The sequence below is a fragment of the Elaeis guineensis genome, chromosome 2 (assembly GCF_000442705.2).
Source record: "Elaeis guineensis isolate ETL-2024a chromosome 2, EG11, whole genome shotgun sequence".
Classification (NCBI taxonomy): domain Eukaryota; kingdom Viridiplantae; phylum Streptophyta; class Magnoliopsida; order Arecales; family Arecaceae; genus Elaeis; species Elaeis guineensis.
Genome location: NC_025994.2, coordinates 104,716,679 through 104,855,511, shown reverse-complemented (window position 1 = coordinate 104,855,511; position 138,833 = coordinate 104,716,679). Strand labels below are relative to the sequence as shown.

Below are 138,833 nucleotides of genomic sequence, written 5' to 3'. Positions count from 1 at the left end.
ATGCTTCGACCCGATCCTCCTCGTGCCGTAGCGAATCCTCCGGTTCCCAGCTGGCTTCTGACTCGGGAAGTCCTCTCCACTTCACCAAGTATTGGATTTCTTCTGCACCACTGGGTAAAACTTGAACTCTATCCGCCAGAATGATGTCGACCCGTCTCTCCAAGGAGGTAGAAGTAGGGGTTGGACGGCTTGACATGTTCCTCGTGGGATCCACCTGGTCGGCATGGTACGGCTTGAGGCAACTTCCATGGAATACAGGATGCACCTTGAACCATACGGGAAGTTGCAACTGGTAGGATACATTTCCTACCCTTCTAATGATAGGGAATGGACCTTCATACTTGCGAACCAGTCCTTTATGCACTTTGCGAAAGAACCGAAGTTGAGCTGGTTGGAGCCTGACCAGCACCATGTCGCCTTGCTTGAAGTCCAAAGGTCTCCTTCCCCTATCAGCCCACTTCTTCATCTTCTTAGCAGCCTTCTCAAGGTATGCCCGTGCAATCTCCGTATTGCGATGCCACTCCTTGGCCAAATGATATGCAGATGGGCTATTTCCTGTATACCCCACAACCACTGTATGCGGAGTGGAGGGTTGCTGACCAGTGATGATTTCGAAGGGGCTCTTGCCCGATGCAGAGCTCCGTTGCAAGTTGTAAGAGAATTGGGCTATATCGAGCAACTTCACCCAATCCTTTTGATTGGCACTCACAAAGTGCCGCAAGTATTGCTCAAGAAGAGCATTTATTCTTTCAGTCTGGCCATCAGTCTGAGGCTGAAGGCTAGTGGAAAAGTATAGTTTGGAACCAAGGAGTTTGAAGAGCCCGGTCCAAAATCGTCCCAAGAACCTGGAATCTCTATCACTGATTATGTTCTGAGGGATGCCCCAATACTTCACCACATGCTTCAAGAAAAGTCGAGCCGCCTCCTCTGCAGAGCAATGTAGGGGTGCAGGAATAAAGATGCCATATTTGGATAACCGATCTACCACCACAAGGATCGATCCAAAATCCCCTACCCTTGGCAAGCTCGAGATGAAATCCATCGAGACGCTCTCCCAAGGCCGTTCAGGTATAGGTAGGGGTTCAAGGAGGCCACCAGGTTTGCACCGCTCTACCTTATCCTGCTGGCAAATGAGACACGTCCGAACATATTCTACCACATCCTCCCCCATTTTTGGCCAGTAGTATGCCCGCTCCAAGAGGGCAAGTGTTCGGTGCATTCCTGGGTGGCCTGCCCAAAGAGTGTCATGACATTCTTGCAAGAGCTCTCTTTTAAGGTTGCCCACCTGAGGAACATACACCCGACATCCTTTTGTGAAGATAAGTCCATCCTCGATCCAGAATCGCCGCGTCTTCCCTTCTTCGATGAGCTGCTTCAGCATCACAGCTGCAGGGTCCTTTAGTAGCCCCTCTCGAATCTTTGGTAGAAGGGTTGCTTGAACTTGGCTGATTTGACCTTGCTCATCCACCATCAGAGCCGCAAGCTCAGCCTTACGACTTAAAGCATCAGCCACTTGATTCATGCGCCCTGGCCTATATTCCAAGACCATGTCAAACTCTGCCAGAAAATCTTGCCAACGGGCTTGTTTGGGAGATAGCTTCTTCTGTGTTTGGAAGTAGCTAAGGGCCACATTGTCTGTCCGAACAACAAATCGTGACCCAAGGAGATAATGCCTCCATACTCTCAGACAGTGGACCACCGCTGTCATCTCCTTCTCGTGGACAGTGTATCGTCTCTCTATGTCATTTAACTTCCGACTTTCAAAAGCCACCGGATGGCCCTCCTGAATTAGGACCCCTCCAATAGCATAATCGGAAGCATCAGTGTGGACTTCGAATGGCAGTGTATGATCTGGCAGCCGCAGCACTGGCTCCTCCATCACTACCGCTTTCAAGTCCTCAAAGGCTTGCTGACACCTTGAGGACCAATCCCACGATTGGTCCTTCCGCAATAACTCCGTCAAAGGTGCAGCACGACAGGAATAACCCTAATAAACCGCCTATAGTAGTTGACAAGCCCGAGGAAGGATCGTAGCTCCGTCACTTTGGTAGGGGTCTGCCACTCCTGGATGGCACGAACCTTCTCCTGATCCATGCGTATCAGACCGCCCCCAACACGATGGCCCAAGAATAGAATTTCTTCCTGGGCAAAGTAACATTTCTCCTTCTTTACATAAAGGGAGTTCTCCCGTAGGATCCCGAGAATAGTCCGCAAGTGTTCCACATGTTCCTCCAATGTTCGACTATACACGACAATATCATCCAAGTATACCACCATGAACTTGTCGAGATAGTCATGGAATAATTGATTCATCAATGTGCAGAATGTGGCTGGGGCATTCGTTAATCCGAAGGGCATCACCAGGAACTCGAATGCTCCATACCTTGTCACACAAGTGGTCTTGCCTTCATCTCCTCCTGCAATCCGGACTTGCCAGTATCCAGATCGAAGATCCAACTTGGAAAAATATCGAGCTCCACCCAACTGATCGAACAAGTCCGCAATTAAGGGGATTGGATACTTGTTCTTCACAGTCACCTTGTTCAAAGCCCGATAATCGACACACAATCGAAGACTCCCATCTTGCTTCTTCTGGAAGAGAACTGGGGCTCCAAAAGGAGCTTTTGAGCTACGGATAAGCCCTCCTTTCAATAGCTCATCAAGTTGATTTCGAAGTTCTGCAAGCTCCGGTGGGGCCATTCGATAGGGCGGACGAGCTGGACATTTTGCTCCAGGCTCTAATTCAATCTTATGGTCCACCGCCCGCCTGGGCGGTAAAGTCTTAGGCAACTCGGGGGGCATCACATCCTCAAACTCCTGTAGGACTCTCAAGACCCCAGGAGGAAAGGGACCCATATCCTTTGGCTCCATTTCCAGCTTCAAGGCAGCCACATATGTTAGTTCTCCCTTCTTTATTCCCCTCTTCAATTGGAGAGAAGAGATTTGATGTATCCTTTCTTGAGTTTGCCGAGCAACAGGAACAACACAGGGAGACTCATCTCCCATCATGCATAAAGCATCTAGAAAGGGCATTGGCACCACCCTAGCAGCTTGAAGAAAATCCATACCCAAGATAACTTGAAAGTCATCTAAGGGTACGGCCATGAAATTGGCCTTCCCACTCCAAGTTCCGACCCGAATAGGCACATCCCTTGCAAGCCCAGCAATGGGCTGTGCTTCCGAGTTCACCGCCTTCATTCGACTGGAGTCCCTCTCCAGCTTCAACCCAAGACGGGTAGCTTCACGATCGGCAACGAAGTTGTGGGTTGCCCCTGTGTCCACCATCGCTCGAGTCACATGACCGTTGAGCTCCACTTGCACATACATGAGTTCACTGATCCGTCGGTTGGATTGCTGGTGAGTCTGCTGTGGCTTGAGTTGTTGTTGATGGTGTGGCTTCTGCTGTTGTTGTTGCTTGAATGGCTTGGACTGCTCCCCCACTTGACCTTTGATGGCATTCAGCAACCTAAGGGCACCCATGCGAGGGCCCTCAGCCTGCTCCTCCTCATCACTGCTGTTTTCATCAGGGTTGGTCGGACTCTTCTGCACAGTAGCCTGTAGTGCATTTAGAGCTTGTTTTTGGGGAAGTTCTTCACCATGTGTGGCCCTCCACATAGAAAACACCCCGACTTTGGGGCCCTTACTATTTCCTGATCTTTCATCTTGAAGTCTCTCTTCTTCTCATTGATCACAGCCTTACCCTTGGATAGCTTGTGATTCTTAAAGGTATTCAGAGGGGGTTTCCTCCTCTGGTGGTCAGAGAGGAGGTAATCTGTTAGACGCTCGGCTGCGGCCTGGGCAGATGCCAAGTCTGCGACACCCCTCCTCTGTAACTCCTGCTGGGCCCATGGTTTCAAGCCCTCCAAAAAGTGAAACAACTTATCCTTCTCAGACATGTCTCGAATGTCCAACATCAATGCCGAGAACTGCTTGACATACTCTCGAACAGTCCCAGTTTGTTTGAGATGCCTTAAGTTTCGTCGGGCAATGAATTCCACATTCTCTGGCAAAAACTGTGCCTTAATCTCCCTCTTCAAGTCCTCCCAGCTGGTAATGGTACACCGCCCGGCTTGGATGTCTTCATACCGAGTCCGCCACCATAATTTGGCATCCCCGGTTAAGTACATTGTAGCCAAGATAATTTTGGTGTCTTCAGAGTCAGGCCGCACCACTCGAAAGTACTGCTCGATGTCGAACAAGAAGTTCTCCAACTCCTTTGCATCACGAGCTCCACCATAACTTCGAGGCTCTGGTGCTCGCATTCGGCCTTGCCCACCATCACCAGCAGTTGGAGTTGGTATGGTACTGACTGCTCGGGTCAAGACTGCGACTCTAGCGGCTAGATCATTGAATTGCTCCCGTAGGTGCTGGATAGACTCCTGCGTGTTGTCGCTAAGGTTGTCCACCGTCTCAATGAGCTGCTCTTGATTCAACTCCAGGCTAGTCAGACGATCTCTCAGGGAGAACAAGGGCACTAAGCCCTCCTCAAGCTGGGCCAAATGGGTTTCCACCGTAGAGATCCGCTCTCGATGGCTTCGCGGTTTCTCAATGTCGGCTTGTCCTTCCATAGGGGCTGAGGCGGCAACCATTCCCTCCTCCTCTTGCATCATCCCACTTGTCTCACCACTGTTCTTGCGTCCCATCTGTGTTGCACAGGTTCCTTCGATCGAGCCTGCTCTGATACCACTTTGTCACGGATTTCGCCTCTTGGACGAGCAAACCCGTGCGGCGCCCCGATGTCACCTGCACAAAGGAGCCAGCCAAAATGCACCCAGCAAGATGCACAGAAAAATACAAGAAAAAGGCACGGCAACACGCTCAGATATGGCACTGTAAGAACAGTATTTTCATTAATGAAATCAGAGGAATACAAGCCTATACAACCGCTACTCAGACTACAATTAGGGGCTCAGGAGGCAGGGGAGGCAACAATGGACACCGCAAGAATCCGCAAGGAAACCGGCCCACTGGATTGTTCTCGCCCACCCTCCCAACACTATACAAGCGGGGCATCCATCCAAATCCCACCCCGGGGGTTCCAAATGATCGAGCGGCATTGCATTTTCATGGCTCGCCTTCGGAAGCCCCGACATGATGAAAACACCCCAAAACCCATCCAAAACAAGGAAAAATGGTGTGGCGGTGGTTGTTCATGCCATCTAGTTACAAGGTATGTACAAGATTGTGTCAGAGGCCATTGCCAAACAAAAATGCAAGGAAAAAGGCCCTGACAGCGGGGAGGGAAAAATTAAGACGAAAAAGAGCGCGGACCCCTGCGGTGCACCCGTGGATAGCATCGATCGACGGCCATCAAAGAAGATACCGTGCGCGTCGTGCGCGATCGTCCACCGTCACATATTTGTTCGAATGCACTCTCTTTTTGTTACATGCTTGGTAAAGCACTTGTTCCATAAAATTTCTTAAACAAAAGAATCTCTATTTTTATTATGGATACTGCTATTGATCATCCACCATTGATAACCACTTAGGGTCTATTTGGATTTTTGGACCCAAAGTTCCATAGAAATCATATGTTTGATCCTTTATAACCATCTAAATAAGGCTAAGCTAGATTGGTCCTTTTTTTTTTTCTGTAGGATTCCACTACAATGAATTTTTGAATATGTATAGAGACAAACTAGACCTTATTTACATAGTTGTATTGGCTCCAAATATTATGAGACCAGACCTAAACAGTGGTAAGTAGTTGTAGGTGATCTATAGCTTTTGTTTATTTATGCAACACTATGGTAAATCTAAAATTAACTTTGGCATAGGAAGCTAAACTTCTAAAATTGATTACTTATTCATAGCCCAACCATCATATATTCACATGAAAGAAAAGTTATATGCTATATGGCTTGATGGGTTCAGTGAAATTCACAAGCTCGGCACAATAAAGTGCTGGGCCATGTGACAGTAAAGCTTGTTTTCAATACTAGAGTTGGGTTTCAAGCATTTTGAAGTTAACCTTTGCGAGGAAGCTAAACCTCTATGCTAGATGAGCCACTCTAGCCCCATAAAATCATGCGAGATGGGAATGTTAGATGTAGGATTCACATTAAAATGGGGTCTTTTGCAGTTCATGTCCTGTGTCCTGCTCCATGCGCATGTAGGACCAATAATTCTTAAATGCTACTGCTTCTCTTTCTTCAACAATAGCTCTACAAAGGTTAAAAGGAACACATGAATTCTTCCGTAGCACTTTGTATGCCAAAGTAAAGAACAAAATTATGAATTTAGAAATAAATTAAGCTACATTGCAGTAATGACTCGGATAAACGTTTATAATGTCACCAATGTACTGGAGTCAAAAATGCAAGCTCCAAATACTGAGGAAATGTAAGACAACGTAACAAAAATTTGGGAGAATCTGTTTGGGTTCAAGAGAAGCTTGGCCTTCCCCTTCTACTCAATGGTGTCACATAAGGAAAGAGCAGCAAAAACCAGACAAGGATATGTTAGGTACATCATAATTGAGTACAAGCTTCCACTGCTTTATGGAACAGCCAAGGCTGTCAAACAAAAGTCACAAATAGGAGGACAATAGTTCCATGGGCCACCATATTGGACATGGCTCGGAAAAGAGCTTGTTCATCATTTACTCTTAATGGGCCCTTGGAAAGGTTTGGTTTGACCAGGGCCTCACAAGCTGCTCTGCAAGCCTGGCTGGCGACCTGATGCATGTCTACCACCTGTCCTTCAGCTGTAACAAGTAAATGGCTAGAGTCCAAGAATAATGTTGTAGATAGGAGACACTTGTAGTATGAATAGAGATCTAAAAGAGCTCAGATCAAGGGCTAAGATCAGATGTCTCGCAACCAACAAAATACCCAGCTACTGGAGATGTCTATGCTACTTAGTGGTGGTTCGCAGTGATCATTATGCTTCAAAAGAAAGGTAGGCCAGCCTTTGAACGTACTTGTTACAAAGCCATCATTCACTCAGCTTCCTACCATCCAACTCTCAGGATGCACAGCACATGCCTGAGAAAAGCTTTCATGATTAAAGGAATACTGATATATGATTTTACCAAACAAATAGTAGTAGTTATTTGTCGAAGATTTTTAAATATTACTTAGTTATTTAACATTTGGAAAAGCCAGCTTATTGATTTAACTTTAACAATTCTACAATTAGCAATCCAAGACAAAATGAGTACACATATGACTTGCATTCAAGACACACATTTACATTATTCATTCATGACAAACAGTCATACAATAGATACATCATGCTTTTCTGGAACAAGCTAGGCACCAACTATATCAACAACACCACAGTGGAAGAGATCTTACAAAGAACCATATCTCATTATTAAGCAAAATGAGGGGGAAAAATAAAAAAAGCTCAACATCCTCTTGCTCAATCATGTTTAATCACACATTCCTTGTTCAGCAGTATAAGTGCATGCTGCATTCAATTGTGACTTGGAATGAGCAACTTGGTATCGAAAATCCTGCGACTGATCAGCATTTCAGATGCAGAATGAGATGACAAGTTCAAAATTACTACCTTGGTTTACTGGAAATGAACCTGTCCAGTGCATCCACAACATGCCTCATTGATGGTCTCTTTTCAGGATTTGCTTGTACACAAGCCAAGGCAATTTTAAGTAGTGCGATAATCTCGTCTTCCCTGTCTATTTCACGAGCTAGAGAAGGATCCAACACATCCAAGAGGGGCTTCTTTTCTTCAATGCAGAACTGAACCCAACGAACTAGATCCATTTCCAAAGTCTCTAACAGAACAAGTGGTGATCGACCAGATATCATTTCCAGTAAAATCACCCCATATGAGTAAACATCCCATTTCTGAGATGGTTTTAGTGTTTTCAACGCTTCAGGAGCATGATAGCATGATCCTCTAGTCAGAAAAGGACTGGATGTAACATCTGACTGCTGGTTCGGAGTTTTTTCAGCGGCTATCCTATCCGACTGCAGCAGTGGAGATCCTCCTGCTATGTTAGCAAGACGCCCGAGGCCAAAATCGGAAATGTATGGTTCCATGTTTAGTCCAAGAAGTACATTGTTAGGTTTGAGATCTCCATGAACATACTTCTTTGGGCTGAATTCATGCAAAAATGTCAAGCCCTTGGCTATCCCTTTCATGATCTTCAGTCGCACATCCCATGATAGTGGTGTAAAAGCCATTGTTCCAGCTCTCCCTGAAATCAGACCCATAAAAACCAGCACTAAGTATTTAAATAATGGAACAAAGCTATGATTCATATGTAAAGTAAACAAATATACATATGGATCTATATATGTATATGTATATATCATGTTTTGATATATTGAGAAGTACTATATAAATCATAATATTCACTTTTGAGGGTTTAACTACTGACTGCTAATGCTCGAGTAGCCAATAGGAGCATATAATCAATTTAGAAAAGGATGCTGAGAAGGTTGAGTTAGATTTGAGAAGGGGAAGCAGAAGGATGGTGAGATAACATCTAGAATAACAAATATCATAATTTATCACAAACCATACTTCATGGGAGATACCATATCACCAAAATTTAATCAAGTTTCCGGTATCCAGGTTCCCTAGATGATTTGGTGAAGCCTGTGCAGTTAAACTTTGACTTTGTTCTTGAAGTTATTAATATTTGAAGGCTCCATAGTGTTTCTTAAGCAATCTAGGCTTAGATACAATTTCTTGGAAGATATTAGACATGAATATTACAGTTAAAGATATCAGAAACCCTCTATAGTACTAAAACTTTTGTATGTTTCTACAGGGAATGAATGCCAGCTTGCTACAACAAATCGTTAGCAAACAAAATAAAATAAAATAAAATAAAAGCAAGTTATGGTTTGAGTTCATACCATGAATTGCAGCAGTGAGGTTGCCGTTCGGTATGTAATCATAAATAAGCAGTTTTTCATCGGCTGACCAATAATAAGCTCGCAGGGTAACAATATTAGGATGCCTAACCTTTCCAATAGCTTCCACCTCCATCTGGAACTCTTTAAACCTTTGTGACCCTCCTTCACCCAACCTCCTAACAGCCAAGATAACCCCATCTTCCAGCACAACCTTGTACACAATCCCCATCCCACTCTTCCCCAAGACAAAAGCAGAAGCCTTCAACAGCTCATCCAAATCAAAGCTAACATGTCGATCCAATGGCACTAGATCATATTGCTCGATATTTTCGGACAAGGCCTCCGACTCCTCTTTCCTAAAACACATGCATTCCTTCCTTCTCTTGGTCCCCTTTTTGGAGGTGCCACTCTCTTCCTTCCCCTTGGAAGAAGTTGCCCTCCTGTAGCACAAGTAGAATATCATTGCTATAATACCAATTCCAACCACATCACTCACTACAATCGCAGCCACCACAGTTCTACTCAGTCCTTTGCCGCTGCCGCTGCTTCCATTCCCATTGCTATTCACTTGAGACACAGGGGGCATGTAATTGGTGGGCACAGAAGGACCTGAAGAAGATACACCGGTGGGACATGGGTTCTTCAATGGCGGGCCGCAGAGACCGGGATTTCCAATGAACGCAGTCGGTCCTCGGTTCTCCAGAGCACCGTTCTGCGGTATGGGGCCGCTTAGATTGTTATATGTGAGATCAATATAGACCTTTTCAGGCAGATTTCCCAGGCTCGCAGGGATTGCCCCGGAGAATAAGTTGTGGGAGAGGTCCACGGTACCTTGAAGGCTAGAGAGATTACCGATGTCGCCCGGGATCGAGCCACTGAATCCATTGTAAGAAAGGTCGAGCTTTTCTAGCGCAAGGAAGCTGCTGCCGAAGCCATCAGGCAAGGAACTGGTGAAATTGTTGTGGCTGAGAATGAGGGACTTGAGCCTCATGCATTGGACCAAGGAGCTGGGAATGGAACCGTCGAATGCGTTTCGCGAAAGGTCTAAGGTTTGGAGGTAGGAGAGGTTGCCGATCTCCTGAGGGAGAGGGCCGGAGAGGAAATTCCCGTAGAGGACCAGGCTCTGAAGCCCGCCGGCGGCGAAGAGCCCGGGCGGGAGCCTGCCGAAGAGGCGGTTGTTCCTGAGGTTCATGTGCCGGAGGGAAGGGAGGGAACCGAGAGCAGAGGGGAGGAAGCCTGCAAGCCTCTTCTTGGGGATGCTGAGGGAGATCACAACACCTTCTCTGCAGGTGATGCCATTCCAAGAGCATGGATTTGGGTCAGAGGAGTTCCAGTTACTGAGGCAGCCCTCTGGGTCTTCTCTGATGGACGACTTGAAGGAGAGCAGGGCAAAGCCTTCCTCATTCAGAGAACTCACCAGAGGAACAAAAGCGTAGAAGAGGAGGAAGAGAAACAAGTAGAGGAGAGATGGTGATACACCCATGAACGAATGGAGGAGAAAGTGGGATTTGACCGCGGGAAGGTAGAGAAACCGGCTGTCCAAAGCTCAAGAACAGATTAAGAAAAGAATAGGAAAAAAAAAAGGATAGAAAGCCAAAGTTTAAGATGGAAATATTCCTGGAGGGGCTTACCTCTGTTGTGTTGTTGCGCTGAGATCTGCGCTCGAAATGGAGGAGTTGGGTGGTGGGAGGGTGACGAGGATTGGAGAGTGGTGTGAGAGGATAGCGGAGAAGGATAGGAAGGAAGAGAGCAGGGAAGGAGTGGGAGAGAATCCCACTGCTTTGTATTATAAATGTAGACGTTTTTTAGTGCGACTGTGCGAGCGTACAATTACGCTAATTATTTTACCATCAAAATAGCCGTTCGTCAGTGCGAGTGGACCGGTTCCCCGCTTGGCCTCATCATGTTGGGCTATCATTACTCCCATTTAAGTGATGCATGTATTCCTGGTTTTTGTGAGGTACAGAGAAGATTGATTTAAAGCGGTGTACATATTTTAAAAGTTGAGGTCGAGGTATCAACTTCCGACCTTTTTCTAATTTCTCCCCCAAGTTAAAAGGTGCATGCTAGCATTGTTTAGCAACCCGGGCCGATCCGCCCCGTTACGCCCGACTCTCCACCCGCAGCCGCGCGGGTCACCGGAAGGCTTGCTTTTCCCGAAAACCTACTCGACTTTCTGGGTCAAACGATTCAACCGGTTAACTCGGAATGGTCGACTCGGTTTCCAGTTTCCACGGGCCCAGGGTTAACGGGTCGGTCCGAGTCAAACGGATTCTGAACGCCGGTGCATCCGATGGGAAGACACGTGGAAATTGATAATTTCACTCTCCGTTTTGTTTTTCTCTCTCAAAAAAGATGGTTAATTATTTAGGATTTAATAGAATTTTCTACGTCTCTTTACAGGATGTTTAAACTTTATTTAGTGTATGAAGAGTGGGTACAGTCACTCATACCCCACTACCACGCTGAATAAATAGCGAGATTCTGAACATCTTAGAGTGAGTATAATTTCACCTACAGTAACCACACTATCATGTGCAAAACAAATTTATTTGTAATAAATGACCAAAGTTTTTTTTTTTTTTTGGTGGAGGTGAACAAAGTAGTTAATCTACTTTAATTTTAATATATCCAAGTAAAGAAGAAACCCGAGTTCTTCCCAAAAAAAAAAAAAAAGGAAATATGAGTAAAATAACATGAACTTCAATTCCAAAGTAAGTGAGATTAGACTATCAAATAATTTGCATACCTAAGTACCATTAGTTCTTATCCAAAATCAAAGATAATAATGGAACTTTACCAAAGAAAAAAAAAAAAAAAAGATAATAATGGGACATGATGCTTATGAATCTAAGCAACAAAAGTTTTACATATAACCTTTTAGTCATATGCAAGGTGTTGTTCCTCTTCATACCATAACAATTGAAGTTATCGTCCATAAAAAATTATCAAAAAATATTTTTTAACTTTCTTGATCTTATATAAGTATCTAAAATCTACTTAATATACAATCAATATAAAAATAAATATATATCTATATGGATCACTGCTTATATCAACGATACGATGCCTTTTTGTTGATATGGATTATGAGATCAATCCACTCTAATATCATTCATGATGGTTTAAGAATTTATCTATAAACGCTAACTGAAAAATATTAGATTCTTGATTTATATGCTTATCAACTGACCGCATAATCAATATGATCCTAAATAGATGTCTTCATGGATGCTTGCACATATATCATATTAGAAAAATTCTGTGCACCGGCGATGTAGAAAATTCGACGTAGAGTATATCGTCTTGTCTGATTGATCTATATAATCATTACTTTTTAACGCACATTTAATGCCTGCAGTTTTATTTTTTTGTTTAAAATTTTGAATGACGAAAATACTTCTATTATTTGAAAAAATTATGACATCTTATATCGAGAAAATCATAATTTTTATCTACAGGATGTCATAATATAATGCAAGATATCATAATATATACAATATGTTATAATTTTTTTCAAAAAATAAAAATAATTTTGTCATTCAAAATTTTCAAACGAAAAAATAAAACTGCAGGCATTAAATATGCGTTAGAAAGTGATTGGACAAAAATATTTCTTTCATATTATGATATTTTGGACCATATTATAATATCTTGCAGAAAATCATAATTTGACGCAGGATGTCATTATTTTTGGGACCATATTATGATATTCTACGTATAAAAAATCATAATATATCATGGGATGCCATAATTTTTTTTAAAAGATAAAAAAAATTTTGTTATATAAAATTTTTAAATGAAAAAATAAAATTTAAATATTAAATATGCGTTAAAAAATGATGATTACATGGATCAATCATATAAAATAATGTATTCTGCGTTGAATTTTTCACATCATCTACTGTGCATAAAAAATTTCTCATCGTATTATTTTTTCCTGCTTCTGTCAAAATACCTGTTTCCAACGAGAAAGAAAGTGCATAATCATTGATTTACTTTGCAAAAAAGGTGGAAAATGTTTTTCTAAAGAAACTGAAGGAATATAAAGAAAAAAAAGAGAACCGAAAGAACCGTGCCATTTTCGCATGGGCTCCAGTCTGCACAGCCCCCTCCACTCTTGGTTCTGTGCAAGCTGTCCACTCCAAAGTCCAAAACAAATGACAGCAAATCTTGCGAGTCTTCACCAGACAAGTAAGCAACTGCAAAGACAAGATGACAGGCTACACACCGGGATGTGAGGCACAGAATGACGAGGTGAGTAGCGGCAGTAGCCTGCCATGGAGGCTGTCTGCTGCAAGGGGCCTCGTTGCTTGTCTTCGATCTATCCTGTGGTGAACTGGCATCTTAGAGCTTTGGGAAAGAAAGCAGCCTTTTCGCATCAATTTCCCAAAACAATTTTGGAGGACAAAGTTCCCTGTCAATGGCATCAGCCGCCAGTGATCAAGGAGGCATCAAAGTCGCTGTTCCGGTCACAACACGAATGACGGTGAAACGGTTGGTTCCTGTGAAGGACGGTGAATCCTTCTTTTTCACAAAGGATACAACCCCAATTCCATTTACAAGGCCCTTACTAAGATGATGTATTTTGTGTATATGATCACCATCATCATTGACCAACTGCACTCGTGAGAGAAAAACATAGAGATCAGACTATCTTAGAATGATTTCAACCTAAGCAAAAATACAACTTCAGATGACAAACAACTTTCGAATCGGAAACCAACGAACCGTAGAGTAGGCCAACTAGAAGGATCGGCTAATTTCAAATTTGGCCACTCCTACTTCGACTTATATCAATCAGGCCATCAAAAACCTCCTTTCAACACTGAGGACCGGATCCTTCTGAGTTAAACTTGACGCCGCCTCAAAAAGTTGATCCAATTAACAGTATGCAACTGATCGTCCTAAGAAGGCGACAACGATAAATCTACTCGATGAACAACCGAAGTTAATTATCCATCCACAGATCTCAGAGATGTTTCTCCTAATTATCTTGTCTATGCCTGACGTGCAAAACAAATACACTATTATCCTGAATGAATGTAAATTTTTTGAAATATTTATCAAGCTCGACGATAACGAACAGTTGCTCACTCTTTACATAAAGAAGGACAAAAGAAATCCTCAATAAGTAATCTTTTTTCATGAAACAAATTTCAAAACTCTGTCATTCTCTCACTTTCAACTCTATTGCTTGTCGAAGATTTTGACTGACTTAAATATCGAAAAATTTTCTATCAACAAATCTTTAATGAGTAAGTTTTTTTGCAAGTGTTCTTAAAAAGGAGCATCCATACTCCAGCGAGAGTCAATTCCATGTTGATTGACCCCATCTTAGTAGAAGATCGTACCCAATCATAAACCAGAGGCTATTGGCCAGAAATTAATGGAGCCTCCTTTAATTCCGCAAATCCCATCTTTTCCATTGTTCAAGCAAGGAGAGGCCACAACCAACTTCATTTTATTTTAGTTTTCTAGGAACTTTGACACCGAGAAGAGGCCCATCATAGCTGCCACGTCCTCGAAGAACCGGTGTGATGCACGAGATAGATGTCCAAGATAACTTTGACAAGCATGCCATGGAAGGATCGCTATGCTTCATGAGATCAACGCAAATTGCACGAGCCTCCGGTACAAAGCCTCATCCAATTATGACGGATTTTTTTTTAAAAAAAATCAATTATGATAGATTGCATCTTTCATTTTTATTTTTTTTCACCAGATCGTGCCCCAAAGCACTTTGGTCCTCGAAATTACCCATTTATTTATCAAGGCACGGTTTAAGCCATTTTTTTATATCCGAGTTGCTACGGACATGTATTATGATGTTTTTGTGCGTAACTCATTGCTATATTTTTAGGGGATGATGACGGGAACTTAGGCTTGCGCCGTTAGACATTTTTCTACAGGAGAATTTCGTTAAAAAATTAAGATAGACCTTCTGAGTGCGATGGCAGTCCCCCGGAGACCGAAGCAGCGACCCTTCTCGGGGTTCGTCTTCTGCGGACTGGATGCCAGCCTGCAGTGCCCGCCAAGCGAGTGTCGTGGTGGACTTGGCATGCCCAAGGCGGGGCATGTGACAAGAACTCGACAGTATGAACAAACCGGGGGCTTCCCAATGACTTCCACGCCAACGTGGAAATAGTTCTTAAAGCCCCTGTTGCTCCGGACCCAGCGTCTTCTCGGGCCAGATGCGGAGTTTACAAAGAATTCCAACCTAAAACGCCTTGACCACGATTCCCTCGAGGCTGCTAATTGTTCTACCAATTAGAGGAGGTACCCTTTTGTTGGAATTCCCTCGTGGCTGATTATAATTGGTAGATGATTTACATGAGAAAGTCATGAAGCTAACAAGAAATCTTGCATCTGGGGGTAGAAACGATTTAAAAATTGATTGCGATTCATGGTGCAATTTTTATTTAATACTATAAAGGAACCGAATCTCTTTAAAATATGCACCACAGTAAAGATAGAATCACTCAAACAAAGATGCTTTGCAGTTTGAGGAAGGAAGAGCTACAGAGAATAAGTTGGCTTAAGCATGTCTACCAATTGCACTTGAAAGAGAGGCAAGGCCACAAGTGCCTTGTAATATAATACTACTAGCATCATTGGCTGTTCTATTTTAGTCTTTATTTCAGCTTTCTTTTCTTTTCTTTTCTTAGGTACACCCAACCTATTAAAGTCAACAATCCCCCTTTTTTTTTTTTGTCATACTTAATTTCAGTTTCCTTCTTTGTCCATATATACATTTATATTTGGATGTATGCAGTTATTTGTAATTATGTATGATGGAGTAAAAATATTTAAAGAAAATTTGAAACTTCGGGTCAGTGTTAAAATTGTATCAATAGAAATTATTAATATTATTTTAAAAATCGCATACCAACCTATAATAATTTTGTTATTAATATGATCCTATAATATTTTTTTTTGTCAATATGATTCTGTATCATTTTTTTTATTAGTATGGTTTTATATTAGTTGTTATTATTTTTCTTTTATGAAATATATATATTAGTATAAATAATCTTTGAGATGTATTGAATGAAATTAAAATAGGAATAATAAAATTTATTTTCTATGTACCTTTGTTTCTTGTCCTTTTGCTCTCCTTCTGTAACTATTTTAATCTAAGAATTAAAAGATCAAAAATGTTATTGAACGTTATTAAGATTTATTGTCCATTCAATAAAAGAACCGGCTATCAACTTACTGAAAAATAGTGCTAGTTACTCTTACTCTTCCTCACTGATTTTGACCCTCGTATCAAAGCAGTAGCAGCAAGGCGCTTAATCAAGAATAGGGTAACTACCATTGAATGGCTGCTTTTATAGAATATATCATGGATATTTTGGCAATATTAACCTACCATCTAATCTTCTTTCTACCCCCATGAAATCGAATAGTTTTCATATTTATTTTGGACTTAGTTCTTTACATACCATTAATTTTTGAACAAAGAAGTATCAAATCTTTGTCAATAGTCTTCTTAGAATCTTGCAAACTCCACTCCTACACTCCATCGCCAAGGATACGTCAGTATCCAACCCTGCATCCATATTTTTGAAGTGGATGTTAACCAACTGGATTTCCTTTCAAAGACTCTTAGTCATCCCAAACTCAACTAAGGGTAACCGCTGCTTCCTCTTACAATCTTGCAAACTCCACCCTCTGTCTCTAAGAATATGTAAAGCTTTGACCCTGGATCCACATTTTTGTGGTGGAGGTTAACCAACTGGATTTCCTTTCCAGGAGTTTTAGTCATCTTAAATTCAACTACAATCGAATAAGGGTAACAACTATGCGATCGGATTACATGTCCACTGCTTTCCTCCTCCTCCTAAATAATTCTAGATGAACCTAATGAAGTTCCACACCTTAAAAAATAGAAGTAAAGCCATTCAAAAAGAGACTTGGCATGGTTCAAAAGTGTGCTTATATCTTATCTTGGGATTATATACACGTAAGCGGTTAAGCCATATAATTTTTCTTCGACAGGGCAGTTAAAGCATATACGCAGTTTGAGAATATTTGACCAAAGTCATATAAAAACGTAGCGCTTCTGCCCTGGCCTTCAGCTCATTTAGTATATTGCAAGATAAAACTCTGAGACATATACCTCTACTGCATTTACAAGCCGCATGTATTAAACTCCCATAGAATATACGGTACGCTTATACATTCTGTTATCTGTTTTATTTTTCCTCTCTTGTCCGCCTTTAATTGAGGACAAGAGGCTAAACCCACATCAGCATTTAGGCAAAAATGATCTACATTTTCTCAGAATCACAACTTTCCTACTTAACATTTTGACTCCACTCCCTAGGCAGGAAAGTCATGGTTCTCTATGCTTGTAGGTGGGTCATCACATTTAAGAATGCATCCCATATGGGCAATTAATCTCCTAGATGAAGAGGACAAGCAGACTATAAAACATTCTGGTTAGAAATGTTTATATTTCTTGGTAAGAATATTAGAGAAGTTTCTTGACAGTATGATACAGGACAATATTTAAGCTGATAGGTAGGTGGGTTTGACATTCGTTATTGGTGGATGGTGGCCTTCCATGCAGAATTATGAGTTGAAATTAGGCACGGAATATATGACCTCAATAGCGCAATCAGTGGCATAGTTAGGAGCGAAGGAGTGCCATTTGAAGTGTGAGTTGATCTTTGATCACCCTCATCCATTAATCCCATTTAACATCCTATACCCCTGCCGACATGAGAAAATGGAGGAGTCAATGAACATCCTATCTCTCTACTTTGATCCTTCAAAGTCTTATTCATGGGACCCATAAAGGCGACGTATGATAATGCCTTAGATCCCGAATAAAAGTCTTATCATCTTTTCACAGAGAAAGTCTTTCCGGGATGTTAGATCAAATAGTTTCTATAACCTAGTTGAAGTCAACAAAGGCATGAAATAGTCCCTTTGTTCGATTTAAGTAGGTTTGTTTGGTAAGCACCTACTTATCCTGGGTTTGACCGGCAACTCAGGATATTTGACGTCCAACGGTGCAAATATAGTATTGACGGATTTTTCCAATTTTTCTCCCGCAGGCAGACGGTAGACATGAATATGCAGGATGTATTAAGCATGCATTTCTTATGCTAGCTTGCTGGCCGGAATGGCAATTAGGGCTCAAAATAGATCAGATTGGATCAGGTCACAACCCTATTCGAATCTGGTCTGAATTTTTTTGAGGGATTTAGAACAGATTTGGGCTTGAAAGTTTTTACAAAATGCAGCCGGAGCCCAACCCGAATTCGAGTGGGCCAATCGAAATTATCTATTTGGGCCAAAATCGGGCTGCTCTGAATCCGATTAAAGATATGCGGCAAATGATTACAAAAGTGAGAATGCTAATATGTTTAAGAGAAAATGATATTTTATAGATGGTGTTCGCCTAGAGAGCACACATCAAATCCAAACGGGTCGCATAAAAGTATGAATATTAAGTAGAAAGATTAAAAAAGGGAAAAAAAATCACATAAACAAGAATTTTTCAAGCTAGATTTGAACATAAATTCAATTTGGGCTATGTGTTTAAGCCCAAATCCGACTTAAAGTCAGTCCGGCTTAATGGATTTGTTTTGACACATGTGCCATATGCATGTGTATGCGCATGAATGGATGCATATCTGTGCTATGTGCCCCATCTCTAGAGGAAGTCCCATGAAGATGTGTGAGTTGTCTAGTGACTTCAACCAGAGATAAAAATGATCCCCACAAAAGCTGTGCCTGCAGCAAGTGGTAACTTGAATACAAATGTTATCGCAGGCTTGCACCATTTAGAAAAGACAGGAGTGATCTCTTATATCCATCTCATAGAAGAACAGACTCACAAAGAGCCATATCAAAACTGGAAAGAGCGTCTAAAACGTTTCTTGGTTCAGCCATCCATTTAAGATATTATCTGCTCGATTTAGCCAAAATAGCTAACTGATCAGGCATAGTCGATGCTGCAATGGCCAAAGGGAAGACCGCAAATGTATTCTCCAAGATTAGAGAACTTTACGCCTAGTCCTTGGTGACTGCCAGTTTATATTTAGTAGTCCTTTTGCATTTCTCAGTCTTGCAGTCCTGCTCATACTTGGACCATGCGTTGAATGCAACTGACAAGAAAATAGGACAGCATACTTCTGCCAGGAACCTTGGATAGTTGGATGCCATCCACAGCACCATTCCTCTGAGGAGTCTTGTTAGTCTTGGAAGTACTTTATCCTAACCATGAGAGGTAGGGGAGAGAAGAGTGTCTGAGCCTATGCCGAAGTCTGATAAGGTAGGATAAAGTTGGGTCTTGTTCATTTCTTTGCCTATGTCAAACTCATACCTTAATCAACATAGTCCAGTAGAAGATTATGATTACAGATCAATAAGTCAGGATAAACAGTTTTCTCCTATTCATATGCATGTACAGCTATCTAAGTCTCCATCCATTTTTTAAGTTAACCCATCAATCATTGTCCTTGTATGTTTATTGGGGTAAATAATGATCATTGTTAAACATACAGTGCCAATGATCATGGCCTTCTAAGTACTTAAATCATACTGGACTGTGCATGGGCCAGTCTACTCATGCAAAAACTTCAATTTTGCTAATATTTCACAATGAATTTGCTATATACAAAGATTGCCAGTCCTGGGTCATCCATGTTTAATCATGCCTCTGGTTTGAAACTAACAATTGATGATCTGGTGTTTCGATCCCTAATACTCCTATTTAAATCTGCAAAAACTAGTTTATTCTATCAATGAAAAGCAGGGTATCATGGACAGTACATAATTTTGGCTCCGAGATTTACTGAACCCAAAGTGCCCTTCATATTTATGGCCCACTTGCTAACAATGCTCTAGAAATAGACATCACACTTCCTGATATTGGTTTGTTGATGTCTTTCTAATTTTAACCTTCATATGATCATATCCAACCTCTTTCATAGCTGTAAACAAGTTTCAAGTACATAGAGACAATGGACAATGTGTGGCATACCCCCTTTATGATAAACTCCAGAATGACTTGGTTCAGCTAGAAAATAAGTTTCACATATGAACTTCCTCATCATTCAAAAGGCAATGTGCCAGAAATACAAATATTATTTATGACCGTGCTTTGAGAGACAAGCATGATTTATTTCAAATGACAACACAATGTCTCAGAATGATTACTAGAGCGATCCTAGCAGTCTGATGTAAAAAGAATAATTATGAATACTAAAAAAAGCCTACTTTAGCTTGCTATTATTGCAATTGCAGATATCTCTACCAAAATAACTTAGTTTATGGTTGGCATGCAAGAACACCAAGCCATTTTTGTGCTTTCAGCATATGGAGTAGCTGTCTCAAAACTTTATTGACAGATCTGACGGTTGTGGCTTCAGTAAGCCTGTGATAGATGGAAGCTATAACTAAAAAATTAGAAGACCGAGAATGCATCTTCATATGAAGAATACTCAAGATTGTTAAAAGGGCTTAGACATATGTTGGTGATCTAGGATGAAGCAGGAAGTAGAACGTACTCAAATGCAGAGACAATAGCTGCAGGGTGCAACAGAAGGCAACAGAGTAGCAGGTCTTAACAATCTATCTACTTGGAGATCAATGAGAGTGCTAACCATATAACCATTAACAATCAATATTTCCCTAAAAAAGTTCTGATTGAATTTATGTCTTTCTTGGCTTATCATTTGGAAAAAGATGTCACCCATATTATACATATATATGTGCATAAATGATTACAGAAGCTTATTATTGGCATATTATATTTTACGATTTTTCTTTTTCTGTATAGGTTATATATGTCATCCATGTCTTAACAAATAAGTTGATTGATAAGAAGAAGAAAATTAAAGAGGGGGAAAACAAAACATGGAAGTAGCTGCATACAATTTTCTGAAGTTAGCAACAGGCGTAGGCATATCAGCAAGATACAGACCTTGTAGTCTGCCCAACATACCTGTAGCTCATTCATGCTTCCCCGTTTTCCGATCTCTTAGAAACTTGACTAAACTGGGCATTACCTTCCTCTTCTTCTTAATAGTAAAAGATGGGGAGCGAGTATATCGTAATCCTGATGATTTTGACAGCCTTCTCACTTTAGCTCTTCTTGATGCTGCTGGTATTCCATTCCCTCTGAGGGATTTCCTTGGTGTTGTTACCACAAGCTTCAGGTTAGAAATATCTTCCTCTTTCTCTTTCTGTCTCCAATTACATAGTTCTTCTTCAAGAGTCTTCTGAGCAGCCAATGATTTCTCCATGTCACAAAGCTCTCGGTCTTCCACACCTTTGAGCTCTTTAATCTCCCTCTTAGCAAGCTCAGTCTTCATCAGTATCTCTTTCTCTCCAGCCTTCAGTGCTTTGATCCATGCCTGAGCTGCCGCCACCTTCTTCTCAGCAACAACTTGAGCATCTGCTGCACGCTTATTCAAATAATCATACTCACATTTGGATATAGTTATATTAGAGCTGGATAGAATCCATGAAGCTCTTGATTTGATGGTTCTTTCAGTAACTCTCCTCAGCTTCTTGAGTGCAACCGCTTCTGATGCTTTAACTGCCTCAAGCTCTCGGACAGCAGCTTGCAATCTTTCCTCCACCGAGCTAATGTCCAAGTCTGTCTTCTCAATTTCCATTTTGATACTTCTTGTCTCTTCGCTAACAAGTTCCTTTTCTTCTTTCGCCGACTCTACCTCTGTATGCAGTTGTTGCAGCGCAGCTGAGAGATTGGAAACTATTGCTCTAGCCCTTTCATCTGCTCGTGTGGCAGACTCCAGCTTAGACTTGGCTTTCAGAAGCTTGGAATTAAGATGCTGAACAGTAGAGTCTGTTTTCATTTCTAGTTTCTTTAGTCTTTTGGTTTCTTCAGCAGTGTGCATCAGCTCCTCTCTTATAAGATCCATGGAAGCCATGAGCTGAAATCCTTCCTCCTTGATGGAAGCTAATTCTTTCTTTGCTGCCTTCAATTCAGCCTCTGCTGATCGTAGCATAGACCGGCTCTCTGACTCTTCTTCCACTGTCTTATTCACATCTTTGAACAAATCATTCTTCTGATGCTTCCTCTCCATTGCTCGAACCAACTCCATTTCATTCTGCAAGATATTGATATCAGAATTTGTTATTTCAAGCTTCATTTCGAGCTCCTTGGCAAGGTTGATTTCATTGCTGATATCCTTAATTTTCTTGTTAGTGGCTTCAATCTTCTTAGCAAACTGAGCAGCTTCAGCCACTCTCTGAGCTTCTATTTCTCGAAACTCTCTTTCAGCTTCGATCCGGGCAAGCTCCACCAGAACATGCTCTTCATTTGCTGCATATATCTCCCTTCTTAGTCCTTTGACCGATCGGGAATAGGAGCTAGCTTTGGAACGAGAGGCTTCAGTTTCCTTCTCAGCTTTAGCCTTTGCTTCTAAAGCAGAGGCCACATCAAGCTTCAGCCTGCTCAGCTCCTTCTTCACAGTACTCAGTTCCTGCATCACTTCAGCATACTGACCATCACCAAACTCTGGCTTCCTCATCGACTGAAGCTCTAGTTTCTGCTCCCTTGCTTTGGCATTGGACTCGTCAATTTGGAGAGCCAGCTCTTTAGCTCTGCTCCTCGTCCTATACAGTTCGGATTCTGCCCGGGCCTTCTCTTTTTCAGCAAAATTTTTGGTCTCATTCAGCCTTCCAATATCCATTTTTGCCCGGTGGAGATCTCCGGTTACTGAATGCGAATCCTTCAGAATATGTATTTTGAGCTCAATTTAGTCATTTGGATCAAGGAAACAGTACACATCCACAAGAAACATATGGCAAAAAGAAGCCGAGATAAATTCCAACAAGATACATGCGCAAAGCTATGCAACAAGTAATACCTCTTTGAGTGGGAGCTGGGTCTTGTACTTGTCTGGCTTTCTTCCCTGGATCCTTTCCCCGTAGAGGCTGATGGCAGCTTTCACTGGCCCAATTCCTTGTGGCCTCTCAAATTTTGTGCTATCCATTGGATTTTCAGGCTATATTATCAGAAAGATAGAGAAATTAGAGAGGAAAAATTGGAGAGAGAGAGAGAGAGAAGAAAGAAGAAGAAGAAGAAGAAGAGAGGACCATGCTGAGAGGAGAGGTAGAGAACTAGAGATATAGAAACCTGAGGCTGAGCCTTCCTTGTGCTGTTTGCTTGGGTGATATGGGTCTAGAGAAAATTTAGCATGGGATCTTTGAGAATGAGCTGTAGAACCTTTTCAGTGATGCCTTGCTCGCATCCAATGCTCACACTGAAATTGGAAAAGAAGTAGGATGGAAACCTGATTGTTAGCAAGGTTCTTAGTATAAAGCTATTGTTGGGTAATATTCCTTGGCCAAACCTACAAGGTTATCTGCTTTGCACATAGGCAAGACAAACTTGACCGCACAAATCTCCGGCTCCAATGTACTTCCTCCTGCTTTCCCCCATGGGTCACATAAATGGAACCATTTGAATTAGTTAGGGAGGCTTTCATAATTTCATTGTCAATCAAATGCATGTACCATAGCGATAGAACATAGGTTAGGGTATAAGCATGCTTCCTTTTTTTGGCAAGTTGGGCTTTGCATTATCACATCTTGGGAAATGTATGTTTTTATCAAGAGGAGCTTGCCAAAAAAAAAAAAAAAAAAAAAAATAAATAAATAAATAAAATAAAAGAGGTAAGATCAGTTTACCATCTCCAACCTCTTTTTGTGAAGGGGGAAAAATGGGAATTGGATTTTTTTTTGTCATTGGATTAAAATATTATGGAAATATTTTTACAACTCATGCTCAAGTTTTAATACAAGCAATATGCAAAATTTATGTAAATTTTTTTATTGAACTACTGAACCTAGATTTTAGAATGAGTTTATCATAAGTATATGCAATTAAACTTTCAAACTAATACAACCTAAATTTAATTTAACGAGTAGGAATAAATGGAAAAACTACTTGGGAAACAGTCCCGCAGAAACTGATGATAAAGCATATTCCCTCTCAACCCCCTTTCATCTCATTCAATATAAAGAAATATCTTAGAAGTTAGTATTGGGGATGTCTGACCAAAATACTACCTCCAGAGGACCTTTATGATACCGCACGTTATAACAGGAAGAAAGAAAAAATAAAACAGAAATAATCAAATACATGGATTAACTAAAAAAGACTCATCTCCATGAGGCATGCAAGCTTCACTATGAGAAAAGAGAAAAATTACAAGAGGAGATCATACTTTCAACCCTCGTACACCCAATCTCTCCCTCACAAGAAGCTTTCCCTCACAAAAGCTCTCTCCCTAGGAAGATCCCTTGAACCCCTAAAGTGATCACTGTCCACTGCCTGACAGTTTGCCTAAAGTATCCTGCTCCTGCTCTCTGTCGGTGCCTCACCTCTGCTACTCTGGATCCTCTACCGAACAATCAATGACTGTGCATGCCTCTGTTCTGTAAACAGAGGTTTTAAAGCCCTGAATTTGAGTGGAAATAGGAGTCATGGACTCCTCATAGCACCCAAAAAGATCCTTGAACCATCAAATTAAGACCGGCAGCGCTCCAAACCGTCCGATCACACAATTGGTCCATGAAAAACATCATAGACCATGAAAAACTATAGGAAAATGCCTGCTGATCCACCGTGGATGGCGAGAAACCAAAAGAAAATGCCCTCTCGATCCATACGGGTCCCCATGGATCGCTGATCTATGCACTGCACGTGGACCGCGTGAAAGGTATCGCTCGGGTCACGCCCCCGCTCGCACGAGATCGGGCCTGGGCCGCGCACCATGCGCGCCCGCCCGTCCACATGCGGTCATGCCACTGTGGCCTCCGTCGGTCCATCGCCGACCACTGTCACTTCGATTTTCGTGCCATCTTCTATCGAGCATATCTCCTTCATCCGATCTTTGTTTGGACTGATCTTGAGCTCGTTGGACTCCGTTCATCATCGCGGATCTCGCTGTGGACTCAGTATGGATCGAATCTCGAGACATCAAATTCTAACAATCTCCACCTTGATTTGATATTCAACCTCCTAACTCTGAGAGCTTCTGAATCTTCTCACCCCCATACCCTTAGGCAATCGCCTGCTGATCATGATGGCAGACATGGGAGTCGAGCCAGAATGCTCGATCCCATCTCCGTCGTATGCTGTGCTCCTCCTGACCTGAGATCTGCTCAGGGTATCATACTGCGGTAATAGAAATCTCACCCTACAATATCGCCTCTCATCCTTCCGAGTCTCGCATCTCGTGCCCAATCCATGTCCAGCTGGAGCTCCACCTCGCTCTGGCTCCTCCTAGCTTCTAAAGCTCCATCTCATACTGGGCTCCCCGTCAGGTAGTAATGTCCTTTTATCATCTTTTTCTCTTCTAGAATAATCCTATCGCTGCACAACACCTTCAGAATTTTTTAACCAGCTACCATCCTGTAGTCTCTCGAATGCAGTCTGCTCAGTGAGATAAGATTCCGTCTGAAATTGGATATGTATCGGATCTCTCCCAATCTTCTTACTGCACCATCATGTGTCCTCAGCTGACCATCCCGATATCTTTGATCGCACAGCTCGATCCATCCGACAGATAAACAGTACCCTCACTGCTCTTCAGAGAGTCAAACTGCTCCTCTCTGCAACATACATGATAGATGCATACAGAATCTAAAATTCACTACTGAGAAGAAGTAGATATCTCTAGGGCATCACCCTCTGACTCGCTACTGGCCGTTGCTGCAGTAACCCTCATCTGATCCCTGAGTTGAAAGCAATCTCTGACTAGATGCCCCAACTCGTCACATCGATAACATCTAGTCTTGCTCAAATCCTTCGTCTTAGACTTGGACTGCCCTCGTCGTAATCTTCTGTCGCTCCGTCTACCACCTCCGACTCCTCTAGAAACCACCAAAGCTGAGCTGTCATCTAAGCTCAAAGCTGGGTTCTCCCTCCTAAGAATCTCGTTCTGAAAAATTACCACGGTGATCTCGTCCATCTTGATGGTGCTCTTCTTTACTAGAAGAACAGTCATCAAAGACTCATACGAAGGGGAAGTGATGCGAGCAAGACCAGTACCCTAATCTTCTCCTCAACTTTTTCGCCAATATTGAGGAGGTCGGTGAGGATCTTCTGAAAGTGGCTGAGATGCTCCTGCACGCTCTATCCCTCAGTCATCCGTAGCTGGTAGAACTGCCTTCAGAAGAAGAGGGAGTTGGTGAGAGATTTCATCACGTGTAACTCTTCGAGCTTTGACCATAGCACCATCGAGGAAGTCTCGCCAAGCACGTGGATCACCACCTCACCCGCTAGATACAAGCGAATCATACTCACCACCTGTATCTAAAGTCGCCTCCAATCCTGCACCTCTATAATAGTCAGTTTCTCTTTGTACATCGATCAACCCTTGCTGGATAAGCACGTCCTTCATCTTTGCCTGCCACAAGAAGAAATTGCTCTATCCATCAAACCTGTTAATCTCCATCTTGATTGAGCCTGTCTTTTCCATCTTCAATCTTGCTCGCCACTGCTGCAGTTCTGGTATCGCCTTACTCTGATACCACTTGTTAGGAATGTCTAGTTAGGACACCACCTCTATAGGACCTTTTTGATACCGCACGTCACAGCAGAAAGAAAGAAGAAATAAAATTGAAACAATCAAATATGTGGATCAGTCAAAAAAATCTCGCCTCCATGGGGAATGCAAGCTTCACTATGAGAAAAGAAAAAAATTACAAGAGGCGATCACACCATCAACTCTCGTACACCCAATCTCTCCCTCACAAGAAGCTCTCACTCACAAAAGCTCTCTCTCTAGGAAGACCCCTCTGAACCCCTGAAGCGACTTCTGTCCGCTGCCTAACAGTCTGTCTGAAGCATCCTACTTCTGCTCTCTGTCGGCACCTCACCTCTGCTGCTCTGGATCCTCTGCCGAACAACCAACAACTGTGCACGTCTCTGTTCCGTGAACAGAGGCTTTAAAGCCCTAAATTCGAGCGGAAATAGGAGTCATGGACTCCTTACAGCACCCAAAAAGGTTCCTTAACCATCAAATTAAGACCGACAACGCTCCAAACCGTCTGATCGCTCAATCGATCCACGAAAAATACCATAGACCATGAGAAACCATAAGAAAACGTCTGTCGGTCCATCATGGACTGTGAGAAATCAAGGAGAAATGTCCTCTCGATCCACGCGGGTCTCCGTAGACCGTCGGTCCACGCACTGCACTTGAACTGCATGAAGGGTATCGCATGGGCTGCGCCCGTGCGCGCTCGCATGGGCCTGGGCCTGGGCCGTGTGCGCCCACGCATGATTTGGCCTGGGCCATGCACGCCTGCGCATCCGCGCGCTGGGCCGTGCACACCACCGCGGCCTCCGCCGGCCTCCACCGCTTCAATTTTTGTGCAATATTCTATCGAGCATATCTCCTTCATTCGATCTCCGTTTGGGCTGATCTTGGGCTCGTTGGACTTCGTTTGTCGTCGCAGATCTTGCTGTAGACTCAATATGGATCGAATCTCGAGACATCAAATCCTAACAATCTTCACCTTGACTTGATATTCGGCCTCTTCCAAACTCTGAGAGCTTCTGGATCTCCTCGCCCCCATGCCCTGAGACAATCGCCTACTGATCATGGATGGGTAGATATGGAAGTTGAGCCAGGCCGCTCAATCCCATCTCCGTCGTATGCTATGCTCCTCTTGACCTGAGACCTGCTCGGGATATCATCCTGCGATAATAGAAATCTCACTCTGTGATATCACCTCTCAACCTCCCGAGTCTCATGTCTCATGTCCGATCTACCCCCACTTGGAGCTCCACCTTGCTTTGAGCTCCTCTTGGCTCCTGAAGCTCTACCTCGCATTGAGCTCTCCACTATGAGTAATGTCCTCTCGTCCTCTTCTTTCTTTCTAGAATAATCCTATCGCCGCACAATACCTTCAGAATTTTTTCACCATCTACCATCCTGTAGCCTCTTGAATCCGGTCTGCTCAGTGAGATAAGATTTCATTTGAAATCAAATATATATCGGATCTATCCCAATCTCCTTATTGCACCATCATGTGCTCTCCAACTGACCATCCCGATGCCTTTGATCGTACAGCTCGATCCATCCAGCAGAGAAATAGTACTCTCACTGCTCTTCAGGGAGTCAAACTGCTCATCTCTGCAACATACATGATAGGTGCATGCAGAATCTAAAATCTACTGTTGGGAAGAAGTAAATACCTCATCAACTATCTTCAGGGCATCATCCTCTGACTCGCTACTGTCCGTCGCTGTAATAGCCATCATCTGATCCCTAAGTTGAGAGCAATCTCTAGCTAAATATCCCAACTTGTTACACTGATAACATCTGATTTTGCTCAAGTCCTTCGTCCTGGATTTAGACCGCCCTCGTCGCGATCTCCTGTCGCTCCGTCTACCCCCTCCTACTTCTCCAGAAACCACTAAAGCTGAGCTGCCACCTGAGCTCAAAGCTAGATTTTTTCTCCTGAGAATCTCACTCTGAAAAATCATCATGATAATCTCGTTCATCTTGATGGTGCTCTTCCCCACTAGAAGAGTAGTCATCAAGGATACATACGAAGAGGGAAGCAATGCTAGCAAGACCAGCGCTCTGGTCTTTTTCTCAACTTTCTGATCAATACTGAGGAGATCGGTGAGGATCTTCTGAAAGTGACCAGATGTTCCTGCACGCTCTATCCCTCAGTCATCCGCAGTTGGTAGAACTGCCTCTAGAGAAAGAGAATATTGGTGAGAGACTTCGCCATGTACGACTCTTCAAGCTTAGACCACAACACTATCGGAGAAGTCTTACCAAGCATGTGAATCACCATCTCATCCGCTAGATACAAGCGGATCGTACTCACCGTCTGCATTTGGAGCCACCTCCAATCCTGCACCTCCATGGTAGTCAACTTCTTCTCGCACAAAAGAGCATCGATCAATCCTTGCTGGATGAACACATCCTTCACCCTTGCTTGCCACAAGGAGAAATTGTTCTTTCTATCAAACCTGTTGATCTTCATCTTGATTGAGCATGTCTTCTCTATTTTTAATCTTGCTCACCACTGCCACAATCTGCATTCTGGTACCATCTTGCATTGATACCACTTGTTGGGGATGTCTGGTCAAGACACCATCTCTACAGGAACTTTTCGATACCGCATGTCGCAGCATGAAGAAAGAAAAAATAAAACTGAAACAATCAAATACGTGGATCAGCCAAAAAAAGCTCGCCTCTATGGGGCATACAAACTTCACTATGAGAAAAGAGAAAAATTACAAGAGGAGATTATATCTTCAACCCTCTTATATCCAATCTCTCCCTCACAAGAAGCTCTCTCTCACAAAAGCTCTCTCTGTAGAAAGACCTCCTGAACCTCTGAAGCGACCGCTGTTCACTGTCTGACAGTCTGCTTGAAGCATCCTGCTCCTACTCTTTGTCGGTACCTCGTCTCTGTTGCTTTGGATCCTCTGCCGAACAACCAACTACTATGCACGTCTCTATTCTGTGAACAGGGGCTTTAAAACCCAGAATTCGAGAGAAAATAGGAGTCATGGACTCCTCACAGTACCCTAAAAGGTCCCTGAACCATCAGATTAAGACCGACAGCGCTCCAAATCGTCTGATTGTGCAATCGATCTACGAAAAATACCGTAGACTGCGAGAAATCATAGGAAAATATCCGCCGGTCCATCATGGACCGCGATAAGGCAAGGAGAAACGTCCTCTCGATACACGCAGGTCTCTGTGGACCATCGGTCCACACACTGTACGTGGACCATGTGAAGGGTATCGTGCGGGTGCGATGGGCCTGGGCCGTGCCCCCACGTACGTGCATCCGGGTCTGGGCCGCCCACTACATGTGCCCACGAGTCTGTGCACTGGGCCGCATGCTGCCGCATATGATTGCACCATCATGATCTATATACTCTAATTTTTATATTATTTTCTATCGAACATATTTTTTTTATCTAATTTTTATTTGAACTGATTTTAAAGTTATTGGACTTCATTCATTATTGTAGGTTTCGTTGTGGGCTCGGTATGGATTGAAACTTGAAGCGTAGAATTCTAAATCAAATGAATGACTTGGATTCACGGAGGAGGGTTGCTCTGGTTGGGAGAGGGACCCTAGGAATTGCACGGCTGAACTTGCGTGATGTGACCGTATGATGACACGTTATATACTTACTAAACATTGATTGTACATTGGAGATATTACCTTATCATGTGGACTTCCTTTCACCTTGGTTCCCCCGCGACGTTGTTATTTCGACGTAGACTGGTTTTGATGGATTCATCTGAAGAGCCGGCTCATGACCGGCCACGTTTCTTCACTCTGGCCACAGATAAGGATATTAAATAATTCATGGGACTTTTCTTATACGCAATCCACTAGCTTTGTAGGCTTGGTTTGGAGTGAGAGGCAGCAGAGAGGCAGCGGGCGTGAGGCATGAGGCTGTGCTACGTACCAAGAGGTGTTCAATTAGAATTATATATATCAGCTATTTTTCTCCCATAAAAAAGTATATACACATAAAAACATCTTGGCATCTGTATTTCATGAGTCCACGTCGCAGAAGACTGGTCCATTCATGAATGGCCCAAATTGCACCAATCCCTCGTAGTTGTGAAATAATATTCTTCGAAAAATACTGGTTGTCAAAGAATAATATTTAAAATATATTTAATTTGTAATTAGAATCAGAGTCGAAATTGAAATGAAATAGAATAAAAATCAAATTTTATTTTTTGATATATCTGATTTATGATTAAAATTAAAATTAAAATTAAAATAAAATTTAAATATTAAGGAAGAACTTCAATAAAATTTTGAAAGATTAAAATATTTTTATTTTTTTAAAATTAAAATAAAAATAAGACTCGTTTCAATCAAACAGTTAGAATTGAAGTCATTCGTTCCCATTCGCATTTCAGAACCTAACTTTTTCCAACTAAACGTATCTTTAGTTAATTTTTTTCAAGCCAATCCCTATGTAATGGGCAAGACCACCCAATTTGTAACCCTTTCCCACTTGAGTTTGGCATCGTGTCTCTATGGTTAAATGAATCCCCAGTTGGACTTCTATTATGGCAAATGCTCTCCATTTGGTCTTCTACAGCCAATTTGAATGCGATCGAATGGTTGGCGGCTTTGTTGGAATAAATTCCCGGGCATGTGTTGTGACTTTCCTGTCTCCACCAGTGCAACAGCAGATGACCAGGGAAAAGCGACTTAGGACTACTTTACGGGTGGCAAATGATCTAACGAGCACCATCTTGGCTCAATCCTGACTACCGTAAAGCTTGGGTCAATGTCAATGTGAAGTTAGACCAACCATGCTTGAAGTAGAAACATAGGCTCAATTTTAAGTCGGGCCGAAAATATATTTAGCTCGATCAAGCTTGCTTGACAGATCTCAAGCATATATTAATTATTTAAGTTCTGAATTTATTGAATGTTAAATGAACCAAGTTCAACAAGAAGTTTGAACTGAGCTTATTTCAAGTCCGAACTAATTTCTAGTTCAATTTAAATTTTTTTGGGCTGATAAATTAGACTTATGTTCAACTTGAATCAAGCTTGAAATAGTGATAAAGAAATTGAGCTAACTCTCAACATCCCAGCTTGGAAGTAATTTCAACTCAAGCTTGATCAGATCTATACTTGATTAGGCTTGGCTGATCAGACCCATGATCTAACTCGAAAGCAAGATAAACAATTGAGCAATAACTTGCATTATTCAGTGTGTTTATCTTCACTTGATCATTATCAAGCATCATACTACATCTAACATTTACCTATAATTATTTGGATTAAAAAATAAATTTTTGGTTGATTTTTGTTAATTTTTGTTTGATGTTTTCATTAATTAAGTGGGATAAAATATGAGGATAGTGGAATGCCATGTACCCTAGGAAACCAATCCCCAGTCCCCGTCGCTTGTCAATGTCCTTGAATCCCTGGAATGAAAGGAGCAACCCCGCCGGGTACGCTTCGGCCTCTGTTCGTTGCGTTTACTTAACCACTGGCCTCAAAGACTTCGGAAAGGGCAAGCAAGCTACGGATTAAGTGCAAGGCATGAAAGAACAAGGAGCAGCTTTCGTCGTTGCACGTCAGCGCAAGACTCGGAAAACCCACAAATTAAAGAGGGATGAAGTGTGCGGAAGAAAGAAGATTTTGTACAATACAGGATAGGGCAGGAACTTACGAACTGTGATGCATGGGTCATCTCCTTTTCCAATCCAGACTAGAACTCCCAGCTCCACGCATGGAATGAGATCTTTGAGTCGAACTTGACTAATTAGAGACTTTCCATTGGCACCTATCAAAAAAAAAAAAAAAAAAAAGAAAGAAAGATTAGAAGCATCAGCCTTACAACAGGCTTTTACAAAAGGATTTGAAAGAGCTGTTCAATAAGCTTGCATTCTAGTTTGGCATGGATTAGATATCCCACCCTATAATTTAAACAATTTGGCATGGATCCTAGGGTTAAGGCAAGATAAATGCCTTATCCCACCATATTAAGTCAAGATATAAAGTAGGATCATGTTTGATATATAAGACAATGGTGGACTTGGCGCCTACATAAATCAAAAACATGTTTCTGGTCAGGCTAGTCGGGTTATTTATCGATAGATTTTGTTTGATTGATTAATGGGCTTGGTTGAGCTTCTCTTCAGTTAGAAACTAATATCAAATTTCACGTGTTGTTCTATTCATTAATGAGCGGATCTTGATTATTTAGATTTGAAAAAATTAATTAAAACTTGATAAATAGACTTGCTCATGATGTGGTCATTCACTGTATAAATAAATCAACTTCGAACATTTAAGATATATTTGGTTCGAGATCGAAATTAGAAATAGAATTAGGATGATTATATCTTTTGATGCATTTGATTCGAGATCAAAATTAGAAATAGAATTAGAATGATCATATCTTTTGATGTGTTTAGTTCATGATTGAAATCAAAATTAGAATCGAAATGAAATTTAAATCCTACAGAAAAATAGAGATTAGATTTTAAAAAATTAAAATATTTTTATTTTTTTTAAATTAAAATAAAAATAAATTTTTTTCAACCAAATAACTAAAATGAGAACCACTCATTTTTATTTTCATTCTCTAATCTACCACTTTCTAATCATATATGTTGTTACTATCAAGCTTGAATCAAGCTCTAATTAGTATTGAATGCATCTCTTGTTTAATAAACTAAGTTACAGCAATATAAGGCATACTTAATTGTTTGCAGAAAGAGAGTTTTCTAAACAATTGAGGGGTCAAAAAAAAAATCGGTTATCTGATTAAGTCAAATTTGAAACACTAAATATTTTTTGATTCGCACTACTCAAGCTACCGGATCTTTTCTTTTGGACAAAAAAAAAAATATTTTAGTTTTTCAACTTCTTTCTCTCTCTCCGTGTGTTTTTTAAATTCTACGGCAAGGCGTTTTTTTTTTTTTTTTTTTTGGATGAAAGAGAACAGGGCATATGGAAAACGAGGACGTGGACATGTTCGGGGCAGCGCCCATGCGGACAATGGAAGGCGAAACCCTGCAAATGAAAAGAAAGAAAAGCCCCTCAAAAAAAAGAAAGAAAGAAAAAGAATGCAAAGAAGCTGACGCAGACAACCTACTGGGGGCGCCACCAATCTTGCATTTGAGTCGCTCTGGAACAAGGAAGAACCTTCACCTTCTCACCAGCAAATCTATATGAAAAAGAAAAACTCACAAAAGAATCCAGGTGGCAGAGGCCCACAAATGGGAACCTGGGGGCATCCTCCCCCCCGGACGACCACGCCCTGCACCCACACCGCCGCCGAGTGCGCCGCCGCCGTCTGCGTCCTGTGCGTCTGCTGCCCGCCGGCGCTCCTCTTCTGCTGCGTCAAGCTCCCCGTCATGCTCGCCTGGCGAACCGCCCGCCGCCTGTGTCCCGCCTCCTGCTGTGGCGCCGGCGGCAGAGAACCCGGCCACCTCCTCGTCGACGCCTCCCCCTCCTTCTCCGACATCGATTCCGACGCAGATCGGCAGCTGCCGAAACGACAAGCCGGGTGCCCGAGGGATGATGGCACCTCGCGACGGAGGAACTCCTCGAAATCCTAAGCCTTTGAGGATTCGTTTCTTTTCCCCTTCTTAGGTCAGTCCACCTTTTCTTTCTTCTTGTGTCGTAATTGTAATCTGATACCATGTCGATTCTTTGGTTTTTCCCCAAAAAAGGCGTGAATACCGTTATCAGGCTTCCAATGATCAATGGTATAACTTTCTTGGTGGCCGATTATAACTTAGACGAATTTCTCATAATGAAACGGGGAGAGATGAGAGAAAGGAAAATGGAATAATTGGTTATCACTCAGGACACTGAGCTTTTGAGGCGCTCTTGGGGAGAGGAATAATTTAAATCACCACATATTCATATCTACGGTTGGATAAAGTCCTCTGTGATGATTCTATGAGTTATTGATTTTCCTTTTTCCTTCCTTCTTTCTTTCTTTCTTCCTCCTCCTTTAAAGAGAAAGGAAGGATTTACCCAAAAAAAAAGAGAGAGTGGAAGGAAAGATCCACCTAGTGAAGTCTCATAAAAGTCTTAAATATCATAGCACTGAATCAAAGCCTTCAAGGAGATCGGTGTGACCATGAGGCTACTACCAGTCCAAAGAGTTTGAAAAGGATCTCGAAGGCAATCTTCAGCTGCGAGAAATGCGCACATCCTTTTTCTGCAACAAAATAGGACTCCTGTCGTTATATTACGAGGTATGTGGTGTGATAACTGATGTAGGGCAAGCTTGCTTTAAAACATTGAACTAGAGATGTTTGTCTAAAGTCCCATAGGAAATGTACTGCAGCTTTGGTGGTAGCTATTCCTCGTTGCTGGGATAGGTTTACGGTGATTCACATTTCTGAGTTCCATGATGCCAAACCTGATCAAAGAAAACACAACTTTGACGGCAACATCAGGAGGGCAAGGATGGTGCAGTTTTTGTCATCCAAGATTCATACATCATGCTGTTGATGGTGGAAGACTCACATCTTTTCAAGCCTTCCATCTCAAGGACTGAATTTCAAACCATTTGGACGGACATTATCTCTACCAGATAAAGAGCTTCAGACAAAAAGAATTCTCATTGAAAAAAATTATGTTATCATTATCAGCTGGATCCGAGATGACAAGGAGCAGTTAGAAATCCATCTGCTCCTTCATTGCGGTGTCTGTTCAACATATTTTTCAAAAGACAAAAAAATCGAACCATTTCTTACGTGACTGAACATATCGATGACCAGATCTTACAACAAAATCAAATGTGTCCACATGCTTTGTAAACTACTTTGTTTTCTAATTTTATAAAATGTACTCACACTAGAGTGATAGGAGCATCTATTTATCCCAGCAAAAAAAAAAAAAAACACAACAACCACATACAATTACCGATCTCTAAACTATGGGCACAATCTACCTCATAATAAGATTTGAAACATTGCATACAGATATTAAAATCTGCAACGTGCTTCATATGCCACAAGACGTCTCGAGCGGCTATCCAACCAACAATACTCACAGGTTATTGAATTCACTGTGGCACTTATTCCCTAAAATAACAATTTCCAATTTCGTGTTCCCCATATTTTGAGGGTGCCAAATTTTCTCATCAGGATACTTGATGAGTTCCAGTCGTCTGAGATGCCGACAATTCAATGTTCTTCCTGACTCTCCACAGTCCCAATAACAGGTTCGCAAGGTTCAAATCAAAATCATTAGCACCTGTTATTTGCATATTGCAGCACAAACACCAAGCTAGGGCATACAACAGCCTCATAAATGGTTACAAGATTAGGAACGAAATTACGCTCATGACTCAACAATTTGCACTCCTTCCAAACTGACCTATACACCGATATTTCAGATACCAGCAGCTAGCAGATTTATCTAATAGTAGTACAGGTGAAGGGTAATGATTTAATACACAACATAATACAGATTTACAGTTTAGAGATGGCTAATCGACATGACTAGAGGCCTAGAATAAGACCCAAGCAAATCTTTCACCAGGGCTAATTGATTTCATGATAAGGCGTATTGAGTTGATTCTTCAATCTTCCAATGCCAGAGACCTGTTATTTTCCAATGTCAAGGCTTATTCAATAGAATAGATATAAGATAGCAACATTAGTCGCAAGAATCATAATATACAATGGACTTCAAAACACTGCACCAAAACTATTAATCAGCCGAACATATTACAGCAGTAATCAACATATTTGATCACCCCATAAACTGGTCAGAAATTCCTTTTGTTGGGAGGAGACCAACTTCTAATGTTTCCACCGGAATTTACAAGGCAGGCGGGAAAGCACTAATGCACATGCAAGCACAAATAATCATTGACCACCATCATAGGAAGTATGGGACCCCCGTTCTTGGCCCCCTCATTTGATTATTCTCCTCTGTTTCTGTGAAGAACTTCACCTCTCTTTCCTGACATTGAGAACAAGAAACAGTCAACTGCGAAATACGAGTCCATTCACAAGTATAATTAATGAAACACCAAACGTCATTTAAAATGACCTCCACAAGCCATGAAGTCTGATTCAGCTCCAATCCCAATCAGTTTGAGTACACAACTAAGATGTTGCTCTATAATTTTCACTCTTAATTTCTCATATTGAAACTAAATGCAGAAATTTCAGGACCATTCACTGACAGGCAAAAGAAGATAATAACCATGAGGAACAACAGCCAAAGTTGTATTGTCATACCATATTCTCATTGAAGCTCAATATCGAAGCAACATTTCCACACCTGTAACAATAATTAGGTGCAGACCAGACCTGGACAAACCAAAAAATCAGTAGACTTGCATTTCAAAGATTAGGATTCAGGAAACATGAGCATAACAGACAAATTTAGAACTAAAAAATAATTTCTCTAGGCTGGGTGATCTGATAAAATTAGATTGAATATCTCACCGAATGAAAGCTAATAACTATAACTACATTCAAAGTGGAGTAGCACATTAGATTATCATGATTAACTCACAGTCACAAGGCCTTTGTCTTGAAACATGTACTTGAGACCTTCCTGGACAAGTTGGTGTGCCCGACAAACAAGATCCAGATTGTTTATGTGATTGAACTACAAGAAGCATGTGACTTTTGATGAGTGGTCAATTCGAGATGAAAAATCCAGATTAAGAAACTAATGAACATTTTTATATACCTCTGCAGTCACCCTGGATCCAAACAGCCAACCTGCACCACGGGGACTGACAGCCCAAGTTTCGATCTCCTCCGGGTCACTCCACATGAGATCACAAAAGGGGCCCTCATGAGGAATTTCACAATTGCGGTCAATAACTCTGATCTGATAATCAAACAAGAAAGCAGAAAAATAAATGGTAGGAAAATGAACCCAAAATAAAACTAATACCAAACATTTAGTGCATACAAAATGATCCCACTTGATAAAAGAATTAAATATCTCATCTTCTATAATCATTTTTTGCACACATGTAGACATGTAATCATAAGCATCAAGTCTTGTCCCACTTGTTTTATGTTAGCTTTATGAGCTGCCATAGAATAACCAGATGTAACCAGTTCAAATTATGGATTCATTACCATGTTGACATGCATACACTATTTACCCCAGGACACTCACATCCAGCTCCTAGAATCCATGTCTAATACTTATCCAAGTCAAATACAAATCAGATACTTGAATAATTATTAAAACTTATTCATTGCAGATTTTAGACTTGGTAGAGAGTTATCCAAACAATGAGTTCAGCCCACCATAATAATGTTGATAATAAGGTTTGTTCCTGCAAAAGATTGGTTGAGAATGTAAATACTAAAAAATGATTTTGCAAATTGTCATTTTCCTAAAATCCTTAAACTAACTGGAATGTTTGGATGAGAAACATGCATCATAAAAGGCAAAAACAAATAATATCTTTTAATATTTTCTTTTATACAAGGCTTTACATATATTTTTGGTTAACATTTATTTTTTTCTATATATCCTCGCCTTGTATCTCTTTTTTCTCCTATTGCCAAGTCAACATGTCCTAATCTGATTTAGACATGTGTCCTAATCCAATTCGTGTCTGTAGTCGTGTCCATGCAACATTGCTATCTACTAATATATAGCGGGAAAGCCTTGTGGCCAGCTTCACATGGTATGCCTCAAGGTTTTAGAGGTCACAAAAAGAATAAATAAATATTCATAAGCTCTTCTCTCTCCGTTTCCCCTCTATTTTGAATTCGGTCTTGACCAGATGATGAGGGCCCAACATCGATGATTCGAGCCATCGAATGTGATATACTACTCCTAAACTGTTTGCAATCAAAAAAAAAAAAATCACACAATTTGAAAATCCTATCCTATCTATTGAATAGTGAAAAGCACCTATGTGTTTGTCACTAATTGGATGACGTGGGCCTAGAATCCATCCAAGCCATTTGATTTGATACACTATCTCTAAATTGCTTACTGTCAATAAATCATTTGATTTGGAGATCTTAGCCCATGCATCAACCAATAAAAAATGGACAATGTAAATAACATGGAACAATGCATATATTTTGACCATTAAATGCATAAGTTAGGGTGTTCGAGTCACATGATTTTTTTTTGGTAAGAAGTTTAGAGATGGTAGATCACATCCAACGGCTCGAATGATCGATGCTTGGCCCTCTAGCATCCATTGAGGACCAATCTTGCAGGCACTATCATGTAGGTGCCCACGCAATCACAGATTTACAATAGCTCTACTCTATAACTGTGTAAGTCAGTGTATGACATGCAAACCCTAACCCCATAGCAAAATTAAGAAGAAAAAGAAAAAGAGCCCATGCATATGGAATGTATGTGACTCTAGCAGGTACATAAACAGACGACAATGTGAGCATACATACGTGCATGTGTGCATGTTAACTCACCCCAACAATCCAACCAACCATCCCTACCATAAAGACCCCTCCAAACCCCAATCACCACCATTTGCAAGCATCTTCCCACCCACAAAGAACCCTCACTTGAGTGCTCTTAAAGCCATGGGCTGGCCTACAGCCCCATTAACTCTTGCCTGATATGACCCCACTCCTTAGTGCCTATTGAGTCCCCTCCCCATGCACATATTTGTTGATACCTTACCTCATCACATGCAACTCACAACCCCTCGTGGCTTTTTTTCCATGCTGCAAAACCATCACTGACTCTACAATCCTCAGATTCTTACCTCACTGCTTCACCTCCACCAAGCTTCACTCTTCACCCAGCACCTGCTCTCAGTGACCTCTTTCTCCACCTATTCCCTCCTAATGGCTTCACCCGAGCTCCCCTTTCTATTTTCTTTTGCTTTCAAACACTTCACTACTGTCTCTCCTATTCTTCTTTCCTTACTGGGGGAGAAAGAAGAGATGGGCAAGGCCTAAAGGGTGATGGTGGGGTGTCAACAACAAAGGTTGTAGGTAGGGCTAGAATTGGGCTCGAGCCAACTAGAGGCCCATCGGGCAAGCCCGACTTCGGGTCGGGCTTTGGGCTAAGCCCGAAACAGTTCAGACCACGCTTGGACCTAATTATAGGGCCCATTTGTCTTTCGGGCCGGACTTGAATATACCTTTGGCTTGGGCTGAGCCCAAAGTCCAGCTCAATCAAAAGCCCGAAATTCATCTAAATATTGCATGCACTAAATGCAATTGGACCGTGCCAAATCCCACGATGAATAACACGCCAAGTTACCCCTTGAATTTCACCAATTCTCAATTGCACGCCATCCACCGTGCATATGCTCCGTGATTTACACTATCCAGCCCGATCAAGAGCCTCTCTTCAAGAAGCTTCTCCCTCCAAGCTGCCTCCTCCACGGCCTTCCGTGCGGCAGCGGCCTCCAACCAGAGGCTCTCCCGCTCTCCCGGATCGCCTTCCGCAACTCTGCTTCTCTTTCCAAATCATGCCACAGCAGCCGCCGGGTTCCCTCACTAGCTTCAACTGTGCTCCAATGGCGGCCGGATTCACCACTGGGGATGGAATAATCCCAAACCTGCTCGCCTACGACCTCACCTGCGATCACGGTGCTGCCCTATCCCTGTCTTCGCGGCCATCCTCATCCTTCTTGCCGCTCCGGCGATGATCCCGATCTACATAGCTACACCAAGGCAGAGGAGACAGAAGAGGGGAGGAGAGGACCGGCAATCAGGGAGGACACGTGAGATGGGAGGCAACGAAGTCGTATGAAAGTTGAGAGAGAGAGAGGAAGGAGAGAGAAACAGAAGGAGAGGGAGGGGGTTCGAGCCAAGTCTTGGGCTCAAGTCAGGCTCCTCGGGTCTTAAGTTTTAAAACATCTTCGGATCTAAGCCTGGCCCAAAGTCCGAAAAAGTATTTCGGACCAGGCTCGGACAGGGGTGTGGCCCGGTGTAGCCCGACCCATTTCTAGCCCTAGCCATAGGCATCAAGATGTGATAAAGTAGTTGAATAGGTTAGATAAGAGCTGCATAACCAACAAAAATAAAATATGTTTAGGAATAAGTAGGGTAGTGTAGCTAACATGTAGAACACAAATGGTCTAATGTTTTCAACCACCAATTTTATGGTGATTTACCTCATGCAGCATTGATGGAGCTCAATGTTGAGTAGTGTATAGAATTGGTTTGATTTCATACTTACGATTGAAATGAACCAAAATTCAAGCAAATGCTCTAGTTTAAAAGGAAAAAAAAAAGTGAAAGAAGAATAGAAAAGGGAAAAGAGAAAATTTAAGGAAGATCAGAACAAGCGAGCACATAAGTCTCTACACAAACAATAATATTTTCTTGCTTTAAACCAGTAAAACATAAGGTATAAGGTGTGAATGGACACATGAAAGGGACAGACCATCCATTCCTCCCTTTCTCCTCTTTCCTCTCTTTTAACTAATGGCCAATGCAATAAAGATGGCCCTCTAACTAATAAATGCCACCTAGCCCTTTTAAGCTGTTACATTATAGACTTACCTACAAATTAGATGATCTAGCTCAGCCATAAAAGCAAACCAAAAAAAAAAAGCGCACGTGTGCACACACACAAAAACAGCAAAGAAAATTTCCTAAAACTGAAAATAAAAAAAAAATTACAATCACGTATTCAAAATTCTGATCACATAAAAAAATACAGCTTATGGTCTAAGTCAGTGCATGCTGTTGTCTGGATATGCTTGTGTCTTCCCACCATACACAGATATACAAGTTTTGAAAATAACAGAAGATTCTCTTATCTTCAAAGTGTAGATTGTGCCCATTGATGTAAAATCACTACGTCCCCAACTAAAGGATTTAGAAAAAGTCAATGCCAAGGATAAAATTTCAACTAAAAAGATAAGAGATCAAAAACCTGATCAACTGTTCGTATATCGGGCGAAAGACCACCATGAACACAGAGCACCTACAACAATATTGTATTTGGAGTAACTGGCATTAGAATGACTAGAAAGAATGCATGTGAACATGTGCTTGTGTGTGAGAGAGTGACTTACAGTTCCATCTATAATTGCTGACAAGGTAAGGTAGTCAAAAACATCAGTGCAATACCGCCACGCATTGGCATTCCCATACTTCCGCTGGCATTCATCGTAAAAACCATAGACCTAAGAGAAACAGCATTTTTCATTAGCATATATCATACAGAAACAAGCTTGCATTGCATAAATTTCGCATTGGCAATTGTGACTGCCAAAAAAATTATATTTATTTCTGAAATGGAAACATAGAAAGGAGAAAATGTCATAACATCAGTATGAGAATTTGAATCAGCCATTAATATAACCACTGAGATTGATTAGTGTAATCATGCGTAAAACACAAAGTAGAAGACTGAGGAGAAAACTGGTTCTCATGCACTATACCTCCAAACCATGCAATCACCTTGAAAAGACCAGCTGTCATGTACAAATAAACAAACACCTTCTTCTTACTTACTTTAATCAGCCTTAATGAGCCTCAAATTCTCGATGACAAATGAACAATATGAAAAACAAAAACAAACAGTGGGATTGATGTGGATAGTGTCATGTACTAACTTATACAAGATAGAAACAGAAAAACTGGATAAGATCATAAGAAACCAAGAAAGGAAAAAAGAAAATACTAATACAGGAAGAAACCACAGCAAAAATTCTGACTTGTTCAACTCCTCTTTACAAATTGATTTCCTTCCATTTTAGGCTTTTGCAAGCCCAAAAATTGAAATTGCCAGGTTGTTCCCTCTGAAGACTTCTCTGCAGAGAAGTGGGAAACTTCAGTAAGTTCCACCTTTGTAAGCGCCTGTTTGGTTGCAAGGAAAAGCTCCTAGAAAATTTAAGTTGTTGGGAAATTGAATTTCCCAGCTGTTTGGATGGTAGGAAAACTAGATTAATGTAGAAACGTAATTTCCAAATTTGGCCTGGATAAACAAAGCAAGAAGAAAATTGAACTTGTCATTTTGTTTTCCTTTTCCAAAGATTTCCAAACAAGCAAACAGACCCTAATAGGAAAACTAAAATGAATTCTAACAAAGAGAGCAACAAGTCTCAAAAGGTCTGGTCTTACATATGCAAAGCAAAAAGACACACATTACAAAGCCGTACATGTCCAAATTAAAGCAGAATATGAAATAAAGCTTGAGAAATACATGCAGCATAACCATATGAAGGGATCCTAATTAGGTTGATGATTCAACCTGGAGGCCAGACAGTTGATCGATACCATGCAGCCAATTGTGAAGTCATGTTGAGGAGCTCTTTTGTTATTCTTATAAGAGGATCAGGAAATTATCCTAACATAGAATTTATATAAAGGAAATACCAAATTGGGAAAGGTAGCAAGTAACCTGTCTAACCTCCAAAGAAACATCATTTTTGAGTATAAAGGTGACACAATAAGTAGGAGGCAAGAACTCCAAGAAGTAAAATTATAGGAATGCCACCACAGTATTACATGTCCATAGATCAAATGCTAAAACCTTCAAAGGCAGAAGAGCATAAGATTCATGGACATACTTGACCATAAATTGTTTGAGAACTCTAATGCCAAAATGAACTTCTAACAAATTAAACATAGCAATTTTCCATCAAGAAAAAAACACATATAAAGTTAAACAAAACCATACAAGCTCTTAGGTAGGATGGTTCTTAATCGATTAAAGCAGAAAGCCTAATATGCAAACCTAATGTATTGAAGATACATAACACTGCAATGTGTCCAAATAAATATCCCACCAGATGCTCAAGGTATTAAAGTAATGGATATATTAACTTTGACAGAAGGTATAAATGCTACGTAAAACAATTTGTATGAGGATACTAAACATATCATGGACTCAAACCTCACAATCATAATCCTGTATTACTTAAAACAACGGCATACCTGTGTTAATTGCCTGCTTTCATGATTCCCACGCAAAAGTGTAATATTTGCAGGATATCTAATACACATGAACACCAATGAAACATTAGAAAATGATTTCATGTACCAAAGGGAATGGCTGAGAGTAGTCCCAGAACATGAAAAAAGGAGTCAGCCAAGTTTTACAAATCGAAAAAGGCCCACCGAGCAAAAATATCAAATCATAAAGGTCTTTGCTTGTAATAAAGATAAACTGAATGATGTAAAGTTCAAGAATAAAGAGGCAAACAAATGATAACAGTACAGAAATTGTATCAGTATGGAACTATAAACTTCTCTTCAAAAGAAAAAACAGTAATATAAGGCAATAAAATCTACGAGAAACTAGAATCTAGCATAAGCCACAAGCTATTATCAGAACAAGCTGGAGACATATTTTTCCAACAACCATACTATAATAAAGCATATAAAAATAGACAATCAAGCGATAGTGTCAGCTCACAGAAGCAATACCATGAAGATGACAAGCACCAATTTCATACATCATCAGCTAAAAAACAACAGCGATCTAAGGTTAAAATGCAATTGTCATTGTACATAAAGAAATCCGAACATGTGATAGGAATGTCAAATATCAAAGAATCTCATAAATCTGGCAAATTAACATTACTGGAAAAAGGTAACAAGTCCATACATATCAAGTTCAAGCATGCACGATGGGAATAGAATAATCTGTGAAACACTATGATAACTGTCCCTCATTCCAATAACTTAATAAGATCAAGTTTGATATATTGTCAGATCACATGCCTCTTTGCCAGAAATGACAATTGCCAATAGAATGATATATTCTTGGTTTGATAACAAGTATGAATGAGACAAAAGTGTCTGAAAGTCCCAAGTGCCCAAGAGCATCAAGCCGTCAACTGAAAGTTTAGGTTGTTCATAGCTTAAAATAGCAGAAATAATAGGAAGAATAGAGGGGGAAAAGTGAAATCTGAGAGTAGAATCTAAGGTCCAGATAACACTGCCACATACTTATCCACAAGATGCAAAGATATAAGGTAGAAGTCCTAAAAATATATGGCAGATGATGAAAGTCAAGAGATATCAGAAACTCACCAGTCACCAGTAACTAGATGGTCCTGTGCAAGGAAGACTCCTCTAATTGCAAAGGAGGGAAGGAAAGGTTCACCAGAAGGTGTATTTAAAGGAAAGAAAAGAAAAGGAAAAAAAAGGAGAAACCGACTTTAACATAATAAAAGAAAAGGGAAAACTTTTTTTCCTATTTCACATTTTGATGTCCTCTTTCTCACAGCCGTGCAAACAAAAGCACAGTAATACTACTTGACAAACAAATAAAAAAAGCTGATATCCAAAGGAGAGAGCATTTACAAGCATTGCTCTTGTGCAGGAATACCTGGCTTTGAGAAGCAAAAGAATTGTGAAGACTTCCAAACTGTTATATCCACGATCGACAAAATCACCCTGGCAGTAACATAGGTAGAATCTAAATCATCGGACCATTATACAGCTTCTTCATAAGGAGTACCTTTTATCATCAATGCTGCAATTGTTTGGAGAGCATGAGAAGTATACCATGAAAATGTAATTTGTCTCAGGAACATGACCTCCAGTCTGGAAGAGTTTCATTAGATCATGAAACTGTCCATGGATGTCACCACAAACAGTAACAGGGCTATTAACGGGCTGCACATTTGATTCCTCCATCAGAATCTCTTTCACCTGAACAAGTTAAAAATATAAGAGTTTAACAGAAAAATAGTAGTTCCAGTTCAATGCATGATGAAACATCTAAAACAGCCAACTTGGGAATAAGACAGGTCAGGGATGAATAGACAATATTGGTCTTTCTTCAGAAAAATATGTTGGTATCAAAGATTTTAAAACTGATGACAGAGTTGATACATTAGTTTAAGTGTCATATTTTAAAAGGGAAAAATGATACCATGCAGATAATAGCATTTTTAGAACTTGGAAGTGACAAAAGTGATGACCAGAGCACATTTGTTAGTATGGACTTCCATTTCCTTGAACAGGAATGGAACACTTGGATAGAAGTTACTCGGTGTGCAAAAATCGCAATATTCTGGTAACTTAAAGATAATATCTTGTTCAATAATCCCACTTTCAAATAAGAATTTCTTGATTTATAAAAAAATACAGAAATAATTAATTAATATGAACACTACATATATCTTCTTTCAAACATCAAGGAATCAAAAGAAGCTTAAAAAAGAAAATTAAAAGGCCACATATTAATGGATTAGCTATTGAGGTGCCTTCTAAAGAAATGACAGAGAGAAAGCCAGAATCAAGAAATTGTTTTAGTTAACTGATTGCAATGAGCATCATCGATATTCACAAAGCTTCGTAATCAAGAAAATTTGCTTTCTGAAATATGACCTATGAAGACAATTTTTTTTGTCATCCAGCTAACATGAACACTTCTTAATCTTACATTTTCATATTATTTCCTAACCATTAACATCAACCTCGCTCAATTTTCACCGGGGCTAGACTAGAACAACAACAATCCACTCATCATATCTCTTTTTTATATTCCTACACAACATATGAGACTCATCCACCCAAAGGCAAGGTGTTTAATCCTCAATTTATCAGTTATCTCCGTGGGTGTCCAAGACCAAGATGAACCAAGATCTCGACCGATATGGGAAGTGGGGAAATTTGGAGAGAACCAAGATTTCCTAATATCTCGGCTGATATTTTTGGACCAAGGTATTGAAATTTCACTTGAGATGATAAATCTGTGATTAAAAACTATACTTAAGCATTAACTTAATAATTTATTAGGTATCCGGTGATATCCCGGATTTCATCTATTTATATTTACCGAGATAATAGGCCCAAGATTTTTATATATATCGTACCAGGAAGTGCCCGATATTGTCACAAACCAACATCTCGGCCGAGATGAAAACTTTGCCCAAAAGACAAAAACAAATCCACAATTTAGAATAATGTACAGCATACTCTGTTTTGAAAATCGAAGATCAATGTCAACTAACATGGTGAAACCAAAAGAACTAGAAGCCAAAGCTTAGTGCATTAGTCCCTCTAAAGAGATAACGTAATGCCTGATTAAAAAAATAACATAAAATTTAGACAAACTCATTGCATGAATAGTGATTAAAAAAAAGGCATATGTTCATTCCATTTTATACTGAAGGCTCCCCCTTGTTCTGAAACATATCCCATACAAAAAAGCATATACTCAATGAGATCTTTCTTCAATTTAATCCCTCTTCTTTTTCTGGGGGCAATTAAGGAACTCTAGAATCTCGTATGTATCCAAGTATTGTTTGTTTGTGCATGTGCATGTATGTCTATGTCCAGGTTTGCTTCTTGCAAGAAGGGTGATAAGTTTTGTTCTCAATGCAAAAGGAGACTAAAACTACGTGCATGTGCAGGGAAAAGAGTTCCTAAACACTGTATCAACCTACCATTCCCCTCATAACAGATGGGCCTCAGATGTCTCCAACGCGAGCTTTATATCAAGAAGAGAAGTTTGTGATTTACGCAGCCTTTCTCCTATACCTGTAGGCATACCACCATGCTCCAAAGATCCACATACTATAATATTATCATTTTCTACATAATCAAGTTACCAGGTACACATGGATTAATTGTTAACTGTTCAGGTACCATTTCTCGAATTACGCTTCAATAGATGACACCTCCCACACCATAGATTATATTTCTCAGAAAAAAAAAAAGGTGGCACATACGATCACACAGCCACTTCTCTAGACCCACACAAGAACGGATGATGTGCTGCATAGTGCATAAGCTTGAAGAATCTATCTGATTAGTTTCATCTAAAGTACAGAAAATTAATATAACCTGCAACAAAATCACATGTAACTTTTTTTTTCTTTTTTGTAATCTAGGACTTGCATCACCATTTTAAATTTCTCAAAAGGAATCCATTTTTCTAAATTTCCACCTAATAGCCGTCCAGATTGAAGAACATAGCACAGATAAACACCATGGAGACGAAAGACGCCATAACTACGGATCAAACCCTAAGCTCGAACAGTGACGAAACACCCAAACTCAAATAGGAATGCCCTAGAGAAAGAGAACGAGAGGGAACGTACGTATTCACAGAGGAGCTGGAGCTCGTTTTCCATAAGATGCTGACCTTCCTTGACCTTGGAGATCCACAGATCCAACTCCATGGGGATGTTGATTCGAGTCGGAGAAAGATCTGGACTTCAAAAAAAAAAGAAGAGCGGGATCTGTCTATCTGTCTGTATTCATATATCAGCAAGCAAGAAGATGAGCTCCGAGGAAGAGAGAAGAGAGGGAGCACGAGATTTTTTCTTGCTTTTCTTTCTTTTTCTTTTTTTTCCGTTTTGTGCAGGTCACGAGCTCTTTCTTTCTTCGCACATAAATAGAAAACCAAAGAATATCCCGCCCCACTTCTCCCCGGGCTGCCCACCCAGTCGAGTTCTGCGTGTCTTCGAGGTTCTATCTTATAATGTGGTGGATTTTAGATTTTAGGCATGACTGGTAAAACATCTAGAGATGCAAATCTTGCATAATAGTGTTTTTTTTTTTTTTTGGCAGAAGCCGAGGTGATATACTTCATAAAAAAGTTGATACAAAGTTAAAAATCTTGCATACTAGTCTGATTAGGCCATTGTGCATCCAACAGCTCCAACCCAGCCTAACTCGATCCATTTCAATTTTCAGGTCGGGTTGGATCGGGTTGCTTTGATAAAGATTGATTACGGTGATCGTACTATCAAAATAGAGAAAGTAGGTATGGCAGTCCTCTTCCACATGACTCAACGGCATCAAGGATACATTTTATTGCAAGTAAAATCATGAAAATTTGTGATATTCCTAAGGCTATCAAAATATTTGGAAATTAAGTTTATAGATTTGGCAGTCTTATGTTGAGATAAACAAATGTGGGATTGGATTTTATTAAAAAAATGTATCTTTTCATGTAATTTCTATGACCAAATATACTTCGAGAGAATTTTATTATGCAAACACTATAATATTACTTTTTTTCACCCTCCTATGTTCTCGGAAACTTAAACATCATTTCGCAAAACTCCAAACATGCATCCATTCAATAGAAAATTAGACAAACTTGGATTTCTCTGCAATAATTGGTCTTATGGTGCATGCATCTTTAATACCATGTTAAGTTGGGAAGGACTGGCACTTAAATCAGTTTCAAGGTTATGCACGTGAGATGATTGCATTGTTTGTTTAAGTTGACTTGTTATTTTTTACTTGTATTCAGAATCAAAAATCATAATATTAATTTTTGTAATTAGAGTTTTATATATATATATATATATAGAGAGAGAGAGAGAGAGAGAGAGGACCCATATTGAGTTTAGGGGCGGCAATGAATGCAGCTGTATTGGTCCGGACTCTACTTATTCAGGTAGAGAGAGAAAATTCCATCACACCGTTTACGAATAGGTTTGAAAATAAAGGTTTCTTAGCAATCTATTTTATTATTTTAAATAAATAAATAAACATTGTCATTCATTTATCAACCAATCCATTTAAGCTATGGCTGGTTAATGTACATAAAACTAAAAATCAAAAGCAACATAGTTTTTTAAGTCTGCAAATAGTTAAATCAAACTTAACTTTAAGATATTATTATAATATTTACTGAAAAAAGATATTACCATAGTAAATTTAGAATGTATAGCAATCATGAGCTTTAAAATAAAACTATGCAAAGTACAATCATACCCATCGCTCTATATGTAAATTTTTAATTATCAAACCAAGACATATCGAAAAAAAATTAAAGAACTATCGAGAGCCAACCTGTTCCAACTATATGATCTATGGTGATCCCTTGAGTCCATGAACTAAATGTGAACCTATGTATTTTTTTTTTTATGATATTAGGGTTTAGATTTTAATCTGGGGAACAAAAATCATACAGGATAGGCTTTATATAATATTATATAGGATGGGCTTCCTATTTTGCCATATTTTTTTTCTAATATCAATCTTAAAAAAAATATATAAAAATCAAAGATTCTTCTTACTAATGTGGTTATTAGGCTAGTAATTAAAAATGAAACTATCACATTCTCTTTCTTCTCATTTTCATAATATATTTTTTATTGCTGCACACTATATGATCAAATGATATATACTAAATAAATTAATTATCAAGCAAGTCAATACATATCTTTAGATAAATTAATATATAATTTTCAGAATATGAAGTTCACTGATATACAATATACAGTCTGATAATACACACTAGCAAATTAGTTATCTAGCAATCTAATACACATCTCTAAATAAATTGACACATAGTTTTCATAATATTATGTTTATCAATACATACTATATGATATGGTTATACACACTTATTAACTTTTTGATATATACTACAAATTTTTTTGATACACACTCAGTAATAATCTAATACATATCTTCATATAAAATTAATATACAGTTTCGAGGATATACTTTTTATCTGAAGATATTGATTGGATTATTATGGAATATATATCAAAAAAACTTGCAGTATGTATCAGAAAAGTCGATGAATGTATATCACCAAATTATGTAATATATATTGATATGAATATAATATTTTGAAAACTATATATTAATTTGTTTGAAGATATGTATTAGATTGCTAGATAACTAATTTACTAATTATGTATCACCAAGCTGTATATCATGTATTGATGAACTTCATATCTTGAAAATCATATATCAATTTATTATAGGCGTATATTAGCTTATTTAATAATCAATTTATTTAACATATATTATATATCCATGTAGTGTGTATCGATAAAAAATATGTACTAAACTAAGAAAAGAATAGAATATTATTTTTTTAATCATCAGACTAATAACTCTATTAATAAAAAAGTACTCTTTGATTTTTAGACTTATTTATTAAGATTGATATTAAGAGAAATATAGTAAATGATGAAGCTCACCCCATATGATATTTTATAGTACTTGCCTCCTATGATTTTTGCTTGTCCCCAATGATCCATTCTTTAGCAGATAATTATCATGAGAAAATTGATCAATTTTTTCATTGATCAACTTATCTATGTTCTTATGCTTTTTTAGATAGATAAATTATTCTTCCATAGATTGCATTTATTTATGAAATAAAAGCAATTTTTTTTTCATTTATGGAGTGAGTAAGCCATTTTCTCATCAATCGAGAAAATAAGCTTTTTATTTTATTCCTAAAGTGCCTAAATCCATATAATAATAATATAACAATCATACGATATATATTGTAATATAATATATAATAAATATAAAAATATAATATATATCTAAAAATGCAATATAATATCTATCATCATATAATATTATGTTGTTATGCTAATATAATATATTTTTATAATGACATATTATGTTGTTATAATATAATCTATATTATAAGGTAATTGATCATTTTAATATAATATATAGTAGTATTATCTAATATATTATAAAAATATTATATGATATAATATAATGTATTATAATATATAATATTATAACGATATAAACTATATTATTTATATTATATATTATGATATATTAAATAATATAATATAATATAATATATAATATATTTATTTATATTATAAAAATATTATGAGAAATATGAATAGATTTTAACAACTTATCTGTAAAGTAGTAATGCAAAAGAATATAAGCTATGAATTTTAGAATCACTTTTTAATGTATGAAAGAATATAAATAAATTATTTTTCTATATAAATATGATATTATATAGGCAATACTCATTAAAAAAAAAAAAGGAATTTACAGATAAATTACCCTATGAAGAACGGGCTCTAAAGCTATAGGATCTTAGAGATCTCCAGCGTTTTATTTGCTTTGCAAGGTCCTCTTTCCAAAGGATGCCCAAAAACGGATTTCCCTTTCCTACTTACGTGCAAAAGAGCAGGTAGTGGTTAAAAAAAAAAAAAAAAAAACCAGCTGGCACAGCTGGCATTGCCACGAAAAATAACATGGTTGTTCCACGAGAAATTAGACCCGGACCGGTGGACCAGGCCAATAGTCACTCGCCACCGGGCTCCTTGTATTTAAATTTGTCAGGATTCACATATCATCCACCGTAGACGTGTCACAAGACGTAGACCGGTCCACATAGGACCCGTTCCGTCATATAATTTCTCCTTGTTCCACGTTTACCCTGGGAGCGGCGGGCACCACCGACCCTCCTACAAGAAAAGTCCCTCGTGTGACATGGACTAAACCCTTCCAATCTCTTGTCCAACCATATCAGATCTAACCTGGGTGGGAGGAAGGAAACACACCAAGAACGACTTCCAGATGCTGGGGATCGCATCGAGATCCACGGCCTCTCCTCTTAATTAGCTAGGAAGGATCAAATCATCAACCGACCACATCACGGAGACAGAGAGAGGATAGGAGAGGAGGAGGAGAAAGAAGAAGGGAATCGTTATCAGTTCTTGCGATGATGGATCCGTCGTCGCGGGCGATGGACGTGGAACAGTCGTCGCTGTGCAACTGGGTGGTGAATTTCCTGCTGGAGGAGAAGTATCTGCTCACCGCGTTCGAGCTCCTCCAAGAGCTCCTCGAGGACGGCCGCCACGACCAGGCCATCCGCCTCCGTGAGTTCTTCTCGGACCCCGCCCACTTCCCCCCCGACCAGATCGCCCGCTTCAACACCCTCCGAGGTATCATGACCCTCCTCTCCTTCCTCCTTCTCCCCCTCCTAGATCTCCGTCTCTTGGTCTCCTACCCGTATGCCACCGCTTCATTTGTCTCTTTTCTTGTAGATGTATCCAGGGTTGAATCTTGATTCGCTTTTCTTGTCGTTGTATATAGTCATTTACGTGCCAGCTTCTTGATACAATTTCTGGATCTTGATCTGTTCCAGAAATTTCTAGTTATGATTGGCAGCTTGAATCAGTTGTCTTTTCTTTATTTTTTCTCCCCAAAAATTGAGCTGGTTGACACTGGATCGCCAATTTAGAGGAAATGAACATGATGATCACTGGACATTACTTATTTTTCCCCGATGTTTATCCATGAATCTTTTTTTTTTTTTTTTTCTGGTGCTTTCTATACGAAGAAATCGCACAATTCTCCACACATTGGTTCCCTAAATTTGTTCTCATATCATTCACGGTAGATCTTGTGGTATTTCTTGTCACAATTTTTCTCTTGCGTTTGTTATATGTGGATATTTGTTCTAATATGTTTCTCTTCATTATATTTACTTTTCTTGCAGAAGTCTAGGCTTCTCTGGATAATCTTATCAAGAGCTTTGAGACCTTTTTAATTGTGTTACGCCTGGCATCAGCCATCAGTTTTTTAGTGATCATCGTCCAAACATGTAGTCTAAATCAAAAACTGCTTAAAATTCATCGAGATCTTTCTCCTGATTCTCTAAGCTAGAAATCTCGCATGAGTGCTCGGAATCTTGCTCCATGGTTTGCTGTCTTTTATAGTTTTATTTATTATTATTATTTTTGGGTGCTTTTGGAGCTTCTCATCTTAGACTAATTCCAAGAACTCGTTGAAGATGATATAGATTTAATGCTCTCACTGATAGACATCAAATGATTTTATTATGATTAATGTAGATTGAACCTTTTTAATGGAAACTACAAAAAAAATGTTGATCCAATTTATGATATCTCAGGAAGCAAGAGAATAAAATAGACTTTAATACTTGATTGACTCCATGATCATAGAAACAGTCCTCAAACCTGGATAGGATAGATCAAAGCACGGTTTTCATTATGCAAGAAATAAAAGAGGGAAAAAAGAATGAGAGAATTTCATTAGTTCATCTCCAATATCTTGGGATGTTCTCCTACACATTTCAAAAAGTTCTGTCTCAAACAGACTCCTAGATCTAAAATCATGGTCCTCTAAATTCTAGCTACAAATATATGAATAAATTATTAAAAGTTAGTTAGTACTCAACATAAAGATTCATGGGACCCTAAACTACATGCACAAGGGAAGGAGTGCATATGCGAGGAAAAAAGGTTCTAGAAGAGGAAGGACAACTTGAAGATCTAGACAAAACTTTTTTATAGATTTTAGAAGCACTTACTATGTAAATCATAGAGCATCCTTGGATATTAAGTTATTAAACGGTACAAAATTCTGATATTATTAATGAAGAAGTTGAATTAAGATCAACAGTGTACCAAGTCCATTGCCAAGGCAAGTACCTCAATGGCTAGGCAACCACTTGGTTGAGAGGCTAAATCGACAGCTGAGGGCTGCATTGGCTATTTGATAAATTGTGTTACAATGTTATTTTGGATATAGTATGGTTAAATTACAATTTTATAAACCTAGTAGAACCACATTGCCACATCGTTGTTTTTATTTTCATCATTTTTTAAATATAAGTTACATGGTTTTTCAATTGTTTGTAGTGAAAGTTGTTTTATGAACAATTCTATGTTCTTGACAGATGTAAAGAACTTTGATCATTGATCTTTGTCTATCCTGTTCCAGTTGCAGATCCACAAAGTTTGCTGGAAGAGAAAGTAGCTGTAGAAGAAAAATTGGCAATCAGTGAATATGAGCTTCGTTTAGCCCAAGAAGATTTGTCAAGACTGAAAACAGAGTTGCAAAAACAGAGGGAGTTCCATCCTGATGAAGTTAACGGTACACCACTGTTTCATGCAAACTATCAAAAATCAAGTAACTATGATCGTGAGATGTTATCATGAAGGAGATGGTGGGATGGGAGAAGACACCTCTCATGCTAATGTTATGTCTCTCACACATAAATTTATATGCAGCATACATTCTTATATATTCGACTCCAATTGAAAAAAAATATATATATCTTTAACTGGTGCACCTTTAAAGTGAGAAGTTTACTTTCTCTCTCAAAACATAGCTTTTGCTTGCATGGTTGTATCACATATGCTTTCATAATATATATTCTTTTTGGCCAATTTTAGTTGATGAGTTGACAGAAGTGCATAAAATTGTGGTGGCAGGGGAAATGTGTCCTAAGTGTTATGTATGGTCAAGACCTATTATCACCAATCAATTACGTTCTGAAGCATTCGTTGGACATCTGCTTGGACAAATTTAGTTTCTTTTCAACACTAGATTGATGCCAAACGTTTCTTTTGGTTGCAGGACCACATTCAGATATATTTGTAGCTGATGGTCCTAAAAACCAACAGGATAAGAGAGAGATCACTTTGTCTTCTTTAGGCCCATTAAAAGACACTGAACGTGGAGATCTAAATTGTGCTGTGAAGGAGTACCTGCTTTTTGCTGGGTATCGTCTTACTGCCATGACATTTATTGAGGAGGTTGGTAGTTTTTATGCATGATTGCTTAATTATTGTTTGACATTATGTGTAAGATAAGCTCAACTAAAAGCACATGCTAAGGTGAGTTCCATCGTGAGTCAGTTTTATGGAAAAAAATGTTACACTGAGAAAATAAGGAATATGCTAAATATCCTGTTTCACATGCAACATCACAAAGGATTTAACTTCTTATATGGCTATTAATCTCATATGTTACACTATATATATACACACATAGATATATCAACTGACCAAAACTTTTAATAGTGGATTGAGAAGTAATAGTCAATACAAGGTACATTTTAGTTGTCTATTTTAACTTCTAATCTTCATATGAGTGCATGAACAAATATGTTACTGAACATATGTAATGCACGCATGAGAGTTTAGCAGGCAAAGCTTTGATGGCTTACATTCAGAAAAAAATAGAAAATATTTGCCGCATAGCATCAAAATGCTAGATCCACAAGCAAGAATATGAAATACAACAATAGTCAAAAAAAAAAAAAAAGGAGTGAAATACACCATAGCAGATGACATACCATGCAAGACAAAATTAATTTGTAGGTCTACTTGTGAACCCAGCTATCCTCATAGCATTTCCTTTTCATTTATTCATTTTCAATAATTCTCATTCCTTTTTTTTATTGGGTCATTGTAATATTCCTCATACCCTTTCTACAGATACTTTGCTTAGAAGATTCTTTTGGATAATGTTTTCTGCATCTTTGATCAAGTATTGATCTGAGTATCAACCTACAAGTGCACATGTCAACTTGAGTTTCTGTGACCACGATGCATCCAATTCATTACTCCAATCCTTAGAAAATGTAGAGATAATATTTGCTGATGCAGCCATATAATTTTCAACAGGCAATATAATGTTGAGTAAGTCAAATACAAAACTATCCTTCATTGATTGATCTAAGATTTTTGAGTAAAAATTAACTTCTATGAGTGTGTGATCACCCTCTATCTGTTCTATGACCTCTACTACTGATCTATTACAATCTTTTTTCTAGATTAATAAGCACAAGTTCCAGTTGGGACTGATTATACTGGATCTTTGTATGGGTTGCAGTTTTGCAGCAAAAGTAGGCATGGCTCTTCATTTCAGATGGTAGTTTCATTTTATTTCCTATCACTGGATGGCAAACTGACCTTTTATCTGTCCATCTAAAACATAGGTATCTATTTTCGTTGAAATTAGGTAGGCCATATACCTCTTAAAAATTAAGTGATATATTGCCATGTTTCCACCAGTTTTGCATGATAGTAATGCGGAAATGATGCATATTTGCCATCCCATATAAAAGGAAGGATATCAGGGTTAATGAGTTTGACTTGCATTAAACAGAGAAGAGGGTTCAATTTGACAGCTATAATTCTAAAAGAGAGAAAACTTAATTGATGACTTTGGTTGGCATGGACAACTAGCGAATGGGTGGATGGCTTTAATCCCTCTTTAGAGATAGAAAGAGCTTAAATGGATGAAGTGGATGATTATTGTCGTGCAAAAAGAATTGACAACTTCATGCTTCCAAGTCACGAGTGAGAGCAGGATCAAGCAACTCGAAGGTGGTCATTGTTATTTGTTTTTATTTTTCTTTCTTTTTTGGTTATTAATGTGCAATGAGAACTCTTTCTTCTTTGTACAGAACATAGAGTTTGGCAATTTTTTCATGACTGATTTCACTGACCATGGGACTCAGGGTTTTCTCCTTTCCCCAAGTCACATCTTTTTGCTGCAATACACTTAACATGACCTATCTTGTGTGTCATTTTCATAGAAACACTGATGATGTATTGATGGAGCTTCATCTTAAGCTTCACCCTAATAACTGCAAAGCTTTGGAAAAATGTATTCAATGTCATCAGCTGGTCAGCAGCCTAATGAGTCCTAGTTTTGACATTTTGTATGTAACTTGTGCCAAGGGCCTAATTTCTTAGTGCTCTTCTCTATCATTTAGGTCGAATGGACTCCTGAAATTACTGATTTATATTCTACAGCTGGCTTTTTCATGATTCTTGTCATTTAACTCATTTGAGCAGGAAGCACTATTTTCTCTTTGACGTCAACACCAAAGCCAAGTATTTATATGATAATCATACCACAATGGAGTTTGCATTTGGTGCTTTATATCTGATTTGAGCATCATTTCTACATTACCTGTCCTTCTCCATTATAAATAGAATACTGCTATATAGGCAGAATCACTCATCTTTTCATCGATAGAGAAAAGCGCATATTGATTTGCAGCCACCTATTTGTTTTCTGTTATGCTATCGAACAAATTTTCATGAACATGTATGATACATACCTTCAGCTTAACTAGGTGAACTGTTGGCCTTCGCTCCACCATGAATTTTTTGGAGGCATCAGGGATGCATGCTTTATTCACTGTTATGTGGTTATGTTGGGTAGGTTTTGTAAACCAATAGCTAGGTATATAGGATTTAGTGAATGGTTTGTCGTACTGGTGCGTAACGACTGTACCATACTGGTATCAAACCGGTATGTGGTACAGGGGATGTACTAAGTGTTGGTACTCTGAACGGACCTTTGAATCAGGCGTACCGGCATAGTAATAGAATGGTAATAATATACAGTCCAGTATTGAGATGGCAAATCTTGATTCGGTGCGTTATTGTGAGTTGTGACACTATAGCACTTGCTCTTCAGGTTAAATTGACAATATAGTTCACCAAAATTATGGATATTTATTTTATTAGATTATGCACAAAACTGGTGGTTTGTCATCAATTTTTCATAAACTTGTACAAAGTTATGCAGTTATTGTTTATGAGAGTACAGAGGCAGTCAAGTTTTTTGCATTTTTTTGTGTTCAACCATGATTTTTAAGGTTTAGCAATGCATATGTTTTGAGCTTGCATTTCAAATTAAATTTGTGGTGATGCAGAATTTTAACAGAAATTCTACAGTGCAAGGGATTTTACCTGGATATATTTATTCTTCTCTTTCTTTCTTCGATTGGCATAAAATCCCAATGCAGCATTTATCTGACCAAGTCACACTGCAGGTTACTGATCAGAACCTTGATGTCTGGCCAAACAGTTCAGCTTGTGTATCTGATGCTTTGCGCCGTTACTATTATCAGTACCTTTCTTCTACCTCAGAGGCTGCTGAGGTATGCCTTGAGCATATTCTGAGCCTTGCAAGTTGGAATCTCAATCTTTGAGTGATTTATATTTTCTGAAAATTGCTAGCATTTCTTTTGTTATATCCAATTGTTGTGTTGTCATGGATGAGGGCCTACCATTACTTATGATCTCTTATCTGTTGCCTCAACAAACTATAGTATATTTCTTGGCTTAAAACATGATGCTACTTGCTTCTAGAGCTTACCAAAAGCTGTTCTGAAGCCTGTCCCTGACAACCTGTTTAAGTGGCTAGTCATTCGTCCACAGTTCAACCAGAAGTCAGAGCGTTGATATGTGATGTCATAGCTCATAACGATAAAAAAAAAATCTTTGAAATTTGATAAAAAGAATATTAAATAATTCAATTTTTTATTTAGCATCCATACATCAAAATGATAAAGCCCCATATTGCTCAACCTATCCTATAAGTCAACTTTTACATGTCATGGATTTCCACATAACCTCATGGAGGATCATCTTCATAAAATATAACAACAATTAAAAGGTTTCAGATTTGGTTGGATTGGATTCACTTTATTTTAACTTAAACTAACATGCTGAACAAATTTAGTAATATTGCAACAAATATTTGATGGAAAACATCAACATTAGATTCTGTGTACCCCATGCCGGGAATCTGAGAATCCTTGCTTCAGTGGCTTTACTATTAGCTTTGCAACTAGACTAAATTAGCCTCACAGTCCTATATGTAATTCAACTTTTACATCTCATAGATTTCCACATAGCCTCATGGAGGATCATCTTCATAAAATATAACATCAATTAAAAGGTTTCAGATTTGGTTGGATTTGATTCACTTTATTTTAACTGCAACTAACATGATGAACAAATTTAGTAATATTGCAACAAATATTTGATGGAAAACATCATCATTAGATTCTATGTACCCCATGCCAGGAATCTGAGAATCCTTTCTTCACTTACTATGAGGGCAGAAATCTGAGAATCCTTGCTTCAGTGACTTAACTATTAGGTTTGGAACCAGACTAAATTAGCCCCACAACCCAAAGACATGAATGAGAATCCTTCCCGGTGTGCCAGCTAGGCTAATTGAATTCCTTATCACAATGCATTTCTAGTCACATCATATCTACATTTGGGGCTACAAAATATAACTTTGCTTTAGATCTGGTTCTGGCCGTTTTTAATCTAAACAAGAAGGTTATTATTAGCTCGTTTTATATATTAGATTTCAGAAAAGATTAACTCAATCTGAATTTCATAGGAGAGGTACAAGATGGAGGGCAGAAGAGTAAGGGGTGCCAGCTGGATGGGAAGAAGGGCAGAGGAGAGGTGAGAGAGGAGGGGTTGGATGGAGATAGAAGAGAAGAGGAGTCAAGGATGCTTTAAGGAGGGGACCAAGAGGGTACAAGGAGAAGATGGGATGACATGATTGGATCATAAATATTTGGTTTCTACGATGGGGTTCAAGAGCATAAGAAAGACACAGGTCCTAGATATTTCGAAAAAGTCCTATTTTTGAGTTTTATGAGATTCTTGTTTTACCTAAATCCTGATTTGGCATCTTACTAAACATGTTAACAGAAAACTACAAGATTCCTTTCTTGTGAACTATGCTATCCTAAAACCTAAGCAAATAGAAGGCCTCTACCTCTCTTTAGGTTTTGAATAAAAGTAAAGGCCAATATTGAGATGGAATGGATCTAGATCAAATTTGGTGGATTTTTTTAGTCCATTGCATGGGCAAGTTATTGTGCCATGTTAGCAGCATTTCTCTTTATCGTGTCTAAAACATGTCAACATTCTATGGTCATCTAGGTGAACCTGTAGTAGCCAGGCACTTCCAGTTAGATTTGCTTTGAAGCCTGTGTTGAAACTTTAGTTCAGTACTTGCTTCCTAGGTAGTTAATTTTTCTCAAAAATATATGTTCTGGCTCATGTACATCCAAATCTACTTCCATTGTTGCTTCCATTTAGGTAAGTCACCAGGATCTTTCATAACAGTCTGTTCTGTATAGCTTTTATGTTCAAATGATGGATATCTCTTCCATTTTAAGGATAAATAAATGAACAAAGTTTTACCCGAAGTCTTTCATAGTTTCACATACTTAATTGTTCTCTCGTTGCTGATACTCAACAAGTTTTTTGCAGTCCATGGCTTTTACCAGTGGACTGTACCAGTCTGTACCAGGCATACTGACTTATACTGGTAGAGGATTGATACTGGTGGGGAATTGATACTCGGTGTGCCCCTTTGTACTGAGTATTGGTACCAAGAATTGGACCATACCGACACTGAACTACTTAGGTATTGGTATGGGTAGTACTGAAAAGTGAAAACCTTGTGGCAGTCTATATAAGGTCATTATTTTAATGCAATTTATAAGTTTTTATCAGGTATTTTTTTAGAGTCAATTTTGTTGATCCTTATCTACCTACTATTGGTTGAGGGAAAAAATTCTTGACCTTTGCAAGATTCTTGTCATTTGTTTCGAGTGACTATATATAAGCTTTATGGCATATATGGATGACATGCACAGATGAAGAAATGCCATAACTTATCCGTATTTTTTGCAAATGGCTGTTTTCTGCAGGAAAAGATGTCCATTCTCCGAGAAAATGAATCACTATTGAAAGAAAATGAGAGGCTTAATAATGAAAAAACCTCCTTGCTTAGAAACAAGGAATTCGCTGATGGCCAGATAGTAGTTCTAACAAAGTCCTTGGAAGGTGCCCAAAAGGATTTAAAGGACAGAGAAACTCTGGTATTTCTTGCTAATGAAATGTTATATTCTTATCTGTCAAACTAATTACATGAATATGCGAAAAATTTATACATTGCCTTACTTCAAAGGTTCAAGGTCTGAAGCAGTCTCTGGATCTTCAGAGAAAGGAACTCAATGACTGCAGAGCTGAGATCACTGCACTAAAGATGCACATAGAAGGGGCCCGAGCTAGTAGAGGGTGGGCTGGAGAAAGTGAAAGCACACAACCTCTTTCTGTTGATAAATCTAAGGAAGAAATGAAATCCTCGCATAGTGAAATAGAAAACTTAAAGACATCCACAGGAAATTCAGAGGCTGAGGATACACAGCCAGAAGAAAAAGTTGTTGAGGCAAATGAAGAAGCCTTATTGTCTAATCCCATTGAGTCAGTATCTAGATTATATGTTGAGAATGCTGAACGTATTTCTGAAGACGACAGAAGTACACATGAAGACGGAATTAAGTCTAATGATACAATTTCTGATTCCTTGACAATTTCTTGTAATGGTAATTTGCTTCCTGAAAGTCAACAGAATCTCCACAATCACATTTCTGGTTCACCAGCTGAAGATAGAGGGTTTGTTCAAAAGTCAGAGAGTCCTAAGAGGGAAAGAACTTCTGATAAGATGGTAAGAGCCTGGAAGCATGGAGCTTTCTTCTTCAGCATCTTCTTTTTCCACGTATGCATATATGGGATCAATTTAAATAAAAATGTTATTAATTGAAACAGGCTTTGGAGACCATCCGGATAGTTTCAGATGCTTTGCCGAAGATTGTACCTTATGTTCTGATCAACCATCGTGAGGTTTTATCTGGATTTCCCTTCTCTTGTCTCTGTTCTTCTTGTAAGACATTAATTTTCTATTAACAAGATGTCATATGGCTTCAGGAGCTTCTTCCACTCATCATGTGTGCAATTGAACGTCATCCAGATAGCAGTGTGAGAGATTCTCTAACTCACACATTGTTTAATCTAATTAAACGACCAGATGAACAGCAGAGACGAATTATAATGGATGTAAGTTCCTTATAAAGCTTTCAGAATTATGGGCAGGCCATAATGCCTTTTGCATTATATATTGCCGAGCCATGAACCAGAAGTAGTGGAGTAGCTCATTATTGCTCACTTAATTTTTTTCCTTCTTTTCTTTTTTGCAGGCGTGTGTAAGCCTAGCTAAGAATGTGGGAGAGATGAGAACTGAAACAGAGCTTCTTCCCCAGTGCTGGGAACAGGTGCTTATATTGTTTGTTTAAACTGTTTAGTCTATTTGCCTAATATATTATTGTTTAAGCACCATTGCATAATGTGATTATATCTGCAGATAAATCATACATATGAAGAACGTCGGCTACTAGTTGCCCAATCATGTGGAGAGCTGGCAGAATTCGTTCGGCCTGAGATTCGTGATTCTCTCATTCTATCCATTGTGCAACAACTAATTGAAGATTCTGCCACAGTTGTGCGAGAGGCTGCGGCTCGTAACCTGGCATTGCTGCTCCCACTCTTCCCAAACATGGACAAATATTTTAAGGTCAGCCTCATTAATGCTCAGAGGCAATCATGGAGCAGAAAATTGACTTCACAGATTTGGCTGCAATGTAAGCTATATAACAGGCTGGAACACATGGCTTCATGATGGCGTGGAGGCTTACTTCCTGATAAAAAATATAACAATTCCATTTGAAAGGTCAATCTGAGATGGATCTGTTTGTTTAATAGGTTGAGGAGCTGATGTTCCAGTTGGCCTGCGATCCTTCAGGAGTGGTGGTTGATGCTACACTTAAAGAACTTGTTCCTGCAGTAATAAAATGGGGAGGTAAATTGGACCATATCCTACGAGTCCTTCTCTCTCACATCCTAGGTTCTGCTCAGGTACATGTGCTGTTTATGTAACATTTTCCCACCCTTTGAGCACTGAATTGTTTCTGAATTGCTTGCTGATATGTCTTTACAATAATTCCAGCGTTGTCCACCTCTTTCGGGGGTTGAAGGTTCTGTAGATTCTCATCTTCGTGTTCTAGGAGAACGAGAGCGCTGGAATATTGATGTGCTACTGCGCATGTTGATGGAATTGCTTCCATTTGTTCATGAGAAAGCTATTGCAACATGTCCTTTTACTTCTGCAATCGAGTCTTTGACAAGTTCAGAGAATGGGAAATCCTTTTTCTCTACTTCCTTGCTTCACTTATATGCAGGGTGAGTTCCTTTCATCACCTGAGGTGTCTTAGTTTCTTCCAAGTTTTGGAGCATATTGTCATTGAATAGTATAGTGTAGCCCTTTCTTTAAGTTTTATCTGATTTTTGAACTCTTAACAAGCATAAGTTTTAACTTTGCTTGGGTAGGGGTCATGTGGATTGGCCTGCATTTGATTGGATGCACATCGACTGTCTTCCTGATTTGATTCAACTTGCTTGCCTCTTACCTAGTAAGGAAGACAATCTAAGAACTCGAATCACAAAGGTAAATGTGTATATTAAATGCTCATTCACACTAGTGCACTCAATATTCATCCAAATTTCCCTAAGAATGAATTCACTTTATGGTCCATTTCTTATTTTGGTATTATATGTGCAGTACCTTTTGGATGTTTCTGAACGGTTTGGGGAACATTATCTTGTGCACATAATGTTGCCGGTTTTCTTGGTAGCTGTTGGGGACAGTGATAGTGCTGACTTGACATTTTTCCCTTCTGCCATCCAATCTAGAATCAAAGGTATCAACAACAATATTTTAGAGATTCTATCATTATTTCATTATCAAAAAAATTTATTCATCTTGCTTGATTACAGGCTTACGACCTAAAACTGCCACGGCAGAGAGACTTGCTATCATGTGTGTACTTCCACTGTTACTGTCAGGTATTCTGGGTGCTCCTGCAGCTCAGGAACAACTATCAGAATACTTGCAAAAACTACTAGTGCAGAACACAATGAGCGAAGGTTCTTGGTCTATGTATCGCACTAGTGAGCTCATTGATGCTGTTCGCTTCCTTTGGTTAGTATCTTTTGAAATATGCAGCATCATAGAAGATTGTTGCCATTCTTTTAAGTGATCAATATTATTGCTGGATCAAACTGACAATGATTTTAATGCAGTACATTTGAGGAGCATCATGGAATCATTTTTAATATTTTATGGGAAATGGTCGTGAGCTCTAATGTGAACATGAAGACCAATGCTGCAGCTCTGTTGAAAGTCCTTGTATGTTTGCCGTTACACCAATTAAACCAAATTGTTTGTTTTAAATGAATTATCTAATGTTCTTACAACTATGTTGTTCAACCAATAGGTACCTTACATTGATACTAAAGTTGCTTCAACTCATGTATTGCCTGCACTTGTCACTCTTGGTTCTGATCAAAATTTAAATGTAAAATATGCGAGTATCGATGCATTTGGAGCTGTTGCCCAGCATTTCAAAAATGACATGGTACTAAGCAATTTGCTTTGAAAAACTGCCTTAATATTTAATATCTCCTAATATGTGCTAACCAAACTTCTTATTTGTTAGATTGTTGACAAGATACGCATACAGATGGATGCTTTTCTTGAAGATGGATCACATGAAGCTACTATTTCTGTTATTCGTGCATTAGTGGTGGCAGTACCTCATACAACTGATAGGCTACAAGAATATATCCTTGCTACTCCCAAAAAAAAAGTCTTTGTATGTTAAAATAGTCTTGTCATTTGTTTCTTTGACATTTTATACATCTTTTGTCAAAGATTTTTCAGCTTACAGGCATGCCATCTCCTGGAAATGATGTTATGCGCCGCCGTGAGAGAGCAAATGCATTTTGTGAAGCAATCCGTGCTTTGGATGCTACAGGTTTGCCTGGCAGATTAATACTTTTCTTTCATTTCTTTTGTTAGTATAGTGGTATTGCTGATATAACACGATCATGTTTATCTTTAGTTAGCATTTTTTGTTGTGCTAGTATCTTTCTGGTAGAATCGATGCTTTATATAAAATCAATGTCCAACATTTATATTGAAATGTCACACTTTAAACATGATTGACATAGTTTTTGAGATATATGGTTAGGATGCCACCGCCCAGATTTTCATATCCAGGACCTCCAGCTGAGCTAAGCTTTTTGGGCTACAGCATCTAAAATCTTAGAACCACATTCCAGAATGTTTTGGAAAATTCTTATGCAGCAAGTAAGCTGATGATAGACAAGTTTACAAGCACAATGCAATTTTTTGTAATTTGACATGCAATCTAAATAATGGATGATTCCAAAATCTGTTGGATTTTAGTTTCTACATGGATTCAGATGCCTAGATCATTGTTGTTGATTTGGCTTCTCAATTTTTGTGGCCTGCATTATACATCAGCAGACTAGCTTTATTTTCATTGCTCATTTTTTTTCCAATTGATGCATAAGTAAGAGTCCTTCAAAATGCATAATCTTTTGTTTTAAATATCATGATAAGCAGTATCTATCCTCAAATTTAAAGACTTGACCATTCATCTCCCAGTGGTAGCATTCAGATTCCAATTCTACCCAGGACTGCACATTGTGCTGGGCTACTGTACATTCTGCTCGACCTAGCCTTCATTCTGTACGATGCCAATTAACCATTTGGTTGGCACATTTTGGGCTTGAAAAAATTGGCGTGACTTAAGGTTTTCTTTTCTTCTTCTTCTTCTTCTTCTTCTTGTCATCTCTTTTTCCCATCTTGGATCGAGATCTTATGTTGGGCTTCTTCTTCTTCTTCATCTTCTTCTCTTTTTCCCATCTTGGATCAAGAGCTTATGTTGGGCTTCTTCTTCTTCTTCTTCTCTTTTTCCCATTTTGGATCAAGAGCTTATGAGCCCAACAGCTTGCCTTAACCTAGCCTAGATATCAGATAGGCAATGCATCCATGCTATGTGTGCAATGCATCTTCAAAAGGAAAAGAAATCTATAAATGAGGATTTGGCAGTATTTCCTGTCTTGGATCAAGAGCTTATGTTGGCTTTTTCTTCTCTTTTCCCATCGTGGATCAAGAGCTTATGAGCCCAAACAGCTTGCTGTAGCCTAGCCTAGATATCAGATAGGCAATGCATCCATGCTATGTGTGCAATGCATCTTCAAGAGGACAAGGAATTTTTAAATGAAGATTTGGCATATAAAAGTAAAGTATCTCTTGGTTGGATTCTGTTTTTGCTGTTTAGTAATAGAGATAGTGGGAAGCTTGAAGGAGAGAAGAAACTGAGGTAGGAGCATAGGGGATTTGATACTTTTATAATCCATAACTCTAATTGAAACTTTGAACTGGGTCACCTTCTTAATCAGTTCTGCCCTCTTTTATGACAATCATGGCTGGCCATTTCTTTCAATATGAGGAGTTTTCTAGCAGTTGGTTACCTGCTAGTCAAGCAATTACACCTTGTGGTTCCTAAAGATGCTGGGACACAAAATAAGATAGTATCCCAATGAATATGGACCAGTCACACCTCAAACTAAATGTATTAAAATTTAAAATAATTGTTGTTGGTTGGGTTTCTTCATGTGTAAGGGCCAGGTCCCTGGATTCTCATGGCCCAGCCAAGCCTCTCCTATTGTGCATGGACTCACCCTCAAGTAAGACTGCAATTTTAATGTGAATGTGTATAATAAATGGCAGATATGTTGTTGTTATCAATTGTCTATTGTTAAGGCAAATGGATATGGAATAAGGAAAAATATACTTACATGGAGATTTATGGTAATGTTAACATTTCTTAACAGGATTCTATTACAAGTCAGCTGTAGTGGCCAATCTTGCATTTGTGTTGTGCGAATGTGAATCCTGTGTAAGAGATGAAAAGCATTAAGAGTTACTATATTGAATGTTTTGGAGGGACTAGTTTTGCATCGATATTATATTGTTATAGCAAAGAACTGTAAATCATGTTCTTGTCATGAGATCAGAGGCCGATGGTGGTGTGTGTAGGATAAGGACTTGTCAAATGGAGCAATTGCATTTGGATGGAAGTTGCAAGAGAAGAAATATCTAATGTCATTTGATGATTTAGCCACTAATGAAGATAAGTGGCCTTTGGCCAAGGATTTATAAACTTGAACTTTAGACAAACGGGATATATGGGTCCATTAAATTTCCTTTTTTTGGTGTAATTTCCTTTGTGGATTTCCTGTTTTTCTTTTATCTCCAGAAAAGAAGGATGATGTCTGTTTTGAGTGTCATTTAATGTTTATTGTTCATTGCCCATACCTTGACTGCAATAATTGTATACTAAATTATGCCTCCAAAATATGATTAACTATTATATTTTGATCTGATAATGTTTTCTTTTCGTATTTTTCTACCTGATGCAAGTATCTTTTGACTGAATTCAATGAACTATTGAGAGATGCTGAGTATAGCAAAAATATTCGGTACTTGGATCAATATTCTTTTTTAATATATTAATGGAACTGATTTTAACAAAATATTTGAAATAAAACGTCTCAAGCAAAATCTGGGCATGGGGAACTGTATTGGTCAGGTCAAGTCATGTGAGACCACTTACCAGTACAACCGGTATGAATCAGTATGAAAGGAAAAAAGATAGGTCTTTCACCCTATGTGTCTTGATATCAGTCTGTGCCGGTACCTTATCAGCAGGTGCCCCTCAGCACTGCTTAGTTTCAGTCAATATCAAGAAGCACCCCTCGGTTTAGCTCAGTTTGCCAAGAAACAGGTACCTACGAGTGTCTTTCCAAGTTCTAGTCCTTCACCAATCTGGTTCGATACAACCGGTAAACATACCAATACTTGTATCCTTGGTTCCAAAACCATGCTTTCTTTTCTATTCTTCTTTTTCTTAACAACTTTCAGTCTCCATCACCTAGCAAGGTCTAAGTCTTGTGTTTGAATCATCCACATTCCACAATATGCAATCCCATTGCCATTTTTTTCTTAGTTTTGTATCTGGCTCGGGTTGATTCATCCAATGATATTGCCTTTCACGTTCATTTGTTGTATTCATCGATTGAACCTATACTTGGTTGCCTATTAATGCAATCTGAGATCCATAATTACATTACCTTGTTTTTATTATCTTTTCAATTGTTTTCACTAGACTAAATGACATTTTGTCTCATTTTCTTAACTTAACATTACCTGTAACATTGCTTGAAGATTTTGCATTGGCATTCCACTTGTGCATTGTTTATGGTTTTTAATTTCTTTGCTTGCTCATGGAAAATGAAAAATATTCATGCCCCACTTTTCTGACCTATAAGATGCATAATCCTGCTACAATGATCCAGTTGGATGGACTAATTCCCTTTCAGATGTTAGCCTATTGAATAATGTCAGTTTGCTTCAATTCAAAATGGTCTTTTTGGTTGCTTATTGGAAGACGCCTTGGGCATGTAGACATGCCATCATATCTGGGTTCTAGGCCAAGACACACCAGTCAGTGATCTACATGCACGCTTAATTCTCATTGCATTAAACCCAGAACTGACCACTTGCATGCTGGGGGAAACACAGCTGTCTAGCTAGTTGGAGTTGGAGAATGCTGGCAGCTTTTTTCTGATAATGCACTTCTCTTTCTGTTTTCTATTTATTTATTTTTGCATCCTTGTTATGGGAAATGAAATCCAATGCAAGAGTGATTTTGATTGAACAATAGAGTTTTACGACTTGTGATGTGTAAGTTTTAATCAATGATGTGAGACTAGGTAGTTCTAGCAAGCAATTGAATCATTTTGTTATAGTCAAGCTTATTTGGTGCACTATATTTTCTGCAATGCGATTATTTTCTTTCTGTAACCTTTTAATATGCTGCAGATCTTCCTGCAACCAGCATCCGAGATTTCCTCTTACCTGCCATTCAAAATCTACTAAAGGACCCGGATTCGCTTGATCCTGCACACAAGGAAGCATTGGAGGTTATAACGAAGGAAAGGTCAGGAGGAACATTTGAAAGCATCAGCAAGGTGATGGGAGCTCATCTTGGCATTGCATCCTCCATGAGTAGCTTCTTCGGCGAGGGTAGCCTTCTTGGAAAGAAAGAGGGTGGAGAACTAGAGCATGTGGCCTCTCAGCAGCCCAGCCCACCAACCCAACAAGATGGTACACGGTTCCAGCGAATCATGAGGGGTAGCTTTGGGGACATGTTAAGAGTAAAAGGGAAAGGCCATGATGATTCTCCAAAACAAGCGGGCTGAAGGTGAAAAAGTTCTGCTAATGGTGTTTTTCTACTATTGAAACGGCTCCCTTGTGGCTGTGGTTATCTCGCATCATCCATGGAGATGGTTTTTGTCAATTTTCTTCGAGGGCCAAACATCATTTTTTCATCAGAGGTTGCTGGGAGCTGGTAAACAGGGTTACGGCTGTGAGCTGATGTTCTTTAAAATACTACAGAGACGAAAGATCTTTGTAATCGCAGAATGTTTCTCATTCTTCCCATAGTCTTTGATATTAATCCAGCATTCTTTGGTCTTGTTACTCTTGCAATTACAGTTGTTTATTCGTACATCTTCAGAAATTTAGGGATCTCTATCTGGTTATGTGGTCCAAATTAGAAGCGGTATTCTATTCTTTAAACAAGTGGAACAGATATTTGTTAACGAGGTAGTTTAGTTGTGGAATTTTAGTTTGTTCAAAAAATAAAATTGAGATGTGATAGCTCTGTAGGTGTGGGTGGAACTTTTAGCAGATTATGGGGCCGAAATGGATACTTTTGACCGGTGTGTAAGCTGTGACGCACTGGTGCTGTACAGGGAACAGAAGAAGAGAAAGGGATGAATGCTGCGCTGGAGCGAGTTGAACGAAATGAGTATGCAGTTGAATGTTACATTACTCGGTGTGGCAGCTCATGAAAAGGTGGCCTGCTGCTTTGCAAGGAAGTCTGATCACTGTTGTTTGTCTCTGAAAAAACTAACGGGTCTTAGTTGTGTGTTTGGTGTGGTTCTACATTTTTGATATTATGCTTTAGCGGGTCTTCTGGGTGAGAAAAATGGATGCCTTCTAGATCCTTCTAGTTCAGGATCCAAAATGATTCCGAGAGAGATTAGTATGGCTAGCTTCTAGTTAATTCTTCAATTAACCAAATAATGATGACCATTTGTAACAATCCATGGTCATGGAAAAATGGGATTTTTTACAGGAAAAGACTTGGATGGAAAAAATCTAGAAAACTAGTTGATTTTTTTCCCCAAATTTATTAATTTCTTAATAACATAAACAAGCACAAAATTAGAGTTTCTAGGAACAAAAATAAATTTTCAAGCAAACAAATATATTTGAAATTAGAGCAGCTCACATAATCTAGCAAATTTGATTGTCTATTGTTTGAGGTTAGGAGATATTCAATGAGATACATCCTAAAGAGAGTTGAAGTGACTAATGTAATTTTAAGATCGTGATTAATGCGACTTTAAAGTCTTCTAAGATCTGAGATTTTTATCTTGCTCATAGCGATCCGTTGGATATTTATCGTTTGAGAGTTATCTCCTTCAATACATCTCAAAGACATCTTTGACGTCAATATTAGAGACAAAAGTAAATGATCTGGAATCTTGCTTCTAGACTTGTAGCTGTTGGAGACACTCATCTTTATGAGCTCTTGGTTTCTGCCGTGGAGCTTTGGGCTGTGTGAGTTGGGATCATCTTTATTTATGGACCATATAATTATTGAGGATGATTTAGCCATAATAATGTCTTGGATCTAGATGTGTGTGCAGGATGATGCTGTCTCTCTCTTATTGGGACATAGCGGTCATATTGATCGATTTTGACAACTGAGTGGATGGCTGTATTTATTATAGAGCATTCAAAACGGTCATTTTGGATCATACGAGTAAGATCTCAAGATCACTCAAAAATTTTCTGATGTTTATGAATGTATCCACATAAGAATTATACAAATGATCCATCTTATTGGAAAAAAAAAAAAAAAAAGCGTTGTTGATATCTAATTTTACTGGGAATCGGATTAAACTGTTTGGTTTAGCAATTCCAAACCGTACTTCCTGGCCTGAGACACTTATGTCCAGAATAAAGCACCCTGTCCCACAGGCTACCCCGTTTCTAATGTGATTCCATTAGGGTTAAAAACGCGTCGAGAAACCATGCCGCCCAGGCGAGGCCTTAAATATTTGCCCGAAAATCAGAGTGAAAAAAAAATAAGGGCATCTGATCACACTCAACCGCGAGCTTATTCAGACGCTGCCGGACGAGCATACAGGGCGCAGAAAAGAACAGAACGAGAGAGGGAGAAGCCAAGGAGGCCAAAGGGGAGTCAGATGATGGACGGGTGGATTCGTTCCCTCGTCGAAGCCATCCATTCCAGCCCCACACAGGCCGTTATCTACCTCTCTGGCGGAGCTTCTCAGGTCCCCAAGTCTCCCCGCTCTCTTACTTCCTTCTCTCTCGCGCGCATTTCCTTGATATTTTTCGCCCCCATCTATATCGGTTTACGGATGATATGGATATTGGGTAGCAGGCGCTTGGATGGATGATGTCCGTTCCCGGAGCTTCTAACACCATTCTCGAAGTCGTCGTTCCCTACTCCAGAACCTCCATGGCTCAGTTGCTCGGCAAGGTATTCGATCTATTACCTCCTTTTTCTTTCCCCCTCTTCTATCCCATGGGAATTTGTTTGAGAACTGGCATGCTGGAGTGCTTGATGGTTAATTAGAATCTCATATTGCCACGTAGGTTAATCCTTCTTTTAGATCGTGCTGTTTCGGTGATTGATAAATGCTTCCTTTGCTATTGTTGACCCATTATTTGAAGAATTTTCCATTGACTCTATGATAATTCTTTCTTAGATTTCTCTTTGTTCTTGGGCCAACAAATGCATATGCCTCTCCTTGTAGCTTTCATCTTTTCATAGTGCGTCTTCCGTTTTCCCTGTGTACATCCGTTGGATTTAAAAATCTTCTACCATGATCGATGATGTTATGATGATATTTTTTACAAAAAAAGGCTACCTTATCAACAACTAAACAACCATTGCTGATATAAAATTTCATCATGAAACGATCAAGTGGCTCTAACAGGGTTCAATCATTTGATTGGTATCCTAGATATGCTACATGACTATTTAAATCTCCTTTCTTTTTTTAAAGTAAACTTATGTTTCTAAAGGCTGATTACATATATAGAACGCAAACTTGATGGACGAATTGTTTAGTACATTTAGTTGTGATCTAAACAGAGTCATCAGGTATGGCTCTCACAAGGAATTGAATTGCATCCATTCTTTCACATAAACCCTACATGTTCATTCAAGAAGCCTCAAGATTTATAATCTACATGCTCTTATAAACATGTAGATTTATAATCTACATGTTCCTTCCAAGCATCGTTATTTATGAATATTTTTTTTTGGGGTCAAATTAACATGTAATGGTTTACTTTTATATGTTTCGCACATGATAAAATTTTTGTTTCAAGTATGAGATGTCAAGCATTTAATGTTTGAGTTCATTTTGTGCACGTCCTATGTTCAGATTCCCGCACAATTCGCCAGCCAACAAACTGCTGAGGAAATGGCATTAGTAGCATACAATCGTGCATTGAAACTTTCTAGACCAGGTTCGACAACCATCGCTTGAGTTTCTAAAGATCATATGCTATGTTTTACAGACAACAGTTAACTTCATCTATTATGAGATGAAGCTCAGTTCTGTTGCATTTGCATTCTAGTCTTATTGTGTGAATTTTTGGATGTGGAAAGCATAATTAGTAGTTATTACCTGCAACATTTAGCTTGCTTCTATTTTATGGTTATTAAATGGCCTTTATATTTTGCAATGTTTTATTCATTGCTGATGGAACTGCAATACAACATGTAAGAATACCTTACCTGATCTTTGAAATAACTAAAAATACTGCATTTAATCTGTGAAAGTCAAAGCTGAGGTTTTTTTTTTCCTTCAGAAAAACCCTTAATGCAGGTCCATATCCATGGTAGTAATTCTTGAAGGAAATATTTAGTAGTCAATTATTAAAATCATAAAATTCTAAGAGAGTCTTTTTCTATGGTAGATTCTTGAACTTGAAATGTACTATTATAGAATTCATGGTTTTTCTTGTCATGCTTGTTGGTGCTTCTACATGATATATTTGTGCTAAATACAACTAATTTGAGATTTTTATGAATAGGTTTACGAGTGTTAGGTGTTGGATTTACTGGGTCTTTGGCTACCACACATCCAAAACATGGGGATCATAGGTATTTTTTTTTATATTCTCTCTCTTTTTTCCCTTCCGTCTAGGACATGAAATTTTCGCATCATATTGAAGTTGCTTATAGAAATGAAAGTGTTTCTTCTTGCACTAGGTGTTTTTATGTAGATATCGCTGATCCTATATTTCTCTGTCTGGCAACCCAGGGAGGATATGGTTGGTGATACTTACCAGCAACAACATGAATAGCTGGTAGGACAGTATAATGAATGAGTAAAATATGTTGCTAAATATAGAAAAGGAATTATATTGTGACCATATATACAATAATATTATTTGGATGCAAGGATTCTAGTACAGACCGTGCTATAATGCATCATACAACCCTGTACCGTGTGCCTATGTCCCCATATCTACACTGGTGTTGTCTGTGTTGGATAACCCATGACTAGATATAGGGCTATACTGCAGTACGTACAATATCATCCTTGTACTATGCCCTTGTACTATGGTATTTCAGATCCTTTGTATGTCTATAATGTGGTTTTTGTATTTTTTCTTAGCTGCAGTCAGAATTAATTGGCTTAAACATGTCAGATTTATCAATAAAAGGTTTGAGAGAAAGATGAAGACAACCCAAGAATTTTTATTGGGTGATAAAGAAGGCAACATCACTGTGTGATTGGATTCAGACTAACATCACCGTGCCTTGTGATTCAGAATTATAGAGTGTTTCAAATGTGTCTGCAATGTTGCATGGTAGAAACGAGAATGTTGGGATGGAACCTTGAACGATAGGATAAGGAATTAGTCTATCCTAAAGGAGGTGTAGAAATAGAACCATTTGAGAATGAAATGTCGATGACTAATTGAGATGGTCTAAACATATGTGGCAAACTAAAGTAGCCCTAGTTCAAGGTACTCAAACCTGCTTTGAGGGACCTTCAAAAAGGAGCAGAAGATCTGAGCTAAGGTTTTGAGAAAGGATTTATAATAGATTGCAGTACAATTTCAGATTGCCTTTCATAACAAATGACCAGAAAATAAGGGTGCGTAAAGCTGACCCAAATTGTTGGGACAAGATGCCTATAACTATGTTTTTCGTGATATATATCGTCAATTAATTGTCCTTGCTTTTCAGCTTGTCATACTTATGTAGTGCATATTTGATAAACATTTTACAGTGCCTTGGCTCTTTTCTCTTTTATTCTCCCATTAACCTTTTTGTTTCAACCATGCAGATTTTACCTGTCAACACGAACTTGCGATCGCCTATGGACCTCAGATGTTACTTTATTGAAGGTATCCACTTCCTGTTTTCTCTCTCCAATAGATTCTACTAGATTAATTAAACATTTTATATGTTGGTTAGGGTTTGCGGACTCGAGAAGAAGAAGACAAGGTCTCTAGTCATTTTTTACTTAAGGTAAGATGTAATAGTCAATTTCAACTTTTTATTATATTATCTACCAGGAGCTTTTCCTTTTTCAAAACTCTGTCATGATAGCTATGTTCCTTGTTCTAGATTGCAATCTTGCTTTTGTGTAATGAGATGCTTAGTTGGCTAGTTCTTAAATAACTAGGTAACATATAGCCATTTAAGCTGCATTTTGATAACTATGGTTGAAGATATTAGTATCAGGCAACCACCATCGAAATATTTGGAGAAACAATGGGCATTTAGGTAACCATGTAAATCAAATTAATACTTTGAGGGGCAGAATTGTTCAATTTAAAAATAAGTTTATATCCTGTTAAGTATGTCAATGCATGATTCTGTTATAACATCTTTAATCTCCATGAAAATGTTGTGACACAATGCAATAGAGGCTACCCCCCAAGATCTCTGAGAGGAAAAGGACATGATAGCTCCTTACCGTTGGGTATCTATTGTAGATGGCATTAGATATTCAATGTTGTTATTTTCGGTCATCCTTTAATGAACTGTTCATCATTTATAACACTTTATCCACTGTTAATGTTAATTGAATCTTTTAGGATGAATCTTTAAAACAAAAAATTACTCTACTTCTTCCTAAGATCTAAAAGAAGCATGAACTCATGGTATTCCATACTGGTCCAAACTGGCCGATACACCTCGTACCGTATCGATGGAGAACCGGTCCGATTCAAGCCGGATTTTCAGAAAATGGCTTTACTAGACCGAACCAATCAATTCGGTATGGTATTGGCCCGAACCATCCAATACTGGGCGGTTTGATCTGGTTCAGTATGGTTCGGGATCGGTTCAGCTCGATTTTTTTTTAAAAATTTTTGTGCTGTTGGATGAAATTTTTTTTTATTTTTTTTATTATCGATACGGTATGGTATGGTACGGTACCGGCCGGTAATCGGCACAGATTCCGGTATCGAGTCTGTGAATCTTGCATGAACTATTGAGGATATGTTCCTATGATCTAAAAGAAGCTCAAACTATTGCATTTACCATATTTATATTTTGTTATTGTTGATTGTGGTGTTTGGAACTATCCTGAATAACTGCCATCTACCTTTTCCAAGGCAATTGCAGATGCCTGCAAAGTTTCTGCGACCTTTAAGTCGGAGTTACATGAGTCTGAGATGCCCAATGAATGTGAAAAACAATTCGACGAGGACCAGGAGTTACAACAAATTATTGATGGGAAATTATGCATGAAAATTTATTATTTCTCTTGTGGTATTGTGACATCAGCTGTTTATTATTGATTGGACTGCTTGTAATCATAGTTAAATAGGTTAATGCTGTTTTATAATCTTATGGTTCATCTGAGCTTGTAGATACACAAACACCTCATTCAGAAAGGAAGATAATATTATCTGGTTCATTTAATCCTTTGCATGATGGCCATCTAAGACTTTTGGAAATTGCATCAAGGTATGCACCTCAACCGAAATCTTTTTACTGCAATCTTCATGGCCTAACTTTGTAATGTTATATACCTAGATAAAACTTATAGATTCTTTCAGAAGTTGAACAAGCTATAATGTTTCTTTTTTTTTTTTCTTTTTTGTTTATAAAAAAAAAAGAGGGGGTGGGGGTGTTTGCTGAAATCATTTGTGGCTTTGAATAATAGTTTGAATCTTTTTACCACCTCATTGTGCATTATGTACAAGAATTTAAATCTTGGCCCTACTGGTCCCACCACACTCTTTGTTAGTTACACTCATATCCTTGTTTATCTAGACATAACTACTAAACATTACTTTAATTGTATCTCTATTGTTTTTTCCTTGTAGTATTTGTGGTGATGGGCTTCCATGTTTTGAGATATCAGCAGTCAATGCAGACAAGCCTCCTCTGTCAGTAGCTGAAATTAAAACTCGAGTCCAACAATTTAAGAAGGCAGGTCTGTGCTGTTTTGGATATGTATTATTTTAATGGCTTAAAAATTCTTCTTTCCATGCTCATCATGTAGAAGCTATTCAAAGTCTTTTTTGGATGTTTATGTTTCATACCGAGTACTTCAAGATCATGTGCTATTTGTTCAATACATTTGTGCAAAACCCAGTTCCATTCTATATAGTAGCTTAGATTTTAAAATTCAACGAACTAGTTAAGCTTCTTACTCAAGCTTCATCATCAAATTGTGTTAAGATTAGGAAACTTCTTTTGTTAGCATCAACTTACCAACAGGCATAAAGTTTAATACATCGATGAAAATAATGGGACAGAAATATAGTGCTACCTGCCATTATCTTGATGGCATATAAACAATGGATCCCTGGACACGAGAAAAGTGGAAGCAATCATCAAGAAACATTTCTTTTGCACAGATTTATTACTGTTGTCTCGAGGTTTTATTAATTTCAACGTGGAAAGAGCACTGTTGACAATTATTTCATTTAAAAATGAATTTTATTTGTTGGTAACAATCTTTGAAACACATTAATTGGGTATGTTGCTAAATAGATGTCCATAAGTTTTGGACTTTTGTACCAAGAATTATATGGATGCTTGGCAGACTTGTGATAGATGCTTTATCATATGTCTAGGCACAATTTGAGGATGGTTATGCTCTTATAAGTAGCAAAATGCTAGGTACAATGTCACATCACAAAAATACACAAGTACCTAGCTAATATAAAGGATGTGCAGAATTGATCGTTTGGGGCTGGCCAATTGTTGAAAAAGGTGGTTGTACCATAAAATAAGTTTAAATTTTACTTTGACTAGACTGAAGAGCATACGAGTTTCATTGGAAAAAGTGTTCTGGATGTTGAAATTTCTTTACTATACCATATATTTTCAAGGATGACTATGGCAGGCCTATAAGATCTTAAAGCATCTGCTCTGGACATGTTTATGTGCCCTTATGATTGCATCTGCTCATACGCATTTGAGGGTCTCTCATGTCTTGATGTGGATGGCTGTGGTTCTTACGAAATTCTTTGGATTATGGACATTGCAATAGCTGGTTAACATATTTTATAGAAAACCAAATCTTTCTCCATATATCGTACTTCATGCTTGACTTCTTATATCTTGATTTACTAATATGTTGAGTGATGTCTCATTTTATTGGTAATTTCAGTATTTGGTGTCATATTTTATACTTCCCATTCTTCAATGCAGGGAAGACTGTTATTATTTCAAATCAGCCTTATTTTTATAAAAAAGCAGAACTTTTTCCCGGAAGTGCCTTTGTAATTGGCGTGGACACTGCTGCAAGGCTTATTGATGTAAGAGCTCACTGGCTTTAAAAAATCCTTTTTTTACCAAAAAAGAAATTTTCCTTAGGCATATAATTAGCTTAGACACTTGTTGAAGCCAATTCGTTAGAACAAAGAGCTGATTATTTCTACTGCCTTCATTCTTATGTTGCATAAATATATTTCAACGTGTTTTTTCTTAGTTCCTAGTTTCATTTTCTATAGATTTCTGTTTATTATGGTGCCCCGGATGAACTCGCCAAAATTTCTTGAATCTATGCAAGGTGACATTTTAGTGGCCTATAATGCTCCAAACGTTAAGATCCAGCAATAGAACTCTGGACTCACCAATTGTCGATTAGTTATGAACTTGCTCAATTTTCCAGTCTTGCCCTCAATTTCTGTTATAGTGGAAATTGAGAAGCAATACACCCACTTTTATATTGTGCTATTTTGTAACTTTTGTTACTTCTCTCGTGAATTGTGTATGGAGAATCTCAATGGATGTTCTATTCTATTTTTAATAGAAAAGGAGTTTCGAAAGGGAAGTCGCACAACTGTGTCTAATCCTGAAATCCAATCAAAATATCACATTCATTTGCATGTACCAAATGCAAGCATGTCTAGTATTTCCAAAAGACTGAAGGTTTGGTGCAGAGAGAGAGAGAGACAGAGAGAGAGAGAGGGGGGTGCACTTAGCAACATTCAACTGGGTTTGAAGGCAAATCCAGTTCAAATTTAACAAAGGAGAATCCCAAATGAAGTTCCACATGGACGAAGTTGGTCTACAGTGCCTAAAATCCTACAGACCATATTTCATGTATTTTGGGGACTCACTGCTTGCAGTGCATCCTTATCCCAAACTTGACTAACAGGGTAACTAGCATTATTTTATAATATACATTTTGTAAGATGTTTAGTGTCATGATGGATGTCATTCTTCTTTCCAACGCTGGTACTCGTTTTTATGATGTAAAATAAAATCAGCAGAAGGAAAGTCATGTTTTGTGAACATAATAAAAGTCATTTGATGAAAATATTAAGTTGGAGAAATTTGTGTGCTTATATGTCATACGTGAATCAGGAAGTGTTTATCTTCATATTTTAAGTCATTTGCTGAAAATATTAAGTTGGAGAAATTTCTGTGCTTATACGTCATACGTGAATCAGGAAGTGTTTATCTTTATATTTTAAATCTTGAACACATGTAATTCTTCATCCTCTGAACACTTAATATGTTGTATCAGTTCTTTTCTTTCTTTTTTTGGGGGGAGGAAAAAAATTAGGCAAGCCTAGTCACTTTCACTTCGGAAATGAAAGAAGGTAGGTGCAGAAAAGATGCATCAATTTTTAAATTTTTATTACATGGAGGAATTTCTTGAACTACTGGACCTGTTAATATATTCTTCTTATATGATATAGATTTTCTTACTTGAAAGTGGTTTCTGTTAGTCAAGTCTTTATAATCTTAGCTATAAATTTGCTTTTCCTTGTAACCTAGAGAACGTGGATGGAACATGACTGATTTGTATAATGCATACTAAATAAGATTCTGTTATTCTATTTTTAGCCTAAATATTATGGTGGTGATTATGGTAAAATGCTGGAAATACTTCTTGAGTGCAAAAGAACGGGCTCCAAATTTCTTGTGGGTGGTCGAAAGGTTGATGGAGTTTTCAAGGTATAGTTATATATATATATATATATATAGGGAGAATTAGGTGTGTTTTATACGGTATTTCTAGGACAATTAACCATGACTATTGTCATTTTGTAGGTTCTTGAAGATTTTGATATTCCTGAAGAATTGAAGGACATGTTTATCTCCATACCAGCCGAGAGGTTCCGTGTTGATTTATCATCCACTGAGATTAGAAAAAGTAGGGGAATGTGATATAGTGTACTTTTTCTCTGCACATATCTGATGCAATACTTTATCCAGATGAAACATTAATCTTTGTATTCTTGGTTCATTATGATACTAGTTAATAGTTGATGAGAAAGTTCTTATTGGGGGATTGATGCTACATGAAAAGAAGGGAAAAAAATGGATTCCCATTGAGCAATGAATTATGATAGATGTGGTTTTGACCGGTATTTGTGCACCACCAAGGAGCTATATTCCGTCTTGCCTTCTTTGTTTTCTAATTTGGCAGCTCCGCATAATATCGTTTGGTTTATGAACCTCATTTAGAATGTCCAATGACTCTTCATTTAGATTTACTTTCTACCCATGCACGTTAAGATCAGCCATCATTTCCTCCTGTTGGATGGTTGAATGGTAAAGTTTGCAACCAGTCTGATATTTTCTTTTTATGTACTCCACTCCACACCTTCTAGGATATTGTCATATGTTGATGACCTTTGTTGATGATCCAGCATAAAAAGTTTTCTTGGCACTCTTAATGATGTTTTCTTGGCCTGAACCTGCTTCCGTTCATCACGAGACCTGGTCTTCTTCTACCATTAAACTTAGACTCTTCACTTTATTTTTCTCCTCCTACCTCACATTTTCGCGTGCATGGCAGGAGCTGAAGTCTAGTTATTCAGAGAAATAGGTCAGTGTCCGTTTGGGGGGCTTAGTCATCAGACATGTTAGCACCTAAACTCTCTCTCTCTCTCTCTCTCTCTCACACACACACACATGTTATAGTTATCATTGTACCACCCTGATCTGCATGAAGAGATCGATGCTTGGAGAGATGATCGGGACATATGACGGAAAAGGGGCTTCTCCGAGTCAGGCCAATCTGTGGATGACGACATTTGCGTTCTTTTCTCATGGACTAATTCAAGCTGCGATCCCGTGGATTCTTCTCTCTCTCTATGCGGTCTCCTTGTCTGTTGTCCAGTGTCCACGTGGCATCAAGCACGTAACCAGCGCCCATTCACACGGACAGGACAGTGGACACCTCGAGCTTACCAAAACAACTACAGTGATCTCGTGTTGTCTCTATATCTGCCATGCAGAGTACTCGCAAAGTCCGACTCCTCCCCGTGACTCCTTTTTTTGGGTTTTTACCCCCAAAATATCCCATCGTATTTCCACAAATTTACCCATGCGGTAATCCACTTGGTTATGCATTTCTTATATGGTAAGGGGGGACTGTTGGTGAGATTCACAAGAGTTGATATATTATATTGCTAACTGGGCTCACACCATTCGTATTTGATAGAGCGCCTCAAGTTGATAGAGATTGATGGGATTTTACAAGTCGACGTGTCTATGAGGAATAGACCTTTGATAGAGTAGGAGTGTATCAATTAGGAATAGGCCATAGATGGCGTGGGGGAGTTGATGCACCACACCTTTTTTTTTTTCCCAATCTCAATTGCTTCCTAGAACTATTTTTCTATTTTCCTCTCAACTGCAGCAGGTTAAGGCTGCACGGTGTACGAGCAGTGGCGGAGCCACATGCTGTTGAGGGAGGGGGGACCCCCTGAAAATATATATATATATATATATATATTTACTGCTATGATATAATTTTCAAACTTTTAAGGGTCCCTATTAAAGGGACCTCGGTGAAAATTAAAAAAATTATTAGGGACCCTAACAAAATTTTGAAGAATGAATAGAAAAAAATTTGAAAAGGCTAAAGAAGTTTCGGGAATGTGGAATTAAGATGTGTGATTCCCAATAGTGTGGTGATATTTTTTGCTTGTATTATTGAAATTTTATATTTTTATGTTATTATCTAAATTATTTTATATTTATTGTTTAAATGGTGACCCCTTAGAAAATTTTTCTGGCTTCGCCGCTGTGTACGAGGGTCGAGCCAATCCTAATTCCATAAAAAAAAAATAAATTAAAAAAAAAAAAAACTATATCTCATGAATTAAGTGAGATAAACTAGAAGCTATCAGCTTTAATTTTAGGGGGCGTGTCAGCATTTAAACATGATTCAGCCACGTCGGTCACATGAAATTCTCAACCTAAGCTAAGATCAAAAGGGGAATGAGAGCAGTCCTCGTCTGAAGGGTACCGATTTTTTGTCATACGACATTCTCAATGCATGCTGTTGTTGCTCCTTGCGGCCTCAATCCCTTCAGCTCTCTAAATTCTTCAAAACTACTCTAAATTTTGATCTATGCATTCTCACCTTGATGCATTAATAAATTGGAGAAGTTCCTTATTTCCTCCACCACTACTCAAGAAAAACTTTCTATCGAACGAAGACCTAAGATTACTGGTAATAGATCGTGTATTGTTTCATATAATAAATTCTAAATTTCTCATATTGTCGTAGCAGTGGGCCTTTATGGTGCAGCCAAAAGTCATCAAAGGAACCATTAAAGTTCAGGCATTTTCTAAAGTGTGCCGAGCCCTGTACACAGATTCATGATGAGGTCCACCATGCTTCCACCCTAATCACATCATTAGGACACTTTAAACCCCACTAACAAATTAGATGGCAATTGGATGTGATTATGGTATGTGGCGTAACTTTTCATGAACCATTTTCTCACCTCCACAACAAAAGATATCATCCAAGGGACCAAACTTCAAAGCACTACGTACGTCCAAATTCAAACTCATAAGAACAGTGCAAGAACCCACGTGAAAGGGCCCTGCCATTCGGCTCCATTGTCTACAAAATTTGAAGTGTGTTGGAATCTCATAGTGCTGCCATCTTTGTTCTTTCCTTCCCCTGAGCCACCATGGTCTTTATATAGGACCCTCCTCTCTTACTCTCTCCCCATCCTCCATTTACATTCCTCTCCCCTTTCTCATCACCATCTTCTTCTACTTTTTTTTTTTGGTTGAGTGTTTAACATGAAGTCAGCACTCTTCTTCTTGTTTATCACAGCTCTTCTCCTATGCCGAGCTCCGACTACACTGTCGGTGACCTGCAACCCCATGGAGCTGAGCCCATGCGCAGGAGCCATCCTGTCGTCGGCACCGCCCACCGCCGCCTGCTGTGCTAAGCTGAAGGAACAAACGCCTTGCTTCTGCCAGTATAAGAAGAACCCCAAGCTGCAGAATTATATCAACTCCAAGAACAGTAAGAAGGTGGCCAGCACGTGTGGCGTGCCGATGCCAAATTGTTAGTGCACTAAGAGTATCCTCTTTCTCCTTGATGATTTGAGCATATATAACTATATAGTCTTATGGTTAAGTAGGGGAAAGGGGGTGCCATCCTTTATGTATCAATGGAAATTATAATTTGTAAGGTTAAGGGTCGTAGCAGGTATTCAGTGTGAATGGTTCCTGTTTATCAGTCAGCAGTCTGTTGCAATTGCTTTCTACTTGAACTCCTTAGCGTGAGTGAGAAAGCTTTGTATGGCGTCCTAAATATCGTCTCTTGATACCGTTTTGAGGGACAATGCTGTTTTTTGCTGCTTGTAACTTGACTCTATCAGCTGAGTACCTCCAATGCTTTGGTATTTTTGATGTAACTGTTGCTTCTCTGCTCTTCTAGCGAGCAAGCGTTTGCGGATGCCAACCGCCATGCTGGAGAAGTTTATATAAGGGTTTGTACTTCGCAAATAAATATTTTTTTTTAATGTGATTTTTCTCTTCTTTCTGGCAAAGAAGGGTCATTGGTTGTCCACCACGCCACAAGCTCAGGCAACAGCCGTTGTGGCTGGAGATGCCCTGGATTTCAATTTCTAAAATATTTTCAAATTCCAATAGCTACACAGCACCAGAACATTGATTTTGAAAATTCCTAGGTTTAATTATCATAAAAATTAAAAATTCCAATAGCTACAAAAATCTGATTTAACTTGCAAAAAGAAATCAGATGCACCAAGCCTAATGGACAGATGCCCATAAAACAACTTGCTAATGCCAAAGAACCAATACATCAACAGGCAGGCATGCCGATAACATACATCTGATATGCCTCAATGCAATGCTCTGGCTTGCTATCACTTTCACATTCAAACCGAGGGAGCAAAAATGTCTGTCCGTTTAACAAATAGAAAACGGAAAAACTTGTTTTACAGCATATTTTAAACCAGGAAGCCATGTCCCACAGATCTCCTTCAATACGGATGGTGTCGGGTTCTACAATGTGCCTTCTGCGATTTCATAACTAGGGCACTGGAGATCCATGACCGGTTTCCTTCTATTGAGTCATCCGACAACCAGCAACATAAGCGACCATCTTCACCCCCAGTCCATCCAAAAATACCTTTGGTCTGGGCAAGGCCGCCATGACTGCATGAAGCAGGTAATACAGTTCTTACTATCCCTGCATGGCCACCTTCAAGAATAGCTTCTGGGGACCCAATCTCTCCGAGTGGTTCATGACTAATGGGGAAGTAACCAAGTGTCCCTGAGCCCGTACCACCAATCACCCATAAGCGGTCATCAACTTTGGAGTATTGGCAATCAACAAAATAGTCAACCTGCCAAACAAGAAAACAGAAGAACAAAGTGAAAAGAAGCAAATTTGATCAGGATATTTACCTTGGTATGCCAGTTTACAGAACTACTCTCAATAATCTATTATGCAGGATATTAAATGACAAAGGAAACCATATTCCTTGCCGGTAACTGCAACTTGAGGTATGAAGCTTGAGCCTGATACCTAGAAATCTAAAATCACATTGTTCTGTCAAGTTATAATGAGGAGAAAACATGCTAATGAAGGACAACAAATCATTTAATCCACCTATAGACAGGCAAGAGGGTAGGAGCCTGGAGAAGCGGAGTTCAAATGAAAAAGATCAAGTGGAGCAATAAGCTTCATGTCAGCAGATGAAATTGTAAGTAAAGCCTTGTGGCAGAACAAACTGAGGAAACTTCCCAATTTTCCTCAATGAAATGGGAAGGAAGAGAATGCTGTCAGCTGTATGACCGAAAACTCATGAATCCGCTGGGATTCTCTGGACTTGAGAGAGTCTAATGAAAGGAGAGTAACATGGTTTGATATGTAGCTCTGATCACATTTAAGATGGATTATATGCCAGAGAAGTAAATCATATCATGGTGTATGCTTCACAAATCAAAATTCATGAGTTATATGGTTCTTGGGCACAAAATGGAAGCATGAATAGGAGGGGGCGAAAAAAAAAAAATGCATGTGTATGTATAGGTGTATGACCAAAACTGGTCTAGAGACCTTGGTATGACAAAGGACAGCAAAGAACCACCCGAACAGGGCCTCGTCAACAGCCATAGCTGGTGAAAGAAAAGGCCAGCAATGCAGGCTTAATGCCTTTATTGGGCTCTAGGGCTCTAATAGCTCGGTTTCTTCTAATTTGAATACTTTATTTCAAACAGGAAATCAAATTTCCTAGTGAGTGGTTTCAGGAGTTTCTGGAGGCCCACTCAAATAACTAGTATTGGGTGCAGTGCTTCCCAGACACTTCTGGACAGCTTATGACACTCCTCGACACTTCTGATCAACAAACTATGATATCACCACTATTAAATATAAATGCACAGCTCCTAATTAGTAAAATCTCAGTTTCAGCTCAATCCCCCAGGTAGAATTTCAATTTTGGCAATTAGATCATTTTAACTTTTAGGTATCATGTAGCAAATACCACATGCAATTAAGTTGTCATGGCTAGGAACAAAAATTAGCACAAAAATGAAACAGGTAAACAGATTCACCAAAGGAGCTTTAAAATCACCGCTAAATCATCTTGGAAATAATAATAATAATAAGGCTATAAGACAAAATCTAGAAAGATAGGAAATAACTAAGCAACCAATCTAAAGAATCAGCAATAATAATATAACAATGCTGTACAGTGAATTGGTTTTTGTAACTATGAACTCAAATGGATCATAAGAATCCTATTATAAGGGCAGATAACCGTACATGGTCTAGATTCCATCTGTCAGAAGCTGATGAGCGAGCTTCTTCGAAATTGACTTCTCTTTTTCCCTCTTTCCAGTCCCAAATACTGTAAAGAATAGAAAACCATAAGAACAAGGCGAAAGCATATTGAATAGGAAAGATGATTACATAGAGATTTGTAAGGACTTCACATGCTTCATTCACTAGCAAAGCTCATTGAGTGAAGAGAAGAGACTGGAAGAACAGAAATTGAACAGAAATTTTCAATGTCTCAGTTAAACATAGCCTAGAGAACAGTATTAAAAAGAATATCAGAAGGTACACAACTCTGGAAGCGGAAATCATCTCCATATTTGTGTTGTCCTTGCTATCTATGTTTAAAGTCTTATTCTTTAAATAAATATCATTGTTCAAGTATCATCATTTATAAAAACATGCATACTCTGCTTGGATACTGGAAAGTTGAAGGAAATGAAATGAAATTACAAATATATAGGGTGCTCATTCCATGACTTAAACATGAATATTATGACAAGATACCCCAAAATTTTCATCGCCCTTTACTTGCCTTGACCGAAAAAGAACATAAAAGAAAAGTCATTTAAACATTTATTTTTGGCATAGTACACTGAATGGCTAATGGCATTAGCCCCACAGTTTAGTTCACTGACAAGTTTTAAGGGTATGGCTATTCTGGTTATGCATGCTTTACTGATCACAAAGATCAAGTCTACCTACATTCAGACTGCATGAAATCACCTCGCGGAAATTCAGCAACAATTCCTGAGGTAACCCTGAAACTTCTAAATGAGCCCTCCATCAAAACACTTCAATGAAGTTATCATGATACAACAGAAATAGATTCGGACAAATGAATGCAGGCAATCTTCTTGTTATTTACTAATTGCAATGTATATATGCTCGTACAAAGGGTTCACTTTTTAGAAACAAAAGCAAGCATCATAGGAATGCTTGTCTTACTGCAGCAGAGTGACACCAGCACCTGAAATAGACGATTCAGATACGGATCAACATGTGAATTTGGAAATCTGACTCATGGAAAAGCCTCAAGATCTGAAAGAAATTGTCCCCATGGTTTACACCAAGATCTATATGTCCAGTCAATATACCAGGTCACCCTCCGAATTTAAATTCTCTACACATTTCTGGTTTGTCAAAGTAGCATATGCTGGAATTATCCTTCAGTCAGTCATAACTGGTGGAAACTCATCATATGAAGTAAGTATATTGCACCCCCGAGGTTCTATCCTCTCTAGATCAAAAGGAGGAAAAAAAGAAAAGAAAATTGGAAAAATTAAAAGCGCAAGAGTTCCATTGTGATAATGTTTTACATAATGGTGTCTTGAATCCAACAATGCATCTAGTGTTACCTTAATGTTTGAATACGTGTCAAACACCAAAGCTTTTGATTCATCTGCCCAAAAAATCCTATTTTCTCAATAGAAGTCTCAACATTCATCACCTGTCCATTAATAAGGAATGGCATCTGTTACATTCAGATATAAATCCTTCACCATGCATATGTTTCAATGCAGTAAAATTAAATGCTTCTGTCTTTCAATGCTTAAATATTCAGGAATAGTTGAATACTTGTGATCACTAATATCAGAAAATTAAAAAATTGAAAATGAACAAGAAGCCAGTGTTATCGAGAAACATTAATTTTACAGTCCTGCACATGACCAAAAAGATTGAAAATGCACATATGAAGTAAAAAGGTTGTGAATAACCAGAATCATAATTCGCTTCATTATAGCTGGGAATATGCATGATAAAAATCAGATGGTTTCTTTAAAGTTTCAATGCCAAGTCTCTATAGCTTTATAGTTTGATGGGTCCCTTGTTTTTAAATTTACGGAAAACATATATATTATACACAAAAAAAAAAATAAAAATAAAAATAAAACTATGTTACAATGAACCATACTCTGCCCCCTTAAATCATTGACCCCATGTTTATTAGATGCAAGTTTCATACAGCTAGGGGGGCATTTTCAAAATTATGCTGTGTGGAGGTGACACTAGCATACATCTGCAAGTAGGTCTAGCAGATGTCATCTCAAATAGCTCAAACTAACTAAAATTCCTGCTACTCATAAATGATAGGATTTTACTTGCACCTTAGAACATGTGCCAGTTTAAGTAACTGTAGTTGTTGCAGGATGGCATAAAACTACAAGAAGGCAATAAAATCAACATTAATTACTTACTGATTCCAAATGGTTATCATCATCAATTTGTCCATCAGTATCAAAAAGGCATAACAATCCATCCTCAGAAGAAGAAATAAGCTTATTTTGCTGATCTGGAATGAATTCTACCTGGCAGACATCAGAGATCACAGGGATAATTTAGAAATAACATGGAGATGCCAACTTTGCTGCATAAACCTAATGAATAAAGAAATCAGTAACTGTATAGTTCTTGAAGCTAGTTGTGACATCTGTATGGAACACAGAAAAATGTTATTCCACAGTCAAGCTACATGTTGTACTAATACAGATTAAAGTGTCTCAATTTCACAAAATTATAAAATTGAATAAACCTTTAAATAATATTCGAGGATGTGGAGCAATACAGAATTATTTACTTCTTGTAGAAAGAAAAATTAAATACACAACTACATCTAGAAAACAATACAAATATTATTTAGGTTCCTTATAACAAGAAATATCAAAAACAAAAAGGGGTTTAAGATTGCATTAAGAAAATGAAGTCAAAAATGTTTCGTACGGTAATTTCTCAATACAAATTCCTCAACAAGTTTCAATTTTAAATGTTGATTACCCTGGATTGCATGTTCTCATAAAAGAAATATCTATTTTTTTCTATCTTCAATGCAAACTTTAGGAGAAACCTCAAAAAGATATATTATTCCTAAGGACATGTGAATACCCACGGACATTCTTGAATGTATTGACAAAAGGTTGCAAAGCAGTTTGAAGTCTCCATGAAAAATAATCAAGGATCTTAAAGGTTATACTTTCACATATCTTAAAAATGTAAACAACCCACAATCCCTGAAAAAACCTAGAAGTCATTGCATCTACACTGTCGAACTTCTGACATTTAGATATGCTGGCCATGTTTGGTTCGCAAAAAAATTAAAGAAAATAAAAGTAAACTAATAGGAGAAAAGAAAAGAAAAATTAAAAGTTTTCTCTTGTTTGGTTGAATAGGAAAATTTCCAAAAAACAAAGGAGTCACCACCCACTCCTAGGGTTTAAAGACAAAGGAGGACATATAGGATCAACTATCCCCACTTATCAGCCAATATTTCTAGCAAGGCCTCCGCTACTCACTAATTTGCCATATCACACTCTCATCTAAACCCTCCAAATATTAAATGTTCTAATCTAAACAGTAATCAAGTAAGCCTCTAAAACAAAAAACAGAAGACTAATTTGAACTTGAACTGGAAAAACTAAAAAAAAAAAAAAATTGTAGAAATGCTTCAACAACTCGATCACTTTAGTTGCCTCTATTCCAGAAAATTAGTACACAAGTTTATTGCTTGTGCACTCTTTTCCTCTAACCATGTAGAATAGCATTGCTCTTTTGCTGGAGATGGCATGTGCATCAGATATCTGAGTCCAACAAAAAAGGTTTTAAGTCCATAATTGTGATCATCCTGATTGTTCAGCATAAACTTGTACCTTATGCTCTGATATCAGATGATGCAAGTGGTCTCCAGTGTCGTCTTCCATGCTCCAATCATCCAGCCATGATCTTCCTGACCGGGATGTGTCTGGGAACCAAGGTCACTCAAACCAGGTTGTCTACCATCCTGACCAGGATGTTGCGACCCGACACTTGGGATGGCTTGGCATCCCAGCACACCATATTTTTCTCTTGCTTCTTGTTGTTAATGGTTGTTCAGGTCCATCCTGATCCTGCATTGACATGGACGCAAACAAGGACGGGCCCCAGTACTTGGATTTAAGCCCATAGGAAGCATTCTTTCTTCCACCTTCAGATATATCTTTTCCACTGCTTTTGTTTGGACAAATTTATACTTCCCCAACAAAGATTAGCTTATCAACCTTTTACCACAACTGGTCATCATTCTGAAGACATCTATGCACTTCCAATACGCATCATTATTATCCTTGTCATTTCAGCATCTTTGATCTTTCTTATAAGTAATTCTTTTCATCCATTCTAGTATTTTGCAAAGAGACTTTCACCTTGAGAGAAGGCTGACTGTTCCTACTGATCTCTTCTTTATTGATTTAGGAAAGTGGTGTATAGCCATACCTCTTGCTGATGTGTCACCTTCCTTGTGTTTTAGACTTTAGATGAGATCTTTTAAACTACGGATGAAGATGTTGGCACTTTGATTGTAACATGCCAATCCAATAACTCATACATTTCATTCTTATTCAAGGATTGAGTTGGATGCATCTAATTGTCTTCCAAGAATCTCTTATTTTTATTGTCTAATGTGTTTCTTTATGTCTTACAAGCATGATATCTTCAAATTATGATGTCAAAGAGATCCCCAGCACCACTGAAACAGAAATTTCTGCTATGATGCATTCCTAGTTCCACGTATTATTATCACGCAAACCATCATCGAAAAACTTCAAGGACTTGCATACAAACCCTGACAAGAGAATGTCAGGCAGGCAACAGCTGTAAGGTTCCATTATCATGCAGCTTCATTTTTTTCTCTCAAACCAATTACTTCAGGAAGAAAAAAGGGGAGACTTGTTTGAAAAAGGAATTATATTTAAAAAATTGATAACAATTGGTTCCCGCTCCTTCACTCTCTTACAAAATATACTCTTTAGCAAGGTTCGCCATCTTGGTACTGGACCTCTTACCAGTAAAATCCTGCTGTAATGTCAGTATGCAGTTTGGTACGGTACGGTTGTGTCAGTATGCTCCGAGATAGCGTACCGATATGGTACGGTATGCTCTATACCAAGCAATATGGCATTCCATACCCTTTAGTGATCAAAGGAAAAAGAAAAATTACTTCTATATTTTTCCAAAAGACAGCAATTTGAAAAAGCTTCGACTTCTTTCCACGGTGAACCAATTACCAAGAAACACATTTTTGCTCTCATTCTAAACAAAAACAATTGCTGAAACAAAAATGATTCATTCTTTTTAAGTTTCAACCTAACATACTTGCGTCACATCACCCGTGTGGGATTCTTCCAAGCAAGCCACCTGCTTTCCATTTCTCCAATCCCAAAATAATATCTGCAAGAAATTAAAGCATTTAAAATTAGTATATACACCAAGATCACAGGAAGTCATCATAACAAGTTTGAAGAACTTCATAGATGACATAATATGTCTATGCTCATATATAGCTTACACCATATCCAACTAGTATGATAATAAGAAAGGCAGATTGTTTGTAAAATGTTAGAAAGTCAAATAAGTATATCAGAGTTAAAATCAATTGATGCTACCACAACCATCAGTTTTGTCAAATAAAATATAGCACCATAAGCATTGCCAATTGTCCTTGTCAAGCACTTTCATCTTGTCTGAGTTTACAAATTCTACTTCTCCATTGTTTCCTATTAAGTGCAGTAGCATTTGCCTGTAGAAGGTTGATGAAATTCTTCATCATAATGTTCCCCGTACCAGAGCCAGTACTGAACCAGTACGCCTCGTTGTCTCATACAATACCACATACCAATGCTATAATCGGATGGTTCCGATATAGGGTCCAGTAACAAGACAGCGAACCTTAGTCAAAATCTTCCACTAGATTAATGAGATCCTTACCCTTCATCAACAAAATTATATATTCTAGATCTGACTATCCAACTCTATTTCTCTTCTTTATAGAGAAAGAAGTTTATTTTTGGGTCTTTGCTGGGGTTCCAATATAAGACATGGCCCCTATATACCGGTCACTTTGACTAACAAAAATTGGAAACTTTGCAGAGTAATCATGATCTAATTCATCTCTGAATAACAAATGCATATGAATTTTAAGTCAAAATGCTTTTTCCTGGTCCTACTAAAAAGCCTCTATTCCAAATGTGAAATATGCAATTTATGACAATAATTGATTTAAAGAGAGAAAAAAAATGATGCCATATAAAGATGAATGCCAAGCTTTTGCAAACAATTATGGTTGAAATATAACTTCTTGAGGAATCTTAAAAGTACCTCACAACAATTAATATATACAAGTCTTTTAAATGAGGATCATGTTTTCCTAAAATTATTTGTCATTTTGTACTTATCCTCCCATCTAAACTCAAAAGTTGTGATCCATGTTCTCTAAAAGCAAGAAATCATTCTCCCAAGTCCCAACTCATAATGATGTCATAAAACTAATACCTTACAATGCATTCTATGGTAATAAGTTTCCTGGGGGTACGAGAAAGATCAAGTATTACTACATTATGAAGGGCTTAATAACCAGCCATTATAAAACAAGGTATAATAACAATGCAACAAATAAAAAGGCATTCCAATGCACGAGCCTCCCGCCGCTGTAAGGTCTAGGGAAGGTCAGATGGATGCAGCCTTACCCTAGTGTAAGGAGGGCTGTCTCCATGTTTCAAATCCATAATACCCAAGTTAGAATGGAGCAACATATTGTTGTGCCAAGGCCCACCAGTGCAATAATCATGATTCAGCAGTGCAATAATCATGGTTCAGCAGTGCAATAATCAAAATACTGGTGCATGTGACGCGCATGAGAGTAGCATTAAGGGATACAAAATCCTAGTTGTAATTTGATAAATGCACTCCTAATTTAGAGAGTTGCTCTTCTCTTGTTTCTCTCCTCTCAAGGGGGACTAAAAGGGTATTTTGTTTAAGGTTTAAATACTTATAAATTGCTGTGGTGAATGAAGCAAACATGGAACGTCATCAACACTACTCAGGAGTTTGGACTCAATGGCTCTGTGCTTTTTTGACATGCTAGCATGGGCTGCACAGTGCAGATCCTACAGTTTCCACAGTGGGCTTTTTCCTAACAATTCATGTATTATCCACATAGCATTTAGCATTTTTATTTGTTCTTGCATGACAGCCTTCATGGTACAGCAAGTAGGCATATCAATCAATTTGTATTCAAATAGAAATTCATCCATTGCATAGATATATACAGCATCAGATAAAATTTGCTAAGATTTAAGAAAATTAAATAAATTAATATGCAGCAAACCAAAGGATGATTATGCAGAACCTTCAATCAACAAGTAATAAATCACTTTAAATTACTTTTTTAGTTGGAAAACTTCAGTGTACATTGACATCTTTAGCAAGATAAATTATTTATATAATGTACTTTCATCAAATCAGCATATCAAAATGTTAAAATTTTTCAGAATGTTTAGGCTTTAGTCACATATTTGGAAAATAGAATCAATTTTGGAAGGAAAATTAGAAAATTTTAATACTATATGCCCATGTACATTAATAACCCATCAGATTCCTAGGACCCATAAAAATTTTCAGAATTGATGGTTCATTATTGATTCTTGGTACTATAAGTTCAATGCAACATGCATCAGAATTATTGAATTTTCTTTTCATTGCGAAAGTATCTTCATGCACATAATCCAGTATAGCTGACAATAGTGCCAATCACAACAATCTTATCGTAGTACATAGTATTTATAACCTTACTCCTAGTCATTATACATGAAACAAAAATAACTGTAAAGCAATTGCATCAAGTGTATGAAGTGTATAATTATTTTATATGATGACTTAACATAAGAAGCTTGAGCATATGATGCTATATGCAGATGTGAGAAATAAATATATATGGCTCAACAGATAGCAGCATTATCCCTAAAAGTAATACATCAGATTCCTAACAAAAAGAATAATAAACAGTAAGACTTACCTGAGCATTGCATCCACCAGCAAGTAGATTACCACTTGATCCACCGAAAGAAAAGCTCAATACTTCTTGGGAGGAACCAGCCGTTAATGTTGAAACCTAGGTCATAAATACTCAATCAGATAAATACACAGCTGAACAGAAAGACACTTTCTTAACCAAAACAACTTGAATTGCATCACCCAAGATATATATTCGTCACCCAAGTTATATATCACCACCAAATATAGTAGCCAATTAAAGAGATCTAGACCATAAATTCTGAACTAAAGAAATAGCCGATCAAAGAGAAAATAGATTTTAACCAAGAACAACTTGAATAACTTGCCTCATGCAGGATATATATTCATCACAAAAAAACAGAAAGATTTGAACTACAGCATGGAGTCATGGGAAAAGCACAGCTATAGAGGTAAAACTGTGGGTTCAGGGTTGCTAGTGTTTACGGAAACTAAGGATTTGTTGACTATCCTCAGTGGTGCAACATCACTATTAAAAGGGAAATGAATCAAATGATAAATGGGATAAGAAGGAGTAAAAATGTCAGGTGAAATTATAAAAGTAAGAGAGCAAAGAATTCCCTTCTGTGATAATTGGCATTTATCACTGAGATTCTCGCTGTGCTGAAATAATGAATATCTTTTAGAACATAGCAATGCAGGAAGACCTGGATTTTGTGCTCTGTTAAATAACAGTTTTCATTTTTCAGTTTACAGAACCAAACAGTCCAGGTTGCAGATCATGTGTTTGGGGCAATAAGGCTATGCAATGAGCCCAAACTCAGGCCTAGTTGGTGTCTTGTGAGCCTAATAAAACAGTTTTGAGTCGTCGGATCTTACTTTTATGTTTTAGGAGATTGTTTAGCAAGTCGTTTTGGATCCAATGGCTGAGATTTCATCAGAACATACTCCACTATAGTTGCTTCCATTTCTTTTTTTTCTCACTTTGTTACTTAATTAATTTTGGTCAGCTTTGAGAGACCTATTAGAATCATGAAGCCACAAATACAAAGAAAGAGGTACCTAGCTTCCTTTCTTCACCGGTGTTGAACAAGGTGCAGAAGAAAGCTTTCCAGGATGGAAAATACAAAGAGAAGAGGAACAGAAAGTACAAAAAGAAGAGGAAAACAAAAAGAAGGTGGGGGGATGAGGGGGAGGAGAAAACATAGGAAATACAGAGGAAGAAGGAAAGATGAAAAAAGATGAGACTGAAAAGACAAGCCGACATCCCTTCTAGCCATCCATTCCACTCACTCAACTGGCCTCCAGGCTATTTATTCTTCCTAAGGATTTGAACAGGCATTGGATTTTGACAGACAAGGGAAGCTTCGGAAGAATAGAAAAATGATAAAGCCATTTACAAACAAAAAATTCTAATGTATCACTGATGAAATTCATGGTTGGAGTCTAAACAAAAACCGGTACATATCAAAGCTGGCCAACAAACTTGGAAGACAATTTTCATTAACAAGAAAGCATAAGCAAACTTAAACACTTGCTGAAAAATAATAGTTCTCAAACCTGCTTGAAGGTCCTGGTATCCCATGCTCTAACAGTGCCATCAGACGAACACGAAGATATAACATGTGCGGAGGATGGAATAGAAAAGGATATCTCATTGATGGTTGCACTATGTCCTTTACACTCCCCAAAATACTGCCCAGTTGCTGGAGAGTAGAATTTGATAGTGTTTGTTGATAGGGACACTGCCAATGTTGAGATCTCCTGGCTTAGAAATAGAATATTGCATCAAACATATTATTTAATATAACTTCCATTATTTACTATAAGTTTTATCTATTTTGAAAAAACAGAAGATGGATTGCAACAAAACAAATAAACATCAAGAAACCAAAATTATAAGTTGCAAGAATGGCATATAACATGCAAAACTATGTCAAGTGAACACTAACAGAACTGTGAACTCCCTCAAAGAGCAAAGTTAACTCCACCAACCCCACACCCGTAATGGTAGAGAATGACAAGGGACTTGATGCAAGATGTAAAGGTGGTGGCTTTGCCCGACAAGAAGGCATCGCTTCGATGAACTATCTAATATTGCAGGAGCGCTGGAAAAAGAGTTTGGATTGGGATAATGTAAACAAATTTAAAAGAGAAAATTTTTCTATGGATTAATTAATGACACAACACGACTCAATTATTAAAAATAGTAAGGCTGTATGGCACAAGTAAGCAACTTGATAAGCAGATCGCCAAATCATATGATTGACATTAATTAGCAAATCTTTAAAAAGAACGAGCGGAAAAACGAGAAGAACAGATTAAGTCCAAGAGAGATCTTCCGATATTCTAACTGATTCCATCAAAGGCGGTGATACGTGGAGATACCTGGAAGCAATTTGGAAGACGTAATCGTCGCCGAAATTAGTTTGGATGGCGTTCTTGATGCCAAGACGCTTGGAGGAAGAGTGGGACGAGGAGCCGTCCCCTATTTCCATCTCCATGGCCGTATCCGCATCCATGGGAAGAAACTCCGCCCTCGAGCTCGGCACCAGCTGGCCAGGCCGAGCTCAAGCTCACGCCGGGAAAAGGTGAGCACCGGAATACCGTCGAAGTGGTGGCAAGCCGGAAAAAGGTGAAGACCGGGGCACGAGGGATGGATTGAAGCAGGAACAAAAAGGATAATGGATGTGAGCTAAAAGGGATCGATCGGGTGAGACTCGCGAACTGGTTAGGGCCGGCGGACCTCGTCGCGACTCCGGGTGGTTATATCTCAGCCACTGGATTAAGATCTAATGGCTCGAAAACAAATCATGAGTAAATTTATTTGTACTTTGGAGGAGGAAAATAGATGGATGGCATCCGTTCCTGATCGATTTTTTTACCTGAAGCTATCCAAAATTTAAGGATTCGACTAACAGCCAGATTGGTATCTACATTTATCAAATATATATATATATATATATATAATTATAAAAATATATTATTAAATTAATTTATCACCTATTTATCAACAACTTTGATTCCATAGGTATAAAATCTAATTATCTAACTCCAATAATATTTTTTATATTCAATTTATATTCATATTTATTTAAAATAAAATATAGATATAAATTTTTGTATTCAACTAATATTCATTCTTTATGTATTGATCAAATAAAATAGATATAAATATGAATATATTGATATCTAATCCATATCCTATCTGATTTTAATTTTAATATTTTGAATATTTGTAATATTATACCTAGGTATTGAATTGGAGGAGGGTTCCTAAGCAAAAAGGGAGAGACCTGGCATGTTAAATATAAAAAGATAAATTAAATGTATAACAAAAAAATTACCGAGTTATTAATGTAAACTCATGGCACCGTATTTATAATTTAAAATTCACTATTTGTTAATGGAGACCATTTAGAAGGATTGAAAGTACAAAATATCTTTTCAAAAAATAAAATAAGCATTCTAATTTTTTTACATTTATTATGGCAGATGTTTGAGTGCCTTTTGAAATCCAACTTTTTTTTTTTTTTGATAGAAAAGGACATTATATATTACAGTCTGTTGCAAATAGATAGAGAGTTATGATACAACCAAAGGATCAGTGAAGAAGCTTTAAATAGTATATTGAGAAAAACCACATACATCCAGGGATAGCATGATATAAAAAAGAAGAGTACAATCTGGTAATCCGGCAGACATAGCAGGCACGTACTGAGAATTCCCAGCCATCTGAAAATCGAAGTTTGATCAGAGCTGGTAATAACTTTGGAAAGAGGAAAAGCAGAGAGCATTGCATGAACATGAAGTAAGACCTGAAATAACATTAATAGCATATAGAATTCTGATGTTAAGTCCTGGTGAGTGTAGGAAGCCACTTGAGATGATAAGAGAAGAAACAATATTGCTGGCACAGTGTGTTCCGATGATGAGACCGACTGGGAGCAGACGGCGGCCACTTTAATTAAAGAGATGAAGTGCAATAGCATTTGGCAATTTAACATGTAACAATATAGCAGAAGCAAATGTAAACATAGATATATGTCCCTTTGAAGAATAGCTGTAAAACCACCAGGTAGTTAATGAAGACCATACACTAACCATAAAATATACTACAGCAGCTGAATTCCCGAATGTGCATGTACTTATTTATCAGAGCAATGGTTCGTAAGAAAGTGGCACAATTGAAGAAGTCGACCCATAGTTGAGAAATGAGGCACTTGCTGCGGAATGAATAATGACAGTTTTGTGCAGGAGGCTCACAGCAGCAAATTTGAGACCAGTCCACCTTAGTTTGGAGAATATAATATTGATCTGACCCAGACAAGTGAAGAAGCAATAAAAATCTTGGCCCTGTAGCAAGAACCAGGAACTCAATCAAAACTGCAATGGATATAACAGCAGATTCATGCCAAAACAAACGCCAACATTGGAAAGGCTGCAGAAGATAGACACAGTACGGAATAGGCAATCCAGTGTGAAATAACCAACTAATAAGTTACAGTAGCAGCATGGTAAGTTTAGGGTAGTCATAACCTGCAAAAGAAAAAACGAAAATGACGTTAGATAATTCCTCACCGTGCTCTCCTCTAATTTTTTTATGATACCACTCCATTTTTTCCATCTCTCCTCTAAATTTTTTATGATACCACTCCATTTTTTCCATCTCTCCCGGGATGCCAGTTTTGCCATTTCAGTTCTGATTTCAGAATTTGATGGCTGTGTGCTTTGTTCTTCCTTTCCCTCTAGTTTTTTCAATTTTGCTTTGGTCCAAGTCTACCTCATTCAAAGGATGGGCTCAAATTTGTAGTCTGGTGCGACCCACCATATTGAAAAAGCAGGCTTGTTCAAAATATACCTGGCTCGGGCGGACCGAGCGGGCTGCTTAGGTTTTGAGCAACTTATGCACCAAGTGACTCAAATTTGGACCAAAGGATTAATGCGCCTAGCATTCTTAGCCTCCAACATATTTTTCTCCGTGATATTGGGCAGATTAAAATGACTCTTTTGGCATTAAAGCATCTCATAAAGGTATTCAATTTGCTGATTGGTTAGTCAGCAAGGTTTTCCAAAAAAGATGCAGAGAATATCGGCAGAGACCCTATTACATAGCATTTGGTTTTGTAGCAGGTTATATTTTTAAATATGGTAACTAATTTGCTAATTCCTTTGCCAATAAGGATTCTCAAAATGGTACACAAAAAAAAAAGACTTCCAAAAGAGACGTAAAGTATACTGGTGAGACTTTATTTTTAAAATTAAGCTCCAAATATATAATCTTTGGGGTTTCAGTCCCTCTGAGGAAGAGGAGTGAAAAGGAAAAAGGGAAGCTGGAGGTGCTACCTCTCTTTCCATCCGTAATTTTCATATCCAGTTGTATAAAAAATCTAAACACCATCCAATCCAAATTGCGCATACGAGGATGAGGACTCGAGTCAACCTTCTAGAAGCTGGATTTGCGCTAGGATGTAAAGGTGTAAAGGTCTAGGGTGGCATGATTTTTTTACAAGCTGGACTTGTATCTATTGTCATTGGTACTTTTGTTCACAGTAACTCGTGTGGTGGTGCAAGGATGATTCTATCCTGGTGCATAATAATCTCCTCCTATGATGGATAGGATATCGATCGTTAGCACAATCAGCCCTTGTCACTCCTCTATAATCCCAACCTTCACATAATAATTAGTTTTTAATTTATTATTTTCTTCAAGAAAAACCATGTGCTAGTGGACTTGTAATGCTACATTAGATTTTCGGTGATGTGGCCTAAATCTGATCTACACATCATTGATCAACATGTGATGAGTATTTAAAAAATAATAATAAATTTTAAACAATTTGAATTTTTATTTATCAAAAAAAAAAAAATCTAATCGTTGATGGGGCCTAAATAAAGAAGAAATGGCCAGGGGCTCTTAAGTCAAGGTCTTGCAATGAAAAGCTCCCAATAGAAGCTCTTAAGCTCTTATGCAAGAAGCTCTTAAGCTCCCATGGAGAGCCTCTTAAGCTCTCAAGACTATTTTTGCATCTGACTCCTCTTTCACAGTCATCTTTATGTGTTATCTTCTATATCAAACACTTCAAGCCAATCATTCTAGGCTGAGCTTTCATGCTGAGCTTCCATGTTAAGCACTTTATGCTAAGCCAAATATTCTAGATTGAACTTTTGTATCAAGCATTCCAAGCTGGACACGTATGACCTAACAATTTAGAAAGATGACTTTTACTACAATGCTTTTTATTCTCTTGCTATTTCTTACAAAATTCTGCTCGATTAACTATTGGAGGATATCCATTTGGAGCTACTTGGATGGGCCTTTCTTTTCTTTTGGTACATAGATTCGTGACTCTTCATTGTAAATTGGTGATCCTTTTTGACCATTGTGAATTGAGTGGATTGATTTATGCCCTTCAATCCTCTAAACTACTAGATCATGGTTGGATATGATTTGGACATCAATATTTAGATTCTTTGATCCGAGTATCCTCTGTTTTTAGTCATTTTAGTTTCATATTTTTTTGAAAAAAATCAATGTCACTAAACAATCTCCAATTCACCTAATCCCCATCATTTTTAGCAACTCAATCGTTAATAATTGAGATTGCTTTAGCATAGTCCTTAATTCACAAGTAAGTTGATTTTTAAGTAACTTATTTGCTATTTTAATGAAGCTTATAACGCCTATCAAAAAAAAAAAAAAAAAAAAAAAAAAAAAAAAAAAAAAAAAAACACTTATAACCAACTTAATTTATTAATACGTTGCCGGCTCAACCGGTTGCGCTAGCGGTGACCGGGTCTCATAATCCGTCCATTTGCTCGTGTTACAGGAGTCTCTTTGGGTACCGCGGTTGGGCCTTGCAATTTTTTTTTTTTTTTTTTTTGTGTTTTTTCCAATAGCACAAAAAGAAACCCTAGAGTCCATATATCTTAATAAAAGCGGGTCCTTTGATTTCTTTCCGACTCCAGCTCCTTTCTAGGGTTCGCGGAAGCAACAGGGGCAAACGAGCTGGAGAAAAAGCAAGATCTTGAGGTGTCGAAAATCCCTCTCCTCCCAAAATTTCAATTCTCTCGCGTACTCGCGTTCTCGCTGATTTCCGTTCTTCAAATCGATGTGTATTTTACAAGATTTCATTAAGTTTTTGGTTCTGACCGTTTGCACGAGAAGATCTTGTCATTCTTCATTTCTCTATTTCTTTTCTGCGGTGTAGTATGGTGACTGTGGGGCCGTTTCTTTGCTGTCTTTGGGTGATTTTTTCTAGATGCTAGGGTTTTTATGCGGTAAAACCTATTTTTCATAGCAGCGTGCCATAGAACCGGGAATAGGTGGTTTGGTGTGTGAATGATTGTTTTAGATCTAGGGTTTATATGCGGTAAAACTTAATTTTCACTTATAGAACCGAGAATAGGTGGTTTGGTCTGTGAAAGATTTCGTCTTCAAGGGTTTTAATTGGTGAATAATGGAAACAAAAGATGTCTTCGTTCATGTCTTCGTTCTTGAGTTTCGATCAGGCCCTTTAGACGGCTTCTTGGTGGTTCACTAGGTTGGGGAAGAGGACGACATTAATGCAACGATGACAAACCCCGTGGCGGGGGATTCTTTCTAAGTGAATAAAGATTTATTATCTTCTTTTAGATACATCTGTATCGCATGTTGTATTTTCTGTTCGTCTTGGTTGTTGTGTTGGTTTTAATTGTCTTGTTGACAATTTACTGTTAGTTTTCAGTCTCAAGCATCTGTGAGGGCCATATTTTGCATGAGTTCTGTAAAGAATATTTATCACCATCTGGCGCTATAGCTCATAAGTTGGATAAGTTGTTGGCAGTAGTAATCACATTTGTAAGTGGGGGAAAACCATGAAGGTTCTTCTTGTTAAATACCTAATTTGAAGAAAATTTATGAATTGTTTTGAACATAAACATACTCAAGATTGTCAGTGCTGCTTACTGGTGATATCCCAGCCTTACACAAGGATGATATGCCACTCTATTTCAGTTTTGGCATGAACTCGCATGCATGGCCACTACTGGTTCCCTACTTCCCTCTGCTTGTAAGGATGCTTGAAATGCAGTCATTCTATGTGTCATTCTGGTGCTGGCATGATATGTGCCACATGGCATAGGTTGGAAAACAAATCCCTGAATATAATGTGAAGTTTTTTTTTTCTGTTGGTGGCTTTCACAAACTATTTAGATGTTCCATTTATTTATATATTTTTCATTATGAAGGTACTGTATAAATGTATCATTATTTTGATAAATCATGAAATTTTATTTTCATTTATTAGCATCTTGGAAATTAATACATGAATCTATTTATGCAGTCAAATTCTCTCGTTTCTTTTTGGTTCTCATATGTGCTGTCTTTTTGAGCTCTTTAAGATCTTGATTTTTGCAGATTTTCTGTTTGATTTCAAGATTGTAATGTTTTTCCTTCCAGCCAAGTTTTAGCATTTCTGAACTTTTATAAGTTTTTCCTGTTATTTACTTAATTGGATACTCTCTTCCAATGTATGTGTTTGTTGTGCGTGTGTGCATAGTGTATTTTTTTTTTTTGGGGGGGGGGCTTGATTGTAGGGAGTAACCTCTTGGGTTGCACCAAAATCTTGCATGATCAGCTAATGGATAACAGCCTGTTTAGAAATGTTACATTACTCCAACTATTTTGCATTGTTCCTTCACTTTGGCTGCCTGGAATGTTATTTAATGAGCTTATCCTTTTAATGGGGAAGTAGAAGGTAAACATATTTATCTAACATGATGAATATTTGTTGCAGAAGTGAAAAAAAATCAAGCTACTTAATGGCCGGACAGAGAAACAACTATGGTAAACGATCCCACTCTCAGTCAGACTATGCTGACAATGGAGCAAGCAAGAGAAGGAATCCTGGTGAAGAAAGAGATCCCTATGTTCCTGGGCCGGAAGATACTGTTTATCGTTACTTGTGTCCTGGAAGAAAGATAGGAAGCATCATCGGGAGGGGTGGTGAGATTGTGAAGCAACTGAGGTCTGATACACAAGCTAAGATTAGGATTGGTGAGACTGTACCTGGATGTGATGAGCGAGTTATAACCATATTTAGTACAAGCAGAGAAACGAATTCTTTTGAAGATACTGGTGATAACATTTGCCCTGCGCAAGATGCCCTCTTTAGAGTGCATGAGAGGCTTGTCACAGATGAGGCACCTGGTGATGAAGATGCAGATGCAGGTGCCCCTCAAGTTACTGTCCGTCTGCTTGTGCCATCAGACCAGATTGGCTGTATTATTGGGAAAGGGGGACAAATTATACAAGGCATACGTAGTGACACTGGTGCTCAAATTCGCATTTTGAAAAATGAACATCTTCCTGCTTGTGCTATCAGTAGTGATGAGCTTCTGCAGGTATGATGGTTCCCTTGCATACTAGTAAAGGTATGTTAGGTGTGATGTATGCCTAATGCATACCCCCTGTTTACATGTGAGGCTTGCACCACATGCAGTTCACATGACCCTTCTTGCATTTGCTTCATCAGAGGGGTGATGCTTTAGGTGCACTGCAATATAAATGCTTTCAGGGTCACTCATATGTTGATAATGCATTCCTTATAATTAACAACTTTGCTCCACTTGCTGTCATAGAATGGAGCGTGCATCAATCTCGGTGAGAGATTCTACTTCTGATAAGTGAGAAACTCTTGACTTGTCGAATCTGCTAATGGTTACCGGATTTACCCTTATTGAACAAGAGATTCTACTTCTGATGTTTTCTTTCTGCCTTTCCCTATTGTATCATTTGAAGATCAAAGTAGTCCTTAGTTGCGTGCTTGCTTTTTGGAAACCCATAGACGATATGGTATAAGTAATGCTTAATTGTGTGCTTGCTTTTTGGAAACAAATAGACGATACGGTATATTTAATATTGTAGCTAGCATAAGCAACGGCTGGTAACTCTAGCATTGCACACCCCCCCACCAATCCACCGACCCCCCCATCCCCCCCCTCCCCCCCGCCAAAAAAAAAAAAAAAACCTTCTCTCTGTTGCATTAGCGTAGATTTTATGCGCAAGTCTACTTCTATTTTATTTTCTTCTGTTCTCTTATGTTTATTGTTAAGTATGTCTCTGATCAGTCAGAATTTTTGTTAGCTATATCTTTCTGATCAGAGAATGTTTTTTTGGGTATCAGATTACCGGGGAAGCTGCAGTTGTTAAAAAAGCTCTTCTTCAAGTTTCATCTCGCCTCCATGATAATCCATCTCGTTCACAACACCTGCTTGCTTCCAGCATGTCCCAGTTATACCCACTAGGTGGTCAGTTTGGGGTTCCAAGTGCCAGTGCTCCAGTTGTGGGTATGGGTCCGTTAGTGGGTCCTTATGGAGGTTACAAGGGTGATGCTACAGGAGATTGGCCATCTTTCTACCCACCTCCAAGGGATGAAAGTTCTGCAAAGGAGTTTAGCTTACGTCTATTATGTCCTTCTGTCAACATAGGTGGTGTGATTGGCAAGGGTGGGGCCATTATTAAACAGATCAGGCAGGAATCTGGAGCATATATCAAAGTAGATAGTTCCTCTGCGGAAGATGACTGCATAATATCTATTTCAGCGAAAGAGGTGAGTACAATCTTTTTTTGTGGATGTTCATGTGCTTTTTTTAGAAAAATGTTTTTCCAAAGCTCCATTGGTTTTATCTTTTTCATTCTTTCAGTTCTTTGAAGACCCGATTTCTCCCACCATAGATGCTGCAGTACGCTTACAGCCTAGATGTAGTGAGAAAACTGAGAGAGAAACTGGTGAACCTTCATATACTACCCGCCTACTTGTATCGACATCACGCATTGGTTGTCTAATTGGTAAAGGGGGGACTATCATATCTGAAATGAGGAGAAGCACCAGGGCTAACATACGCATACTTTCAAAGGAAAACCTTCCCAAAGTTGCTGCTGAAGATGATGAGATGGTTCAGGTAATGGCACATCAATTCAGTGAATTACATATCATCTGAATGCATGGTGAAATGTGCTGATATGTTGCACGGAGTTTGTCTAACCACATCTTTTTTGTTATTATTATTATTATAATCATCAGATCAGTGGCGACCTTGATGTTGCCAGAAATGCTCTTATACAAGTAACAACACGGCTGAAAGCCAATTTCTTTGAAAGGGAGAGTGCGCTGTCTGCATTTCCATCTTCTGTTCCCTACCATCCCTTGCCAAGTGATGCTTCTGACGGGTCAAAATATGGGAGCAAGGATAGCAAGGCATATGGCCGTGGATATTCTTACTCTGGTGGATATGGTGCTTCAGGTGATTTGATGTCCTCTGACAACTATGGAAGTTATGGTGGTTCTCAGGTACTTTCTTTGCATTGACTTTTAAAAACAATAGTGTAACTTTTTTACTGCTGTGTCTCCCCCCCTCTCTATTTTGGTCACTCATGATCTGGTTATTGACCAGTTGCAGTTTAATTTCACAAATTTCTTTGGTGCACTCTTTAGGGTGGTGGTAGCAGTTACAGCACATATGGTGGGTACTCTGCTCGTTCTGGAAGCACTGGGTAAGGCTATTTTATCCTGCTGACAGCATTTGGTATGTTACCTATCAAGTATGTTTGTTTACATAGGTGCGAGAGAAATTGAAAGACACTTATGTACACTGGTATTGTTTGCCAATGTTCTATCAACCCTTTCATTAATGATTATAAGCTGCTGATATGTGGGCTCCATTCCTCGAAACAAATGGGAAAGGTGTTAATGAGTACTCAAGAAGGAGTATTCGGCATTGGAACAATTGATGTTTAGACGTCCAAGTTTTTTCACTTTTTGGAATCTGGCTCTAGCCTCTAGTTCCAGGGAAATGTAATGGTTGTTTGAACTACTGCTCTTTATCTCCTCTAAACTAATATTGTCTCATCTATTTTATCCATTTGGCTATATTTTTTTTCATTTTTTCTTTAATAAAAAAATTGCCTATTTATGATGATCCTAATCTATAGCTTCTTTTACCAGGTTATCTGGTCAAAACCCTGTTTCCCATGGGAAACATCATGGTTATTAGTGTTCCCTGTGTTTAGGCTATATCAGGTAGACCACTCCCTTTACCTTATTTTTCTTTCAATGAAAGTACGTGTAATAACTTTAGATATGCTTATAAGTCACTTGTTCTTTTCTGACCAATTTGCTGTCTTTTACCCAACCAGCCTACCTATATTAGATTTCTAATGCACCGTTTTTCTTAACCTTTGTTGCCTTGCCCTCCAATTTAAAACAGCTGAGGTCTATGAAGCCTGGAGCCAGCCTATATGAAGCCTGAAGCCTAAACCAGAAGACCAGATGAACAGATTCTGAGACACTAATCTCCCACCTTGGAAGCTATGTTTAGGAGGATTAACAAGAGAAAATATTTACCGTTTCTCTACGCCCATGCCTTTAGCATTACACCAGCTTATATCTGCGCTGCCATGGGCCCGTGTTCCATGCCCAACCTTATGTTTGGAAGCAATTGTATTATTTTTAAAATTCTAAGACTGAATGTACTTTAAACCCAGCTCTTTCTTCTTGAGTGGTAATACTAAGTGGTTTGCCTATTTAGAAGTGGAACTCATCCTCAAAACTTTAGGGGAAATTAGTTCACCCTTGTGCTAAAGACTTTCAATTTGAAATCTTTGTTGGATTGCCGGTATTATGATACTATGCCACGCCACGCTTCTGGGTGGTTACATTGCAAGTTTTTTTTTCACATTATCCAGCCAGAATTCTCTCCTTATTTTGTTTGAACCTTACGAGTTTATCTTTGATTTCATTCCTTATTCTTGGATGAGTGTTCTGTATACATGCATGTATGTAAGCACACGATCAGAATTAGTAGCATCTGGGAAATTGTTTCTGCTCTGGAAAGCAGTCGAGGCTTCTGAAATTTCCTTTTATTAGCAATGGCTGGACCTCACTGATTAGCACTTTACAATTTTAGTGCAGCAAATCAGTGAAGTAGGTGTTTTAGCTTATTTTGTGTGTGTTCATGTTGTTTTGAAGGCTTTGCAGAGGAGAAGCATTCATGCCATTATTCCATGCTAAGCAACTGTGTTGAAGGTAGGCGATTTGAATCAGCTTAATTCATGGGGCAACCATTGCTTGAAGCTGGTTTGTGAGCTGTATCATGTTGTTGGATATACTTACATGTGAGATTGGTAAGTTTGCTTAGTCCTTTTCTTATGCTTCATACGGTTTCAGTGCAGAATAGAATTGAAAAATGCAAATGATATCAGTTTTGCAGGTTCTGGGAACTACGGGTTTTTACTTAGAAGGCTGGTAAGTATTCCGCTCAATGGTCATTAATCACTTCTAAGAAATCTTCCCACCTAACTTGGTCACAGGATAGTCTAAACTTTAGACTCCAAATCGTGACTTAGCTAGCCTGGAGAAGCCTTATGTGCTTCTCTTTGGTGTATGGTCATAGTACGTGATATATCAGCTTGCTTAAAGAGGGTTTTGATGTTGTACAAATGTGAACTGATGCAATTACCGACTTTTCTTTTAGTTCTGTGCTCCTACATTCCTAACTAGAATCATCATACTCAACCGCACTTGGCTTGATTTGGTTAAACTTTAAGAATAGATTGGTTCATTCCCTGTTTTTTCATTTTTAAGAAAACTTGATTTGAGTGCTTCTTGTTCCAGGTCAAAGGTGTCTGGTACATGTGCATATACATTATGTAATATCTTATATGTGAAGTGTATAATATGATATATATCTGCTTGGTATTTATTATTTCATGTATTCGTGGTTCATATCTATTTTTGTATTGTTGATTAGACATGTTTTGTTCAAGATTAATAGTTTATTCTTTTGGGTTCTTTTATTGTCTGATTTTCCTGCATAGATTATTTCTTAATTTATGTTGTCTCTGGTACTTAATGGTCGAACAGAAACAACAGATCGTTTTACTTCTGTGATAAAAAATATTAATTTCTAGCGAATCCAAGAACTGATTTGAAGCAACCCAATCTTGTCTGGTTTTGCTGTCCGGTTCCAGCTTGATTATTTCATGTGTTCAAAAGTTGACAACTGGTTAGGATTGGCTCCGTTTTGTGCTGACACTTGATTCAGCCATTTGCACTCCTACTCCAAGTCAGTATAAGATGATTTGCTCAGAAATAGGTATTCTTTGTTGACATTTTTCATTAATAATATTGTCTTGATTGATCTATAACATATAAGAATTAGGTATAGGTTCAGAAAAATCAAGAATAGATCGATATTTTATTAAAAATATCAGTGATTGTTTTTCATAAAATGATCATTCATATTATTGAGTACTTGCAGAATATGTTAGACATCAGGATAGATACTTAATTTTCTGCTTTTGAAATGCTATTTCGCTCCCCTAAACTCTTCCATTGGGAACTTCTGACGCTCTTTTTGTAAAAATGAATCTAGTGTTCTATGGTTTTAAGCTGGCTGCAATGTTGTATTTTTGAAAGGTAGTCCTATGATCAGTTCATAATTGCCTTAATGTGTCAACATTTTGTCTGGGTTCCATTCTTGCTTTCTGCAAATCTCTCTCTTTACTTTGTTCCCACAAGTGTTCCTCTTACTCTTTTGCTTGTAAAACCCTCCTATCAATTCTCTTCTCTGTTGAAATCTGTACTTTGTGTATATGCACATGAAATGTTCTTTATGGTTATGAAGCAAATGTTGAAATTGGTTATGTTGATACATGATTCTAATTTTGCTAATTGTTTGATTCTTTATGTGAAACTGTAATGGGCATGAAAGAAAGGTCCTGTGATGAGTCCTGAAACCAGTTCTCTCAGTCGTATTTAGAGGTATATAGGCAGAAGCTAAAACAAGATGTTAGATGGGATCCTTTAATTACTTGAAACTACTATGATCTAGCATACTTAACGCATTTTTTACAAAGAAATGTTATACATTATGCTAAAAAGGAAGATTTAATGATGTTCATGCTAGGAGAGTACTTCGTTTCACCATCCTGATTAAATTCTAAAGTACAATAATCTTGCTGTTTGACTGAAGATTAATGGTTTTGTTCAATCATAATTATTTTCTAATGTCTTAGTTATTTGAATTTTGCAATTGCCTTTCTTTTTTAGATTTTGATTTTTTTCCCCCTATTTATGATTGCCTAACGAGCCCACACACATAATAAACCCCAAATAGAAGCACACACAGAGGTGCGTGTAAAGCCCTAGGAAAAACAACAGCAACGAAAACCAAAACCAGGAGATCTAATGGAAAATATCTTATTCTCATTGCAGATACTTTCCAAATATACTCGAGACACTTCCTGATACCTCCTCTAAGTATGAGGGTTGCTTTCTTTTTTTATTTAGTGATAACATTTTAATGATGAATGATCAATTTTTTAGTCTATAATATTAGTATCATTAATATTAAAATGGAGTATGGATTGAGACCTATAAATTTGATAATGATCAAATATTGAGCTTGCAAAAGTTGGTATGTGATACGATTGTTTTAAAGTGTGGACTACATTATTTTGCTAATGTGATATGCTTTTAAAGCAATAAATGCTTTTTCTTTTTTTACATCCAGTCGTATATATTGATGTGTATGTCATACACATACCTCCATACATGCATACATACATACACATATGCCCATGCATACATACATACATGCATACCATATTGATGTATTGTACCATTTCTTACTTTTCAGGGTTTGCTATGTTGGTGTATTTGTGTCTTGTCATATCTGCTTCCCTTGCTTGTTTGCATAATATTGTGCACTTACATATTCATGTATTGTAGCCGTACCATATCGTTGCAGGTTTTGCCATATTGGTGTATCTGCTTGTTTTGCATGATATCGCATATAGATGGAAGGACATACTAGTATAAATGGCAAGAACTTTTTTGGTTGAATGTCAATTTCTTTAAGATTAGTTTTATTGTTAATGAATTTTGGATCCTATGTAAGAATATGTCCGTTCAATATAATGTAGAGAAGAAAGCATCATTTTGTCAAAGCTGTCATTATTATTGATATTCAAGTTCCTGATTTTCATTTGATTTTTTAATCTTCAACAACTCTGCTAGGAGCCTTTTACAGTTCTTTAATGGTGTATAGAGATCTGCCGCTGCATAATTCCAATCATGAGTTGCATAACTGTTGCTTCATGTTTTATAAAACACCTTTGTGTGTGTGTTTTTTAACCCCTTTTTTGTTTTTGATTTTCTAATCTTCAAAACTCTGTTAGGCCTGAGAATGGTGCTTTTAGCGGGTCCATACTTTTTAACTCAAAAATGCAAATACCAACCTAAATAAAGGGGTTGCAGGTTTAATAGGTTACCTTATTTAGCCTCGCCATTCATTTAGCTACCATGATCCTGCTGTTGGGTGCTAGCGCTGATCTCCTGCCACATGTGACGTAACAAGCTGTGCATGTGATGGCTACATATTTATATGGCTTAGGAATATCCTACCACAGCTTGTCGATTGTTTCTTAAAGCAGGATGGGGGGATTGCATGCTTTTCCTGCACTGGAATATATCTCTATGGCCTCAGGATACATTGCAGGTACTCGGATTTGCTAGTGTATGCTAGTCTCGTTGTTGTTGTATTTCCATTTTTTTTTTTTTTTTGTTGTTGTCAAGAGTGAATGAGAAGATTGGGTGATATTAGTGCATACAACTGGATATCTTAATCTGGTGGACAACAAGTTGGGCTTGGCTCTTCACATCATTTGGTCGATTGCGTGCTATTTGTGGGTGGGGCCGGAAAAAAAAAAAAAAAAAGGGGGCGGGGGGGGGGGGGGGGGAAGAACCATTCTAGTACTCTAATATTGCACAAGCAGCAACTGTACGGTGTTCTCATGATGGATTGGATGACATCCTCGTGGTTGGATCTATTGTTGCATTTGTGCTGCATGTTTTTCAACTAAGGAAAAGGTTGAAAGTGTATATACTATTAATTGTAAATTTGTTATTCGGAGTGCACTCTGGCAGTGTCGGGGGGGTGCCAGGGCCTTTTCTTCAGGCATCTTCCATAAATACTCGGGGTGGTGGCTGGGACATGAATTAAGTGATTTTGTTTGGGTTCAAATTTATTTGAATGGGCAAAAAGCTTCTGAGTGGCTTCGAAAGTGACCCTCTCTTTCTAAAGGGGAGTTGATGGCTCATCTTTGCACTTTGTGTGTCAAAGTTGCCATGACCAATCCTTGATTGGGGCTGGGGGTTCTGTTTGTGCTTCATATTCCTTTTTGAGAAAATAACAAACCAACGTGGTTTTGTTTAAATGTGTATGGTGAGCCCATCAATAACTATCATCGATGTTTGACCATGAAAAAATTAGAACTATGATCAATGTGCGTGCCACCGGAGGCTTTCATAGCCGACTTATATGCTTTTTGGCTCTATGGAATCTGGTTTGTCATCATGCCAATTCATTTGGAAATTTCTATTCTTCATAAGTGGAGAACGCTGTGGTCGTTCTAAAAGAGGCCATTTAGGAAAATAGGGTTTCCTCTTGATAAATTTAAAAGCTTAGGGCTGACAAACTTCGGATGACACGCCTGTCTAATTCCCTTTCATGGATGAGTGTCTCAGCATGTGATAACTGCTTGTGGTTACCTTCTCCCTCGGTTACTTCAACAGCTTTGCTATGACTGCTGAATCTGCACCTACCAGGTTTATCAGGGACATCCAATTCTGATAAATCAAGGAACATTTGAATGCATTGCGCCCTTCACGGAAAAGTAAAGCTATGTATCTAAAACCATAGGCTTCTTACAACCACAAGGAAATAAGGTAGCTGTCGAAGAACATGGAGATCAGGGGATGATAAGAAGAAGCGTTGCATGGTGACGATGGAACAAAGTCATCCAGCAATGTCAGCATGCATCGCAATTGCACCAAGCCAGCCAGATTAATGTTGTATAGAAACGCTTGATTGGAAACCCCGTTATTCTTCATGGAAACCTTGCTTGCTGCTTTATGTACTCTATTTGAACGTATAAGATTAAGACTCTACTTGGGATTGCTTATGGAGGAGCTAAAATTACTTTCTGAATCTCTATAAACACTTCTAAACAATGTAAAAAGGTAAGAATCTAAGCAGCTTTCGAATATGAGAAGCCAAAAACCTTTGCCAAACAAAAACTCCAGATTGGAGCTTTTTTCCAAAAACACCTAGAATCCATTGAAAAATTATTCGTATGACCAAAATCCCCTTAAACTTTATATTGCATTAACATGCAAATAATATTATAATATGATATTGTTAAAATCTTATATTAAAACAATAATACTGTATTCGTATATGATAATAATATTATACTATGCGATATTAATATGTATCAATAATAATTGTAACACCTCATAACAAAATACTGCTTTACAATTATTAACCAGTGATAGATATTTTAAATATATTATATTCTTACTATAATAATATAATAATATGTCATATCATTATAATATTATATGATATATTATTATAATCATAAAATTTTATATCGATCCAAATTGGTTGTAGATTGCACTGAACCGGATCGATGAGGTGAGAAATCAGAATGGTTCGATCGAGAAAAATAATACATCGAAGAAGATAGAGACAAAAGAGAAGAAAAGAAAGAGAAAAAGAGAGAGAGCATGATACCGTTGAAGGTCGGTGACGTCTGTTGTGGCTGTTGTGGCTACCAAAAGATTGTGGAAGCTTCCACAGCTCAGGCTACCAAAAGATTGTGGAAGCTTCCACAGCTCACTGTTGTCTAATAGAATTTTTAAACTAGTGAAAAAGAGAGAAAAGTGACTGTACCAGAGAGATGCATGAATGGTGGAGTTGTTAGAAGTTATCGGCCATCGAATGGTAGAAAACACATGGACATCGAATAGCAAAAAACACATGGACGAAGTTGCAACTACGAGACAAAGGTGATCGTCTCTATTCACTTGATTTTTTTTTTTAAGAATCGATGAATAATAAAATCGACAAATCGATTATCGATTTTATTTTTTAAAAAATTTTTAAAAAATTTAAAAATATCAAAGTTGGTAATAAATTTACCTACTTCATATTTCATCATAATTTATATTTTAAAAAAAATCATGAAACAAAAACGATCGCTTTTCATGCTTACGATGCCGCAAACGTCAAGTTCACCATCCGACAACCAATAGAAACCCCTTTGATGACTTCTCCTCTTTTTCTGACCCTCCACCCCCCTCTCCCTCCTCCCAATTCAATTCTTTTGCTCGACATCGATTCATGCGGATCCGATCTGAAACATATCTATACCATCAACCGATCAATATGAATTCCGATACCAAATCCACGAACTTTGATTATAATATTACAATATCATGCTATCCTAATATAATACTGTTAGAAATAAACAAACAGCAACAAAAAAAACTTTTATAACAGTTCTTGATGGTATAAAGAGTTCAAAAAGGATCATGCAGTTTTTTCTTTCATTTTATCATACTAAAAATACTTTTCCAATTTGATTATTAAATAGATGTCAAAGTTCCATATTATCTTAGAAATATTGTTATCAAACAGTAAATAATCTTTTGTTAAATGATTTAATAACAAAAGTTCAACTTCCAAACACTATTAATAAAGACCCTGCCACCAATAGCAATCCTAAATAGGATACACCAACAAAGGTCTTTCTGTGGACTCATTAAAAACATCAAGCAACAAAAATTCAACAACGCTAATAATCTCTCTTCCCTCTAATATCACCTGAAAAACACGCATCAACATATCTTGCTTTGAACTTTAAAGATAAACTTCACCATAATACCAATCTCTAATAATAGAAGACAAAAAGAAAACGGCAAGAACTTAAAAAAATGTCACCAGCAGCTGCCCAAAAAAAAGAGAGAGAGAAAGAAAGAATCCAACAACTATTACTGACATGCTAATGTCTGCTTTAAGATCATTCATGGAACCTTGATCTCAAACACATTCTGCCAGCCGAATGAAACTGGTTCCACCTGCCTATAGAAATAGAAAATAAACTTCACACGAGCTACAGTTGGATATCAGCAGATACAAGCAAGCAATCAATACAGCAGCGAATGCAAAGCACGATCAGCTGGCCTCGTCCCGCAACACGTTAGAACCATGGCAGTGATTTTTTCGCTGAAGGACTCTTTCATGTGCTTGGACCCGTATCCACTTTGGCCTCTGAAGCGGCTTCTTCAGTCTTCTGCACATCTCCAGCCTTTTTGGCATGATCAGTCTTTTCTGCTTCTTGTTCTGGAAAGAGATGGGTAATTAAATTAATATGAGATTAGAGTTTGTATAATAGTGAAATGTATAATTGCACTGCAACAATTGCACTGGGGATCATCAACCCCACTACCAAAGCACAGGCATTTATGCTTAAAAAAATTGTCTTTACAACAGCAAGGACTCATTTTGTTTGTTATCTGCAGGCTGCCCTTCGGAGTTTCCTAACAATTATTTACACTGTGAGTGGCCTAAATTGATAATTTAAATTAAGATTAATCATGGGCACGTACGAGAAAATAAGGTACGTGCTAGTATAAATGCGTTAGATTGGTGAACAAGAAACTTTTCCTTTTTAAAGTCAAAGATAAAGAGATATCACTATCAGCAATCAGGTCCTAGGTTCCAATTTCTCACTAGGAATGATATATATCAACTTTGCCTTATGCCAGCATAATTTGTATTTTCACTTGAAGCATATTATTCTGTGCAAAAAGGCAATAGCTTAAACAATAAAAGAAGTATGCAGAATAATCTACACAACAGAAAGGAAATATCAGCAGACAAGCATTATGCAGATAAACATAGCATCATGGGAAAGGACAAGATGTGTGGATACAAATTTTGAATCCTCAACAGGCTGTTTTCCCTTAAGATGCAGGCAATCCATTTCATGCAGTCTCGATGAAACAACAGTTAATTACATCCCCTGATGAGGAATACTTCTAAGTTGTTAAGGTTCCTCTAATATTGATAAACTAAATTACTTGTGAAATGTGCACCCATGTGTAAGTTGACCCATGAAATGCAAAAATATATGCACAATGAAATGCAAAAATATATGCACTATGAAATGTTTTTACAAGCCCTGTGCACGAAGTAGAAGAGAAAACATTCCAAGTCCCTTCCCCTTAATAAAATAATACTTGTGGGGCTGATACTTTTATGCAACCTTGGGGTATCCTAACTATGCTGCTTCCAGAGCCATAAATTAAGCTATTCTTATCTAAATAAGGTTGAGTCTGAAACCTCAATTTGGAAATCTAACTTCAAGGCTCAGACATTTTTGTTTATGAATTCTCCCAAGTCGTCGTTGCTGCTGAATATTTGCTCAAAAACTAGAAACAAGATTTTGCTAGGTAATGATTAAGAAAGTTTGAAATGCGTTTGGCAAGAAAACCGAGGAATGATCTTAAATCAATCTACTCTAGGTTTACTTCAGATTTCCATGAACCAAGTAATCCAGCCCATATTTGTAGGGGAGAAGCAATGTGCAAGATTGACCATGGTGAACCTAAATTCAAAGTTAACACACTGTCGCATTTTATCAATTTCCTTTTACTCTGAGTCGGACTCTATCTTCCTTTTACCCTCCTCATTCACTTCTTTTACTACAAAAAAATATGACACAAAATCACATCTAGTCCATCATGATATTGGATCACCATCCGGCTTAGGAAGTTAAACATCAAGTAAGATGGAGATCAAATATCAAGGTAAAATAATAAACAATGCAGGATTAGATGTTAAGTAATCAATTATGTGAAATATGTACTCTTTCATGAGGACAGTTAAGATAAGAAAATCAAACTTGGAAGGCCCACCCACCTACTGACAGCCATTATTCTCTTCATTTGTTTAAAGTCTTATTTCACTTATTTCTTCCAAAAAAAACAAATCTCATATATATGCAAATGATGTAACTTGCAATTAAATGTAAATACACATTGAAGTATAGATAAAACAGGAGAAATTTCAAGGTTCTTACCTTCATCATCACTGTCATCAAGGTCATCATCCATACCATCACCCTCCATACCACCAAAATTCTGTGGAAGAAATATATACGCAAGATAAGAAATTTATGCCTAAATGCCAAGAAAAGATGGAATTTTATTTCAAAATAATCATTACCGAAAAATCCATCCCTCCCAAATCAAAGTCACCAGGACCTGAAAGAGAAGTGAAACTTGGTAACCAGGAATTCCATAATCATAAGATCACATTTTATGGGGAGTGAGTCATATTGGCTACACTCTGTGTGTGGATATAGTATTTGACATCAAAATGATCCCCTTATTCTAATCATTAAAAATTTTCACTTACCGCATAATACACGAGTTACAGTGAGATTAATATAGCACAGTCCTTGATTTCTATTTTACATACTTGCATAGTCACCTAAACCTAATTTGGAGAATTAGAAAGGCGGCTAAAATCTTCTAAACATAATCAATGATAAAAAAGGAGGGGGGGTGGGGGGGGGTTGGTCAAAGGCGAGGTGTTTAGAGTCCTAGTAAGGCAGCTTGCTAGCCTCAACATATAAAACATAAGCTCCATATGTTTTCATTATGCAAGATAGTTCTTTGGAGTGAAAAATAGATGTTAAAAAACAAAGGATATGACTGTTGCACAAGGAATTAGTTACCTTACTTAAAATTGGTAAAATCTTATACTCCGAATATGCACAGGTTTTGAACAAAACATCAAAAGATGATTTACTTTAACACAATATCATAATTAAGTTTATGAAAAATCAAAACTGCAGGGATTATTTTCTACCAAGCATAACTTGGCACTTGAATTTGCACACTTCAAAAAATATATATAAGCCATGGTAGCCATCCTTCTTTTCTACTTTCAAGTTGAAAATGATCGATACCCAAATGGTATCCCACATCAGGAATACCATGAGGCAGTGTGCATCACATATCTCTTATTTGATGCAATATGCATCTCGTATAGCCTCAGAAATGACACTCAAGACATTTCTAAAGCTTTAACTTGAGGTGTCACATGAGACAGTCTCATACTTAAGCCTTCTTAAACAAGAGATATAATACATGATTGCTTTTCCTTTCAACCAAAGATTTATTAATAGTTAATATCCACACAGATTTAGCTTTGATTACAAAAATTTAGCTGAAGTTGCTTCCAAATTCACTAAAAACGAGATTTAATAGGGATCCACATCAAATTATCTTCCTTTGACTTGTTAAGGCAAATATCCACACAGATTTAGCTTTGATTACAAAAATTTAGCTGAAGTTGCTTCCAAATTCACTAAAAAAGAGATTTAATAGGGATCCACATCAAATTATGTTCCTTTGACTTGTTAAGGCACCGTTATTACATTTTTAAGATACCAGTTGGTATTCTTCGTCTGATTACTATTTCTTTAGCATCATATTCAACTAGAATTTTAATAAGTTGAAACACAAAGGAGAAGCACACATACCATCATCATCTTCATCCACCCACTTATCCCAATCTACTTTCACATAGTGAGGTGTTTTCTCATCACCACGTAATAGTTTCTTCCACCATACCTTCTCCACTTTTTCTACCATGCAGAAGATAGAACGGACACCTGTGTTAATTTTGCTTCCCTGATAATTAACAATGTGGGGGTAAGGAAAAAAAATGAAACGATGGAGAATAAGTTCTAAACATTCAAACAAGATGTTTTTGCTCCACAATGCTTAAGAACAAAACCTACCTCTACATTTACTTTATCGTAAAGGTCCATTTTCAACTCATACAAGTTTTTTTCAGCTCCAGCAGTTGCAGAAAAAGTGAAAATGCCATCAGATTCCAGATTAACCTTCACATCTTTTGCATCAGGCAACTGTACAGTGATGTAAACCTTGTCCACCCTTTGTGCCCACTTCACTTCAGGATGACGACTAAGGAAAAAGGAGTATACAACTTTTCACACCAAGATAAAAGGATGGAAATAAAATGCTCTGTTTATTGAGTAATATAATTTTCATAATGCAATTGGTCGAGTTGGGTCGGATTTTTGTTGATTGAGATGTAGGTAATATGAGAAAACTGTCAATCCAAACCCAATCCAGTTAAACAGGCCAATAATTCCAACCTGACCTGTGTAACTTGTTTAACAAACAGGTCAGGCCAGAGATGACATGCTTAGCCCATTATCTTTGACAAAATTAAACCCATACTGACACAATTAGCCCAGTAATAACTTGGTTAATCTATTAACCAATGCTAAGCTAATAACTTCACATCCAATCAACATAAAGCTTTATACAATTATTTAAAACATAATTCTAACAAATAATTATACCCAAACAGATTTACATAGGTTTATAGTGAACCTGTTTCAGGATGAGATTGTAATTGTGTCAACTGAATCCAGGTAAAGTTTGCAAAGTCAATAAAACCCAAAGCCAACCTATCCAATAAACAGGTTAGTCAAGTCAACTGGTTTATGATGTGAACCCAATTATGCCCAATCCAGACCGCTAACTTCATGCCAATTCTCACCAGGTTCGTGAGTCAAGGACTGCCACCCCTATATGTAGGCATCCTGTTCAGTTACAACCATTCATATGAATTCCACTTTTCTTGGGCAGCAATAAACTGATCTCACATGGTGCAATGACATTTTAATTTAAAAAATAATAATAATAACATGGCAATAGGTGGGAAACTCCCTATAAATGCATCTCCTATAGGATTTTTGCCCCAACCAATCCAAGTGTTAAGTGGATTTTATTAAGTTCTAGTTACCTGTATCAGTCGACCAATCCAATCACCTAACTCCCTGGTAAAAAAAAAAATGTCTAACAAGACCATTTACCAACCTATTCCAAATTTCTCTGGTAAGTTTTGATTCATTTTTCACCAAACATTGCATTTGGGTCACCAGTTTCTAACACATGATTATTTGCAAAATTTGACCATATATTCCACAACTTGCCTGAGTTCTTTCATGTAATGAGACATTTTGTATATTTAATCTGCTTCTCATCCTTTCACTTTTAACCTATGACATATTCCAAAAGTTCTATTAAATTACAAATTTGTACCATCTGCAAATATTCTGAATATTGAATTCGCCATTGTACCTAAATTCCTTTGATCCTTGGGTCCTATGGTTGGTGCACTAATTTTGGATGCCAATGGTCTAATTGTTAAACACACAAATTGAATGCAACAACAGAAAATGATAAACATGAACTAAAATATACAAGTACACAAAAACAAAAACAGAATAAGATAGATGGAACATGACTTAATGGATTCTAGCAGTCTCTTGGTATGTGATGTAACCAACAACAGGTTTAGGGTTTGGTATTTCTTTCTTTTAGGATGTCATGTTGGGCGTCCCATGAATGTCCAATTTAGCCTCAAGGATCTTTTGGTGGCTGCTGCTTTTTCCTGTGGGGGACAGGGGGAGAGGATATCGTAAAACTTTCAAGTATTTTTGGTCCAAGAATTGACATAAAAAATCATTAATAGTTCTTTTGGTTCAGTCCATATTGCAGATTGTCATCTGAAACTTAGCTAAGTCAGCCAATATTTGACCAAATGCTTACACTGGGGGGAATTGGGGCTAAATTCCCAATTTCCTTTTAAGTCTCAAGAAGTGCCCTTTATCAAGTCCAGGCTTAAGGACCAATGAACAAAGGGTGTAGTGGAAAAGAGAGTGCACCTATTAGCACTCCATATATCACAAGAAAAATCCAACCATCTATCTTGTTATTGACTGATCATATGCCAATTGTAGCATGACATGCAGTTTGCACATGTCCAATGGCAGCCTCTTCCATGTGAGTTTCTTTCCTTTTTTTTAATTTACGAAATTTGATGTCATCAGGCAAATTTAATAGGTTCTCTGGCATGAGATCCATCCAAATCATTCAACAAGGTTCCAGATACAAGGCTTGTAATTAAATCTTTCATCAAATCCATGCAAATTAAGATGTTCGCCACTCCAAGCGTATCATGGAACAAGAATGTGAGCAGAGGCACAAGTTCATGGATTGCTCCAAGACCAAGAATGATTCCAAGATTATAGTAACTGATCCTTGTTTGTGTCTGTGCATACGAAAGAGAGAGAAAGAGAGAGAGAGAGAGAGAGCCAAGCACCAGAAGTCTTCTTACCTCTAAAACACCAAAGTCTATAGTTATCTTATAGACTTCCCAGACTCGCCTGACCTTAAGCATTGCCTAAGGTATTTTAGTATTCCTTGTTGGTTCTAGAAGAACTTGACTGTCAAGCAACTCAGACCAAGAACAATGCAATTCAGGTGTTGCAAGAGAAATCCGAACCCCCCCCCCCACACACAAAAAAAAAAAAGAAAGAAAAAAGAGGAGGCTAAATAGAAGGAAAGAAAAGTTGGAAGCATAGGATACAATGTCCTTTTTTTTAAACCACTAGACAAGTCTGTCTACAAGGAAGAAGCTCTAAGAAAAATCCAGGTGTGGTCGGGCAATATAAATTTTTTTTTCTTCCCGCAATACGCAGATTTATATAACGTCATTTTCCAGAATAAGCAGTCATGTACTCGTTAGAGTCATCACGCAGTCACGTACCATGTGTTCAGCTTTCATGTCACCTTTTAACTAGTCATGTTACGTGTGGCTGTCATAAACCTTAATTTTCTAGGATCCTATCAGTCACAAAATGGGGAAAATATCCAAAAGAGTAACGGTGTAAGTGTATAGTTTAGGAGAGCTTCAAATTTCCTATATGTTGTAGAAATATAGGGAAATCTGGCTCCACACGGCGGACGCTACTAGCCTACTAGTGCAATAACGTCTCTAGAGTACAAAATATTTTTCAGTTAAGTTTAACCAGTCTAAGATTTCAAAGTATTAGTTTTAATGCATTTGGGTTCAAAAGCTTGGTAAAAATCTCAAACGAAACTAATGACCAACTCTGAGGCTAGCTTTCACCAGTGACACTGAAAGGCATATTCATCTCTGGTCACAGGAACCACCGCAGCTGTCGGCGGCGGCCAAGAAATGCCAGGCCGAAAGCCGACCCCTCCGCAAGATTACTTATATTACATTTAAAAGAAGAATGTCTAGAAAAGAACAGAGAGGAGGAAGAAGAAGAACTCACCTCATCTTGTCGAGTGGCTACCGTCGACCGGCGATCGCTGATCGGCGACAGCAAGGGCGAGGATTCCCCTTCGATTGACGACCGCCGCCCGGACTCTAGGGTTTAGCGTTCCGGTCTTGAACTCGAAGTTTCGATCATTTTGGGATGAGGGAACAAACTTGGGCATAAGGCACCTGCGTCTGGGTCGTTTACCGGGTTAATGGATATGGGTATTATGCCCGTTTAAAACCCGAATCCGATGGATTATAGTAATTCCAGCCTAAACCCGAACCGACCCAAATCAACCCGACACCACTATATCTTTTTTTTTTTTTTTTTTTTCGCGACTTTTATTGGATGGAAGAAATCAATTTGCTTTCGATCATAACTAATGCAGTAACCTTCAATTCTTGACTTCATAATAATTTGTTTAGGTAATAAAAATCATAATAAAATTTGATTGTAACTTTTTTTTTTTTTATTCTCAAATATACTATCAATGAAGATTACAGAAAAATATTTTGGCCAAAATGATAAAGATGATAAAATCATGAAAATAAGATAATTTATGCAATGACCATTTAAAATCCCGATCTTGATTCCTAATACTACCATCATCCTGAAAGGCAATCGAAGCTTGGCCTTATTGTAACTCAACCACCAAAAAGTTGAATTAGGACCGCCAATCTAAAACACTAACACGATATATTTCAAATTATAATTATTAATTTACCCACATCAATGGCATTAAAAAAAAAAAAAGAAAAGAAAGACTAAAGTTACTGTATTAAAGCTAAGGCTATGCAAAAACTTACTCTTCCAACCAACAGTTTATTAGGCAGAAACATGCATGTTTGGCATAAAAAAAAGTTTATCGCATATGATATTAATAGCCAACCCAAAATTCCAAAAACAAATAATGAAAAAAATGAATAGCTAATCAATACTCACACTCTTATCTTTTCACCTACATATGTAGGTATATCTTTTTCTATTACTGCACCTCTCTGATGAAGTGATAAAATGATGTGATAAGAGTGGACAGCTGGATTGACGGCTCCGTTGGAGTAGACAGGCGCCAGTCCGGATTTGAGAACCTACAAGAAAATCCGCACATGCCAAAGAAAAAGATGAGAGTTTTCCGACAGAAGATCTTCTGCTGCTTAAATTAGAAAGTGTTGGAGAGAGAGAACAATGAAGAAAGATAATAAGAACTTTTCTTTTTAGAGTCTAGAGAATCTTCTCTTTGCCCCCTTCTTTCTTTTTATAGAAAAATTTGTTAGGTGGTTAGCATTTGTTGGAGCTGGAGTAGTGATTGTTAGAGTGATTGTTAGAATCAGAATAGTAGGCATCAGTAAATTATTCAGGATCAGTCGTTTATGTATAACAAAAGTAGTGGACCAATGCAACAGAATACCAATTCAGCAAGCTCCTGAAAGTGTCCGATCTGAAGGACGGCTTATAGAGAGTTGGATTGGAAGGGAAATGAGACCGGCTGAAGACCGATCATGTTGGGCTCGTCAGGCTTTCGATTTCTTGTCATCGGCTATTTGCCGATGATTTTGTGCTGCATAGAACTCATGTTTTTGGTCGCCCACGTCATGAAGCCAGGTGTTGCCATGTATTCAAGATTTGAATACATCATCAGGTGGACCAAATATGATCTAACATTTTCTCGTGACACTTGGCCCAAAAAATTGTCCAGTACACTTTCACCCATAGATTATGAGATATTGATATAGATGATTTGAAATATAGCAAAATTACAAAGAACAATGCATTAAAAATAAATCGATGGACGTGGCGGCTAAATATAAAATCATACTAACTTTGTATGGTAGGACCATTAAAGATAAAAATATTGAAATAATAAAAAAAAATTTGAATACGATACTTTTCTTGGTATTGTATACCATAAGTTTTATACGGATGAAATGAAACCATGCATAGAAACCCTAATATTTTCATAGAAATCCCACACAGCCAATTGTCCTAAAGCATGTCATAACAATATCTACCCAAAAGTTGTGAGATAACGACACATATGATTTTTTTTATATTGTAAAATTTCAAGAATAGTAATCTTACAATAAGATTGATGAGAAGGAGAACCAAACATGGTCATATGACCCACCGTCAATTTTCATAATTGTGACTGTCATGTGCATATAAAATAACCACTACACCCAAATAACCAAAAATGAAACAAACAATCTCACATCTCAATCTTTCCCTGCTTTAATCCTTTACCATGCAAGAAGGCAACGTGAAAATAGAAAATGAACATAATAACCTTAAGAAAGGAAACACTTATAATTGTTATTTTTCAATTGGTCATGCAATGTCCAAAGCTGTTAGCTCTGCTGATGATCAGGCTATTTTCTTATGAGCCTCTAGTACAAAGACTTCTGAGGGGTTAGCAGTGGGCGGGAGAAGAAATAAAATGGAGAAACATAAAATTTTTTTAAGAAAAAGTATGATATTTTTGTTTCAAACGAACAAATGAGTACCATAATTGTTATTTGGTTTTGACTTTTTAGCAAAATCATAATTGTTATCTGTTATGTAACCAATCTTTAGAATAACCAGGAACTCATGTATCGGCAAGAATTTAAAAACACTAGATGATTCTCACATGCATGAAATATATATCAAGGGCTTCGACACAGATGTTCATCAGGTAGATCAACTTGATGGACTTGCATTATGTCTCTAACCATATTCCATAAAAAATCCAGACAAGTTGGATAATTGATGTTAGGAATAAAGTGCAGGGTGTTGAGGAATTCTGTGTACATTAGTTTTATCATGAAAAACTTGGACGGTGATGTTCCATTACTATTGTTCTTTGGGTGTGTCTCCGTTAGTCCCAGCAAATGCACTGATGAAGAATGGTTACCGTAGGTGGATGGATGCTATGAGGATCCTGAAGCAGTATCCACTATCCAGCAATCCCATTGAATTATATCCGTGCCAAATATGATACGTATCGCTTGGCACCCGGCGATCTTAACGGGTCTCTAAGTCCGTTTCGGCCGGCAAAGTGGCCAACCCTAGCTGGCTAAATTCGCGACGGAGTGGAGCGCTAAAGCAACCGGTTATGGGACCCAGCTGTAAACCCAGACAAGCGAGCCTCACGGCGTTGATGGGGTCGCGATATTTTCGCCTTCGCGAAACTCATTCAATGCGGCAGAGACTTCGAGCGGTGATGGGATCAACCCGCGCGTTTCGTCCGATATTTTTACCGAAATAGAAATCTTGGCGTATAATTAAAAGCTCAACAAAACTAGCCGTTGGCGCCCCCAATTCAAACGACCGGTTTTGTCTTTGTCTCTCTCCAATTATTATTATTTTTTTTCTGCCTCTCCCAAAACCCCCTTCCCAAGATGAAGCTCTCTCTCTTAGTTCACAACGTTCGCTTTTCTCACGCTTTGCCGTTCTTTAAGACCAAGAAACACTAATTCTCCCCCGCCCCCCAACCCACAACCCACCAAATTTGGATCCCATTTCTTTCCGTCGTCCAGTTGTTGGATCGATTCGAGGATCTCTCTGAGGAAGAATCGCGGGTTCGGGAGTCGTCTCCTTCCCCAATCACCTCCGTGAGTGCTCTTACCTTCTCTTTCCATCTCGGATCTCCTCTTTCTTGCTATGTTTGTCTCTTTTTCCTGGGCTTTTTGTTGGTTTTATTTTCTTTTTCTGGTCGATCGAGGGAATGCTGCGGGAATTTCGTTACTTGATTTGTTCTTTCTATCCCGGTCTGAGAAATGACATCGTTTTCTTTTTCTTTGATTCCTTTATGGACCTTGGTAGCTTTCTCTTTTTTCTTGGTTTATTTCTGGAAATATTAGCTCCTTCTCTTCTTCAATGAAAGCATCGAGGGGAACCCTGTGAATGGACTGTTTTTTCTTTGGATCTTTGAAGACGAAAACGGTTTGAAAAATCTTGAGAAGGTTTTGTACATGTGAATAGAAATATAGAATGGAAAGGAAGAGGAGAAATTACTTTTTCTTGGTTGAAATCAGGGTTGGTTATAAATTGATGAAATTGGAGAAAACTTAAGAATCGAGGCATGTGGAAGATGAGGAAGAAAGAGGAGGTGGAAGAAGTGCAAATGGAAAGTTATGCGAGTTTAATCTTTACAGGTTATGGTTGTATCAAGAGGAGAAATCATAACAAAAGAATGCTTTCCCCCTCTTTCTATATTTTGTTTTGGAACATCATTCTGCTATCTTTGGAAGCATTTTAGTTTAAAAAGCAGCGGTTTCTATTCATGGCTTGGTTGAGAAAGTCAGTATTTGGTCATTGATGATCTAGCGTCACAATGTCAGTATTGGAAGTTGAGTTTTGGTGAATAAATATGTACAATCCTTATAGTTTACATCATTATTTCTTAATCTTCCATGTGGTGGACAAGTGTTTTGCACTTATATTCATCTTTCACGGGGCATCTTCTAAAGTCTTTTCTTTTGCTAAATTTTAATCTGTTCCCATGTCCTCCAGTTATAATTCTGATTGTAGTCAGGTTTATCTAGAATTTGAATAATAAATATGAAACTATACCATTGTAAGTTTATTCTGGTGCATTGTCTTCACAATGTCCTTTCCAATACCTCACTGCTTCTCTTTTTTCTCCCCCCCCTCCTTTTTTTTTTGACATAGTTCTACCTCGTGCTCGACCAAGATGACAGCAGCAAGGACTCCTGGTACGCCAGCTTCAAAGATAGAAAGAACACCAATATCCACCCCTGGAGGCTCCAGAGTCAAAGACGAGAAGATTTTTGTCACAGTAAGGATGAGGCCGCTGAGTAAGAAAGAACTAACACTAAAAGATGAAATAGTGTGGGACTGTATTGATGACCACACCATCGTGTTCAAGGGCTCAACTCAGGAGCGTTCAAATTTACCAGGCTCCCATGCTTTTGGTATAGATTAGACGAACCTTTTGATTGTTTCTGACTAAGTTATTGAAGTTCGAGATACAAAATTGCATTTTTTATGGTCACAAACAGACATAAAAAGGTGATTTGATTTTATCTTCTATATAGACAAAGTATTTGGACCGGACTGTTTAACGGAGATTGTCTATGAAGAAGGAGCTAAAAATGTAGCATTATCAGCATTGACAGGAATAAATGGTAAATATCAACAGAAGAACTTTCCCAATTTGATTCCCAACAATATTTGTCTTTGTAACTGATTGAACTCTGTGTATGCAATTCTTTTGCAGCTACCATTTTCGCATATGGGCAGACTAGCAGTGGCAAAACATATACCATGAGAGGGATCACAGAGAGTGCTGTAAATGACATTTACAAGCACATAGAAAATGTAAGTTTCATAGGATAATTTTCTCTTAATTCCCCTTCTGGTTAGGGGGGCGGAGGGGGCGGGGGAAGGACTGAAGGAGTTCAGCTTTATCAAGAATTTATTTTGAATATCTATAATTTGACTGCTCAGGAGGAAATGTCTCAAGCTGATTTATGCCCTTATTTATTATCTACAGACTCCAGACAGGGACTTTGTGATTAAGATTTCTGCTATGGAAATATACAATGAGATAGTAAGGGACCTGTTAAAAACAGATTCTGGTCCTCTTCGGCTACTTGATGATCCAGAGGTATCTGCAGTGCTTATTTTCTATTAATCTTTTTGTTATGTGATGTTTATCCTCTTATTTCACTGACTCTACAGAAAGGAACCATTGTTGAGAAACTGGAAGAAGAAACAGTACAAGATATTCAGCATCTGAGACATCTGATTGGCATTTGTGAAGGTTGATTTTTCAATTTTTCACAGATGTCATATTAGCTTTGACTATTTTCATTATTATTTTCAAACCTGGTCATTTTTTTCATAGTGTAATTGAAAAGATTGTTTGTTAACGCTGCACAGCACAAAGGCAAGTTGGTGAAACTGCCTTAAACGACACCAGCTCCAGATCCCACCAAATCATAAGGCTGGTAAGTCTAATGATTCCAATTACTTTTAGTACTTTATGTTGAAAATTCAGATAGAAGGGGAAAACTGAATTTTTTTTTGGTTACACATGCAGACGATAGAGAGCAGCCTACGTGAACATTCAGGCTGTGTGAAGTCTTTTGTAGCAACCCTGGTAAGTCTTACCTTGTCATTCTACTCTTAATGATAAGATATTAATGCTTAAGATTGGCATTCTGCAGAACCTAGTGGACCTTGCAGGAAGTGAGAGGGTTTCACAAACTAATGCACATGGTGCTAGACTGATAGAAGGCTCCCATATAAATCGTAGCTTGTTGACCCTTACAACAGTAATCAGAAAGCTCAGGTCAGGTTTCTCATATACTCTACTTTTTTTAACAAAAAAAAAAAAAAAAAGGTAGCAAGAAACATATCTGGCAAATTGACATGACCAAGATCATAACTAATGAAATTGAAAAAAATATTCAGTCTATAATCTTACCAAAGTTCGTGATGTAGCTTGAATTTAATTTAACTACATCGATGTGAAGTAATTGGAAATTCGAAAAATGGCAGAAAAGCAAACTGTCATGTCAAGAGACAAGGTAAACTAACTGATGTCATGACATTCCAAGATGTAGCTTGAATCTTACCAAAGTTCGTAATGTAGCTTGAATTTAATTTAACTACATGGATGTGAAGTAATTGGAAATTCAATAAACGGCAGAAAAGCAAACTGTCATGTCAAGAGACAAGGTAAACTAACTGATGTCATTACATTCCAAGAAAAGAGGTGAGCATATCAATTCTAAATACTTTAAGCAGAAGGATGGAACATAAAGAACTAGGGAAAGAAAATAAAACTATATGTGCTCCCTGCTCAGTACGAAGTTCAATCTCTCCCTTCTCCACTCATCAGCCTTTTCATTTATATAAAATTTTTTCCATTAGCTTGTGAAAGGATATGAGATTGCACAAAACATTATTGAGGCACTATATACAAGGGAGAATATCATGGATAATTTGAGTATTGTCCTATTAATCATAGTTAATCAGATTAATGAAATTTATGAGATTATTTTGAACAGCTGACTGAACGTCTAGTCGCGTCCAAAGATTTAGATATGAGTCAGCAAAGTTCGTTGCCTCAGATGAAAGATTTCTTTTTGCTCAATTATGTGAGATGGCACATCTGTTTGCTCTGGCAATGCCATAGAAACAGCTAGTCTCTTCTAAAAGGGATCCAGAATAGCTGAACGACAAAAGAGAGAGACCGGCATTCAAGTGGATGCCTTGTATGTCTTCAATGAAATAGACATTGAACAACATCACAGAGTCGAGTTGTCACAGAAACAGAGCCAATAGACAATGCTTGACTCTGGAGAGTGTACTGAAGCATCACAAGCCAGAGATGAATAATAACCACAGATATTAGATTACCAACTGAATATCGACCAAAGACAATGACCATTATAAATCATGACTCTAGCTGGCCACCCCACCTCCACCCTTGCAGTGCAAGGAGAAGAAAAAGAAACAGACTTCTGGTTCAGAAAATTTTGTTTGATGCATCAAGGTAGTGAGAAGGATGCTCATGTAACGCTTTTCAGCAATATGATATCTGCTGAAGCAGTGTTAAATGCTGTTTCAGTGTCAGCAGTTTCGGTGATGTCAGTGATTTTGGATCAAAGTTCTGAAGATTTTAAGAAAATCCAAAAATGTCAAATAAGTTTGCAATTTAAGAGAACAAAATAGGCATTACTGTTATGTATTTTATTGTTGCGCATTCTGTGGCATAACATTATTGTCGTTCCATGAACATTCATCTTTTCAGTAAAATGCCAAAAATGTCACGTTTAGAGTGTGTAATACATCATTTTGTACTAATAAAGAAGATGGGTTTCCATTACCTGAATAATCAATTTTTCCCCTGTAGTGTGACTAAAGCTCGGGCAAAACTCAAGGGAACTTTTGCCTTAGAATGAACTAGGAAGGATAATCAAGTTTGAAGAGCGGAAATACTTCATGATGTGCTACAATGGTTAGAAGATTTGAACCAGCAAGAATATAGATATTTTCATTGACTACCGGGTTCATTTTGCAAGCTTATAATTGTGACACTGTATGGTGTTAAAATAATAAGCAGCAAAAGCCTGGAGACTGATGGAGAATAGAAACATAATAGAAAGGCTTATTATATATTTTTCTTAAAAGTGTATAGGTTTACATATCAAAGCTGTGCAAATGGGTTGGTCCTTTTGATGGTGACATTGGAAGTGGTAGTACAATATTAACAACCAAACGTATTTAATTGGTTTGATTTCCTTTCTTATATTGGGTTGAATTTGGAATGGAGGAGAAGGGACTGGGAACTGACTGCTTTTGATCAATTGCTGGAGCAAACACGTCATTCATACTTGCAGAAAAGAGTTTGCTTGTGGGATTTGAATGGCCAAAGTGACCTAAAGAACATGGGGAGGCAAACGCATAGCATAAGAATCTCATGTGGGAGCTTATTTTATGACTCCTCTCAGAAGCAATTTTAACTACAAATTAAAGGGAATGGTTCTGGTGTTTACATATGCATGGTGATGCATTTGTTCTCATACCTCAAATTTAGTGAAGGTAGAATATATCATTCTATTTTAAGCTTTACATAAATGATAAGATGATATTTAGTCAATTTTGTTTTGTTTCTTCAAGATCTGTCCTTGCACTAGAGCGTTGCTAAAACGTCTTTCATGCAATTTTTTTTTTTTAATTCTCATAATATTTCTTATCACCATATGCCTCAAGGCTTACCTCATCTGTTTAAGAATAACCTTCCTGATTCCTCTATATTTTGTCTTTATCATATTGTTTAATAAACTTATTAGTGCCATAAGCTGCAGTTTCACTTTCTTTCTTGTCTTAATCACATAGTTGTCACACCACATTTTTGCCTCATAATGTCTTAGAGAATTGTACACACAAATCACTTGCATAAAGCTGTTTTTAAACTATAACTGATCTTAATGTTATAAAGTTGACTCTTGTTAAAAAATTGCTGCTTATGGCTTATCTTGAACATTTTTAAAACTAGTTCTCTAATGCCACTTAGTTCTCACCTTGCAGTGTTGGGAAAAGAAGCGGCCATATACCATACAGGGATTCAAAGCTTACACGTATACTGCAGCTCTCTCTTGGTGGAAATGCAAGAACTGCTATTATATGTACCATGAGTCCAGCACAAAGTCACGTGGACCAATCTCGCAATACTCTCCATTTTGCAACTTGCGCCAAGGAAGTTACAAATACTGCACGCGTTAACATGGTAAGAATCAAAATAAAATGAGATCTGTTGGTTGCTTATTTTGCTTGTTGTATCGAATCATGTTTTTTTCTTGATAAATCGTGCATCTGACCTTTTGCTCAATCAGGTTGTATCAGACAAGCAGATGGTCAAACATCTGCAGGATGTAGTTGCCAGACTTGAAGCAGAACGATGCACCCCAGAGCATTCAGAAGCCCTTCTGAAGGAAAAGGAGTTGAAGATTAAGGAGGTAAAATTAATGAATGTCAAATTTGAAAATTAGTTTCTTGCTTTTGAATGTACGAACAATCATTAGGATCATTAGTGTGAGACAAAGGAGCTCTAGATTAATGGGTCGGTCATATACCTTGTTAACTGGTGATAAGCAGATGGAAATGGAAATGGAAGACCTGAAACGGCAAAGAGACCTTGCACAGTCACAACTGGATGAACTGCGAAGGAAATTAAGTGCAGATCACATGGTAACGGAATGAATCACTTTCCCCTTACGCTAGCATTTTCTTTTCAGCTCCTTTAATTGGTAGTTAGCATTATCTTAAAGTTCTTTTCTGCTTTCACTCTCCAGGGCTCGAACCCATTTGAGTCATCACCTCGCCGAGTGGCTAAATGTCTCACCTTTTCTAGCCCATCACCATGTAATGGTGACAAGGGGCATGGTAAAGCCGACAAGATGAGAAACACAATGAGGCAGTCATCAGCTTCTCCTTTCATGCTTGTGCATGAAATTCGCAAGCTCGAACAATTACAAGAACAGCTTGGAGAGGAAGCACATCGAGCTCTTGAAGTGCTGCAGAAAGAGGTGGCTTGCCACAGACAGGGAAATCAAGATGCTGCTGAGACTATTGCCAAGCTTCAGGCAGAGATTAAGGAGATGCGCGCAATTAGATCTCTGACTAAAGAGGTTAACATCGAAGATGTGGTCGCTAGGCAAAATGCTGGTGCCACTCTCAAAGAAGAGATAACGCGGCTTCATTCACAGGGCAGTACCATTGCCAACCTTGAGCAGCAGCTGGAAAATGTCCAAAAATCTATTGATAGGCTGGTGATGTCTCTTCCGAACAATTTGCAATCTAACGAAACCACTCCAAAGTCCTCAAAGAGTCAATCAAAGAAGAAGAAGATGCTTCCTTTGGCCTTAAGCAGCAATGTCAACCGACCGCATCTTATAAGAGCACCATGCTCTCCTCTCTCTTCTTCTCGGAAGACATTAGAGTCTGAAGTGGAGAACAAGGCTCCGGAGAATGATACAGTATCCCATGAGACCTTTTCAGGTTCCGAGAAAGCTACTCCAACCAAGAGCGAAGCTGGTAGTGACGTAACGTCCAGGGAAGGCACGCCATGCTACCGACGTTCCAGTTCTGTGAACATGAAAAAAATGCAGAAAATGTTCCAAAATGCTGCAGAGGAAAATGTAAGGAGCATAAGAGCATACGTCACCGAGCTGAAAGAACGTGTCGCAAAGCTTCAGTACCAAAAGCAGCTTCTTGTGTGCCAGGTATGGATTTTTCTTTTTCCTTTTTTTGGGAGGAGGGTTGGTGGAGTGTAATCTCAATACTTTTTCATTTGTTCTTCTTCATAGAGCTAGCCCATGTTTACCTATGCTTTGTGACATAATGCCGTTAGGTATTGGAACTGGAATCAAATGAGGCTGCAGGGCACGATGGAGCAGAGGCTGATGGGAATATATCAGAACTACAAAGTTCCCCTGATACATGGGATTCTGTCTACAAGGAACAAATGCAGCAGATTATTCAACTATGGCATATTTGTCATGTATCAATAATACATCGGTCACAGTTCTACTTGTTATTTAAAGGTGATCGGGCGGATCAGATATATATTGAGGTAGAGCTTAGGAGATTGTCTTGGCTGCAGCAGCATTTCACTGAAATTGGCAATGCAAGCCCCGCTCATACTGGAGATGAGCCTGCTGTTTCTCTGTCATCGAGGTATTGGAGTATTTTGAGTTACTCTCACATTACTTTAAGCAGTTATCTGTATCATTTAATCTTTTTAACGGCAAATTGTTTACCAGTCTTGATCATATATTAGTGATTTAACAGCCATCTCCCCTTCTAAATTGCAGTATAAGAGCACTGAGGCAGGAAAGAGAATTTCTTTCCAGGAGGGTCAACTCACGTTTGACAGAAGAAGAAAGAGAGATGCTCTATATCAAATGGCAAGTTCCTCTTGAAGGGAAGCAAAGGAAGCTTCAGCTGGTTAACAAGCTATGGATTGATCCAAACGATCCAGCACACATTGAGGAAAGTGCTGATATAGTGGCAAGACTGGTAGGTTTCTGCGAGGGAGGAAACATCGCCAAAGAGATGTTCGAGCTGAATTTTTCCCTGCCAGCAAGCAAGAAACCGTGGTTTTTGGGATGGCAGCCCATATCAAATTTGCTGAGGCTGTGATGCTGTGAGCTGCTAGCAATAAAAGAACCGAACATTTATTAGATTGTTTCTTCCTCCTCAATTTTTTTTAATAATAAAGGCTTTTTACTTGCACACCTTATAAATATTTGAAATTGCACGGTAACCCTTATAATTAATTCAGTATTTACATGCATACTTTTTATAACTATTTTCTCATTATACATCTATCCTTAACGTTGCATTTCGCTCAACAATGTTAGTTTAAGTATTATTTTAGTTAAAAAATATTTTCCCAAGTACATGCTTATAAATATCTAAAATTACCTGTATAGCCTCACAAATTTAGTAAATGCTTATAAATATCTAAAAGTACATGCTTATAAATATCTTTTGTTTTGTTGCACATTTGCTCTTATTAAAGGTATTTTAGTAAATTTCTTAACAAAAATTTTTTTTTATAGTAATTTTAACTTTAATTAGCTCGTCTGTTCATGGTGTTTAATACATGTTGATGGTAAGGTTGAGACACAAAAAGGAAAAATAATATAAGGGTATATTTATAACTGGTGGATGTGAGGGTATACTTATAATTTTAGTAATTTATAAATGTATACATGTAGGAAACTCCAATGATGATTATATTTATCTTAAAATAGTTACTATTGGGAAAAATTCTGTCCGGATGATAATGTGAAGAAGCTCAAGACCCAAGAAGTCTAGGCTCAGCAAACTAAACTCCCTCGCTGTCGTCGATCTCTCATCAACTGTCCTCGCGATCGATTAGCTCTCGGCTCTTGAAAGACCTATCGGCGCCCCGCTGTCTAAGCGGTTGATACTTCACCGACTGGCCTCTGGCGAGCTCCCCTCTCGGCAACTGGTTGCCCCGAATCGACTAAGCGGCAATACTCAATAGATTCACTTAGTCGAGCAATCTAATCCACACCAGGTCCAGTCTCAATTTCAGATTCTTATTCTTCTGTCGACCATGATTCCTGCTCGTGGGTCCAAATCCTAAGGCATAGACATCAGCCGAGCAATCAAAGATCGAGTGTGACCGCCATACAGTCTCATCGAGTCACATCAAGTCACGTCATCTAGGAGCCATATTTTGAGTAGTCAGCTGTGCACCGCGATAACAAGCTATGCTAGATTAAACTATCTCGAAATCATTAATTACACCGCATATGTAGTAAGGCCCACCACCGAGGTTTTTTATAAGATGTGACAGATCGACGCAGCTGGGAGGATTGGGAATGGCCCTCCTCTATCTTCCATTTATGACTCTCCTCGGAGGTCAACCGAAAGATGGATTCTCCTTTGAATATCCTCTCAATTCCATCAAAGCCCTCGTGGGCCTACTGACCGTTGTCAGACAACAGTTATCCATGACCCTGAGATAATGACGGCAGGGCCATCCTTCAAAAGTTTCCACCTCTGTCTATAAAAAGGAGCCTAAAAGGGGAGCCAAAAAAGATATGCAAAAAGACTGTATCTCATATTCCTCCTTTTGTTGGATTAGATTTATGATTTGAATATCGAAATGTCCCCGCTAGAGCAACCTCCGGCCAGAATTTTTTTTGCAAGTCTCACCCTCGATGGCCTGGCTCACCACCAGCTCCTGTCGCTCCAACTCCAGGTGTCAATTGGCACCAACAGTTACTAACCGACCTACCAAATAAGGAATAAGTTTAAGAGTTTATCTTGATTCCAGAGGGATTCCTTTATTATGGATATCTAAGAAACCTTATTTTAGTTGGATAAACTTTAATGATGCAAGTACTTCGAAAAGCCGTGAAAGAATTTGGTTGAACTATCAAGGCAAATTCTGAGCCAAGCCAAATCACTAGTTTCCTAGGTTGAAGTAGGATCTCTATTTTATTTCACTTCAATTGGTTAGAGGAAACCTAAAGCCTAGTTATTTTAGATTCAAAATATGGCTCAAAATGGATATAACATTGACATGGTGATTTTTCCTTTTTTTTTTTTTTGTTTTTTTTTTTTGTTTGGCGTGTTGGGGTTGGGGGGGGGAGTTAGATAAAACACTATATAACAATTTGATGCCTTAAAGTACAAAAATTAATGCAACTAAATTCCAAAGAACTCCTAATATTATTTTCTCTAGTGACATTTTGGTGATATTCCCTTGGAATCCATGATATTAGTTACTTGATATCCTGCATTTTTATATTAATGAAAATATTGTTTTGAAAAATGTTATCAGAAAAAATTACTATATTTGGTTGAAGATAATCTTATTTTCAAGAATACTCTTGATAAAGGATTCAAATAATAACATTTGTGAATTTCAATGAAAAAAAAAAGGATGGCATTTCTGTTAAGTAATGATAATTTCAAGTTACCTCTGTTCAGTAATTTAGTATAAAAAAAAAATCCTCATGATGGTATTTATCTTGCTTTCTTTTTCAGTAAAACAAATGTGAAACCCATCAATTGTTTTATTATCTCTTATCATTTTTTATATCAAATATGGTAATCTAATATAGAATTAATTTTTCATACTACGTCATCCTTATTGAAATGAATCCTTATAGTTTCTTTATATTGATATACGAGGGAATGGAAATTAGATAACAAAAGAGAAGTGTTAGATAATGAAAGAAAATATATTATTACAATATAATAATAATGTAATGTATAATTATAGAAAAAATATGATGTTAACTTTATTATAAAATTATAATAATATTAGATGTGTATATACTATTACAATAGTAGTTATAATTATATAATAAAGACATGCAATAATTATAAGTTAATACATTGCATATGATTAGTAACATGTCTACTTCTTATAATATCAAATTATTTTATATTTACATAATTTGTATACTAATTATTCTTATACTATTTCAATGATAATTAAATAACAATATTTTTTTATTATAATTATAAAAATAATTTTATGAATATTATATTATTGCTCCTAGATTGATTTTGATGATTACAAAGCAGATTGAAGGGATACAATATTTTAAAATGAAAAAGTCCTTATGCTCTTCAAGGGCAAAATCATAATTTCACTGAAATCCTGATTTGATAGTACCATTTGGTAGAACAAATGATTTGAAATCTATTGGTGAAAATTTCATTGTGTTTGGACTTATATTTTTGAAGTTATGAAGGTTTGAAGTGCATGAGTCGACTCATGAGTCAACTCATGGCACTGTGAGCTGATTGGCACGCAAAAATTCTCCATGGCATGCTGGATTTTTGACTTGGCACGACCTGTGAGTCGACCCACAAGGCATGAGTCGACTCATGAGTCGACTCTTGCTGATTTGAGCCTAAAAATCCAGAAATCAGACCTTCTGGTCTGTGCAACAGAAGTCGACTCATGAGTCGACTCCTGAAGCATGAGTCGACTCATGAGTCGACCCCTGCGACGGAAAGTGTCAGCAACGGCTATTTTTTTGCCTATTTTAATTGCCTTTTATGCTTCCTAAAAATCCTCTAACGGCTCTTTATCTGCCTAAATTATTTTCTCTTGCTACTAATGCCATAAAATGCTTAAAATGGTGAAAGAAAATTGCAGATTAAATAGCAGATCAAATTGCAAAGAAAAAGTGTGGAAATCGGGAGATCAAACGTGAGATCAAAAGAGAAGAGAGGATCTTAAATCTGAGATCAACGAAATATTCAAGAAGAAGAGAGAGGATCCACAATATTCAAGAGAGTTTGTGAAAAAGAAAAGCAAGAGCATTCAAAGAGAGAATCTTTCAAGTCGATTGTTTTCAACCTTGATCTAGAGATCGTTCAAAGCTTTCAAGAGATCTTCAATCAACAATCAACCTCTTCTCAAGCGTTCAACCATTCATTCATCTTGAGAAAATTTGAAAAAGGGGTTCTTCATTTGAGTAAAGCTTTTATTGTTATATTTGCTCATTTAAGGAGCTGTTATTGTATTCATCTGTGCTCTAAATATTCTTACTTTTTGTGAGTTTTTGCTCTTATTTTTGGAGGATTTCCAAAACAAGGAAAGGTTGATCCGAACCTGAAATCGGAGTGTTTTGGGTTTGCTTGTACCCGGGAAACAAGTGTTCTAGCTTGGGATAGCTAGGGTCGGAGTTTCCGACGTCTTGTATTCTAGCTTGGGATAGCTAGTGTCGGAGTTTCCGACGTTTTGTATTCGGGTTGAATACAAAAGATAGTGGATTAAAATTCCCAAGTGGGATCTTAGGGAGTGGATGTAGGTGCAAGGTTAGCACCGAACCACTATAAATCCTTGTGTTTGTGGTGTGCTTTATCGCTTTATCTTATTTCTTTATTATATCCTTGCAATACTACTTTAGGTAATTAATATTGATTTAAAGCCATTGTTTTGTTCTTCATAAGTTATTTGTTGGGCTTAAAATTTTTAGAAACCCAATTCACCCCCCCTCTTGGGTTGCATAGCTGGGCAACAAGTGGTATCAGAGCCAGTGCTCTAGCCCTTCTTTGATCTAACAATCAAAGAGCCAAAGATCTATGGCAACCCATGTTGGAACTTCTCTAGCCGAGGGGCAATCAACAAACCGACCTCCACTTTTCAATGGGTCTAATTACACCTATTGGAAAGCTCGGATAAAGATTTTCATACAAGCACTCGACTATGATATGTGGAGTATCATAGTGAATGGTCCTCACACACCCACCAAGATTATAGATGGTGAGGAGTCAACCAAACCCGAGAAAGAATGGGATGAGGTTGACAAGAAATTGGCACAATTAAATGCCAAAGCTATGAATGTTCTTTATTGTGCACTAGATGCTAGTGAATTTAATCGCATTTCTACTTGTGCATCTGCTAAAGAAATATGGAATAGGTTAGAAGTCACCCATGAGGGAACAAATCAAGTAAAAGAGTCTAAAATAAACATGCTTGTAAATAAATATGAATTGTTCAAAATAGAGCATGATGAGTCCATAACTGCTATGTTTACTCGTTTTACTGATATAATCAATGGTTTAAAGAGTCTTGGCAAATCTTATACTAACAGTGAACTTGTAAGGAAGATTCTCAGGTCACTGCCAAGAACTTGGGAAGCCAAGGTGACTGCCATCCAAGAAGCAAAGGACTTGAACACTCTACCTCTAGAAGAGCTTCTTGGATCCTTGATGACTCATGAACTTAGCATGATGCAACATCAAGAGGATGAAATCAAAAAGAAAAGAACCATTGCCCTCAAATCCACAACTTCACCTGATTATGAAACAGATGACTCTGAAGATGAAGATCAGGATGAGGAGATGGCTCTCATCACCCGAAAATTCAAGAAGTTTCTAAGAAAAAGGAAATAGGGGATGAGAAAGAAATTCACAAAAGGAGATCAAAGCATAGAAAAGGAGAAAGATCAAACCCCTATATGCTACGAGTGCAAGAAGCCAGGACATTTCAGATCCGATTGTCCTCAATTGAAGAAAGGTCCAAAGAAATTCAAAAAGAAGGCAATGATGGCGACCTGGAGTGCGAGTGATGACTCAAGCTCCGACGAGGAAACCTCAACAGAACAAGCGAATCTGTGCCTGATGGCACATGAAAATGAGGTAACTTCTGAATCCACTAGTGAATTTACTTTTGAAGAATTGCAAGAAGCATTCTATGATTCAATTGATGAATTAAAGAAACCAGGGAAGAAAAACAAAAAGCTGAAATTGGAAAATCAGTCCTTAGTGAAACAAGCTGAAAATCTTTCAATTGAAAAATTCACCTTGATTCAAGAAAATCAAAACTTAAAGGATGAAATGAACAAGCTGAAATCTATAGTAGATAAGTTCACCTTAAGTTCAAACAAACTAAATATGATCCTTGAAAATCAGAAAGCTATATATGATAAAGCTGGACTTGGTTATAAACCCCTAAAAAAACAAAAATTTTTGAAGGATATTTATTCAAGTAACAAGTCTACAAATATTACTTGTTTTAAATGTGGAAGAATAGGACATAAATCATACACATGTCTTATTAACAAATATGCAAACACAAAAAAAATATGAGTTCCAAAAGGAACCATTCTGACTAACCTGAAAGGACCCAAGAAAGCTTGGGTACCTAAGACAGAAACTTGATCTGTGCTTGCAGGTGTGTCTAGCATCCCAAGAAGGAAACAGGAAATGGTATCTTGACAGCGGATGCTCGAGACACATGACTGGTGATGAATCACAATTCATCACGCTTGATGCTAAGGATGGAGGGATGGTCATCTTTGGAGATAATGGCAAAGGAAAGATCATCGGGATAGGTAACATTGGTATCACTCCCTCCAAATACATTGAGAATGTTTTACTTATTAAAGGTTTAAAGCATAACTTACTTAGCATTAGTCAATTCTGTGATAAAGGGTATAAAGTAAGTTTTGAATCATCTGTATGCATTGTGACGAGTCCTATTAACGATGGCATTAAATTTATAGGACATAGGCATGGCAATGTTTATATGGTAGACTTGAATGATTTAACTAAATTAGACATGCAATGCCTAGTTTCCTTAAATGCTAAAATAAATGAGACTAGTTGGCTGTGGCATCGTAGACTTGCACATATTAGCATGCATTCTCTTTCAAAATTAATCAAAAAGGATTTAGTTCTCGGTTTGCCAAAATTGAATTTTGAAAAGGATAGAATTTGTGATGCATGCCAATTAGGTAAACAAACTAGAGTATCATTTAAATCCAAAAACACTATTTCAACTTCTAGACCTTTAGAGCTCTTACATATGGACTTATTTGGACCAACTAAAATCACTAGTCTAGGAGGAAAACGATATGGATTTGTAATAATTGATGATTACTCTCGTTTTACTTGGATTTTCTTTTAAGCTCACAAAAATGAAACTTTTGAAATATTCATGAAATTTCATCGAAAAGTCACTAATGAAAAAGGGTTTTCAATTCAAAATATTAGAAGTGATCATGGAACAGAATTTGAAAATCATGACTTTGAAAATTTTTGTGATGAAAATGGAATTGGCCACAACTTCTCTGCTCCTAGGACACCCCAACAGAATGGGGTAGTTGAAAAGAAAAATAGAACCTTAGAAGAAATGGCCCGTACCATGCTCTGTGAAAGCAACCTTCCAAAATATTTTTGGGCGGAAGCTATTAACACAGCATGTTACATTTTAAATCGTGCTTTAATAAGATAATTTTTAAAGAAAACCCCCTATGAACTTTGGAAAGGAAGAAAATCAAATATTGCATATTTTCATGTTTTTGGTTGCCGATGTTTTGTATTAAATAATGGCAAAGAAAAACTTGGTAAATTTGATGCAAAATCAGATGAAGCAATCCTTCTAGGTTACTCCTCCACTAGTAAAGCATTTAGAGTGTTCAACAAAAGAACCTTAGTAGTTGAGGAGTCCATACAT

General features: G+C 37.9%; 10 protein-coding genes and 1 long non-coding RNA gene across 24 annotated transcripts; 5 read left to right on the top strand and 6 right to left on the bottom strand.

The window, feature by feature from the left end:
• Positions 1 to 1,959: 1,959 nt before the first annotated feature.
• LOC140855352 (uncharacterized) lies at positions 1,960 to 4,643 on the bottom strand. The gene is made up of 2 exons (XM_073251237.1): positions 3,645 to 4,643; positions 1,960 to 3,555 (listed from the first exon to the last, which is right to left on the bottom strand). The coding sequence occupies exons 1-2, from the start codon at positions 4,641 to 4,643 to the stop codon at positions 1,960 to 1,962; spliced, it is 2,595 nt and encodes an 864-aa protein (XP_073107338.1).
• A 2,528-nt stretch (positions 4,644 to 7,171) lies between these two features.
• On the bottom strand, positions 7,172 to 10,614 carry LOC105045770 (receptor protein kinase-like protein ZAR1). The gene is made up of 3 exons (XM_010924167.4): positions 10,466 to 10,614; positions 8,835 to 10,369; positions 7,172 to 8,167 (listed from the first exon to the last, which is right to left on the bottom strand). Exons 2-3 carry the CDS (start codon positions 10,315 to 10,317, stop codon positions 7,512 to 7,514), a joined length of 2,139 nt encoding a protein of 712 aa, XP_010922469.1. The 5' UTR covers positions 10,318 to 10,369; positions 10,466 to 10,614; the 3' UTR covers positions 7,172 to 7,511.
• Positions 10,615 to 20,655: 10,041 nt separating this feature from the next.
• Positions 20,656 to 23,324, bottom strand: LOC105045754 (protein PLASTID MOVEMENT IMPAIRED 2). Of its 3 annotated transcripts, none has more exons than XM_073252506.1 (4): positions 23,184 to 23,324; positions 22,923 to 23,089; positions 22,694 to 22,831; positions 20,656 to 22,555 (listed from the first exon to the last, which is right to left on the bottom strand). In XM_073252506.1, exons 2-4 carry the CDS (start codon positions 22,923 to 22,925, stop codon positions 20,807 to 20,809), a joined length of 1,890 nt encoding a protein of 629 aa, XP_073108607.1. In that variant the 5' UTR covers positions 22,926 to 23,089; positions 23,184 to 23,324; the 3' UTR covers positions 20,656 to 20,806. The 3 variants fall into 3 exon arrangements, with proteins under 3 accessions (XP_073108607.1, XP_073108608.1, XP_010922459.1); XM_073252507.1 differs by having other exon boundaries at positions 22,963 to 23,089; positions 23,184 to 23,322; XM_010924157.4 differs by having other exon boundaries at positions 22,963 to 23,313.
• A 10,322-nt stretch (positions 23,325 to 33,646) lies between these two features.
• LOC140855771 (uncharacterized) lies at positions 33,647 to 34,807 on the top strand. Its single transcript, XR_012138991.1, has 3 exons — positions 33,647 to 33,962; positions 34,423 to 34,576; positions 34,669 to 34,807. It is a non-coding gene; the product is annotated as an uncharacterized lncRNA (long non-coding RNA).
• Positions 34,808 to 36,015: 1,208 nt separating this feature from the next.
• LOC105045744 (phytochrome-associated serine/threonine-protein phosphatase) lies at positions 36,016 to 47,657 on the bottom strand. The gene is made up of 10 exons (XM_010924128.4): positions 47,323 to 47,657; positions 44,777 to 44,923; positions 44,598 to 44,665; positions 43,199 to 43,256; positions 41,332 to 41,442; positions 41,190 to 41,240; positions 37,038 to 37,181; positions 36,858 to 36,953; positions 36,578 to 36,649; positions 36,016 to 36,296 (listed from the first exon to the last, which is right to left on the bottom strand). Exons 1-10 carry the CDS (start codon positions 47,401 to 47,403, stop codon positions 36,213 to 36,215), a joined length of 912 nt encoding a protein of 303 aa, XP_010922430.1. The 5' UTR covers positions 47,404 to 47,657; the 3' UTR covers positions 36,016 to 36,212.
• A 3,885-nt stretch (positions 47,658 to 51,542) lies between these two features.
• On the top strand, positions 51,543 to 68,881 carry LOC105045738 (uncharacterized). Its single transcript, XM_073252505.1, has 20 exons — positions 51,543 to 51,909; positions 53,714 to 53,866; positions 54,353 to 54,531; positions 57,573 to 57,680; positions 60,270 to 60,440; positions 60,530 to 61,069; positions 61,171 to 61,245; positions 61,330 to 61,458; positions 61,599 to 61,673; positions 61,763 to 61,972; positions 62,161 to 62,313; positions 62,405 to 62,637; positions 62,785 to 62,902; positions 63,017 to 63,155; positions 63,232 to 63,436; positions 63,538 to 63,643; positions 63,732 to 63,872; positions 63,954 to 64,079; positions 64,157 to 64,271; positions 68,213 to 68,881. Exons 1-20 carry the CDS (start codon positions 51,687 to 51,689, stop codon positions 68,590 to 68,592), a joined length of 3,579 nt encoding a protein of 1,192 aa, XP_073108606.1. The 5' UTR covers positions 51,543 to 51,686; the 3' UTR covers positions 68,593 to 68,881.
• Positions 68,882 to 70,490: 1,609 nt separating this feature from the next.
• LOC105045729 (uncharacterized) lies at positions 70,491 to 79,320 on the top strand. The gene is made up of 12 exons (XM_010924102.4): positions 70,491 to 70,761; positions 70,872 to 70,970; positions 71,884 to 71,968; positions 72,539 to 72,608; positions 73,804 to 73,864; positions 73,935 to 73,988; positions 75,083 to 75,239; positions 75,341 to 75,437; positions 75,800 to 75,909; positions 77,136 to 77,242; positions 78,783 to 78,893; positions 78,990 to 79,320. Exons 1-12 carry the CDS (start codon positions 70,498 to 70,500, stop codon positions 79,104 to 79,106), a joined length of 1,332 nt encoding a protein of 443 aa, XP_010922404.1. The 5' UTR covers positions 70,491 to 70,497; the 3' UTR covers positions 79,107 to 79,320.
• Positions 79,321 to 82,919: 3,599 nt separating this feature from the next.
• Positions 82,920 to 95,506, bottom strand: LOC105045721 (WD repeat-containing protein GTS1). Its single transcript, XM_010924093.2, has 8 exons — positions 95,173 to 95,506; positions 94,345 to 94,552; positions 92,828 to 92,923; positions 90,130 to 90,204; positions 87,204 to 87,314; positions 86,364 to 86,455; positions 84,994 to 85,078; positions 82,920 to 83,569 (listed from the first exon to the last, which is right to left on the bottom strand). The coding sequence occupies exons 1-8, from the start codon at positions 95,304 to 95,306 to the stop codon at positions 83,204 to 83,206; spliced, it is 1,167 nt and encodes a 388-aa protein (XP_010922395.1). The 5' UTR covers positions 95,307 to 95,506; the 3' UTR covers positions 82,920 to 83,203.
• Positions 95,507 to 99,659: 4,153 nt separating this feature from the next.
• On the top strand, positions 99,660 to 109,491 carry LOC105045705 (RNA-binding KH domain-containing protein RCF3). 12 transcript variants are annotated; one of them, XR_012138990.1, is made up of 9 exons: positions 99,660 to 99,817; positions 101,562 to 102,168; positions 102,951 to 103,376; positions 103,471 to 103,728; positions 103,851 to 104,117; positions 104,221 to 104,320; positions 105,795 to 105,949; positions 106,036 to 106,070; positions 108,577 to 109,491. XR_012138990.1 is itself a non-coding variant. In XM_073252502.1 (8 exons), the coding sequence occupies exons 2-7, from the start codon at positions 101,587 to 101,589 to the stop codon at positions 104,834 to 104,836; spliced, it is 1,698 nt and encodes a 565-aa protein (XP_073108603.1). In that variant the 5' UTR covers positions 99,660 to 99,817; positions 101,562 to 101,586; the 3' UTR covers positions 104,837 to 104,846; positions 105,795 to 105,891. The 12 variants fall into 12 exon arrangements, 6 of the variants coding, with proteins under 6 accessions (XP_073108603.1, XP_073108605.1, XP_073108602.1 ...); XR_012138989.1 differs by having other exon boundaries at positions 106,028 to 106,070; XR_002165723.3 differs by having other exon boundaries at positions 104,262 to 104,320; positions 106,036 to 108,775.
• Positions 109,492 to 112,642: 3,151 nt separating this feature from the next.
• On the bottom strand, positions 112,643 to 120,012 carry LOC105045682 (uncharacterized protein OsI_027940). Its single transcript, XM_010924050.4, has 6 exons — positions 119,867 to 120,012; positions 116,489 to 116,675; positions 116,228 to 116,378; positions 114,904 to 114,941; positions 114,758 to 114,818; positions 112,643 to 113,016 (listed from the first exon to the last, which is right to left on the bottom strand). The coding sequence occupies exons 1-6, from the start codon at positions 119,869 to 119,871 to the stop codon at positions 112,913 to 112,915; spliced, it is 546 nt and encodes a 181-aa protein (XP_010922352.1). The 5' UTR covers positions 119,872 to 120,012; the 3' UTR covers positions 112,643 to 112,912.
• Positions 120,013 to 123,234: 3,222 nt separating this feature from the next.
• On the top strand, positions 123,235 to 131,639 carry LOC105045673 (kinesin-like protein KIN-7A). Its single transcript, XM_010924040.3, has 15 exons — positions 123,235 to 123,444; positions 124,505 to 124,767; positions 124,891 to 124,980; positions 125,073 to 125,173; positions 125,349 to 125,462; positions 125,537 to 125,618; positions 125,738 to 125,805; positions 125,898 to 125,957; positions 126,025 to 126,149; positions 128,897 to 129,095; positions 129,202 to 129,324; positions 129,464 to 129,556; positions 129,661 to 130,590; positions 130,719 to 131,044; positions 131,182 to 131,639. Exons 2-15 carry the CDS (start codon positions 124,527 to 124,529, stop codon positions 131,507 to 131,509), a joined length of 2,880 nt encoding a protein of 959 aa, XP_010922342.1. The 5' UTR covers positions 123,235 to 123,444; positions 124,505 to 124,526; the 3' UTR covers positions 131,510 to 131,639.
• Positions 131,640 to 138,833: the final 7,194 nt, after the last annotated feature.

Coding starts and splice junctions, on each gene's coding strand:
- LOC105045721 (XM_010924093.2), bottom strand. CDS start 95,306: ATGGATGCGGATACGGCCATGGAGATGGAAATAGGGGACGGCTCCTCG. Junction 94,553..95,172: donor GTCTTCCAAATTGCTTCCAG/GTATCTCCACGT, acceptor TCTATTTCTAAG/CCAGGAGATCTCAACATTGG. Junction 83,570..84,993: donor ACAGATGGAATCTAGACCAT/GTACGGTTATCT, acceptor CTTGTTTGGCAG/GTTGACTATTTTGTTGATTG.
- LOC105045682 (XM_010924050.4), bottom strand. Junction 116,379..116,488: donor ACGATAAAGTAAATGTAGAG/GTAGGTTTTGTT, acceptor GTTAATTATCAG/GGAAGCAAAATTAACACAGG. Junction 114,819..114,903: donor TGGGAGGGATGGATTTTTCG/GTAATGATTATT, acceptor TTTCTTCCACAG/AATTTTGGTGGTATGGAGGG.
- LOC105045744 (XM_010924128.4), bottom strand. CDS start 47,403: ATGGAGTTGGATCTGTGGATCTCCAAGGTCAAGGAAGGTCAGCATCTT. Junction 41,443..43,198: donor AAAGCAGGCAATTAACACAG/GTATGCCGTTGT, acceptor TGTTTCTCTTAG/GTCTATGGTTTTTACGATGA. Junction 36,297..36,577: donor TGAGCTTCAATGAGAATATG/GTATGACAATAC, acceptor TCTCAATGTCAG/GAAAGAGAGGTGAAGTTCTT.
- LOC105045754 (XM_073252506.1), bottom strand. Junction 22,556..22,693: donor CCCAGCTCCCACTCAAAGAG/GTATTACTTGTT, acceptor CATATTCTGAAG/GATTCGCATTCAGTAACCGG.
- LOC105045738 (XM_073252505.1), top strand. CDS start 51,687: ATGATGGATCCGTCGTCGCGGGCGATGGACGTGGAACAGTCGTCGCTG. Junction 51,910..53,713: donor CCGCTTCAACACCCTCCGAG/GTATCATGACCC, acceptor ATCCTGTTCCAG/TTGCAGATCCACAAAGTTTG. Junction 63,873..63,953: donor AGCATTTCAAAAATGACATG/GTACTAAGCAAT, acceptor CTTATTTGTTAG/ATTGTTGACAAGATACGCAT.
- LOC105045729 (XM_010924102.4), top strand. CDS start 70,498: ATGCCGCCCAGGCGAGGCCTTAAATATTTGCCCGAAAATCAGAGTGAA. Junction 72,609..73,803: donor CCAAAACATGGGGATCATAG/GTATTTTTTTTT, acceptor TCAACCATGCAG/ATTTTACCTGTCAACACGAA. Junction 75,438..75,799: donor CTTTTGGAAATTGCATCAAG/GTATGCACCTCA, acceptor TTTTCCTTGTAG/TATTTGTGGTGATGGGCTTC.
- LOC105045673 (XM_010924040.3), top strand. CDS start 124,527: ATGACAGCAGCAAGGACTCCTGGTACGCCAGCTTCAAAGATAGAAAGA. Junction 125,174..125,348: donor TTTACAAGCACATAGAAAAT/GTAAGTTTCATA, acceptor TATTATCTACAG/ACTCCAGACAGGGACTTTGT. Junction 125,463..125,536: donor GGCTACTTGATGATCCAGAG/GTATCTGCAGTG, acceptor CTGACTCTACAG/AAAGGAACCATTGTTGAGAA.
- LOC105045705 (XM_073252502.1), top strand. CDS start 101,587: ATGGCCGGACAGAGAAACAACTATGGTAAACGATCCCACTCTCAGTCA. Junction 103,377..103,470: donor TATCTATTTCAGCGAAAGAG/GTGAGTACAATC, acceptor TCATTCTTTCAG/TTCTTTGAAGACCCGATTTC. Junction 103,729..103,850: donor AAGATGATGAGATGGTTCAG/GTAATGGCACAT, acceptor TATAATCATCAG/ATCAGTGGCGACCTTGATGT.
- LOC105045770 (XM_010924167.4), bottom strand. CDS start 10,317: ATGGGTGTATCACCATCTCTCCTCTACTTGTTTCTCTTCCTCCTCTTC. Junction 8,168..8,834: donor CCTCACTGCTGCAATTCATG/GTATGAACTCAA, acceptor GTCTGATTTCAG/GGAGAGCTGGAACAATGGCT.
- LOC140855352 (XM_073251237.1), bottom strand. CDS start 4,643: ATGGGACGCAAGAACAGTGGTGAGACAAGTGGGATGATGCAAGAGGAG. Junction 3,556..3,644: donor AGATGAAAGATCAGGAAATA/GTAAGGGCCCCA, acceptor AATGCACTACAG/GCTACTGTGCAGAAGAGTCC.